Here is a 121,896-nt window from a genome sequence, read left to right on the forward strand (position 1 = left end):
AGGATGGACACAGCAGTAAGAGTTTTATGGAAATAACAGAAATGACCAACTCTTTTTGTACTAAGTAAGAGGGAAATCAAGATGATTAATTATCTTTGTAAAGCATTAATATATTCACACTGATCCATAAAGGTAAAATGAAAGTACCAATTCCACATTGATAAGAGCAAGGCAAGCAACTATTAGACATCATGCTAAAAGATTACAGCAGTACATATTATCATCTCCTTCAGTCACTAATTGTCATGATACAAGCAATGAATATCTCATTCTTTAACATTAAACTCAAATAAAAACTGTAGCGCATTAGCTGTAAAGGATCCAAAGAAAGAACAAAATCAAGCAATACGAAAAGAAAAAAGAAAAGAAAAAACTATTCTTTTAGCTCTGCTTTACTCGGAGCACACTAGTCAGAAAAACAGATATGGAAACTACATGGAGAATAAAAGTAACAACTTCAAAGATCAAAACAAACAGCTTTTACATTAAAAAAAAAAAAAAACACCACCACCACAAAATTTTGATTTTCAATGACCCAACATTCCAAAAACATATAAAGAATCACATTCAAAGAGTAAAATGACAGCAACGTCAACGAAGTATTAAACAGAAACTTACCAAAACATCTATTCTAACACATTATTTGAATCTTTCGTAACCACCTTTGCCCCCCTCTCCCCCACCCCCCAAATAAATAAATAAATAATCAAAGCAAACAATGAAATAATAATAATAATTACCCAGATAACAGAATGACAAAACAAGCTATACCCAGATTCCGTAATTAGAGTATATATCAAATTCAATAAAAAGAAAAAAAAAAGGTTTTTAGTAATGATGATGATTATACTCACCGAGACACACCGAATGAGTCGGGGTTTTTTAATTTGTTTATTTATATTTTTTTCTATGTGTTCTACTGTTCTTTATAGTAAATGAGTCACACTGGATTAACCCTTTATCCTTGTATAAAAAATGGTCCTTCTATTTCTCTGGTTTCTTTTTTCGGAATAGAAACGAATGTGATTTTCCGGGATTTTCCTCGTTTTTTTCTGGAATTTGGGAATTCTAGAGAATCTAAGGGGAGGAAAAAACACTTTCTCGAGAATGCATTCACACAAAGATAAAACAAGGAAGAGAGAGGTATTTAATACTAGTATTTGCAGCAGTTTCGATTCTTTTCCGGGGATCGATGAAATGCTCAATCCTGGGAAGCCAAGTGTTTGTGTCTCCAATTGACTGTTTTTTGCGCTTGGTAGTTGGAACTTTACTTACAATTCCAAACCGAACTAATTACCTGGGCTGGGCTGTTGAAATTGGATTTTTAATATAATAAAAAAATTATCTTACTATGAGAACAGAAAATTTAAATTTAGATGCCTAATATTAATGGTTGAATTTAAATTATAAAATTTGTTTGGTATATTAACTCTTTCATAAAAATAAATTTTAAGTTATGAAATTTGGAATAATTGCAAAATTTATCTCTGTACTTTAATAAAATTATTAATGTAGTATTTCTACTTTTTCTCTGTCTATTTTTTTAGTACTCTTGTCTGATAGCGTTAAAAATTTATCAAAAATTGACCTGTGAACTACTGGATGAGTGACACGTGGAAAAGGGCTTGATTAGAGTAGTGAATGATCAAGGGTCAAGAAAAAGGGACTTGCATGAAATTTTCCCTTTTTTTTAAACTAAAAAACATAAATAAAAATCTTTTCTTTTTCAACACTAATTCTTTTGATTTCTCTTCTTTCCTTTCCTCTCGTCTCTTTTCTCTCTCTCTCTCTCTTTTCTTCCTCCCTCAACCTTAGCAAGCACTTAGCCCACACCACCATGATTGGCCTCTTTTCTGCCCAAAAATGTCACGTGATTGTTGTTCTTCATTCGCTCTTCTGAATATTCCTATTAAATTTCTTGAAAAATTTTCGATTAATTTTATGTTAAAATACTTTTTAAAATTTTTTAAAAATTATTAATTTAAGTAATTTTATTAATTAAATTTTATAAATGCTATTTTTTAAATTGAGTAAGCTTTTAAAGTAAAACATGTTTTTAAAATTATTTTTACTTATAAATTTTCTTTTTTATATATATTTCAAGTAATTTTTTAAGTTATTTAAATATTTTATAAATTTAAGTAATTTTATTGTTAGAAATTGACTCGATTAAGCAAGAAACAAGTAAAAATAGCAAAAGAAATTGAACACACAAATTTAACGTGAAAAAACTCCTCCAAAGAGGATAAAAAAATCAAGGGCAAAAATAATTTTACTATAATGGCAAAAGAAACGAAGAGTACAAAAGAAGGAGATAAAAACTAAACCCCGAAAACCTGAAAACAAAGAACCCTCAAAACACAAACATAAAATTCTCTAAATGTGTTATAAGTTCTAATATCTAATGGGTGTATTTTTTAAGATTGTAAAAGAATCTATTTATAGACTAAATTCATATGTCAAATAATAATAAAATAATCTAAACTAATCAGTGTTTGATTGAAACAAATAAACAGAGTTTAACTAGAAGATTATTTCTCAAATTTGACTGAAATAGGAGTCATACTTAACAAATCTCCACCTTGACTCACATTTCTACAACGGCATCTTTGTCAAAGCTCACCACGAGTCTATCTTGAACTATGTAGGGAATTAGCTGAGTCGAATCTGTGCTTAGAAACTGGAAGACTTCTAACATTCGACTTGTACACTACCAAATCAAAACTAACCCGGGTCTGATTTTCACGAACACAATGTCCTAACTTTTCAAAACTTGCATCCAAAAGAGAACCTCTCTTCAACGAAACAGACATACATTTTTCCCTCCTATGACCAAGTTACATCCGCTCCAAACGAGTTGACTTCGACTCTGTAACGGACGAGGGACGTCCGATTTCATCGGTCACTGTAGAACCTTCTAAAATATAAAGACTGTCAATTCTTTTACCTTTTAACAAAACGAGAGCTCCACGAGATACTTTAATACCGCTCGACTCGATGTTAATTTTGCATCCTTTCAAGTCTAAAATACTCAAGGAGATGAGATTCTTTCGTAAATCAGGTACATACCTGACATCTGAGAGTGTCCTAATCCTCCCATCGTATGTCCTAAGTTTAACAATACCAATTACCTTACTAGATGAATGGTTTCCCATGCGCACAACTCCACCTTCAATCGAACTGTATGTAGAGAACCATTCTCTATTAGAACACATGTGGAAAGAACATCCCGAATCTAATATCCACTTGGACGTGAGCTTGGAGTTATCGCTCGTCGACACTAACAAGAAATCATCACCGCTTTCATCGGCCAAATTAGCACCAGCTACATCTTCCTCATTACTCTCAACAGCTCTTTTATTTCGCAGTTTATAACAATCTGCTTTGATGTGACCTAACTTTTTACAATAGTGACACTTTTTGTCTCGCTTCTTTGATGCTATCAAAACGGAAGCTTGCCTATCTGCCTTGCTATCCAAATAAAGCTTATTGTTGAGTTTGTCTTTACTCAACAAATGACCCTTCACATCTTCGAACGAGAGTTTGTCTCTGCAATAAATTAGGGTCTCCCTGAAAGACTTGTTTGAAGGGGGTAAAGAGCACAATAATAGCATAGCTTGATCTTCATCGTCAATATGAACCTTTACGTTCTTTAAATCATTTAAAAGAGTAATGAATTGACTGATGTGATTTCTAAGAAGCTCACATTCGTTCATGCGAAACGTAAATAGATGTTGTTTCAACAATAAACGGTTAGCTAGAAACTGAGTTGCATAAAGAGTTTCTAACCTTTTCCACAAGACAGATGAGGTCTTCTCCATCAATACCTCCTGCAATACCGAATTCGCGAGGCACAACTGGATTGCAGACAAAGCCTTTTCATCAAGCTCTTTCTATTCTGTTTTATTTAGATTCTTAGGCTTTTTCTTGGTAACAGCCTTTTTCAAGCCGGATTGAACTAGAATTGCCATCACCTGAACTTACCATAAATTGAAATTTGTCTCACCATTGAACTTCTTAATTTTAAACCTTGTTGCTGGCATATCTGAATGGACTGATTTATGAAAATTGAACTAGCTCTAATACCACTTGTTGGAGATCAACCCGATTAAGCAATGAACAAGTAAAAATAGTAAAAGAAATTGAGAAATTGAACACACAAATTTAACGTGGAAAAACTCCTCCAAAGAGGATAAAAAAATCACAGGCAAAGATAATTTTACTATAATGACAAAAGAAATGAAGAGTACAAAAGATGGAGATAAAAACTAAACCTCGAAAACCCGAAAACAAAGAACCCTCAAAACGTAAACACAAAATTCTCTAAATGTGTTATGAGTTCTAATATCTAATGGGTGTATTTTCTAAGATTGTAAAATAGCTTATTTATAGACTAAATTCATATGTCAAATAATAATAAAATAATCTAAACTAATCAGTGTTTGATTGAAACAAATAAGTAGAGTTTAACTAGAAGATTATTTCTCAAATTTGACTGAAATAGGAGTCATACTTAACATTTATTAATTTAAATTTATAATGCTTTTTTAATTAAGTTTTAGTTTAAAATTTACAATGTTATTTTTTAATTGAGTAAGTTTCAAATTCTAAATTTATAATGTTATTTTTATTGTTATAATGATAACTTCAGCTCTTATTCTAAATTTATAATGTTTATTTTTTTTTATCAATTTGGCTCTTATTCTGTTCTAGGTCTTGAGAAAAGAACTTCTTGCCTCGAGACATCCAAACATCGAAGTGAAATTAATAAAATAGGAGGAATGTGTCTTGAGACCTTCCTTGAGACATGAAGAGTCTAGTATCAAGACATGTCCACATTGAATCAAAAATGTCAAAACAAGGGAGTCTGTCTCGAGACTCACTATTAGATTTTTATACTTAGAGTTTGGATTCGAATCCTAACTATGCATTTGACCATGTACAACCTCTATACATTTCAAATGAGATCAGTTAACATCCATTGAACTTGTGTATGTAATGAATTAAATCATATGTGATCTAATTGATTAAATGCCATGTTAGTAATAGTGAAATAATGTAGAATTAGTCTGAGTTGCTCCAGTAATGTAATATGATGTCACACATTCAGATCCGACGATCGATTTAAGCGTGTGGTGTCATATCGATACCTTGATCAAGTATAAGTACCTGAATAATAGGTGTCTAAAAGTGCCTATGGCTATTGACTTCTCAAAGTATCAATACTTTAGTGTTGGGCATCGATACTTATACCATTAGTATGATACTTAGCCACTAAATTGCTTTAAAATTATCTTGAACTTTTTAAAATAACTTGGGATCATCTAGAAAAGACAAAAACATTTGCTATAAGATAAAAACACATTTAAAATATATTTTAGTATTTTAATAATATTTTTAATAATACTTCCACAAATAAATATATAAAATTTTATCTTGGTTATATCACAAGTTTAATAACACAAAAATAACAGTATTTTTTAATCTCTTGAGTTAATTCTGTATTCCTATTTTCTCGAATAGTTAATAATGTGTTTTATATAATAATATATGAATAATTATTTAATAAATTAATGATAAAAATTAATTTCATAACCGAAATTAGAAAATTATTGTCTTTCATTCACATTTAATTTTTGTAAAAAAATGATAAACATGAAAATTTTAACTGAGGTTAAAAATTCCGTAAATGTTTCAGGTAATAATTCATAATATATGAAAAAAAGTAATTTACATGTAATAACCATATGGGTTTTAGAAAACTACTTCATTGTTTAAAATATTAAATTAAAAGAATTATTTTTTAGTTCGCAAGTGAGCTAAAAGAAAATTCAAAAGTTTCATTTATTTATTTTATATTTTAAAAATACACATTAATTATTTTCAATTTCATTTGTAATATTAAAAGTGTGTGGGATAATTATAAAAAGATTAACTCATTATTTATATATGTTAATAATTAAATAGATATTGAGATAAAACCAAAATATTCTATGTGGGATTCGATTTAGAAGAATTCAAAGGGAAAACATGACACCTGAGTAGATATGATAATTTGATAATCTATCTTTTCGTTGTCTAAAATGGGATCATAAAAGTACATGGTTATTAGGGTTTTGGAATTTTCCTTTTGGTAATCTTAGGCTTATGGCAAACATCATTTGCATACCCAATTTGTAACTTTTTCAAGGCCCAATTTCATTTCCTCCAACCTAAAAAGCCAATGTTTTAAAGCTGCAAGCAAGGAAGCCAATGCTATTGCTAATTGTGTGGATCACCTTCTCCTAGGTTTTTTTTTTTTTTTTTTTACAATTAATATTTTAATGATTTAACTGTTGAATTTTATCAATATAATTTTATTTGTAAGTTTATATTTCTCTAATATAAAATTAATTTAATTTTATATTTTCATAAATTTTGTATGACTAAGATTTTGGCAATTCGATTGTTATATTTCATATTCTATTTATATAAATCATGCATGTCAAATTTTAAATAAATTAAAAATATTTAACTATTTATCTTAATTAAAAAATTCAACCATTAAGTACATATTAAAAAAATAATATTATGGATCGATATAATGTTGATAGAGATATGATATTAATTTTAATATTTACATGGATCGAAAATATAACTAATTTTATAAATTTAATGATTGAGTTAAATTATTAAAAGTAGAAAATATTATATGACTATTAACAAAATATAAGTTTTCAGGTAATGATGTGGCAAACATTACCATACTTTAACGAAATCCATATTTAAGGATTAATATGGACAAAAAAATTTTAAGGATCAAGGCAAGAAAAGTTGTCAAATTTAGGACTAAATGTTGCTTTATCCCCATAAATTATTAATTGTATTAAAAAAGTAAATATGGATAAGCAGACACTTTATTGAGTTGGTGTCACCCTTAATCGATAATTAATTCAGTTGTGAAATTACAAAATACTCCTTTTAACTTATAATTAATATTGTTATAATGACACTTTTATCTTTTCATACTTTTATATCATCTTTAATTAAAAGAATTAAAATTAAAAATCTAAGGATCGGACAAATATTTAATAGTATTAAAATACAAGTTCATTATCACTCCACTTATATTTATTATTAAATAAATTTTAAAAATAATATAAAATATTTTCTAATAATTTTTTTACCCATATCGTGTGACAAAATCTAATTATATTAAAAAGCTTTATTGATGATTTTGCCATCAACTATACCACTTTTCCATTTTAATACTTAAAACATTTTTCGGCCGATATTTAAGGTTTAATTTCGTCCACCAGTTTAGCCCTCTAAAATTAGTGGTATTAAAAACTAAATGTGTCATCAGGTGTCTTTTTGCTTATGTACATGATATGTCATTTACATGTATTAAAACCTTTAAAATATGTATAAATTAAAAAAACTCAATAACATATATAATTATTTTTCTTACCCATGGTATGCATGAATAGATTATATATATTAATTTGTAATTTTTAAAAAGTTTACCACAAAACTTTAAAATAATATTTTTATGTGCAAATTTATCTCTATATTATAGGTGAAATTGAAAATTGCCATCATATTTTACTTTAATTGATATTTATCATTGTACTTATAAAATTAAAGGCAAAATTACCATTATGTTTTAACTCTATATTAAAGCTTGCCACTTTACATTTATTTAATTGAATTTTATCTCTAAAATTTGTTTTTTATTGAAATTTTCTACTCAATTTTAATTTAAAATAACTTGAAAATAATTTAATAATTTTTATTTTATCTTAATATTTAAAAATAAAACAATACAATGCCAAAATTAATAAAAAACGTTTTTTACAAAAATAAATTTACTTTTTATATATGTATTTTATTTTTCAAATATTTGTTTCATTAATTTAAAATTTATAAGCAAATTTATTATTTTTGATATTTTATAAATTAAATTATTATTAACGATTGAAATAAAATATTTGAAAGAAGGTTTTTTATTAAATTTTATTTTAAATCTTCAAAATTAATATTGAATGATATAATTTAATTAAAAAATGAAAATTAGTGGAAAAATTAATAAAATTTAAAGTTTAATGATAAAATTCATTAGCATAAAAATTGATTTTCAAATTTACTCACACTTGAAAAAGCAACCGCAAATATCAATAAAAATAAAATATAATAGCTAATTTTAACATTTATCTATTATATGATGGTGAATTTACACTTTTAACCCTTTTAAAAACAATATTTGGAATTTTTAAAATAATATGATAAAAGAATTTGTTAAAAAATTAACAGTATTTTAAAACATAATTATTGTACCGGTTGTTTTTAATTTTTACCAAACATAATTTTTAATATTTTTAGATAATTTGGTAAAAATAATAATTGTATTTTAATGATTAAATAGTATGGTAATTTAAAATAGTTTTAGTAAAAAACCATATATATTTAATATAATTACTCATCATCAATTTGAATTTATCTTAAATAAGTTATTGAAATTAATAAATTTTACATATAGTATTGATTAATAAATAGAAAGTCTTTTATTAACATTATCAACATTATATAATATTTAATTTTATATTTAAATATTATTATACTAATTTTATAATAATCACATACTTGTATATATTAATTAATTTAATATACATTAATGTTTATTATATATACACATATTACATGTACTAATTAAATTTATATAAATTTATTATGAGTTAAATTATTGTATATGTATTTGGAATATCTATTTATTCTCCTTGTGTAGGTTTTTAAATTGTATTTTAATTTTTTTTTGGTATTTGTATCACTTATGAGTTTATTTGTATTATTTGTTTTAGAGATCCGTTAGAAATATTTAAAGGGTTTGACAAATTATATAATTAATTTAGGTTTTGATTTCTCAGTTTATTGTATTTCATTTGGATATATTTCTAAATTTATTTACATAAATATTAAAATATAATAATTATTTAAAATAATTATAAGATAAATTTATTTATAATTAATGCTTCACTTCCTAAGCAAAGTGGGTGTAGAATCTAGTTATTATAAATTTAAGATTATGTTCTATTAACTTAAAATAGATTATAATTTTAAAACATTATTTTCTATTAATTAAAAAAATAGATATATAGATAGATTGAATTGTCATGTGTCAATATGATAAACATGTCACATGTCAAGAAATTAAGTTATCATGTCATTTGAGACCCAGGACCTTGTAATATAATATATATATGATTCAAAAAGCTAAAAGAATAAAAATATTTAAAATATATTTAATTTTTTCAAAAATTAATAAAATATATTTTAGAAAATCTAAAATTCCAAAAAGTATATAAGAATTTCAAAAATATGAAAAAAGTAATTAAAATTTTTATAAAGTTAAATATATATAAATTCTAAAAATAAAATTATAAAATAGTTAGACTTTTAGAAAAATAAAAAATAAAAATATATATTCTAAAGAAATTTAAAAGTAAAAAATTAATAAATTAAAAGGATCGAGGTTAACTAAGAGTTGATCAAATGTTAGCTAACATTGACTAGATATTAACCATAAGTTGACCTATACTGATCGACATTGACTTAGTGTTGATTAACATTGATCGATCAACATCAAGTCAACATCAATCAGCGTCGGTCAGCATTGTCAACGCCAGTAAACATCTAGTTAGCTTAGATCAAATTTTAATATAATTTTTATTTTTAATTTTTTTGAAAATACAAAAAAATCAAATTTTCTAAATTTTTAACTAAACTTTTTTCTATTTGTTTTATAATTTTGAACTTTTTAGCTTTTATTTTTAGAATTAGTATTTAATATATTGGTAGTATATTTTTTAAAATGTTTAATTAATTTTTAGATTTTTCTAAAATATATATTATTAATTTTTAAAATGTTAACATATTTTTAATAATTTTTTAATTATATATATTTTTAAAATTTTTAGAAACTTTTAGAAGTTATACATATATTCTTAAGCTTTTTATACATATGGATGCCACATCATGTTGACATAGGCAAAAACAATGCGTGGTGCATTTTAGTAAGCTCAAAGTGGCCTCCCATTCTTTTAACGTCGTTAACTCTATAGGCTAAACCCGTAGATGAAGTTAAACTTAAGTATCAATCTGGATGAAAAAGGGTAAACTACACCCAAGGTCACTAAAGGATTAGTAAGTTTACATTTTGGTTTCTCAACTTCAAAAGGTTACAAAATAGTCATTGAACTATTTGATAGTTTTCATTTAAGTCACTCAACTATTTGAAAGTTTTTTATTTAGGTCAATGAGTTGTTAAGGTTTTTTTTTTTTTTTTAAATTTGGTTAGCGTGTTCCAAGTGAATATTTAGCAATTAGTACGGTGGATTAGTACCCATCGACATGTAGAATAACTTACCTTAGATCCAAGTCGATTAAATGGTCAGTGTCGGAGATCAGAAAAGAAAGTTGTTTGGATTTTGGTTTGTAAATTCATGATATTCAAAGTTGTTTCATGAAAAAAAGTTGAGCTGTAGAAGAGAAAGGGGAAGGAAAGTTTTCGATTAGTATAGACAGTACAAACAGAGAAAGCCATACATCAATGATTTTAATTGTCACGCCCCAAAATATAAGGGGTTAGTTGAAATGATTAAACAAAAAATGAATTAGGCTTAATGGCTAAGTGTTAGAGAGTCCTCCTTAGAGACCTAAGTTTGAGCTCCCTTCTTCCCATTTTATTTTTGGCAACCTAGGGTAAAGTCACGCCCAAAATATATATGGTTAGAAATTAAAAGTAAACAAGAAATGAGCTTTGGGTTTGATGGTTAAGTGTACGTTTCCTTACTTAGAGATCCTAGGTTTGAGCCACTCTTTCCCAAATGCCTTCATTTTATTTTTGGCCAAATTTTTGGGATATTTGCCATTGTCGCCCCTAAGGTTTCAAATCCTAGGTATTTAACCCACTTTTTCCTAATTAGACTTTGCAACTTGTTTTTTTCTTTTCAATTTCTAATAAAATTTTGCCTTCCCCTCTTTATTTCTTCTCTTCTTTTTTTTTTACACTATATTTTCATCTTATTGTTGTTGATTATTTTGCTTTCCCGAATCAAATGCTTTCCCCTATTCAATCTCTTTTCTATTGGTTTTGTAATTGTTGTCAATAACATCCTTATCTTTGCTAAGAAATAGTAAGTGCATCAGCGTTTCGATGGTTCTTGCCAAAGCCTTGATAATCTTGTCAAATCTTGATACCAAACATTAATTCGTGCGAATTTGTCATTAAAGGACCGAAATCAGGTGAATCAGACCAAAATCGAGTGTAAGGAATGTCAATCGAACCCATGGTGAAAGGTGTGTGTTCTTTACCAAGTGAATATGGGAAAACTGTGTGTAGGTATAGGGCCACACAGCCACTACATGACCATGTACACCTGTAGATTTTAGGGACTTCGTGATCCACGCTGCCTTAGCCTGTTACAGGACTTGCCATACGGTCGTGTCTTTATTGCAGGGTAAATTATCGATTTTCACACGACATCAGGTTGTTACACGACCTCAAGACTTTCACACGGACATTTGACCCTGTTTTACAGTTTTGCCCACAAATTTATAAATTGTTTAATTTAATCTCTGTATAGTCCCCAAATTGTTTTTAGAGGTTTTATGCACTCAATTGAGTCCCTAATATTATGCATAGCTAGAATCTGTGAACTGATGACTGGATTGCTATCATTATAAAGTATGATATGTGAATGTTATATGTAGACTGTCATTATATTTTATTGGAAAAAACTTTGTTTGAAAATGGTTTTCTTGCACAGCGAAAAATTAGAATTTTGAAAATCGATCTGATCTGTGATATTTATAGCAATAAACCTTAACCAAATATACACCTGTGTTTTCCAATAAGCGGATCCTTGATGTTTTCCAGCTTTCAACCAAACAATCTTCTCTGCATTCTCGTACCACGAACTACTTCGAGTGTGGGCTCGAACCAATTGAACCAAAACGCAGAACTAGAAAAAGTTTTCTTTTTTGGGTGAAAATGAAAATTCTCTCTTTTTTAATAGAACCCGATATAATTGTTATTCTGGAAAAATATATATATAACATTTGAGAATAAATTCTATATTTTTTGGCGGAATAACAATCTCTCAAAAGTAATATAAATAGCTCTACCGGTGCCATCTATTTATAGGAAAAGAAGGTAGAACCCTTGTAGAGTTGTAGAGGTTTATTTTAAATAGAAAAACAACATCCTACTTAGAGTAGGAGAGGGGTGAATGACTTACCCTTGTATTTTTACTAGGGTTGCCACCCCTTTCATGTTAAGTGAGGGGTTTTGGGACTCTCTCACACCAGGTCCAATTGCAAGTAGGGGTGAGCATTCGATCGAATCGAATCGAAAATTTTCGAGTTAATCGAGTTTTCGAATCTCATTTTATCTCCTAACTTTATTTGAAGTTTTCTCGAATCGAGTCGAGTGAGATGGAATTCGAATCGAATATATTTGTTTGAGTTAAATTTTAAAAAATAATTTTGGGTCCTTGTAACCACTGTCACCCATCGTAAAAAAATTTGTCCACCTTAATCAAATTTTTTACTAACTTTCGTCACCTCATAATTTATTTATTAATTTTTTATATATTGGTTACCTTAATCAAATAAAATGTGAAATTGATACCAATATAAAATGTTAACAAGAATATTTTATGGCATAATTAATAATTCAATTTTAATATAAATATTCAATATGATTAAACAATTTAATAATATAAATAATATAAAATGTGAAATTTAATTTAATAATATAAATAGTAGATATAAATAAAATTATTACTATTTATGTTTAGTGATTTTTGGGATAATTTTGATTTTTTATTTGAGAGTAAAGGTGAGAAGTAAAAATATAGAGGGAAAATAAAAGTTTTGGGGAATAAAAGTTTGAGGAAAGTAAAAGGGGAGTAAAATTTTGGAGGAAATTATTAAAAAAATTGGAGGGGAGGGTTTGGGGTAGATGGGAGGTGGGATGGGAAGGGAATAAAAGTTTTAAGGGAAAAGTTTGAGGGAGTAAAAATTTTGGGGGAAAATAAAAGGTTTTGAGGGTTTTTGAGAGTAAAATTTTAAGAAAAAGTAAATGAGAGAGTAAAATTTTGGTGGGAAATGGATTTTGGGTAGATTGGGGGGTTGGGAGGGGAGGGGAGTAAAAGTTTTGGGGGGAAAGTGGGAAGGAGTAAAAGTTTTGAGGGAAAAGTAAAAAGGTTTGAGAGTTTGGGGTAAAAATGTAAAATATTATAGTTTGATATTCGAATTATTCGAGTTATTCGAATTCGAAAACTCAACTCAATTCGAACTCGAAATTTGAAAAAAAAATTCGAGTTGATTTGAATAACTCGATTAACTCGATTCGTTTAACTCGAAATTCGAATTTTTTTCTATTTTTTCGAATCGAATCGAGTTTTGCTCACCCCTAATTGCAAGTATTTCCTTGGCCTTTTTGACCTAGTACTCTATAATATGATCTAATTCGATTTAGATTTTCTATTTCCCAAAATTAACTTTAAGATCTACATATTAAATAATTTTTTCACCCCAATTTTACCCTGGTAAAATTTTGACAATTTTACTCCTGGTAAAAATTGACGATTTTAGCCCTGATAAAATTTCGAAAAAAATCATTTAATATGTCACAACTCAACATGTTCATTATGACCGAATGATTTATTTTCATTTTCGGGCTTTAAAATAGTCCAAAAACATAAATTCATTCTTCTATTATTTTTTAAGTAATCCATATGATTGTAAGTTTTCATTTTCATTTTTGGAAACTGTAACACCCTAGCCCCGGTCTAGATGTTCAGTCCAAGTTTGAAGAGTTACATTATCAATACTCAAAAACTGAGTAAAACACAATAATACTAAACCACGTTTCATATAATATTCATCATGAAGATCAGTTATTTAGTTAATGCATAATCTTCCAAAGTTCTACTATCATAAATTACCGAAAGTCCTAACATAACACTTGAAAGAAAGGTAAAAGCTTGATCGAGCTCCTACGACACTGACCCGTTCAAGATTGAGAACCATATGAAATTCAATCAATAAAATATGAGTTGTGAACTCAGTGCGTATAAGAAATGTTTAATTCAGATTCAGAGTTGATTTGTTACATATACATATATATGCAAATTCAGTTCCAAATATAGTACATATCAGATTTAGATGCAATATTCTTAACCCCCATCCACTACACACTATTTTCGGTCATCCCAACACATCGTTAAGGACATTCAATGCCCAACCAACCCTGCACACCTTAGAGCGTTCGTTTGACACTTTACAGACACGCAGCTTAGCTGCTAGACTAGATTGTGACAAAGCGCCAGAATCAAATTTATATGTATTGTGGTATAGCCACTAATTCAAAACAGATTACTTCCATCTTCACAATATCCCAACCCATGTAAATGTAGAGCACGAGTACCCATTTTGAGTATTTAGTCATTCTATTTTATTTCACATCAGATAAGACAATTCAACCTCAGAATAAGTGTCATAGTATACATATAACTATGTTATTCACACATCAGTCTCAGAATATCAAATAGCTCTCATACGATCAAATTCAACCATTTATGCAATGAGAAAGAAAGTAACAGTGTTAAACAACATTCACGGCTCAAAAATAGGTTTCGGACCCCAAAAACATGACACATGGCCTAATCACATGCCCATGTGCCTTACCCGTGTGGTTTCGAAGCATAAACAGTGAGTTACACGGCTTGGACGCACGTCTGTGTCCCTGATCATGTGGTTTTATACCACAAAAAGTGAGTTACCCGACCTAGGCAAATGCTCGTGTCCTTGGTCGTGTGGTCTTATTCCACACACAGTAAGTTACACGGCCCAGACACATACCCGTGTCCATTGCCTGTGTGAACCCTGCACTAACATGGCCACACACGGCCTAAACACATGCCCGTGTGGCCTCAAATAAATAAACTATGAGTTACACAACCAATCACACGATTTGGCCACACGCCCGTGTGCTTGGCCATGTGGCGTGGACAGCTACCATTTTCGGCGACCAAAACTTGCAAAAACTAAGGTTTTCAGTACGCACTTGGAGAAATTTTGAAGTAACAACAATGCAAAATATCCTCGGAGCATAACACAATCATTCGGTAATACAATTTAGCCATTTAATTAGCAGAATTTCCAAACTACGTACTTAATGCTTATGTTGAAAATTTCGACACGAAACCTTCGACGGAAACAAACTCACCGAAACTTTAGCAACAACTTCAGAAGTTGTCGAGTTGCTATTCCTTATTGCTAATATTCTCGCCTATTAGAAAACAAATAATCATTTATCAGAGATTCTTGAACTCATAGAATACTCAATTCCTCGCAAGTCACGGAAACGAAAGTAATTCGCGAGAACATTCACACTGACAGTTACTTACCCGATAGCCTTCTGACCAGTAACTAACAACAAAATTTCCGTTGATTCCGTATCCCCCACAATTTCGATTAGCAAAAAAAAAATGACAGTGAAAGAGAATAAAAAAGAAAATAGATGCGAAGAAGAAAAAATAAAAAGTAAAATAAACTAACGTTAATTAAATTCTTAACTTCCAAGCAGATTTTTGGAATTTGACAAAAATTTTCCTATTTGTCCCATTCGAGACTCGAACACAGAACCTAACAGAATACAGACATATACTTAACTAGAGAACCAGCAATCTCATTCTTGGCATAGTTTCACACTGAACTGAACTTAACCGGGTAACGCATGACTAAGGGTTGATTTTAAAATAACAAAACTTTTAACGACGCAACTTGAACTTCAGACCTTAAACACAAAAGCGGAGCACAGAACCAGAGATACAGAAATCTAATCATTACAGATTCTCACAATAAAATTCTTAAAATTTCGGGGCATTACAGAAACCCACATTTATTTCCAAATGATTTCATTTCTCCATTTCCGAGAAAACCATAATCATTCCTGAATGTTTTCCATTTTCTTTTTTTTCTATCCATTTCGTTCATTTCTATTCAAACACGCAATTCATTTCTAGTTTCAACATGCTAGCGGAGGGACCGATTGAACATAAGTGGTTGAGGCTAAAATGATTTATAATTAAGTTTCTACTTTTTGTCTATTAATTATAAACTCATTTAGTCATGAAATAATTCCACTATAGTATTGTGACTGAGCTCTCCTCAACGACATATCATTATGAAATTAACTACTCCATGCTCGTTCAATTACCTTGTCATAAGTGTGTTACCCTCATAGAATATCCTTGATCTCTTTGAGATGATATCTGTTCTTTCAATATGATCATATTTTATCTCATGGTAACCATTACATTTTTCTTCATGAAAAGTCAATCACTATCAAATAGTGATCAAGTTATCCATCACAAAGACAGACGAATCGTGGCCGTGTTTACTTTTCTTCAACCATGTAATACCAATGAGAGAATATCATTTACCCATGTTTTGGGCTACGAATTCCACTGTTGTGAATGACACTACATACTACAGAAGTCATACACCTAATGTACTGACTTTCAGTTTCTTATCTATTTCAACTCAGGTTTTTACTTACATCAAAGTGTACGAGTCACACATATATTGTCAGTCATCCACTCAGGATTTATGTATGTCACACTATGAACGTCATAAGTGAATAAATCCATAAACAAATTTAGGATCTATTTTGTTTGGGTCATGTCTGATGTATTATCTGTCCAGTTAGTCACATTTATGTCTCTATCTTCTAGGAGTCATCCGCTCCGATGCTCAAGACAAGGCATCTCCCCAATTGGACTTGATAGGTGACATATTAGTTTTTCAATCAGTTGCTCATTTCTGATTAGACTAAGGACATGTTTAGGTTTGTCTACTAATACAAGCTGTCTTTTCGTATTATGATCCGACCACGTAATACCGCTTAGTATTAGTTAAACATTAGATAACCAATGAGCAACATTTGTTTCCATTTTTCTTGACGTGCAAAAACCATGTGAAGACAATATATAAAGTATTAATTCATGAATAATTTTATTAACCAGTATGTTTGAAAAAATTACAAGTGTGCTTAGACGAAAATACTACACTCAAAGCACCAGATCCAACATATTTCTGATAAACTAGTACTGTTAACACTACGACTATTGAACTGAATACATGTTAAGCATGTCTATTGCTACTGTTGAACTGAATACATGTTAAGCATGTCTACGGTTTCTGTATTGTATTGTTACTAGCATGCCATATTGCATTGCATGGGGTGGGACGATTGAAAGGAGGAATTGTTGCAATTTAATAATCTTCAAACACTTATGGTTCATCCACAACTTATTGACAGTTTAACTGCAAACTTTTGTTTTAAAATACCGGTGATTTACCTACAATTTTTACTAGCAGTTCATCTACAATTACTGGTGGCTCATCCACAAAATGGAATGATATTGGATGGATGAGTTTTGGGGAACTCTTACTGTGGAGTGTAGCGAAGTATGAGTAGGAAGTATCCTGTTATACTTGCATTGCATCGACATTCATAAGCGTGCTCAAATGAACTATAGAATTCTGTTTTGCTATGCGAATGTGATTGTTCTAAAAACTGTTATTAGTTATACTTGATCTATTGTTTTTCATTGATTTTTTTGTGATTAAGCACATACTGAGTTTCTTAAGCTCACCCCCTTTAATTTTCATCTTTACAGATAACCCACCAGGTTAGGACACGAACTCGGCATACGGAAGGCTTAACTCGGTTTAATATTTTCATTAAAAGTATTTTAGTCATTTTTATATAATTTCTATTATTTGGAACTATAATGTTCTATTTGAAATGTGGCATGAGACTTAAGTTTTTGGGTTTATTTGGCATTCATGGCATTAATTTGATTTTAGGTTGTTGAAACATAGAACTTGATTTAATTTTGCATGAAATCTGGTTTCCATTAAAGCAATGTTAAATATCACTTTTCTACTGCATGATTATGTAAATGAGATTTGAAACATATATATAACCAGAATTCAACTTTTGCTAAACAATCATTAAGATGAACCAGTTTCTGAAATTAAATCGTATCTTTTGGAAATACACTAAGTTTTCTACTAAAGTAAGCAAATGTTTTAAAAAGACTGCTTTACAAACTCCGACAGTTTTACTAGGCCATTTCGGTGGCCAATATAGTCTTCCGAATTCAGTTGTAACGTCTAGGCTGAGTTGGAGAGGTTACATTAATAGCTCAATGATTTAAACAAAAGCTTTTGAATAGTTCAGTGACTTTTTTTTTGTAAAATTTTGAAATGAAGTGACCAAAACGTAAACTTACTAATAGTTTAGTGACCTTAGATATAATTTATCCAAAAAAATACTAAAATGAGAAAATGGTACGATTTAAAAATCATGAATAAAGCTTATATTTAAACATGTTGAGTTAGGTGCCACATATTCAAATTTAACATATCTAAAAGAAATAAAAGAAGAAATTACATATTTCATCAATTAATTAGTAATTTCAGAGTTTTTCTTATAATTTGTTTAAATAAATTTAATATTTATAAGGATGCATGGTATATTTTACTCATAATAAGTAATAAATTTGTAATATTTTACTTCTAGAAAACATGTATGGGCTGGTATAGAAAAATAAACATGTACGGGTTCTTTGTGCCCAAATAAAAGTGAAGTGAATATAGACTTCATATTTTTCCATAAACTACCATTAGTTATTAAATTATGAATAAATTTTTATTTTAGTCATTTAACTAAAAAAAGTTATAATTTGATTATTAAACTATCTAAAAGTTTTCATATAAGTTATTAAACTGTTAAAATCGATGCTATATATATATTTTTTTGTCGAGTTTTCTTAAAAAGGGCATTTGCCATCATTAGCGGTGACTAATCTCCTCACCACGGGTGCTCTCCAAAAAGGTAAATAGTTGACTATGAAATGTGTTCCATTCCTATAGGCAATGATTAAACCCCTAACCTCATGGTTAAGGAATGAGATGAGCAACCACCATATCACATCTCACGGTTGATGTTATATGGTTTTCTTTGTTCACCTTATTTGCACCAATTGAAAGCTCTTCCCCTCTTCTTCTACAGTTCAATTTCTTTCAATAAACAGGTTTGGACATCACGAATCTACAAATCAAAATTCAAATAGTTTTTTTTCTTCAATCTCTGATACTTGATCGTCAAATCAACTTAAATTTAAGGTATGTTCTTTTACTCGTCGATGGATACTGGTCCATCGTACCGATCATCAAATCATCGCTTAGAGCTTGTTGGTGGAACTTTAAAAAAAAAATTAACATCTCAGTGACTTAAATAAAAACTTTTGAATAGTTTAGTAGCTTAAATGAAAACTTTTGAATGATCCAATCATCAAATTGTAACTTTATTTTAGTTAAGTGATCAAAACAAAAACTTACCCATAATTTAATTACTAATGGTGTAGTTTTTTTTTTGAATAAAATGGGAAGAACATTTACACAAAATGATATAAAAAACAATTAATATGTAAAACTTTATTGTAATATATAACATTCTAAAGAATAATAAGAATACTAAATACATAATTGATTGAGGTAGACGCAAGAGAGAATCACAAATTTACAGAGTAGGTTTGAAATTAATAATGTTACAGGAAGGAACTTCAAATTTAACTTGAAAGAAGTTTTCATTTGATTTCCTAGAAACAATCAAAGGAATTATTAACGAATATGGCGGGTGTTTTTGCAGGTGTTTATTTTTAAGTGTTAACAAATCTGCAAATCTTCCTGACTTCACCATTGACAAAGCTATCCGAATTCGTAATGTTGCCCAGCTTCACCATTGAATCCGAGAACTGATTGAAGAAAGCGAGAGGGTCGTCAGCATATTTTCTGACCAGCTTCTTAGTTTCGATTCCAAAAACGTTGGAATACATTTCTTGGTCTGAACTTAGTAACCCTTCCCCTCTCAGCAGTGTATGGTAAAATGAATTGTCGAAAAGATTTGGTGTAACATTGTCCATTGCTGTTACGTTATTCTCTCCCGAGCTACTAATTGCAGCAGGGCAGATGGATTTCAAGTTTCTGAGATACGAATCTGTTGCTCCAAAATCTCCATAAATTCTAGCTCGAAAGTTCTCACACCGTGCCATTCCAATGGTGTGAGCGCCTGGAAACATAAAGAAATTTAGCCATAAAGTTTGCTCAAGATGAATGTAATGTATATATTTTTTAGAAGATTTTGTATGTAAATTGCTTACCAGCAAGAGCTACCATATCAGTCACTGATAGACCTTGATAAAGAAATTTAGCTATAATACTGAGAAGACCCTCATTTGCTGTTGGAATGTTTTCCCTAACTAGATCATAGTTGGCTGTTTTTGAATCCTTTCTTCCCACTGGTACATCCCAGTAAGGTCCACCCACCTGCAAAACAACCATTAAATCAGTGCCCTCCCAAGACAATCAAGACCCCCAAAAAGAAAAATGATTAAATCTAGTTTCTTGTTATACCAGAATCACTGCATCTCTAGCAGCAACGGTGAGGATATCAGCACAGGAAACAATTCCAGGACACTCAGATTCAAGCTTGTTCTTAATCCTGTCAATGATTTCGAAACCTTTTAGAGAATTCACATTTGCCGAAGCTTTCTTTTCTCCTTGTAAACTGATTGTATCATCAAGCAAAACTGACCCATCACAACCCTGCATATGCATGCATGGACAAATCATTATACATATGTGAAAATTCATAATGGAAATCTTTTTAACTTGCCCGATATTTATGCAGTACTATGTGTATGTTTGAATTAAAAAACCTGAACAAAGCAGTCATGGAAATGCAACCGAAGAACCAAAGCTGCATTTCGAGGATCAGAGTTTACTTCACACTCCATTTCTTTCCTCACAATCTCAAACACAGTGGGGCATGTTGATTTGTAGTAATCCAATGTCAATGGTGCGTCTGGACTAGCTGCAAAAATGGTCCAACTGAACAAGGAAATACAAACCAGAAGGATTGAAAACCATTGCAGACTGATCAGGGAAGGTTGATACGCCATTGTTTTGAACAAATGCGTGGAGGCCGGGAAATGTACTTGAACATATTTATGGGGAAATATTAGTGCTGTTTTTATAATTTATTTTTTTACTTTTCGGGCAAAGCTGTCCGAGTATTATTTAGTACAAGTTAAAATTATGTGCAAACAATTAGTCAATAGAGGATGGAACTAATGTTGGCATGGTTGGTGAGTGCTCTCAAACCAAATCTGGTACTTATAATTCTTAAATCAATTTAATTTGAAAGATTTATGGGCCACCCACCAAATCATGCATCCACACATAACAACAAATGTTTCTTTACTTCTTAATAATCCAACTTTTATTTTTATCCTATTTTTATAATTAAATTTCAACATTTGCAACTTTTCTTTTTTAAACTACGTTGATTTACATTTTGATCACTTTATTTTAAAAAGTTACAAAATGATCATTAAACTATTTGAAAGTTTTTATTTAAGTCACTAGGATATTAAGTTTTCTTTTTAAAGTTCGACTAGCAAGCTCCAAGTGATTCGATGATCGGTGTAATGAATCAATACCCATCAACGAGTAGAAGAATATATTTTAGATCCAAATCGATATGACAAATAATGTCAGAGATCGAAGAAGAAAACTGTTTGGATTTTGGTTTACAGATTTGTGACGTTCAAAACTTTTTCATGGAAAAAATATTGAATTGTAGAAGGGCAGAGAAAAGAGAGTTTTTAATTGGTGTAGGTAGTGTGAATAAAAAAAAGTCATACAACAACAATTTTAACAATTCAGTGACTTAAATAGAAAGACATTCAAATAATTTAATAACCATTTTATAATTTTTAAAATTTAATAACCAAAACGTAAATTTACTAATAATTTAGTGACCTTAAGTGTAATTTATTATTCATAATCATCTGTCATGTTTTTAGACAAAGCTGCCATGGATATTATATAGAATGTGTAGTAGAGTTTAACTAGGGATGTAAGTGAACACATCATTTTTGAAGACACTTTATTGGACAAAATATAAAGCCTAAATTATTGAAATAAACAATATCCTGCAAACCTCTTTTTTAAAAACTTGTGGAAGTGAAAAGGATGTCATAATCCTAAAGAGGTCTATGAATCCTACATATCTACTAATAATCAGGAACTCCACATGTTATTGCATGTCTTATTTGTAACTTAAAAAAGAAGAAAAAAAAAGCAGCCTCTTTGGTATAGGGTTGTTATAATCTAAATCAACGACAAAAAAGAAAAAAAAGAAAATAGTGATGATCTTTCCATTTTTTTTTTTTTAGTTTAATACGATTAGACTTAACCAGTTGAACATATTAGGTTAAACCAAGGCTTTAATTATTGATAAGTTTCAGTTGACAAATTGGAATTCAGCTCACTTGGTGTAATATGAACAGCTTTAGTCATTACTTGGACTTTCAACCCATTTAAATAATAATAAAAGGAAGAAAGATTTTCTCAAAGTTAAAACTTCCACGTTATAGGCCCTTTGCCTTTGTTGCTTGACAAACAAGAATGATGTTTGAAACATTCATGATCATGATCCTTGAAGTTCAAGACTAGTTTCACGTGGAGATGGTAGCCAATCCAATATTTATATACTATATTCTTTTATTCAAAAAGACAAACATGTAGTCAAAAATTGATAAATTTACTATGTTATTAAACTCGAACAGAAGAAAGAAAAAAAAGAGCTTTGGTACTATGTTAATGACTGTTTCGTAAGCTTTGACACTCGAGCCTACAATAATGTAATCAAACTTCAACTAAACTAAGACAAAAGGGATCAATTAGTTTTAAGGGCAAAAATTTTGAAACCGTAAGATAACCCTCAATCTGGCTGACGACTTATCTTCGTGTTGATGAATTAGGTTTTCCTGGTAGACATGTTATCTTTACAGCAAAACTTTACTGGTGACCCAACTGACCTAAACCCCATATTGTGAAGGTGCCAAAGCCGGACATCAAAAATCAACAACTAAACTTCTCCAGTCCCATACTTCATCATGAAACAATATAAAGTTTCCTTCTATTACTAGGAAACGTGCGTATTTCATTGAACTTGAAAGAATATCGATGTTTAAGCCAGGGATGTTCTCCATCTGCAGGACTTACACAAAGAGCCCTCTCTATCAGTTCCACTGAAAATGGACCTGCTCAGAAGCTTACAGAAAAATTGCAACAGTGAAAACAGACACTTCACAGGAAAACAACGCGTTCACTCACTGGCCACTTGTTCCCAATGCCGGATTTCGATGATGGTTTTAATCTGAACCAAAGTGTGGTGAGTACTATGAGGTTTTCAAATGAAAGTAAAATTACCTTTTCATGAGTCCTTCCAAGGCCCTATTGCTTGTTTTTGGATCAATCCTCATGTTCATCTTCTGAATCTGTAAAAAGACAATAAAAAAGAGAAATTGAAGATAAAATAGCCAGCTATGAAGTTCAAAATGGAAAGCCACTTGAAAGCACATTCTGGAGAATAACAACATGGATGTATATTATACAAGGGTATGAAACTCTTTTTTAAAGTTATTACATATGAGAAAAGAATGATGTAGCATCCTAAAGTGCGTAAAATAGATGCAGTAAGAATGATTCGTATGGCCTCCATTCAGCAGCAATCATTATTTATCAGTCAGGAAGTAAGCCAATTAACAACATAAATATACAGACACAAATTCACACATACACACAACAAATCCATGTTTTTAAAGTCAGAAGTTACTACTGAGATTTATTTATCACTTTATATAGTTAATCTGTGTTCTTACGTGCAGATTTCCAAGAACAAATACATATATATATGCTGTACTTACCAGATCTAACATCTTCACTAATTTTGCCTCCAGCTTGGATTTGGTTGACTAGCATTCGATACATCAGTACCCACCAATAAATATGAAGAACAAGCAGGCAAAATAGAAGTGTGTTGAACAGATAATAACAAATTGGTCCAACCACTGGATGCTTTTCCTTGTCCAATGTCTGGACAACTTCATAGCTGCCATAGAAGACAGAAATAAGATTTAAAAAAAAGAACAAAATTATAAACTCAATCTAAGTGGATTTTTATTCTCTGTACATTATCAGAACTCGAAGGCAAGTTCAGAATATATATTTATTTTTCTTTAAAAGAAAGCCAGTTCCCATCACATTGTAGCAAGACAAAGCTCTTGGAACCCCAGAACGCATCCCTTCCAAAATGATCAGTAATCAGTGTGATAAACCTTCATATATACTGAAGCAAGCAGATAGCAAAAGGGATTATCAAAAGTTCCTAAATCAGATTTAAATCTAGAGATCTAAAATATAAGTTCATAGTACCAGGACTATTCCAACGTCTAGGACTTGCAACAGGGATGTGTATAAGCTAGAAAAACACCGTAAAAGTTTCCTTTCTTTATTCATATAAGAGAGAGAGACAGATTGCTGGTTACTTCATTGATGTAACCATGATTATTTGGTGCAAGCCTTATATTTTTTATAGTTGCTTTCTCTTCCTTGACTTCAGTGCTATGTGTATGGATTTGGGTTAGTTTCTCAAGTACTTGAAAGGAAACCTCATAAAATTTTGGCAGAAAATATATATCAGACATGAAATCATACAAACCTTGTACTCCATAGGACCCAGAAAGGGAAGTATATGAGGCGCAGTAAGATCCATGACAAAACAAAAATTATGAATGCAATGCTAGCGAGTTTTTCAGCACCACAATATTTGCTCATCTTCCCTATCTCCAAAAATACATCGCTAGCATCATGAATTGCTAAAACAACTGAACCGACACGGCCAAATCTGCAAAAAACTGGCATAAGGAAAAGAAACAACTACTCTCTAAAATCTCAAGAATCAACAAGCCTAATATCTTACATTAGAGTAAGAGTCTCCAAAGCATACCTAAAAATGTAAGAGAGCACAACGAGGGTGACAGTTGCAAAATGATGACCCATTAAGACTCCAAAGTCAGAACGCCTTGTTTCCCAGAAAATTAAAGCAAATATAGAGTATGTATAAAACCCAGCAGCATACATATAAAGTCCCTTTAATTTCAATCTGGAAAACAAACATAATAGTTAGCCTGCCGAGTTCATAAAGTTGTTTATCTCATATCTTTGAATGTATAGTAAACGCAAAGATACCTTTAAGTCAATGTTAATATTTGAAGCAAAAAGGAGCAATTTATTGAATATTGATAATGAAGCTTACTTAATTTTTTGATCAGGCCAGACCTGATCCCCTGGCCCTACCCAAAAGTGTCTTGTATTGTTAAACCAGGGCTCCTTAGAAGTTACATAGAGAGCCAGAAATTCTGCAGAGAGAAAATAAATGCATTTCCAAGCTGACTCCTTAAATTTTATAACCTTATTCTTGTTGTCTGTTGTATTGGTATCTTGCATCTGATATCCCTTTCCAAAAATCAACCGCCTTCCAACTCTCTGAAACCATGTAAGATATTTTCTAAATGAATAAACTGTTAAGAGGATTGACGTTGATAGAAAAAGAGAGATTGAACAATGGAGAGGAGTGACCAAACTAGCTAAACACATATAGCAATTACATTACATTAAAAAACATTTCAGACAAGCACTTTGATCTACTTAATTTATGATTTTGCTTAATAGTATCAACAATGATATGGACCTTATCCGCACTCAAATAGCACTTGACTTTAATCTATTTCAAGCGTCATTTAGCAAATAAATTGCAACAAACTATCTCCCCATATTGGTGAAAGTTTCAAACAATAGTCAAAATACTTGTACATCAACACACGGCACCTGGATGCACTGAAAATAATCTGGAAGCAAATCTTCAGATAGCACTGCACAAGTCCACACACAATGCAGTCACCTATTTCATAGGAATATGCCAGTGTTTCAACATGTGATCATGAAAACAAAGACATTAAGCTTTTATGTAGGGGAAGATTTAACGAAAATAATTCTACAAAATGGTAAAACTCTAGTTATTTGTGAATAACCCATAAACATACAACAGTCAAGGCAAAGTCTCACTCAATAACACTATATAGGTTCAAACAACATCCTGCGGAATTAGGGTCAACCTAGGGGTGACACTTATTTATTGATTTAAGCTCTTAGGAGAACTAATCTGAAGAAAACAAAGTAAAGAAAAGAACTACATTTCAGTTAGACTAGGGAAATAGAGTCCAACAGTTTCATTTCCAAGTACTGAAAGCCTTCAGTTTACATTTGCTTCTTTCTTTTAGAATTCATTGACATCAAACATCTATTGCTAACACTTCAAGCTTAGACTCCCAGCAGCTCAATACATTTAAGTGAATCATGCTCAAGCTTCAAAGAGATAAAATATATTAACAGAAGCTAGAGCAAAGCTAATTTGTAGCTGATGCTGAAGCAACAAGACCAATATAGTCCTTCACTCAATTCCATATTACGCAAGCTATATCAAAATACCACAAATCCTTTTCACTAATATGACCCATAGTGTTATGCAGAAATAAAGGCCAGAAGCAGCTCTTAAGAAAAGCTACCAAAGAAAATACAAGTTTCTTCCAAAGAAATCTGGTTCCAACACAGCTAAAGATGTATAAAAAGAAATAAAACTTTCAATGTGTTTTCGAGCGCATAGATTTAGCTGTAAGTCTATGCTACGGCACCATTAACTCACCAACTAAGTTAAACAGGCCTAATGGAAACCTAGACTCTTGCCTTGTGGTTTGAGTACCAACCATGTCGGGTTGGAATCTGCAAGTAGTGGATTCAAAGTTCAAACACAGTATCTGCCATAGCCTTTGGGGGTGTTAACGTAGACAAGCCCAAATTCAAATTAAATAAAACCTCTTTTTATTTAAATTGTATTATAAAAATCATATATATGTATATTGATATAAAATATATGTTATATATGAACAGAAAAATGGGTCGAGTCAAGCCAAATTCAGGCCCGGCATGAAATTTTCTGAAACCAAGTCACGGCTAGGCATGTATACTGTTAAGGTTTTTTTTGTTCTTAATATACTGTTAAGTGGTAAGGATAGAGGGAGAGATATAATATTATTCAATCCCACTTGGATAAAGACGACATGCAGCCAATCCAATACAAATGATTTTACTAAGAACATTGATTTAGATGCATTTCCACTCTATATCTATTTCTTATTCATTTTAAATATCGATAAGATAACCAAAAAACATAATTAAAAGAAAGTTGAAGTAGGATCTAATTCCAAATATCCAAATCGATTTCTTTATAGCATCATATCAAAAGCATAAAAGTACGTATAATGCCATTCGCATGGAAAGAAACAACTAGCGGCACCAAAGAACACGTATGAATCCCATATTATTCAATCCCATTAGAACAAAAGCAACCAATCAAACAATTCAATAAAGCTAAAAGAAAAAAAGAAGCAGCAAAGTTTCAAAAGCATTTCAAAACTTAAGAAGTAATGTAAAAATCCAATCAAATTATCATAAAAGAAAAAGTGTCTGAAAGGGATAAAAACAAGTACCTCAAACAGAACTCTATCGAGAAAGAACCGAACAGAGGGGAAAAACATAAAAAAGAAAGGAAGGACAATGAAATCTTCTTGAGCAGGATAATCTTCTTCTTCCCAATTAATCGATTTCATAAGCTGAATCAAACCCATTTTGTTTTTTGCAAGCTTTGATTTTTCATCCAAAATTTTCTCAGGAAACAGTCTAAAGAAGAACGTCGAAGAAATGGATCACATGCAGAGGAATACGCAGAGAGCCCCCGGCCACTCTGGTTCTCCCTTTTACTTTTTTATCCTTTTTAATGAATACAATAAATTAACAAATTTATTAACTCAAAATAATAAAAATAAATAAATAAATTTATTAGTTCCCGCATGATACATAAATGGCCCTGGTTTTGTTAGATTTTCTAGATTGCAACTTTTTTTGGTTACCCTTTGCTAAGGATGTTAACATGTGGAAGCTCGGATGAATTTTGAATCGAGTTGATTAAAAAAAATTTGAGTGTAAGGCGGGCGGTTTTTTTAAATAATAAATATAAAACAATTATAATAATTATTTATCTTACTCTCTTGCATAAAATTTTCATTTTACTTTAATTTAAAAATATTAAAAAGATAAAATTATAAAAATCCATTATAAAATAACTTTAAATTCTTACATCTTTTCTCTTTTAATTGTATTTCTCAAAATTAAAGTTTAAATTGAAAATATTAATTTTTTTGAAAAATTATGTTTAAATATTTACTTGTCTTTAAAATATTAAAAATATTAATAATAAAAAAAAGATCAAATTGAAATGGACGATTTTCTAGATTATATATCCATAATAAAGTGAGATTGGTGCTGAAACGGTAGTGATGAATTTGGGAACATTCACCTTTATCTTGCTCTAGTGTCATAACCTTACGAGGAATCATGCCAAATTTAGCATATGAGAAGTGTATACAAACCTTGTAAATACACTTCTCATATGCTAAATTTGACATGATTCCTCCTAAGATTATGCCTAACAACCAACTACAATTAGATTTTTTTTCTATTTATAGAGTTTGACAATTTTTTTCAATTTGTCACTAATTCTTCAACTTTTCAATTTGGCCCCTTTTATTGTTGTTCGTTTCAATTTAGCCAAATTTGCTTGTTTTTTCGAACTTCGACATTCCAATTGCATCCTGACAAAATTTAAACAAAAAATCATAAGCTTAGTAGCATTCTATTCAAAATTTGACAAAAAATAAGTACATTAAACACACAAAATTAGCTTGCTATCAAATCTCCCCTACTTAGCCGATGTTTGTCCTCAAGCATGTTGTACATTCCCATACTAGAAATCATTCGACAATTTTTGCAAAATCAAGTCTCTTTCCACAACCAAACATAATGTAAACAATTGAAGTGAAACATGAATAAGCAGTTGCTAGGTTTAACCAACAAACATTTTTTAAAATTCTAATATTATGCAAAAATCAACTACTTCACTAACTTAAAACTTAATCAAACTTGTAAGGCGATCGTTCTTAAAAGTTTGGGATGTAGTTGAATCTTTTACATAAAATGAGATGCGCATCACCTCGGTTACTTAATTTGACACGTCTCCAAACAAATTATTTTTCCTTACTTATAGCAGCTCAGTTAGCAGAGTTTTTACAAGTTTTGGTTCATTACTCAAATCTTTTGACGCAAAGTGAGATGTCAACCCAAACACCTCATCTCGATTATTCAATTTGGTCACATTTCCGAAATCTTCACTCATAACTAAGCCATTAGCAGAGTATATATATTACTATTTCAACTTATTTTTTTGACATAAGATAAATTACTTATATGAGACTCAAGTGTTTTTATTAAGCAAGTTTAAAGAGCTAACAATTTTCATGAAATTTTGACTTAGTCACAATATTTTCAATTCTACAAAACATTTGACAATCAAATTAAGCAATAAACAATTATTCATAAATTACCTAATTATTTAAATTAACTAAACATATGAATTGAATGTTTAATTTCAAAACAAATTAAAGAATAATCTCAGTATAAGAATTAATACATGCAATGATGAATAAGTAATCGTATGACATGTACTACGAATCCCCCTACTTAGCCCACATTGCCCTTAATGTGCAATTTAAAAGAATAAAAAAGAAAAGGGTAAAATGTATTTCCCGTGTATATTTAATTTGGTGGAGGGCATAAGAAATGTTTGCTTTACAATATGGTGGGGATGTTTGAGATTTGAGCTCCCATTGTGTCAAGGCGAGTCTCAATGCGATTTAGTCGTGCCTCTTTAGCCGAAGGGGGTTGCTCATCTTTCTCCCTAGGAGTTGGATTGTGTCGTTGACGAAAACCTCTATTGTTGCTAGCAAATCGTGTACCTGGGGGAACAAAATGAAACGCAGTAGGGGTGCTGACAAACAAACAATATTTATCTAAATGATCCATAGTATATGCATATCTAAAAGATGAAAACTCAATTCTAGATGGAAAATGTTTGTGGCTAAATGTGTGATATATGGACCGAGTATGAGTGGTCGGTGATGTAACACCCCTAACTCGTATCCGTCGTCGGAACAAGGTTTAGGAGTATTACCATAGTTTACCAATCAGACTCAAATATTTTATATTACTTCACATTCATATCAGAAATTAGTCATAAATTTATCATATCGTCCTTTGTATGAGCCATCGAGGCCAAAACATACATTAGAAACAAGTCGGGACTAAATAAAAAACTCAGAGACCACAGTTTCTGACATCACTAAAAATCGGGCTGTTATAGGCGAGCCTGCATAACAACATAAAAACTTTGTGCAAACCAACTAGATTGACTTTATAATCGAAATGCATACACCACAAGAAAAATAATTTCGTCTTAGTTAGGACAGACGAAGAATCGTTACGGCCTGAATAATAAAAAGCAAGAAATCTATGAATGTATCTTAGGGCCGATTCATGCACTAGTAAGGCTTTAGAGGTCTTAGAATTGTAAGTGTGTGATATAGAGTTAGTCAAAGCCGAGTAAGCAACATCAGCATCGAAATTGCTTGGTATGTTAAGTAAAGCAATATGGTATGAATCGGATTGAACATCGTTAGGGTCAGCGATACCCATAGCTATATTGAAATTCGAAACTAACATTCTAAATGTTTTACCAAGCAATTGGAAGCAGACGATGTCTTGAGTTTCCACAGTCCTAATGGCATTTATATTGAAGCTAAATGTTGCATAAAATCCATATACGAGTTCGTAGTATGCAGCACAATTAATATTCGCATAAGATGTCCAACCAATAGTATCGAGATAATTAAAAACATAATCACATAAATTAAGTCTGTCGAGGTTGTAGAGATTGGAAGTGTAATTATACCAAGAAAGTGACAAAAAACAATGATGGAATTGTAGAGATTGATTAGGGGCAAAATGGTTTTTTCTTAAATAGATAATTATGAAAAATATCTCATAATTGTTGTCCCATTTTAAGCCTTGAATTTTTATGAGAACTTAAATTGAATATGGGCCACATGTTGAAAATGGTGATGTTCATATCTTTTAAGTTATAATTATAATTTTATATTCATTAAATTTAATAGATTTTTATAGAAAATGTAAAATTTTCCATCAATTATCATCCTTTCCAACATAAACCTCTATTGTTCATGATAATCAACTTTCATTTTGTTTCATTTTAGTCTTGTCCACCATTTTAACTAACCCAAGTTTAATTCCTTCAATTCCTTTCATAAATTTTTAGTGAAAATAATAAAGCAACCTTATAGTAAGTTTAGTTTCATGTAGAGACAAGTGATGTTCATCTTGGAGTAGAAATCAAACTTAAGTTATGGTTTGGTATAAAGACCAAGGTATGGATGATAAGGTTTTATCATTAATCTCATGTTTATTTCAACAAAAGTGTATGTAAATATTATTTTATTATTGTTTTGATATTAAATCTTGTATATGTTTTCTTATGAAAACAAAGAAAAAGAGAAGATGGGTGAATCTCAAATTGGTGATAAGGGAAAAGAAGTAGCTAAAAAGTGAATGAAGAAGAAGGAAGCTCATCCAAACACTTGGCTGTCAGTACCTCAAAATTTTCACTTTACCTAATAAAACTTAAGTGAAAATTTATTGAATTTGTTATAGTAACATTTATGTAAGTAAATTATATAAGATAATGATTGATAATTACTATGAAATCGATTTTAAAATAGTGATGTCAAAAGATGAATTTAAATGACAAAGAAAAATAATTTACATGTAGTGAATTTGTTGTAAAGAGGACTAAATTGAAAAATTTACAAAAATTAGATAAGTAAAACAAAATTATTAGATATAGAAATTAAATTAAGTGTTTTATGATAGTGAATCAAATGCCAAGTGATATTTTAATGATGATTAAATTTGATATAATTAAGGACTAAATTGTAGAAGAGTGTAAAGTTTGAATCACCATTAATTGTTAAGTGAATGTGATGATTTTAGCATATTTAATGCTCATGTAGGTAAGATATGAAACTAGTAGGATATAGATGACATGCCATTAGGAATTTTTATGCGTGCTAATGATAGTGGCATTTTGATGCAATACAGTGATACTGCAATTTGGTGCTAGTGACAGAAGCATTTCGATCTATTTCAATGACTTTTCACTTTCGTGCATATCAATGTACGCATATTTGTGCTAGTAATTCAGTGTTCTTTTTGCATATCTTGTGTGTTCTATTGAGTCTACATATAGGCTAACATGAAACAAAAAAATGGAATTTATTAGTGAACTTAGTAAGTGTCATATAAGAAGATAGTTGAGAATTGTTAATGCTTAACCTTTATTTAATTTCATTTTATATTATTATAAGTTGAATGTTAACATTTGTTAGTTGTAAAGGTAAATTTAATTTTTGATGTATTTACTAAGCTTTCATAAGCTTAATGCATTATTTTTCAATGTGTAGGTAGAGGCTTGACTTGAAGCTTTAGAGTGAAGTTTCTATCTCAACTCATCTCATCACATCTCAAGGCTTAGAAGAGAGTATGGATTTAATCTTTTGATATTAGTTTATGACATGTAGATAGGTTTAATTTAAGTACATGTTTGAGATTACTAGTGGAAAAACTTAGTAAACTTTGAGTATTTTGTTAGCTCTGTGAACTTGTTTGGAATATACACACATATATTTATATTGTATCACATGTTATTTTGATGGTGCTTTATGTTTAAAATGGATAATTGAGGTATGGGAATGAAAGGTAATGATATTGGCATGAAAAGAGAGCATTTTGACATGTTTTGGGGTTCTTTACACTTGGGGTGCCAGTACCTAACTTCTAGAATGAAAACAAATCTACAATAACTTCGCTAGGGTACCAATACCTAGCTCAAAGGTATTGATACATGTGCTTCTAATCCTTATACTTACACTGTTTTGACTTAAAAATGTCCCGAATACATCCAAATTTTAAGAATTGCTTAGAAGTGTCCTGAATCACTCTAAATGAACTCAATTTGATAATGTCCTACTAACATTCGATGTATGGCTTAACCCAATAAAAAAATATCACAAGATTACCTTCATTTATTAGTACTCTCCTATGCCCTTGAAGAGGAATAATGTTTCTCTTTCTACTTTTTTACTAAGCCAAAGACACCTACAATCTTTTACAACTCTTCATACGCCACCGAGTAAAATCATCACCCAAGCTTCCAACTCCTTCCTCTTAACATCATTTAAAATTTACATTACAAACATCATTCACAAATTAAATTTTATAAAATATATATAAAGTAATTTAAATACAACAATAATACACAAAAACACATAAAACGTAATCGGTTTAACTATTAATCAATGAATTCATATTCTTTAATATATTAATTAGAGCCTGACATAGAGCTTGTGAATCGATTAAAATGCTATAATTTATTTCTCATAACTATCTTTAAATTAATAATGTGTATATATATTTATTTTATTGGAGTATTTTTTTAAAAATTCCATTAATATTTGATTCTCAATTCATTGGAATGCTAAACTGCTTGGTTTCTCATGGCATTGTCCTCGACATGTTTAATAAGTTATTAATTAATTACAACTTTTTTAAACGTGTCGGTGATTTAAGCCGCGATTTATAAGTTTACAATAAAAACTTAGGTGTCCCCGTACTTTTATAGATATTAAAATTTAGTTTCTCTATTTTTTAGATTTAAAAGTGCAATTCAATTGTTGACACTCTTAAAATTATTCTGTTAGATTCAAGTTTATTAGAATGCAAATTTTTTATTACAGAGTACCAATAAATTTAATAGAAGGATTTTAATGTTGTTAATAATTAAATCTGAATTTTGAAATCTAAAAATAGGATTAAATTCATAAATATAAAGATTAAGAGTACAAAAATTAAAGTATATTTTAATCTAGAATTTATATATGCAAATAAACTACTTTTTGGGTGGTAATATGCCAATAAACTTTTATAACCAGTGTGTATTCAAAAGTAAATTGCATCTTATAATAATGAGGATGCATTTTTTTGTTAATGCTTAATGATTTTGATTAAGATAAATTTATAAAAAATAGACAAATAATTTGAAATAAAAACCTTTTATTTTTATACAATACTTAGAACTGCCATTAATACCCTTAAATAGAAGGATAATACGCTTCAGCGCATTCGCACTCAGTCTCTCCTGCACCGGCAATAATACCGATGCTAATCGACCTAAGACTCAATCAACAATAAAAATCTTTTCTTTTAATGTAATGAAAAAGAACCTTTTTAATATTAATGGCTAATAAACTAAAAAAAAATCCCTTAAACTACTACACTTTATTTAAATAAGTCTTTAAACTATTTTTGTAATTAGATAAATCTCTATCTTATATTTTTATTTAAAAGAGCCCTTGATTTTAATAGTAAAGAAAATTTATTTTGAATTTTATGCTTTTAATTTTTGGTTGATACAATATAAATTTTATATACTTTTAATTTTAACATACAATTTAAAAGAGTAATCAAAATTTTCAAACAAATGATTAAGTAGGTTATGTATATAAACACTTTCAAGAAATTTTAAAATAATTTTTTTACTTTTAAATATATTATATTATTTTTATTTAATAAATTATTCTCATAAAATTTATATCGACATAAAATGTAAATTAGTTTAAAAATTCAAATCATTTTTACATTAACATTAACATCAAGGGTTTTCATGGATAAAAATTATAGGGCTTATTTAACTACAAAATAACCTAAGGGCTTGTTTAAACAAAATATAATAGTTTAAGGGTTTTTCAAGTATATTAACCAATATTAAATGAAAATAAATACAAATTAAATAGGTCAAATAATGAATTAACTATTGTATTCCAACAAGAAGTAGACAGGTGCTCACGTGCATGCATCTGCATGTACAGCTTACTTTACATGTAAGTCTCTCTGCATCGTCCCTAAACCCTGAAAATGGGAAAATGAAAATACACTTCTCGATGATGTTCATCAATGGCGATGTTTCCTAGGAAATAATGTCATCCCTGTCCCCCAACTGGACTTTGCCAATCTTTTGACTTTTTGGCTTTTTTGATGATTTTATTGCTCCTTTTATGAAATTACATACAAATATGATACGGGAAAGTATAAATAACATATACAAATCATATGAATATAACGGAATATATTAATCCATATTTTTTTGGTTCAATATATTAAATAATCAATAAATTGATTAAAAAAAACATAACATAAATAAACTAATCAAAATCTAAAAACTTAAACCTCATATAAATAATACTGACTGCAGTTGTTATTGCTTAACTCCTTTCTCCGAGCTCTCTTCAAACTGCAAAAAGTTAAAAAAAAAAAAAAAACAAACAACAAAACAATGGCAAAGGGCTTCTTTTTCTTGATATTGGCTTTGCTTCTGCTATCAACTGCAAAAGGCAGGCCTCTTTCCAATGACCTTCAGAAGCTACCATTTTCTACACCAGTAAGTTAATTTTCTTCCCTGGAACATATCTATTCTTTATTTAGTGGGCATATTTTTACTGGATTTTTTTCTATGTTAACGATTTACAGGAATCGATAAGTTTCATTGATGGCGAGTGCAGAGGTTTGAATGATGAAGAATGTATGATTAGAAGGTCATTGGCTGCTCATACGGATTATATTTATACCCAGGAAAATGATGCTCCATGATCTTTTCTCTATGAATTCCAATCTTCACTTCTCCGGAATGTTCACAACTTAAACTGCTTACTTCTTATGTTTTTTGCCATTGATAAAGGTTTTAAACTATGTAAATCGAAATCATAGCATGTATTAAATGAATCTGATAGACCGATCAATGATCATATCATACCAGAAAAAAAAAAACACTAGAAAAATAATGCAGACAGAATTCTCATGCAGGAGCTTTGGATTTTCAGATTGGCCCTTTAGGGTTTTTCCTTTTTCTTTTTCGTGTTTTGACACTCTTATCTGATATAAATTAATTAGTGATCTGGAAAACTTTAAAAGCATGAATATACTTTTTATTAATTGGACATAAGTGGAATACACGTGCTCCCATAATGAAATCTAACTTCTTTCTTGCGTCAATTTGGGTCCTGAGCCATCAAGTTTATTGCTTATTAGGATTCAGAAATCTCAAGAGCTGATGAGATTCTGAAACCAACAGATGAAGTTTCGAGCAATGACAAATTACATTTGAACAATATAAAGAGCAAGTGAAGCCTGTGCTTTGATGTCGATGCTTTTTGGTGAAAACAAGTAAACCTGGGCTGAACTCTGTTAGAACAATGGCAGCAGCAACTAAGCAACCAAGAGCATAAGCACATAAACAGCAAACTAAAAGAGAAAAAAAACTCAAAACAACAGCAAGTAACTGAAGAAGTCATGTTGCTTTCATTCCCATTTTCAAAATATAAGATGTTACAAAAATAACATGTCAGTTACCTAAACTTGTAACTGCTCCCACCAATTTGGCAAGTTGCCAATTAAAAATAATACAAGTTAAAAAGCTGAAACAAATCAGCTATTACATCCATCATATTCAAATCCTACTAACTTTAGAAATCAAGTTACATATCAACTTGATAACTTTACAAAAGATCAAAATAAACAAAATGAAACAAGCAGCTTCTGGTCCTGCTCGAATGCTGGTCTGCTGCTGCTGGTCTGCATTATGGTTACTTGTTGCATTGCAGTCCATGCTCAACACTCCTCCTTGGACTTTAGGCAACAAACACCAATCGAATCCCTTAGGAATTCAAACCTAATTGTGCCAAGAGACTTTGTCAAAATGTCAGCCAATTGGTCTTGTGAGCTACAATGTGTAAAGACATACTTCTTTGGATTGTACAGCCTCTCGAACAAAATAAAACTTGAGTTTAAAATGTTTAGTTTTGCCATGAAAAACATGATTTTTGGAAATGGCAACTGCTGACTGGTTGTCCACCATAAGTTCAGTAGGCTCAAGTTGCTCTTCATTCAAATCACATAGCAACTTTCTAAGCCAAATAGCTTGACTCACTGCTGCAGCTGCTGCTATGTATTCAGCTTCAGCAGTTGACTGAGCTACTGTCTGCTGCTTCTTTGAGCTCCAACAGAAAACTCCCGAACCAAGTGTAAAGAAGTAGCCCGAGGTACTTCTCATATCATCAATCGATCCACCCCAGTCACTATCTAAGTAGCCAGTTAATTTCAACTCACTTCCTCTCTTGAACATTACTCCAAACTTCAAAGAGCCTTTGACATACCTGAGTATCCTCTTAGCTGCCTTCAAATGGGTTATGTTGCAGCTGTGCATAAATCTAGACAATAAGTTAATTGCATGCATAAGGTCAGGTTTGGTTGCTGTTAAATAGAGCAAACAACCAATCAAGCTTCTATACTCCCTTTCATCAACCTTTTCCTGATTTCCATAGTTGGTCAGTTTCTCTCCCATAGCTAATAGTGTGTTCACTGGTTTGCAATTTTCCATATGAAACTTAGTGAGAATTTTCAAGGCAAATGCATGCTGGCTGATAAAAATGCCTCAATCAAACTGGTTTACTTCCATACCAAGGAAGTAAGTCATGATTCCCAAATCTGTCATATCAAACATGTCTTGCATTTTTTCTTTGAACTCCTGAATCAATTCGACCCTGCTTCCAGTCACCAATAAGTCATCCACATATATTGAGACAATTAGCAAAGTTTCATCTTTAGACTTCTTTACAAACAGAGTTGGCTCACTCAAGCTTTTCTCGAAATTGAGCCCAGACAGGTAAGCATCTATCCTGTCATACCAGGCTCGAGGAGCTTGTTTCAGTCCATAAAGAGCCTTCTTTAGCCTATAAACTTTGTCCTCATTTCCTTGGATTTTAAAACCATCAGGCTGTTCAACATAAATTTCTTCCTTGAGAAGACCATTCAGAAAAGCTGACTTGACATCGAGTTGATGAACCCTCCACTGCTTCTGTGCAGCCAAGGCAAACAGAAGCTTTATGGTATCCAGCCTTGCCACTGGAGCAAATGTCTCCTCAAAATTAATGCCAAACTGTTGGCTATACCCTTTCACCACTAGCCTTGCCTTGTGCTTGTTCAAAGAACCATCAGCATTGAATTTGGCCCTGAAAACCCACTTGACACCTATGGCCTTCTTTTGATCAGGTCTGTCTACTAGAGACCAAGTGTCATTTTTGTTGATCATATCTATTTCAACCTCCATGGCTTTCTTCCAGCTCTTGTTTCTTGTAGCTTCTTCATAGCTCGAAGGCTCAACAATGGCTACATTGCATCTTTGGTAGATATCAGCAATGGACCTGGTCCCTCTCACAGGAGTATCATCTACATTGGCATTACTGACTTCATTTTCTATCAATTCTAAGTTGCTATCAATCTGCTCTTCTTCAAACTGACTTGTGTCAGAGCCATTTAGACTCCAAAACATTCCTTCATCAAATTTGACATCCCTATTTACCAAAATCTTCTTGGTTGAGGGATCAAATACTCTGTAGCCCTTCTTGCAGCTACTGTAACCAACAAATATACCTGGAACTGACCTCTTCTCAAGTTTGGTTCTTCTTTCTGCAGGTACAAGTACATAACACATGCAGCCAAATTCTTTCAAATGAGAAACAGCTGGTTTAAGATCATACCATGCTTCAAAAAGGGTTTTATCCTTCACAGCATGTGTTGGCAACCTATTAAGCAGGTACACTAAGGTGTTGACACCTTCAACCCAAAAAATGCTTGGAAGCTTGCTTTGAAACAACAAACACCTGGCTATATTCATCACTATTCTGTTCTTTCTCTCACACACTCCATTTTGCTGAGGAGTGTACACTGTGGTCAACTGATAATGAATCCCAGCCTGCTCACATAGTTTCTGAAATCTTTCAGACAAGTATTCAGAACCATTGTCTGTTCTCAAGGCCTTAATCCTGTGACCTGTTTGATTTTCTACCAAAGCCTTAAACTTTCCAAAGACTTCAAACACTTCTGACTTCTGTTTCATAAAATACACCCAGCAAAATTTGGTCAGATCATCTATAAACAGTATAAAATACTTACTACCATTCAATAAAGGGGTCTTTATTGGTCCACAAACATCTGAGTGCACCAACTCAAGCCTTTCTCGAGCCCTCCATGCTTGGTTAACTGGAAAAGGCAACCTAGCTTGTTTACCAAGCTGGCACACTTCACAAACAGACTCACTGACCTCAACTTTGGTCATGTCTTCAGTCAAACTCATTTTGTGCAGCAAATCTAGTGACCTGAAATTGACATGGCCAAACCTTTTATGCCATAGATCAGTACTGTCAGTTAAGCTTGTGTAGGCTTTTCTCTCAAGCTTGCTTACATCCAGCATGAAACACTTAACTGCCATAGGTGCTGAGACAATCTCTCTACCATGAACATCACTAATGACACAAGAATCATTCTTGAAAACTAGGGAGTAACCTTTCTTAACCAACTGACCTACACTAAGTAGGTTTTGATCTATTTCAGGCACATAGAGAACATCTGAAACCACTTTGTTACCTGAACCAGTGTTGATCACAACATCACCTCTGCCCTTGGCTTCAATCAAGTTCCCATTTCCTATTCTAACCTTCGAGGTAAAACTCCTGTCAAGGTTCTTAAACATGCTCTCATCAGCTGCCATGTGATGTGAGTAGTCACTGTCCACAAGCCAGCTATATTTGCTATTGACTGCAAAGCATGAGGCAGTGAAGATATGCTCCTCCTGAGCCAGAAGATTCTCAGCAATCTTGGCTTGTATTGGCTGTACTTGTACCTTTTCTTTATTTCTACAAATCTTCTCATGATGGCCATACTGCTTGCAACTTTTGCATTGGATATCTGGTCTGTTCCAGCAGTACTTTTCCAAGTGGTTAGTCTTCTTACAGTGAATGCATGGTGGAAACCTCCTTCTGTCTGCATCTTTCTTTGATCTGTCCCTCTTTTCAAACCAAGGCTTCTTAGCCTTTTGACTTGAGCTAGAGCCTTCTCTGACCTATGCTTGAAAAGTACCTTCAGGATTTTCCTCATGTTTGCTAGCCCTTCTCGGCTCAAGTGCATATAGTGAGTTAACCAACTCAGACAAGGAGATGGTTGTGAGATCCATCGAGTCCTCTAGTGAGGAGATTTTTGACTCAAACCTTTTAGGAAGAGTGGTTATCACTTTCTCAACAACCCTGCTGTCACTAAAATCTTCTCCATGGAGTCTGATGTTGTTCACAGTAGCCATGATCCTATCAGAATATTGCTTGATAGTTTCTGACTCCTTCAATTTCAAATTTTCAAATTCCCTTCTAAGGTTGATAACTTGTTGCTGTCTAGTCTTATTTGATCCCATGAACTCCTCTTTCAGCCTGTCCCATGCTTGCTTAGGTCAGTCACAGGCCATGATGCGAGTAAAGATCACATCAGACACACCATTCTGTAGGTAGGCCATGGCTTTGTGCTTCTTGGCTCGCTCCTCACCATGCTGCCTGATCTGAGCAATGGTTGGATTTGCTCTTAATGGTGGTGGCTCAACATCATTCTCAACTACACTCCACATGTCATGTGCTTGGAGGTAAGTTTTCATTTTAACTACCCAAATGTGGTAGTTCTCTCTAGCAAACACTGGTGGTGGAGGAGGCGCAAAGCTCATGTTGCTGAAACAGGTTTGACAAACTTGATTTCTTTTTAAGTTTGTTTTAAAACAGAAAAGAATTAAACAACAGAGGTCCTCAAAGACAAGAGGCTTTGATTACCATTTGTTAGAACAATGGCAGCAGCAACTAAGCAACCAAGAGCATAAGCACATAAACAGCAAACTAAAAGAAAGAAAGAAAAACTCCAAACAGCAGCAAGTAACTGAAGAAGTCATGTTGCTTTCATTCCCATTTTCAAAATATAAGATGTTACAAAAATAACATGTCAGTTACCTAAACTTGTAACTGCTCCCACCAATTTGGCAAGTTGCCAATTAAAAATAATACAAGTTAAAAAGCTGAAACAAATCAACTATTACATCCATCATATTCAAATCCTACTAACTTTAGAAATCAAGTTACATATCAACTTGATAACTTTACAAAAAGATCAAAATAAACAAAATGAAACAAGCAGCTTCTGGTTCTGCTCGAATGCTGGTCTGCTGCTGCTGGTCTGCATTATGGTTACTTGTTGCATTGCAGTCCATGCTCAACAAACTCAAGTTGTTAGGCAGGCAAATTGATCGATGCCTCTCATCAAAAAGCTTAAAAATAGTAGTTTAGGGTTATGTTAATGGATAGCCTTTTTCTAATGTTTTGCGCTTGGTAGTTGGTATATAGTAATTGTTTGAATGATGAAGCCACTATTAGCAGCCACCTCCACTATCATTTGTCATGTTGTCCCTGTTATTGTGACCAACACTGGAGATTGAACTGCCTTTATGGGGACTGCACTTGTGGCATGACTGGACCCTGTTCATTGAAAAGACCACCACTTTAAAACCAAATTGTTTCTTTACAATCCAATACATAAAATTCATATCATCCGTGAGGATTCTCAGTGCTATATACTGTTGTTTCTCTAATTCATATCTCAAGTGAAACTTCTATAACCAGAGTTGGTGGGTTCATAATGATAAAAAGGTTAATGGTTAAAAGTCATGATTGAGTGTTTGATTTGCTTCTGATGGATTACTATTGCTGATATCATTTTCTGCCATAGATATGTTATGCGGCGAGAAGAGCCGCAAACAGTTGTTTCAACTAGTATTTAAAATGATTAATAGATGTTATTGCGTGGCTAAAACTAAGGAAAAGGAGGAACATAGACTGATAGGATTGTTATTTATTGCGGCATAAGTGTAACTCTCATCTTAATATAGCAAATCTACAGAGTTAGCAATGGATTGGTTTGTCGGCTCAGCTCTCAGGTAAGCAGTGTAGCAGGGAACGTCTTCCAGCTCTCTCAATGCTAGAGAATACGGGCTGCCAGTTCTTAAGTCCGTCACCATTCGACGAAGATCGGAGGCTTCTTCCTTGAGTCTTGCATTCTCTTGAACAACTTGGTCATGGCAGTCTGATACATGTTTCAACTTGTCTATGAGAGACTGGTTCTCATTTCGAAGCCTGACTACCTGTGACAAAAGTTCATCCAGGTGCTTCTGTTTCCGCATCCTCGACCTACGAGCGGATTCTCGATTCGATATCATCCTTCGTTGTTTCCGCTCGTCGATGATCCTGCTCAGCTGGTGTTCCTCCGCTTCATCTGAAGTTGAAGTACACAAGGACTGTGCAATGAATTCATGAGCGGGCAGTGGGATGTGGGAATTGGATTGGATGTTTAAGAATCTATCGAAATGAAAACCTGGGATTGTGTTTTGCATCATTCCAAGGTTGTCTGGAATCAGGATCGGGTTTTCTGGTGCAAGGTAGTGAAGTCCAGTACTGAGCTCACTAGGAACCATGGTTTAAAGTTTTGAAGTCGATGTCTGAGGCTGAAGGGTTGTAAAATTGTAATGTTTTGCAGTGATTGTTGAGCCTCTGAAGGTTTTATAGGAAGAAAAAGGCTTCAAAGGTGGGCCACTGTCCGCAACAAGTGTAACAGTTTCAGAGCTTATAACATCAGAAATCAAACATTTTTAATAATGTGGAGTGTCACTAAACGTGTCTATCAAAAGGCTTTACATCAGATACATGATCTTGTGACACGTATGGATGTATGTATGTATGCATACATGGTGAGATTAAATGTGTGAGCATGCCACAGAAATTTCAGAATCGTGTACTTTAATCTGTTGTCCGATGTAAAAAAAAAAATTGAGGAATAAAGTTGGAAGTCAATTTCATAAGAAAATTTTCATTAGTTGAAAACTCCTGCAGGGAGAACTGGATTTGTGCCTGATGACGCAAAGTAGTGCACTTTAAAAGATTAACCACTAACTAAATTATAGTTCCCGTGACTAATTTTATTAACAATTAGATGACTCATCCAGCACTTCAATTCAGTCATTTTCATAGTTTGATATCTCAATTAGGATGAGTAGTTGTTAGGAAAAGTTATCTCCCAATCTTAATAGTTTATTTGCGTTGCCATGAATTGCTTTATATCTGATAAGTTATGGAACAAAAAACCTTGAAGACATCGACTGAAGAACACTGCAATGTACGCGTGGGATAGTTCAGTGCTTCATAAATGGTTAATCAGTTTTGTTATTCTTTCATCACATATCATTGACCGGCACGTTTGCCACCGATCTAAGTGCCAAAAGTATACCTTTTCCAAGTAATGTTATTAATTTATATGTCAAGGAAGAACTGGCAGCATCTTTAATCATCAGTTCACAGTCAGCTGTGTTGTTGATGATTAAATTAAGTACATTGCTCTAATCTTTTATATCCTTTGAGGCCCACCTTCCAACATGATAAGGGAGAGATTTATCAATGGCTTATTATATAAATCGACTCTTCAAGTATTAATCAACTATGTCGAGTACCACTTATTGGCTTAATTTTGCTTAATGATCGTGATGGAGAACCCATTTACGTATTTATCCTTACAACTTTCATGTCTCCGTACGAATGCCTATCATATTTGGATGAATCCTTAAGGTTTGGAGATTTCCATTCCATTTATAGGAGTTGAAATGGCAAATTGGCTGTACATCCATGATTTCGCCTTCTTCCTGTCCGGGAACATTGAAGGTTCTAAATTTACTTAAAATTATTTTGCCATTTTTTTCGATATTCATAATAATTTATTGAATAATATTTGCAGTCATGACCAAAGTTATCCAATGGATATTTAAATCTATTCATATTTGAAAATCTAGTTCTCCCCAAAGTGCTGCTACAGTTAAACCAGCAATTCCAATAATTTAAAATGGTCTTACAAAGGTAGCTATGCCATTCAATATGGATAGAATTCTAATATATTGCGGTTTAGACGGCTTTTCGATTGCTTCGATATTGTTATAATAAAAAAATTATATAAGGTATTGGTGTTTTAAGAAAATAGAGAATTGTTGTAGGATGTTTGTCTTATAAGTAGTTGAGTTCTTTTATATCCTTATTTCATGTGCTCATGTACTTGAGGGAGGTGTTTATATACAAGGTTCGACCACTTCTTTCTATAGGTACAGGTCGTAGTAGTGACAGGTAGTAGAGTGATGTCTAAGTTTGAAGGTGATGGATTGATAGGAATTGTGAAGTGTTATTCTTTATTTAAGATTAAGCTCCTGGTGAGATTGAGTTTCGTCGAATAATCTAGCAAGTTTTGGAAGTTCTAGCAAGGCTTGAAGAAACGTCAAAGCGTCATAATTCCAATCATTGTTCCTTGTGTTAATTGATTTTAGACCTACTTCATATCTTTGATTGAGGTTTGAAATAGTAGCATTTCTTTGTCATCGTTGCTTTTCTCCGAGAGTCATTTCAGTTCACACTTAAATATTTATAAATAGGATTTCTTTGTAAATTCAAAAACTTTTATTTGCTTCTACTTTTTCACATGTGATCTTTTTTCTCATCTCTTATTTTTTGAAATGGTTGTCGATTTTTTGAAATTTCGAGTAGAATACTTCAGTAGCAATTGAGGAATGATCATGTTCCACTACCGAGATAGAAATGACAACCATGTTGAAACTACGATGTCTCAACCTTGTGACATTGGCTTCGCAATTCTGCTAAATTCCCTTGCATATGCATCCCTTCACCTACACAAAATAATCCCACAATAAACTTGTATTAAGATGAGCAAAACACTCATTAACCCAAAACACTAAAAATAACATTAAAACAACTAATTTTACTTCTAAATAATGAAAAGGTTAATGTGCACTATTTTGCATAGCCGACTTGGATTGATTGATAGGATCGGTTGAATTGAAAATTGGTTGGGTACTAGTCCAGAATAAGGAGTTGGATCTATTAACTTTTAAACTTTTATAATGGTTAGATATTTTACTTAGGTGCATATTTTTTTACATGTCTTACTTAGATATAGCTATAGTATTTTGATTATTGATATAAATTCTAGACAAATTATTAACAGTTAATCTGCTTAGTTATGTATGATGGATTAAGAGATCTGTGCTGGAGGGAAGACAGTTGAGGTAAGTTTTTGAAGTGACTTTCTATGTGCCAAAGGAATTTCAGTCATCACTGTGTTAGACCACTTTCTTGCCATATTTGAAAGTTGACAACTTTTTAAACAAAATCTTTAGACTATGATCGATGTTGATATTGTGGATGTATCAAACCCATTACTGATGATCAATTCATTTAGGGAAACGCATCTTGAAAATTGGTCCGTATCAGATCAAGCAATTGGATCCCTTTGTAGAGATTGGATTGGTAGCATTGAAGTCATATATCCAAAACAATCCATTTTACTTTGGTCTTTATTACTATATTGCATTTAGCTATTTTAGCTACGATTTAATAGGGATTGGGTTGTAATTGATCTCTAGTATGTTAGCAAGTCTCGAATATATTTGGGAGACTTGTATAGGTCTTTTACTAAGTATTGAGAGCATTTATTAGTTTATTGAGGAATGTTTTTATGAGTGCATTTGAGACACTAAACTAGTTTGTAGTTTGGTTTTACAACCTAAGAGTAAGGTTGTTATATCAAAGTGTGATAGAACTAAGGTCACTTATTGTATTGCGATCAAAGATAATGGATTCATCTCATAGAGTTAAGTTCCATAGACGTAAGAAAATCGAATTGTATAAATAATTTCTTATCCACTGTTTTTATTGTGTTTTGCACAGTTTTTTTAACATACTAATAACCGATTAACAACCGATTTAGATCAACCAAATAAATGTCATATAGGTGCCACTACTTTCAATCATGGTACGAGTCTCTTGGAAGTCTTTGACCAAACAACCTAAGAAATCCCCCCATGCTATTAAAATCGGCCTTCTTTAAAAATACAATGCAATATTACGGTTTCATTGTTTATATTATTATGATAAATCAAAATCAAGCTTGCAATTAATCTCGTAGAATTGTCACCTTCACGTGTACTGAATGTGCACATAAACAACCCAGCCTTTTTTTCCTTTTCTTCCCACATTTTGCAGTGATTGCTTTCAAATAGGATAAACTCATCACCATCTTTCCTCTTCTCTACTAAACCCTAAAATTCTTGACCAAAGGGTTGTTGTCAATGACATATAGGCTGTTTGTTTTTGTAATAATAAAGGTGGATGTTACATTTAGAATATTACTGTAACTCGCATGCTTAATATCTAGCTTTCAAATAGCTTTATTAAGGTCTTAATCAACTAACAATGTGGGAACTAAAGTTAATGTAGGTACTTTGATTGATTGCATATTCATTATTATCTTTTTGGTTATGGCTCTCAAAGTCTATATTACTTGACTTTTCATTTTTTTTAAATTACACGTATCTGACACGTATTCAAACATAAATATAAGAATATAATTATTTAAATATATAAAAAATTTGTGGAAATTAATCAACATTATATTTACTTTGAATCTGAATAATTGCACAATGATCCATTGTTAGATTTTTGTTGAAAAGAATATGATATAGGAAAATCATAAAGTCACATTGTTGGTGAAGTTGGAACCGGTAGACGTGTGAGGGTGATCAATCTCTATCCATAGGAGTATGGATGAATAATGAAGCTCCACATGTCCTTGTCTTTAATGGAGAGACCTAAGTTCTTCTTGCTAATAGATAGGCCTCAGCTTGCTTGGTGATCTCATTGTCGTATAATTCCTTTAACCAAATCAGATTTAAGAAGCTGATACATGCACATCTTCTTAATTCGAATTCCTATAGGAATGATAAAGGGGATTCTCCAAGTAGCCTGAGCCACACAACTCACTAATGCAAATACATAAGCAATACACTTATAATATCTGTACTAGGGGATAAGTATAAGATACAAATATGAGAAAGATCATCTCTCTAGGGTTGTGTATTAGATACAAATTATATATATATATATATTTAAAAGTACAGCTCACAAGCAAGGACTTTGTGGAGATATGCGATGTTTTACTAATGACCACTACTTTGAAGCTAAACAAAAAAGTGGCGAAAGCACGTCAGGATCAAAATTTCGGTGTCTCCATTAGTAAGTAAACTGCATCATGGGACTACTCATAGGGTTAACTAAACCATGGTTTATTTACACTCGAATTAGAGTTATTGAAAATTTTCAATATTAAATAAAAGTAAATCAGACTTATTATGAGCTAATTTAATAAAATAGTAAAATACTTAAAACAATTATTAAGTTGTTGGCTAAGTTACCTTACACGTGCGAGAAAGATACAGGAAACAGTTATCTATAGAGGCTCATTTACGGAGTATGCCAAAGCCACTTACAAAGAGACAAAGCCAGGTAATAATGAGTGCATCTTCGAGTGAAGGTTGAGACACTTGATGGTTACAAAACTAACTATAAATACGACTAAGGCAAGCGTACCTATCGAACAATAGTATAGTTATAGTGAGTAAGGAATATCGTATCCACGAGGACTAAAAATACTAGTAATTACCGTTTTTTTATTATTTAGCCGACACATTTGACTGATTGTTTTTAATCTAAAATTTTAAAACTAATCTAACTAAGAACGCAACAGAGAATGAAATAGGAAAATAATCGAAGATAACCAATGAGATAGACAATACCCAGGAAAAAAAATCCACCTAGACTTCACCTATTATTATGAATCTGAATTAAATGATATATTCACTTGTGTCTCGATCCGTAGAAATCCCTAACTTATATTAATATCTCTTTCGAGAGTAAGAACAATTGACTCTAGGTTGATTAATTGAAATCTCTTTCTAATTAAAACCCCTATCGTTGCATTAACTCTATATATGGATTCCCCTATCAGATTTGACTCTAATTCGGTAGATTTATGTCGTCCTATTTCTAGGATTGCATGCAACTCCACTCAATTATGCTAGATCTACTCTTAAATAGGGACTTTTGCTCCACTGAAATAAGCACATTAAACATGAATTAATATCCCAAAAATATTAAAACACAAAATAAACATACATAATTGAGAACAATAATCAAGTATTTATCGCGTAAAAACAGAAATTAAATAATAAGATTCATCATAGGTTTCATCCTCCTTAGGTATCTAGGGAATTTAGTTCATAATCCAGACTAGAAACATCTCAAGGTTAGGATAACCACAAGACATAAAGAAACTCAATAAAACTTCAAAAGAGATTAAATGGAGATCTTTGATCTTAAGGGAGATCCGCTTCCAAGTTGATTCCGATGGCGTTCTTCAAGTGTTTTCTTCAATCTTCTCTGATTGCCCCATGAGGTCGTCTTCTAATTGATATTTATAGACTTTAGAATGCTCAGAAAGCCTAAAAATTGAGTTTTTCCGCGTATTTTGGAAGCAGGGTGCGAAATCGACACGGGCTGACACATAGGCGTATGGCCAGCCCGTGTGGAAATGCCTAGGCCGTGTGGACCCCGAAAACAACTCTATTTGTCTGATTTTGGCTCGTTTTTTACTCCTTTCGCTCCTAAATGCTCTCATAATTATAGGAACATGAATTTAAAGGATTAGGAGCATCAAATTCACTAATTTGCATAATTAATCATCCAAAAACGCATTAAGAATGAGATTAAAATATGTTACTTTTGCAGTTTATCAAATATCCCCACACTTAAGCGTTTGCTTGTCCTCAAGCAAAATCCTCAACTCCCGTTAAAATTAATATTTCTCAACTTGAAATTCCCATTAATAATGTCTCAAAATAATTCACAAATAGTCATGCATTGACAATTCAACCAAAAGAGCGCTAAAGTCTCAAATAGTCCAAGCTAACATTTTTAAATACGAAAACGTAGGTGTATCTCCTTATTTAAGTAGTTACCTTTAATTCAAGATTTACAAGAATCGACATCCTCACTAAATATTCACTCAAATCACTCAAAGTGTTTAAGGTTCACGAATAAGCACTCAATAGTCAAACAAGAAAAGCCATTACCATAGGCTTGCATGAAAATCAAACCTCCACCACTATAAAATGAGATGATACACAAATCAAAAGGTCTTTAAGAGGTTGTAGTGGGGCTTAGGTTAAGGGTGTGGAGAAAGGCCAAAAAATATGGTTAAAATCAAGATTGAATTGATAAATTACCAAACTAGAAAAATCACAAATGCTGAATTAAAAACAAGTATGCTGAATTAAAAACAAGTGCATAAATCAAGAACTATTCAAGAATAAGAAAACAAACTTCTTTTCAAAATATGAATTTAACTGTTCAAGCTTAATCATAGAGCTAAAATAATAATCAATATATGTATTTTTTTATTTTTTTAACAATAAGAAATAATTCAGTAAATTAAACAAAAGAGCATAGTTAGACAACTAACCAAATCAAATCTCGACAAAAAGGGAGTCAATAAAACGGAAAAATTCTCAAAGAATAAAAAAAGAGTTATCAGTTAACATTGATGGGTAAATTAAGAAACGGTGTGTTAGGCTCAACAGGGTTCACTAAGGGTTAATTAAAAAGGTAGGGTTTTATGGGGTAAGTGGGTTAAAACCTAAGTGTCTTTATCATCTCAGTATATCAAATCAAAAGTGTGGTCTCGACATGTATAATTGAAGCAAGTTCTAGAATAACAAATCAAATTGATGCACTCATAAACAACAATAAAATGAGCAAAATGAATGTATGCTCTAAAGGCTCAAAATCTCACAACAATTTATGGTTTTTGATGTTAAACATGCAAATCTCAAACTTCAAGGTAATTTCTAAAAAATAGCTTAACATGCTTGATTCTCTCATGTCTTCAAATTTAAATAAACCAATACACAATTATCGGCAAATTAATCTAAAACACATCAACAAAAATTCTGAATCAACAAAAATTCATTCTAATGGAAGTATGAGAAAATTACTTAAATACAATACATAATTCAAGGATTTTCTAATAATTATATAAATAATCTCCCCACACTTAATATGTACATTGTCCTCAATGTACAAACAAATATTATCACAGTATAAGCAGAATATCATAAGAGAGGGAGAAAACTGAAACTACCCTGAATATTGGACAAAATTGCCAGAATGGTGAAAAGCGGAATTGTAGACAAATCTAGATGTAGTGCATGAGTCTGAGCAAACTAATAAGAAAATAAACACAAATAGTAAAGAAGATTAAGGGGTTATAACTTGAGTAGAAACAACCATAAAAATATGGTTCAAAAGATAATAATTAAAAGAAGTACAAGAAAATAAAAAGAAAACAAAACAACTAAAAATAGGAAAAAATATAAAAAAGAAAATAAAAGAAAACAAATAAAATCAATGATCCTCATCGTCGGAGGCATCAGTAGGGTGAGTCGCAGGTGCCGAAGAAGAGATATGGAAGTGCTGACAGATCTGCTGCAATGTCGCGTCAATACTATCGAACCTCTAAAAGTAGTGCTGCTCGAAGTGAGTGAACCGCTCGGAGAGGTCCTCGAATGTAGTAGTAGAAGAAACATGACGGTGACTCGAAGGTGGAGGAGGAGGTGGGTCCGCATGATGGAAAGGAACATCATCAGTGAAGTCTTCAGGTGCATTCTAAGAGTTAGAATGAAATAATCAGTATTGAGGAGGATCCACTCCACGAAGTCGCTCGATCGTCCTTATATGGGTCATGTTCGATATCCCTTGTGAAGACATTTGGTCGGCGAGTGTAAATGCAATGGACTGCTCCGATGTGTCGAGGAGACTAAAATGTCGAGCTAGTTGAGTCACATAAGGGCCTAAACAAATAAGACCCTTCCTGTTGTGGTCTGTCTGATGGCGGAAGGCAAGGGCGATGAAACAGGCTAAATAAAAAATATGCCCGATAGCCATACTCCATAAAAAAACACATCGGTAGTACTGACGACTCTGGTGCTCTCTCTCCTACCGGTCAAAGTATGAGTTAAAAGGGGATGAATATACCATTAAGTCGGAGGGAGAAAAGTCGTCTTCGAGTGACTCGCGTCATAAGATGTTATACTCATCATAAGATCTACCCAACAACTAGATGATGAGTAGTGGATGTGCTGATGTAGGCGGAGGAAGTTCTCGACACTCATAAACTCCTCAGTGTATAGTCCCAAAGCAGCGCCAAACTCAGGGACACACATATGGCGCACCAGCCACCGAGTCGAAAAGTGATGGTGCCTGACTTGTCATGAATCATCATCACATGTTGGAGAGTAAATGTAGAACAGAACTCTAAAGTCAGCTCCGTGTATGTGGGGTCGATGATTGAGAAGAATCGGTCCCACGGGGTTGTGGTAATAAAGGCGCGCACATGATCAGCTAATTGGACTTGCACCAAAGCGGCCTAGTCAATACATCAGCCTAAGCCAAATGGTCGTAGTCGAAGTAGCTAATATAAATCCTCCTGGGAACCCTGAGAAAAGCGGAGGAATGAATGGCGTGTCTCGGTGGAAAAGCCCGAAGAGGAGGTCGCGCTCGGGGTCTTCCGCTTTTTCGAAGCGGGGACGACGACCTTAGATTTGCTGCATGTGTTTGTCATAGTGGCCCTGCAAGAAAAATGACCAAATAATAATTTCAATATTCAAAGCAAGAGTACGAATCGACACAATAGATTAATTTAACTAAGCTCAAAATGAAACGCAAATTCAACTTAAAATTAAAAAATCATGATATCGTACACTAAGCACAAAAAAGCCTATAATTGACTCCAACAATCACAGACAAGTAGCAGTAAGAAGAAGATAATAATACTAAAAAATACAATAATAATAGTAGAAAACAAAACCCTAACGTAATAATAAAGAAATAAAATGAATTATCAAATCCTAGTGTAATTTCAAAAATAACAAAATGACGATAATAATAACCAAAAATAGAATTAAATGATAATCGAATAATAATGACTAAAAATTATAAACCTAAATAAAATGATAGTGAAATGAAAGTAATAAACCTAAGACTAAAAATAATAAACTGAATAACACTAAAGCCAATAAGGAAAAACAAGAAAAATAAAATAAAATAGTAAAAATGTCCAGAACTAAATTAAGAATTAACATAAAATCAAAATTAAAGAAACTAAATAAAAAGAATAAATAAATAATCAGTAAAAATGATACTTAAAAAAATAAAAATAAATAAGGAAAGAAATAATAATAAAAGAACAATGGGAAAAAAGGAGGACCGAAGGCGGTAGGGGCAATAGTCGGGGTAAAGGGTGTGCACGGTGGTTAGGGTGTAAGACTGGTGCCCGACGAGGCTGAGTGAAGGTCGAGGGAGAGGAGAGGGAGGGTGATGTGGTGGTTGGTCGTGGGGGTGGTTCGACGGGAGAAAGAAAGGGAAAGGGAAGAACGAAGTGGCGTGTGCGGCTCGAAGCAAGGAAGAGAGGGGAAATGGGAGAGGTTGTGTGATGAGGGTTTCAACGAGGGAAGAGAAAGAAGAGAGGGATGCGGGGGTAGTGAGTGGTGGCTGGAAATAGGGTGGTTGTAGGGAGCGGCGGCTAGGGTTTGGAAAGTGAATTTTGAAAAAGATGAAGTAAAAACATTAAAAAGGGATTAAGGATTTAAAACGGGTGACACGGTCGTGTGAGGACCATGTTAGGCCACACGGTCCTGTCACACCCTCGTGTACGATAAAAATTACCAACCCAATTTACACACAACCTCGGACACGCCCGTATGTCCAAGTGTTGTATGTGGGCTCCTTCGCTTCTCCCATGTCCGTGTAAGTGCCCACACGCCCATGTGGCTTGACCGTGTCTCACACACAGTCGTGTGTCTTGCCCGTGTAACTCTCTGACTTGATTTAAAATTTTTTTAAAAATTTGTTTCAAGTTTCACACGGCCTAGGACACGCCCATGTGTCCAGGCCGTGTGGACTATTTTAGGCCATGTCTCCAGCGAATTTTTGAGAAATGAAGTCCCAATATTCACACGGCCAAAGACACACCCATGTGTCCAAGCCGTGTGGGTCACACGGCCATATCATCAGGCCGTATAACTCACTGTCGAACCCTTTATCCATGTGGGTCAAAAACACTTTTTTTTTTTAAAAATTAATTAATTTTAAAAATAACATGAAATAAAATTAACAAAATTAGCAGTGTTAACACTTGGGTTGCCTCCCGAGAAGCGCTTATTTAAAGTCTAAGCTCAACTTACCTCGTATTCGCACGATCATGGTGGTTCACGGAGTCGAAACTCCTCTTCTTCGTTATCAATTCTATTATCAAAATAAGGTTTAAGTTAAGTACTATTTACCTTAAATGTGTCACATTTAGAATGAGCTACCTCGATTGTATCTATAGGAAGACATTCAGTACCGTAAAGGGATTTGATCCATTTGTATCAAGCTCTGAAGTGGTAATACATGGATCTATTTTATCTAGTAGTACCTTGTCCCCAATCTTAAATTGGTTTGTTCCATCCACATGCTCATCATGGCATCGCTTTGGCTTTGTATTGTGTATTCTCGGTTTCTCCTTGACATGTGTTCTCCATTCGTCTAGTTCATCAATCTGTGACATTTGTTTTTCATGAGTCATTTTGTTTCTATCACATGGACTGAAACATGGCTCCATTACATTTTTTTGAGGGATTTCTTGCAAAGAAGGTTGAGCCACAAGGTTACTCATATTAACAGAACTTGTATAATCATCTTGATCACTAGATGTCTTAACAGAATCACGAGCTTAGAGAGTAATCGTTTCATCACCTACACGAAGTATTAATTCATCTGTACCAACATCAACAACAGTTCTAGCAGTTGCTAAAAAGGGCCGACCTAGAATCAAAGGTCCATCACTATCCTCATCCATATCTAAAACAAAAAAATCAACTGGGAATATGAATTTATCAATTTTTACAAGTACGTCTTCAATAATACCCCTAGGAAATCTAATGGTTCTATCTACTAATTGAATACTCACCCTAGTTTGTTTGGGTTTCCCAAGACCTAATTGATTAAACATTTTATAAGGCATGACATTAATACTAGCCCCTAAATTAGCCAAAGCATTACTAACATTCAAACTACCAATTAAACAAGGAATAGTAAAACTCCCTAGATCTTTCAATTTGTTGAGTAGTTTATTTTGTAGTATGGCTGAGCAAATTGCATTTAACTCCACAGTCGACGAATCATCTAACTTCTTTTTGTTCGCTAAAAGCTCCTTTAAAAATTTAACAGAATTGGGCATCTGTGAAAGAGCTTTAATAAACGGTAAGTTAATATGTAATTTTTTCAGAAGTTTAAGAAATTTACCAAGATACTCGATGTTTATATTCTTTACCAACCAGTTTTTACTCATTCTGGCTTACCTCAACCTTACCGTTACTTACCACACTTTCTTGCCTCGGTTTTAATTCAAATTCAACTAATCCTTCTTCATCTCGAATAGTAATTGCATGAAGCTACTCTCTTGGGTTAGTTTCGGTATTGCTAGGCAAGCTACTTTGTAGTCTTTCTAAAATTAGCTTAGCAAGCTGACCTATTTGGTTCTCGAGCCCTTGAATCGATGCTTGTTGATTTTTAACCGTTGTTTCAGTATTTAGAAAACGGGTTTCTCACACCAAGATAAACTTTGTTAACATCTCCTCAAGGTTCGGCTTCTTCTCTTACTGGTAAGGTTGTTGTTGGAAGCCTGAAGGGGGTTGTGCTATTTGATTTCCTTGACCACCCCAAGAGAAATTGGGATGGTTCCTCCAACCCGCATTATAGTTATTACTATAAGGGTTATTTTGAGGCCTAGAATTATTACCCATATAATTTATTTGTTCGTTCTCTGTGCTAGGACCGTAGGGTAGACATTCTGGATTGTTCATTCCTCCTCAATTCGTATCGCATTGCATCACCGAATGTACCTGCGTAGAAACATATAAACCGTCCATTTTCTTATTTAAAAGTTCTACCTGATTTGATAACATGGTGATCGCATCTAAGTTAAAAACACTGGCTGCTTTCATCGGCTTTGTCCTCATGACTTGTCACTGATAATTATTCAGTGTCATCTCCTCTATAAACTCATAAGCCACTTCGAGTGTTTTATTGTTAAGCGTTCCACCGGCTGCTGCATCGATCAACTACCTAGTTGAGGGGTTTAAACTGTTATAGAAGGTCTGAACCTGTAGCCATAAAGGTAACCCATGGTGAGGGCACATTCTCAATAAATCCTTGTATCTCTCCCATGCATCATATAAGGTTTCTAAGTCTATTTGAACGAAGGAAGAGATATCATTCCTGAACTTGACTGCCTTAGCCGATGGGAAGTACTTCAGTAGGAATTTCTCGGTCATTTGATCTCATGTAGTGATAGAAACCCGTGGTAAAGAATTCAACCACTATTTAGATTTGTTCCTCAATGAGAAAGAGAATAACCGTAGGTGAATGGCATCGTCAGAAATGCCATTTATCTTGAAAGTATCACAGACATCTAGAAAATTAGCCAAATGAGTATTTGGATCTTCGTCTTGCAAACCATCGAACTGAACAAATTGTTGTATCATCTAATTAGTGTTCGACTTTAGTTCAAAATTATTTGCAGCAATAGTGGGTCTCACAATACTCGATTCATCCCCAATTAGAGTGAGCTTAGCATAATCGTACATAGTACGAAGAACAGAATCTGGATTTGCAGCAACTGCAGGAGGTAGTTGATTATTCTGATTATCACCCATCTCCGCAGTAATAATAATAACGTCCTCTTCCTCGTTTACTATACTCTGTCAACTTTGCCTTGCTTCTCTACAATTTCTGTGAGCTGTACTTTCAATATCACTGTCAAATAATAATGGTCCCGACGGGTTTCTTCTAGTCATAAACTAAAGGTACCTACCAGAAGCAAATAAAAGAAAAATTAGAAAACAAAAATTAAACAAAACACCAAATAAAAATTATAATTGAAATAAAAATGACTAAATTAATAAAAACAAAGTGTTCCTAATATTTTAGTCCCCGGCAACAACGCCAAAAACTTAATGGTCACTAAACTAACTATAAATACGATTAAGGCAAGCGCACCTATCGAACAATAGTATAGTTATGGTGAGTAAGGAATATCGTATCCATGAGGACTAAAAGTACTAGTAATTATCGTTTTTCTATTATTTAGCCGACACATTTGAGTGATTGTTTTTAATCTAAAATTTCTAAACTAATCTAACTAAGAACGCAACAGAGAATGAAATAGAAAAATAATCGAAGATAACCAATGATATAGACAATACCTAAGAAAAAATCCACCTAGACTTTACCTATTATTATGAATCTAAATTAAATGATTTATTCACTTGTGTCTCGATCCGTAGAAATCCCTAAATTATGTTAATATCTTTTTTGAGAGTAAGAACAATTGACTCTAGGTTGATTAATTGAAATCTCTTTCTAATTAAAACTCCTATCGTCGCATTAACTCGATCTATGGATTCCCCTATTAGATTTGACTCTAATTCGGTAGATTTATGTCGTCCTATTTCTAAGATTGCATGCAACTCCACTCAATTATGCTAGATCTACTCTTAAATAGGGACTTTTGCTCCACTGAAATAAGCACATCAAACATGAATTAATATCCCAAAAATATTAAAACACAAAATAAATATACATAATTGAGAACAAGAATCAAATATTTATCGCATAAAAACAGAAATTAAATAATAAAATTTATCATAGGTTTCATCCTCCCTAGGTATCTAGGGAATTTAGTTCATAATCCTGTCTAGAAACATCTTAAGGTTAGGATAACCACAAGACATAAAGAAACTTAATAAAACTTCAAAAGAGATTAAATGGAGATCTTCGATCTTGAGGGAGATCCGCTTCCAAGTTGATTCTGATGGCTTTCTTCAAGTGTTTTCTTCAATCTTCTCTGATTGCCCCATGAGGTCTTCTTCTAATTGGTATTTATAGACTTTAGAATGCCTAGAAAGCTTAAAAATTGAGTTTTTCCGCGTATTTTGAAAGTAGGGTGCGAAATTGACACGAGCTGGCACATAGGCGTGTAGCCAGCCCGTGTGGATCCCGAAAACAGCTTTATTTGTCTGATTTTGGCTCGTTTTTCGCTCCTTTCACTCTTAAATGCTCTCCTAAGTATAGAAACATGAATTTAAAAGATTAGGAGTATCAAATTCACTAATTTACATAATTAATCATCCAAAAATGCACTAAAAATAGGATTAAAATGTTACTTTTACAGTTTATCAACACTTCATGCCTATATTTGCCATGGCATTCCCATTTTCCAAAAACGACTAAATTGTTTACCCTCTTAGTGACTTAATTGGTCCAACTTTTCTTTATTTTTTGTACATATTTAACTTCATCTTTACAAACTAGCAACATATTTTCCCCTAAACAGTTTAACTAATGATCCATCTCAACTTCTAGGCAAACTCTAAAAACAAACAAATTGCCTATATTCTACTAAGTTTTTACGCATTTGTAATTAGTCATTTCTTATTGATTCATGGAATCATCTGTTTTTCTCCAAAAAATGCGCCTTTCTTTGTAAAAAGGAAAAGCCCTGTTAGGTACTTGTCAATTGATGAGCTGTGGGTTTAACCACCAAACAAAGGACAACATGGCAAATGGAGATGGAAAATGTTCCACGTTGCCGAAAGCACCCAGTCCACATCATCGTTTCGAGGAAAGTGTTCTATTTATATTTGTAGAGGATAACTCTATTTTATATGCTTTTACGTTTGCAAGGTTGCCCATTCTAGCACCAAAAGTCTTCTTATTGTGTTATAGACATTGGCTTGAACACCCTCTTTATCTGACGTAATATTAAAATGATTTCAATTAATATAATGGAATTGACAACATTGATGGTTGGCAAAGTTTTTTTTTTTTTCTTTCTGGTATTTGTTAAGAACTTTGATGATTCTGATGCGTATATGTATAATTTTCTTGCTGATGAGCCATCAGTCATGATTAAAGCAGTAAGGGTTATAGTTAAGCGAAATAGAGAAAACGAAATTTCTGGTATATGTTACGAAATTTCATTGGTAGATGTCTCATTTTCTGGTATATTTTGCAGCACAATTCATGTTAAGGAGTAAAAAATTTTCACCATGTGACTTAGTTATAAATTAATTTCAATCGGTAATTTTAATCACTTATACAGCATTTTCTTTATCTTATATGGTATATGTAATAAATAAATATTTTTCTCATGTTATTTCATGAGTAACCAAACAAGTCATTAATGATATCATCTAACATCCGAGTATCTGCATGTATTAAGACTTAAGTCTATGCTTGTGAGAAGTTTTTCTTTTGTAAAAATAAAATTCACTGACATCTTCTTGTAAGTGAAGAAAAATTTTGGACCAATTACAAAATGCCACGTGTCAAAGTGAAAATTACCATGGTGAAAATGATGACATCGTATATGTGTAGAACAATTAAATGGTGAAAATAGTTTAAATTTTTGTTGAACAACTAATTGGAGCAATAACTCTCTTTTATTAATGTGATTGGATTAATAGAACAATTAAATTCTACAAAAGCTCTCTTTCATTCATATAATTGACAGTATCAAAGGGTTACCCTGAGCCATTTTGGACATTGGCAAGTTCAAGAAGTCCAGAAAATCTTTGCAGTATTTTCCGAAGAAGTTGAAGAACTTGAAGTAATTCTGAAGAACGTCACATCGATTCCAAAAAAAAGTCACTTTTCGGTCTAGTTCAATCGTGGAGAAAAAGTCAAAAGTCATTTATAAAGAAAGTTACCTTTCAATCTGTTTCAACTGAAGTATGAAAGTCCAAACTCGTTTTAAGATCAAGTCTCAAGGATCTTTGAACCAATCTACATTAATTCAAAATCAAGACAAACAACTTTTGAATCAAAGTCAAACTGGAGAGAGAAATCAAAGGAGTTTCCTTTGTAAATAAATTTAGAAATTGTAATTTTCTTTAAAACTATCAATAAAACTTGATTTCAAATTTTACGTAAAATTTACATGTATCAGACATAAAGTGTTAAAACTTGAGTTAATGAGGAACCGAGTAAGCCATGAAATTTTGATTGGAAATGAATATAATGTATGAAATTGAGTACTAATAATACTTTTATTCGTTTATTATTCCTTTTGCAGCATATATACATGAACTCCATTTTCGAGTAGGATGTTAGATTCCAATAAAACTATAATGTATGTTGTGCTATTGAATTAGATACACCTGCACAATAAAAATAACAATTTTCTTTTTTACCTTTCATTTCACATTTTAATACACTTAAAAATTAAAATTGAATTGGATAAAATCTGATTAACAACAATTTTTCCTTAAATTATTATTAAAATATTTTTATAACTAAATATAAATAAAATAATGATTAAAAATATTGGAAAGGAAGAGAAAATAAATCCTTACAAAACTATAAGAAAAGAAGCTACGCCACAAGAATACAAATTTTCAGTATTGAAGATTGTAATTTTAATTTCTTTGTAATATTTTTAATTATATAATTTATATTTATATTTTATTTATTATTAATTTAGGGAATAATTGAAGAAAAATGAGTTCAATGTTTATTTTTGACAAGTTTTTGTTGATTGAACTTTCAATACGATGTAATTTTAATATTTTGGTCATAACTTGAGCTATAGATCTCTATTTTGGGCTCATAATTTACCAATTTGAAGAGAACTTAAAGATTTAGTTAAAGTTATTTTACAACTAAAGCCCAAAAAACGTTAGGAAGACACCCGAAAACGACTTGAAAATTTACCAAAAAAATCTAAAAAAAACTCTACTTTATATATTTAATGGCGCTTTTGTATTTTCTCCATTATATTATTTTTATCCTATAAATAGACAGTATTAGGTTGAGAGAAAGACATAGCTGCTCTTAATTTTATTTTTTGTGTTTTATTTTCTTTCGGTTGCTAAACTTTTTTCTTGTCAAAATAATAATATTTAAAGCTTGATTTTATACCATTTATGAGATCGAATTATTCTTAATGTTTTCTTTGTTCTTTGGTATTTGTATGTTTTCTGGTTTAATTACAATAGTTTAGATTTGTTAAATATGTGGTCAGATTTGATAATTTAGAATGATTGTCTTGTCAATTAAAGATTTAGTCGACTGATTGATTTCTAATATTTGTGTTGAACTACATAGTTGTTTGTGTATTATGCAGCAGATCTAATTTAAATGAACTTTACTTGTGTGCTTGTTGATTAAAATTGAGTCTTTTTCATTTTTAATGCTATTGATAAATTAAATTTTAGCGATCATTATAAGATTGTTTGTTAATAAAAAATAATTAATGGCGATTGTCTTGATTATCGAAAAGATTAAAAAAGATTAGGTTGTTAAGCAAATTGAAATTCATTTTACATTAATAATTAAACTCTTGAATCAAAAGGAGAATTTGCTTTAGGTAGAGTTTCATCTTATTAATTTCGCTCGATTTTAATTATTGTTTTCTTTACTTTTCTTCCAATCTTAATTTTAATTTTTAAATATTTAAAAAAAAAAATCAAAACTCCGTTCTTATTTATTTTATTTGTTTTAATTGAAGGCAAGATTAGACTGAAGGAGCCTTTTAGGCCAGAAACAAAGAAGGCTCGCGCTCCTCAGGTAATAAAGAAAAGAAAGGCTGAACAAAGAAGAAAGAGAAGAGTTGGAGAGACAGTGAAAAGGAAAAAAATCCACCATGCTCTCACTGCAAGAAAACCAATCACTTGGAGAGGTATTATTGGTTCAGGCCAGATATTCAGTGTAGAAGCTGTAAACAATTTAGTCATATAGAGAAGGTGAGCAAAAACAAATAGCAGCAAGAGCAACAGCCACAACAGCACAATGCTCAAGCTCAGGCAGTTGATTGGAACTAAGCTCAGGAGGAGCATCTATTTACTACCTCTTGTTCTGTTTCAAGCAGCGAAGTCAACAAGAGTTGGTTGATTGACGGTGGCTGCACAAATCACATGGCCTCTAATGAGAGCATTTTCAGGAAGATTGACACTAAATTTGCTTCCAAAGTAAAAATTGGAAATGACCCGTTTATTGAGGCTAAGGAAAAAGGTGATGTGCTTCCAAAATTAACACTAGTTTTGATTGACATGGTGGCTACACTAGTGTTGCTTCCAAAGATTTACACTAGTTTTGCTTCCAAAATGCAAGTTGCGAACTCAACAAAAGTGCAAGTTGACAAATGTGCGAGCTGTGCAAAGTGCAAGCTGCAAGTTGAATGAAATGCAAGCTGCAAAAGTGCGAGCTCCCCAAAATGCGAGCTCATCAAACTGCAAGCTTGCGAGCTGATCAAGATGCAAACTGGATGCAAACTGGCTGATATACTAACCAAGCCACTTGGAAAGGTCAAGTTTGAATATTTAAGGAAGATGAATGGTGTTCATAGCATGGAGGCCAAGGAGGAGTGTTGAAGATGATCATCCATGCAACTGGTTGTTTTTTAGTGTTTGCATGTAACTATCACAGTTTGCACACATGCATGCAACACATTATATGTTGCTTAGCTTTTAGTTTCATTATTAGTTCTTTTGTTATGGTGTTTAGTTGTAAATGTACTAAGTTGGTAAATTACTTGTGTTTAGGTACTGATTTAGACAAATCAGCATGTGTACAAGTTATGTTTCACTTGTTACTAGGCAGATTAGTGGGGTTAGGTGTGTTTGGTGAAAACAAATGACTTATGTTGTAATCTTTTGATGAATGAAAAATTGAGAGACAGCAGATAGAGCAGATCGGTTTGCAGATTAGTTGAGGCTGCAATGTTTGGCTCAATTTTTTGCTCTCATATCTTTGCTTAAGCATCAAAAACATTATAGTCACTTTGAATCGATTGTTTTGTCGATGGACTTGATTTTGTTGTTGTTTGAATCGATTCAAAATTGTTTAACTCGATTTAAAACCCAACAGAATTCCACAAAAATCTGTCAACAGCTGCAGTATGCGTTTCAAAACCAACCGATCCATCCGAATTAAGTTTTACCCACTCATCCTTCGGAGTTATCCATTGTTTACTATCATCAACAATCATTTCAACTGTCCTTTCAGCCATAGTGTTATCATACGACAGCACCCATGTCCCTTGAAACACAACGGAATTTCGCTGCTTCCAAAGGAGTCAAGTCGATAGTGAGAAAAAAGTGACCCAAATACCATCGTCAAACTAAATCTTGTCATGATTAATCAAGTTCCAGTGCATCCATTCATGTAGGGGAACTGAGAAGAACTTAGCCTTAGACCTGGTAGGAACAATGGCATTCTGAAACCCCTTAGCATACATACAGTCTTTCAAAATATGTAAAGTTGATTCAACCTTTGCACCACATCCATCACAACACCTATCCCTAGTTGATCCTCGTCTTCCATGCTCTTCACTGGTCAAGAGGCGACCCTTAAAGACAATCCATATGAATTGTCGCACAAGTTAAGGAGTTGGGCACTTTCAAATCAGCAATCAATCAGATCATCAACCCCCAAGACGCGCCAACATAATGGTTATAAGTTTCAGCTATAGGGAACGTACCATTCGTAGACCAATTCCAGGCTAAAGCATCTATGATATCCAAACCGCAACATATCTTGCAGATCAGTTTGAATTAGATTTAGGAAATTGAATTTCCTGCTTTGAAGAGATTGAACCGGATTGGGTAAACTTGTAAGCATATTCTTAGAGCTTATTATCCTATTGTTTTCTAGGGAAAGATTGATTGTAATTGATCTACCATGTTAGCAAGTCTTGAATGTTTATAAATTGAGGAGACTTGTACAAGTGTGGTTCTGATTTAAGAGCACTTATTTCTATTTGAGTGTAAAATCAAGTGTGTTACTTGGTTTTTATCTTAAGTTTAGAGTGATATAGTTGTTAGGTGCAAAAGTGAGACTCTAACATAGTGAGTGTTAGAGTTTGTAATCACTTGTTGCATGAGGTATTAAGATAATGGTTTATCTCTTTAGACAAGGCCTTACATACATAGGGAAACCAAATTAAGTAAACATATCGTTGTGTTCTCCATTGTTCTTTTTTGTTCTTCATCAGTGCCGCAGTTGACACTGCTCGTAGCATTGCTTCTGCCACTGCTCAGTTTTGCTGCAAACATCGTTCTTAGTTTTTTTTAATTGGTATGATATCCTACCATTTAACACATCTAGTTGATTTACTGATGTTGATATATGTTTGCAATAAAAAGTTCATCAATGTCTCGTCTCCTGTGCTTAATGGTGTGGATTACACTTATTGGAAGGCTAGAATGGCGGTTTCATCAAGTTTACGGATGAAAAAGCCTGAAAAAGTAAACAATGGCATTCTCTTGTCCATTACTGTCATGTCTTGCTTGTATCACATACAATCCTGGTCCTTCCAAGGTCTGAAACACAAATCTATTATTATATGATTCTTATTTAATGATGGGTGATAATAGTCCAATGGAATATATTTTCTTACAGTCAAGCCTACCAGCAATATAAAATATACACAGATAGTTATAAGCTGCAACTCCATTTTTCTAGAGCAAGGATGAAGAATCAAGTTATAATATGTAGGAAATCCAGATGTTTTAGAATGAGTGAGAAATGCTAAAGCATTAGACAGTCCACTAACTTGGAAGAAATAAACGTTTATAATTGTCTTTTTAATATTCATTGGTTTAATGTGGTATGTTACTAGTCAGCTCTAAAGCAAACTTATACATCATCCAATTGATTCCTCTAATCAACTTTAAAAGGTAACATCTAATTACTAAACTTTTAAAAGCAAGAAAGAAATGGCAATGGTAATCATAAAACAAGTTTTCTTTTGTTTTTTTCCCATCACAACTTGGAACTACTACGCAACAAAAATGGTTGGCTTGTTTTCAGAGATGAGCTTCCAAAACTGAATTGAAATTCAAGCATCTTTTCATTACATGCTGTAATAAGTAGCTGAAGGAGTCGGCATCCTCTTTAAGTGTCTCAAAATATTCTCAGCCATCTACTTCATACTATCATTCCCATTATGAAAAGCACTAATCAATGAAGCAGGCAGTAGTCTGTCCTGTGATATATCAGAAACTGACTTATTTCCACCTCTTACCAAGAATTTTTCAATCATCCAAAATGATTTCTGCCATAGACCCTCTTGTCTATGCTCTTTCACTACTTCTAATACATATTGAATAGCATTGTTTTCACTTAACAGGCTCACACTGGTGTCTACATCAACCTTGTCATCCAACAAAGTACAGATAGCTGCCATTGAAGCTTCAACTACTTCATCATTTTCATGGTCCAGGCATACTAACAGCCTTTCAACTGCCTTAGCATCGATCAAACAAAATGTGGTTTCTGAAGAACAAGCACCTCTATGAACTGGACATAGAACTGGTATCTTTCTGGTTTCAACTGACCTGGAAGACAACAAATTCGGTAGGCGGAAGAGGTTTTTAGACCCGGTTTTCTTTATCTGTGGTGGCCGTGATAGATTTATTGACTCTAATGAGAGATTCTCCAGTCCAATTGCTGACAATCTTTGAACTTCATCACTGGATGTTTTGATGAGCATTTCTGTAAACACTGATGTCAAGTTGTGAGTTCTTGCAAGGAACAACATTTGGGGTTCATACAATGTAGCTGTGAATCTAACAAGAATTCCAACAAGACCCTCTAAGTACACAGTTGCATGCCTGCTAGTTCTTGTTCCATTTCTTTGGATTAGAAAGATTCTCTCAAGGATTGTGGGGACAACATTGTTGTTGAGAAGAGCTAGGTTGAGTGTGAGATTCTGTTGAGGGAGTTTCGCCAGGAATCTTGCAGAAAGTGCTTGCTTCTCTGTAAGGTGGTTAGTTCCAGAAGGGCATTCCATTAAACTCTGAGGTTGTCCCTGGTTTTGCAGAGCCTTTCAACTAGTGTGTTACCGACATGCGGTACAAGCAAAATGAGTAGCTTGATTACGGCAACCCCAACTTGTTCATGTGGGTTATTGATGAGTTCAATGAGGGTATAGCTTGCTTCAGTCTCGTTCACAACAGAAACAATTGTATCCATTGATCTGGGTGACTTTGTTAAGCATAACAGAATCCGGATGAGATTGATGTTGAGCTCATCTGGAGTTGAGTTCTTAAGCATGTGGATAATGTTGTAAACAGCATAATTTGAGCTTAACCTACGGCCATGAGTGTTCACTTTGATGCTGTCATGTTCAACCCCAGATTCAAGAACATTTGCAAGTATTGCAGCAGCCTCTTCTTTGAATCCATTAGTTCATCATATATCCTGCGAGTGAACATCATTTCAGCCATAATGTTGAGAATGCCAACTTCTACAAGGATTTTGCCATTTGGATGATGAGATGAGATTTGTGATAGAGCTTTAAATGCTGCGTTTCTGAAAATGGTGTTCCCACTTTGCACCATTTTAATAATACTTGTAGAAGCCTTCTCAGCCACATACGCTTTGCTGTCATTACTAAGGATGAGTTCCCCCGAGTAGTTTGTCATTTCCATTTGAACCTCCTCAGAACCTGTTCAGTTAACCACGTAACTGTAACCAGCATGCTTATGTTTGACTTTGAAACTTGTTTGAAACTTATTATCAGAAGTTAATCATCCTTCAGCAAATCTAACTCGCAGAAATGTTTAGTTTAGAATTGGTTCTTTTGCCTACAAAAGGACCTCTCAATAGGTGGAGCTTTTAGATTGGAGTGTTACAAGTTATCAGCTACAACATAATGAAATTTAATTACCTTCTGTTAGATGATTTAAAAGAGGATCCAAGAATCCATTTTCAGCCATCTGCTTTATATTATCTGGAAATCTCTCCAGGTTCTTTAAAATTTTATCTGCTTTTTCTGCAGCAAAGGAATCAACATGATGATTGAATTTAACTCTGATCAGCATCAAAATTGCTCCAGTAGGTGGACTATTTTTTCACCCAAAGCTTGAGATCTTGAAAGCTCAACTAAGAAAAGCAATGATGCATGCCTAATTTCCTGGTGACTACTTGACATCAACTCAATCATAGCTGATATATCCATTATATTAGCAATCATTTCCTGAAAATATATATTAACTGTTCATATCTCCAAGGAAAACATGGGTTTATTGCAAGATAAAAGATATATATATATGTAAATATATGCATATATATATCATAGATGCTAAGGTTAAGCTCAAAATCATGCTACAAAAATATCAGGAAAGGGGTAAGAATCAAACCTTTCCTTCATCATCTTCCTCCGTCAGTTGTCGTAATAATTCCAAAACCTCACATCTAACATCTCTATCTTTATATCCAAGTAACCGAATAAGCAATGGCAATATTCCAACACTAACTACTAGTACCTTATTATTCCGTCTTCTTTTGCAAATATGTTGCAGATCTCTTATTGCTTCTAATATCATACTATCTGAACAAGCCAACGATAATGCGATACGGGCAACTTTGATCCCTGCAACCTCATTCCTCTCCTTCCATTCCTCTATTGTGGTCTTTAGAGCAACATTGGCGCTTAAAACTCTGCTTTTTAGCTTCATCCCTGTGGTTGGACAGACTATATTGTCTTGATGGCTGAAGGTTTCAAGCCACTCTGTTATGACCTTCAGCTCGTACGTCACTACATTTTCAATGGTAACTGGGTCATCCATAACCTGCTTGGTTAATGGACAGAAGAATGTGCTGTACAATGGTTCGATATAGTGAGCTACATGTGGCAATGTCACCAAAGATTTGTCCACGTTTTCATGTTGCCGTTGGCTTCTCTGATTTGTACTCTTAATGAAATCAACCGGGCATGGCATACTCAAAACTTGAGAACTCTCTGTAGGCACCGATACTTCGTCATCAACAGGGTAAAGATCTGATTCTTCCTGCACTGGCAACATTTGAGAACTTGGGATTTGCATTGCATAAGACATCTGTGATTCTATAGGTTGCTTGAATTCAAAGTGAACATTCTGCAATTCATCCGAAAGAGACCAGACCGCAGTTTCCACATACTTCTGGCCCCCAAATGTTGTAGATGGTATCAAACACAAACATTCACCTATGTCTTTAATCACCCTTACTAGCTCAGCTATGATCTTCACAAGTTCAGCATCTGAGACTGGATGGTTCTCTTTATGGCATTCTCCAACAAGATCTTTAGCCAAATTGACATTCATGGAAAGAGATTGTACAATCACTTCTATATTTTTTGGGGGATTCTCTGAAAACTGCAACTCCATTATTGCTGGAAAAACTCGATAAAGATAGCATCCCAATTCAACAAAGTTTTCCTGCTCAGCTTGTATAAATTCTACAGATTCTATGATTGATGAAATATCTGCCAACAAGGATTCAAAAACACTAGCAAAGGAAGTGTTCTTTATCTGAAAAAAAAAAGTATTGCATACTAATATAAGAAAGCTATGTTCCTCGGATTAGAATGTAGCATAGAATCTAGTATGTCTAGACAGTATTTAGAGGACTATATCCCCATACTTATGTGCAAGTTTGTATTGGACACAGATTCTGTAAGAAGAATGAAAAGTCAGAGCAACATAAGTAAAAAATACATGTTCAAAATTTAAGGAGCTGATGCAGTCCATTGTCTCAACATATTCTGCAAGTCTGCCAATCAGGTTGAAACTTGCGTCCTATTGAAGATAACAGTTACCTTTCCTTAAATTCATAGTTCAAGTTTCAAAATCATATACTCATTTTTTTGTATATAAAGTAGGGAGTATACATGGGATGGGATGCCTGAAAATTTCACCGTCAATACTTCAAAGGAATCTTTCCAGTAAACTGTTGATGGTTTATTCTAGTTTATAGGTGTAGTTCCTAACAGGCTGGTTGATGATACTGAAATCCATACTTGTTACGGTTTTCTAAGACAAACAGTGAACTTCCGGATCAAAATATTATTTTAAAAATGGTAGCAGAACTGGGTTGTACGTGAGTTGAGATACATGAACTGTGTGATCCACAAACACGTCAAATTCGAACAGGGGAGTTGTTATGTCCTAAAGCTCTTTGAGATTGAGATTGGGGCGTGCCATTAAAAAACTTAAACTAACAAAAAAAAAAGGGTTAAATTATTATACTCGAATTCAACAGAAAAGAAAATGGAAATGAAGAAGAAAAGAATCTAAAAATGTTGAAGCTGGCTTACATGCAAACCATGAAGAAGACCATGAAGCAGACCAAGCTGCCCCGAGCCATGCAAGTTCCTGCTGAAGATCATGCAAATGTTTTGTTACTTCAATTGGATGTTTTGTTACTTAGTTAGATATGAACTAAGTTGTTAGCATGTTTGATGTAATTAGGTGCTGATAGATTGATAAATCAGCCTTACCAAGTGTACATGCTATGTTTATCAAGTTTCTATGCTACTTAGTGGAGTTAGGTAAATGTTTAGGTAGCATTTTTCATCATTTTGGCCAGCTAAATGCCTGGTACATGTAATGGCTTTATGCCTTTATTCAATGTAATGAAAATCTTTCAAATTCTTCTGCATTTTCTGGTTTTACTTAAGCACTTTTAAGTTCACAAAACTATAGCCAATTCTCTTGTTTGATCAGCAAGAAATTGAAGCTTATTGCTTAAGTTTCTGTCAAAGTTTCACATTTTGTTTTCTTAGTTCCAAGAATTGGTATCAAGAGCTGATTTCTTAATGGACCTCACTCTTTTCAATCCTTTAAAGCAATGTCTTCATCTGGTTTCTCTCCAGCACCACCACCAGTGTTCAATGGTGAAGGCTACCATATCTGGGTAGTAAAGATGAAGACCTACCTGTAGGCATTCTACTTGTGGGAGGTTGTTAATGCTGATGTAGAATCACCACCTTTGAGAGCCAACCCCACGATGGCTCAGATCAAACAACACTCTGATGATAGAGCCAAAAGATACAAGGCAATGTCCTGTATTCAAAACAGTGTGTCAGATTTGATTTTCACTAGGATTATGGCCTGTGAGTCTCCAAAACAAGCATGGGACAAGCTTAAGGAGGAGTTTCAAGGAATTGAAAGAACAAGGCAACAACAACTCTTGAATTTAATAAGGGACTTCAAAAATTTGAAGATGAAGGAAGCAGAAACAATTAAGCAGTACTCAGACAGGATCATGTCTGTTGTGAACAACATTAGATTGCTTGGGGACCAGTTTAGTGAAGCTAGAATAGTGGAAAAGGTTATTTCAACCTTACCTAAAATATGTGAAGCCAAAATCTCCTCCCAAGAAGACTCAAGAGATCTGTCGAGGATCTCTTTGACTGAGTTAATCAATGCTCTTTATGCTTAGGACCAAAGAAGAGCCATCAGACAGGAAGAGCATCAAGAAAGTGCCTTCCAAGCTAAGAGCAAACCAACCTCGAGCTCCTCTGGCTATAAGGGGAAGAAGACTTTGTCAAATAAGCCTAGAAGAGATGGGGCAAGAAGAAGATATCCACCTTGCTCACATTGTAGAAGGCTTAGCCATCCAGAGGCAAATTGTTGGTTCAAACCTGATGTTCAACACAAAATCTGCAAACAGATGGGTCATGTTGACAAAGTTTGCAGAAATAAAGGCAAGCAGAAGCAAAATCAACCTCAACAGCCTCAAGCTGAAGCCCAAGTGGCAGAAGAAGGTTGTGATCAAGAAGAACAAGTATTTGTTGTCTCTTATTCAGCCACCAGAAAAAAAAATCACAAAAGGATGGCTGATAGATAATGGTGGCACAAACCACATGACACCTGATGAGACCATTTTCAAAAGCATTGACAGATCCTTCAGCACAAGAGTAAAAGTGGGCAATGGACACTACATTAAAGCAGAAGGCAAGGGAGATATGCTCATTGACACTCCTACAGGTACCAAACTTGTTTCTAATGTCTTGCTAGTACCTGAAATTGATAGAAACCTGCATAGTATAGCTCAGCTGCTTGAAAAGGGTTACTCTGTGATTTTTAAGGATAAAGAGTGCCTAATTAGTGATCCAAGTGGATCCAAGCTCATGTCAGTAAGTATGACTGACAGAAGCTTTATTGTCGATTAGAGTAAAAACTCAATTTGTGCCTACATAACTATATTAGATGAATCTAAGTTGTGGCATAAAAGGTTGGGCCATGTTAACTACAAATCTCTAGTTCAGCTGACCAAAAGAGACTTGGTTGAAAACTTCACAAAATCAGTCACAAAGGAGGATGTTTGTGAAGTATGTCAGCTAGGAAAGCAAGCTAGACTACCATTTCCTTTGAACAATGCCTGGAGAGCATCTGAGAAGTTGCAATTAGTCCACACTGATGTGTGTGGCCCAATGAGAACTGAATCCTTGAATGGCAACAAGTACTTTATTCTCTTCATTGATGATTATTCAAGATTTTGTTGGGGCTATTTTCTCAAGCACAAATCAGAAGTGGTGTCAGTGTTTTGGAAGTTCAAGGCTGCAGCAGAAATAGAATCAGGTTGCAAGCTCAAGATACTAAGGTCAGACAATGGCACAGAGTATACTTCAGCAATGTTTCAAAGTTTTTGTGATGAAATAAGCATTAAACATCAGCTCACCAACACCTACACACCTCATTAGAATGATGTCAGTGAGAGAAAGAATAAAAGCTTGATGGATATGGCCAGATGCTTGATGTTGAGAAAAATTTGCCTACAAAAGCAATATATCTTCAAAACAGGCTGCCTACTAAAGCATTGTTTGAAAAAACACCATTTGAAGCTTGGTTTGGGTTCAAGCCATCACTCGCTCTCCTAAGGGTGTTTGGATGCATATGTTATGCACATATTCCTACAGTCAAAAGAGGCAAGTTAGCCAAGAAAGCTCAGCCTAGCATTCTGGTGGGCTACAGCAGTGTCGAGAAAGGCTATAGGATTCTGGATCTTACAACCAAAAGGGTCTTTGTGAGAAGAGATGTTGTATTTGATGAGAATTCAAGCTGGAACTGGGATAAAAGTGATCCAGAAGCTACTGCTGAAGACTTGGTAACAAACCAAATTGAAGGAGATCAAAATGTTCCTAAAATGGACATAGATGTTGAGGCAGTTAGGGGAACCAGACCCTTGAGTGAAATATATAAGAGGGCAAATATGGCTACTGTTGAACCAACCTATTTTGAAGAAGATCAAACTCAGCAAGGATGGAAGCAAGCCATGATGGATGAGAAGACCATGATTTACAAAAATCAAACCTGGGAGTTAGTTGCAAGACCAGCTCACAAGAAGGTTATAAGAGTGAAATGGGTGTTTCGAGCCAAACAAAATGTTGATGGAAGCTTGAACAAACTAAAAGCAAGGCTGGTTGTGAAGGGATTTAGTCAGAAATATGGAATTGACTACCTTGAAACATTTGCACCAGTGGCAATGCTTGATACAATTAGACTGCTGGTTGCATTGGCTGCACAAAGGCAGTGAAAAATACATCAACTTGATGTAAAATCTGTCTTCCTCAATGGCTTTCTTGATGAGGATATCTATGTTGAAAAACCTGAAGGTTTCAAAGTTCCTAGTGAAGAAGACAGTGTTTACAAGCTAAGAAAAGCCTTGTATGGCTTAAAACAGGCTCCAAGAGCCTAGTATGCCAGAATTGACACCTACCTGGTGAGCTTGGGATTCAAAAGAAGCATCAGTGAACCAAATTTGTATGTGAAAAAGGAAGGTGATGAAACACAGGTCATAGTCTCCTTATATATGGATGACCTGCTAGTGATAGGAGAAAACAAGGCTATATTGACTAACTTCAAAGGCAAGATGGAAAGTGTGCTTGAAATGTCAGAATTGTGTGAAATGTCCTACTTCCTTGGCATGGAAGTGTCCCAGACTCAGCAAGAGATTTTCTTGAGTCAAAAGGCATTTGTCTTGAAGATTCTGAACAAGTTCTCTATGCAAAATTGCAAAGCAACTAGCACTTCAATTGCTATTGGAGAAAAATTGTCAAGCCAATGTGACTTTGAGAAAGTATGTGAGACATCCTATAGAAGCTTGGTGAGATGTTTACTCTACTTAACAGCTGCAAGACCAGATATAATGTATGTTGTTAGTCTCTTATCCAGGTTCATGCATTCCTGCAAAGTGAACCATTTTCAAGCTGCAAAGAGAGTTCTCAGATACATCAATGGCACTCAAAGCTTTGGAATAATGTTTACCAAGGTGGAAAGCATGAAGCTGCTTGGTTTTTCTGATAGTGATTGAGCAGGATCGATAGATGACATGAAAAGCACCTTAAGGTATTTGTTTACCCTTGGTTCAGCCATTTTTTTGTTGGATCTCAAAGAAGCAAACTGTTGTTGCTCAATCAATAGCTGAGGCAGAGTATGTAGCAGCTATAGGAGCTGTAACACCCCCAACCCGTATCCCTCGCAGGAACCGAGTTTCAGAGTATTACCGGAGTTTACAGGTTAAATAGGCAGAATTTTCAAACATTTCATATCATCAAAACAAGTCATCAAAGCATCATTTTAATCCAAATTATAAACATACCAAATCCAAATCAATTTGTCATAATATGGCTTCAAAAACAAACACATATTTATGTATAAAACCAACCAAAATTAAACTTATAACCTCATTTACAATCAAACCACAAAAATAACTATTATTTAGACACCCTAAGTACATGCCGACACAAAGGAAAAACATCACTACATTTGAGTTTGGGATCGTTGTTAGATGCTGAATTAGCGATCAAAAGTTAAGTACCTAACCTGCGCACGGAAAACAAAACCGTACACTGGGTATAAACTTAGTGGTATTTCTATAATCCGAATATTTATAGATAAGAAATTACAAATATACAATTTAAATATAAACACATGTTAATATTTAATTATTACAACAACCATATCATATTTCATTTATTTCACAAATATCTCAATTTTCATACTTGCTATATAAATAGTCTTTCACAATTTATTTCACATTTCATTATACAATTGCAATATCCATTCCATAGTCATTTCATGAGTATATAACACATATGTTCCATATATTTGCAACATATTTCACATTCTATTTTCAATTCACTATTTCACTTCTATTTCTTATACCATATCATTTCAATATCAATTATAAAACTTTATTATTCATTTACCCCTATTAACACGACTCAGACTCGGGCGGATACACGGATCCAACCAAAACACACTAGTTTGGTACCCAGTACCTCATTGGATAATTCGAAGTAATAAGTTGACACCTAGTGTCTCATCGGTTAAACCGAAGTAAATTAGCACCCAGTGCCTCATCGAATTAATCCGAAGTAATAGATTGACACCCAGTGTCTCATCAACTCGAAGTCGAAAAAATCCCTAAACTCTTCCAATCCTATGGCATGTCATCTATATCTGACTAAGCCCGATACAGTTAATAGGGTTTCAATTCACTTTTCAAATTCAACCAATATTCATTTCAATTCAAATAATCAATATATTCAATATATATACCAATTCAATCAATATAAATTCAAAAAATTCATCACATACTAAATCAATCCAGTTCAATTGCAAAACACAATAATTCTCACCTCAACACTTACCATATACATTAAATTAAATTATAACAATTAACAACTAAATTCGGATTATAGAAATACAAAATCATAATTCAACATTCCTGCAATTTTAAAACCGGAATCAATCCAAACCAACCAATCTATTTCAATCAATTTGATACCAAATCATAATTCAATTATAATTATACTATTTAGCATATTCATCACACTTTACTTTAATTCATATTCATTAAACAAGTTTTAGTATTTATATTATCATCAAACTATATACATGCCCTATAAATCAAAAAGGAAATTTACAAAAGCTACCAGAGAAAATCTAGATAGTGTGATCCTCAGTGTTGATTCGATCCTCCGTATATTTTCACGTCAATCTACAAGAGACATTGAATACACTCAAGTAAGCTTATAGAAACTTAGTAAGTTAATAGGCATAAAACATAAATCTTACCAAACATTTATACACTTATACATTATACACCATTACTAAGTTTACCTGTCAACCACAATCACTGGTAAGTCCCTTAGTATAAACTCACTACTACTTATCCTTTTACTATAATTCTTTTGGGTCCATTTGTCACTTACCATCCTTAATCAAAATTAGGGAACGGTTACGGAAAATTGAGTACTTCACTTCCACTTTGCCATAGTATAACTATGGTCTTACGTATGATCACTTATCACTTGTCCCTGATCAAATAAGTGTAGCTAAGCTACCACTTATCACTTGCCACTAGTCACTGATCAAATAAGTGTAGCTGAAGCTACTACTTATCACTTGTCACTTGCCACTGATCAGAAGTACTCAAATCCGGCGTTCCGCTCAATTTGGTCATTTATTCGGTTTTCGCATTTTTATTTTATTCTCATTTCAATAATAAATATATCTCATCATACATTATATAATTCATGAAATTAACATTTAATGATTAAATTTTAGTCATATGAACTTATCTGGGTCGATTTGCAGAATTTGTAAAAGTTCAAGGACTAATCAGCTACTTTTTCTTTTCCTCGGCTTGCTTCGGGTTCTCGATCTATCATTTTAAAATCATTCACTTATCAGTATTGATTTCACCTTCACTCTATTTCACATCCTTAATGTTTATAACCTGCTTATAAGTAACATTATCCATAATTTCACTATTTACTTATGTGTACTCAATGCTGTCCATCCATGTCATAGTCACTAAATTATTTTTATCTTGAGCTAAAGAACTCCAAATTAGGATCCAAAAATTTTCCCTAAAACTAGACTCACATATATTCTCACCATAAAATTTTCAAAATTTTTAGTTCAGCCAAAAAGTACAGTTTATTCTTTAAAGTCACCCCTGTTCTGCTGTCTGACAGTTCCAACCCTTCTTCACTAAAAATTAATTATCTCCTTGTACAGGATTTGAATAATGTTCTCGTTTGTTTCTCTTGAAAATAAACTCATTCAGGATTTTAAATATATAAATTTAATTCCCTAATTATTTTTCTTAAATTTTTTATGATTTTCCAAAGTCAGAATAGGGAAACCCGAAATTATTCTGACCTTGTCTCACAAAATTTATTATATCTCATGATTTACAATTCTATTGCTTACACAGTTTCTTTTATGAGAAACTAGACTCAATAAGCTTTAATTTCATATTTTATTAATCCTCTAATTAAATTCCCACAATTTTTGGTGATTTTTCAAAGTTAAACTACTGCTGCTGTCCAAAACTGTTTTAGTGCAAAATGTTGATTTCCATTTTGCCCCAAATTTCACAGTTTATACAATTCGGTCCTTTCTCAATTAACCCCTCAATTAATCTAATTTTTCTCAATTAACACATTTTCCAATTATTTTACACTACTATATAGCCTTTTATATTCAAAATCGCAACACCAAACCCTAATTCTAAACGTTTTCACAAATAGGTCCCTAAAATCAATTTCTATCAAAATCAGTTAATAAAATCATCATATAATAAAATTAAAACTTTAATTCCATGTTAATTCATCATAGAAATTCAGCACTCATCAATGGTAACTCTCAAAATCAGCCATGAAATCAAAAACTAATGAAATAATTAGTTGGACCTGATTGTAAAAGTATCAAAATCACAAAAATTAGAAGAAATAACCAAGAATTAAACTTACATGATTCAAATATATGAAAAATAAGCTTGGAGAGACTCTTAAATGGCGTTCTTGGCTGAGAAATATGAAAAATTACCTAGAAACTCTTTTAATTAAGATTTTTATTTGTTAATTTTTACAAAATTTCCAATTTTGCCCTTATTACATCACTTTTTCAGATTTTTTTCTTCTCTTATGCCGTCTCAACGATCCCATATTGGCATATTTATGCCTTAAGTCCCTCCTTATTTATCACTTAAGCTATTTAATCACTTTTTAACAAATTTTACATTATTTTCGATTTAGTCCTTTTTAATTAATTGACCACCCAAATGTTAGAATTTTCTAACGAAACTTTAATACCAACTCAATGACACTCTATAAATATTTCTAAAAATATTTATGGCTCAGTTTATGAATTTGAGGTTTCGATACCTCATTTTCGATTCTAATTATTTTAATATTTATTCCTAGTACACTATTCACTATTTCAAAAATTTTCCTAACTTCACATTTAACTTATACTCACTAAATTAATAATATTTTCTACTCACTTATCGGATTTAGTGATCTCGAATCACCGTTCCGACACCACTGAAAATTCAGGCTATTACATCTTTCCCCTTTCTAGTCGAGGATTCCGGTACAACGTTAGCTACGGAATTAAAACAATTAAAATTCATCAATAAAATACAATTCAATTGCATATTGCATATTGCATATTTCAATTTTATTTCTTCACAATCAATTCTATATTTTCATTCAATTTCCACTTTAAACTAGATTTAAATCTCTAATTTCACTTAAATCTCTAAATTTTTAATTTTTCAAAATTTAGTCTGTATTACTCAAAATTTACAATTTATTCTACAATTCAATCCTTTTCACTTCTAACTTAAAAATCTATCAATTTAATCCCTAATACTAAAATTATTCAACATTAACAACATTTAAAAACTAAATAATTTCTAAAATTTTGACATTGGTCGGGTAGTATTTAATCTTGAGATTCCAAAACATAAAAATTAAAAGAAAAAGGAACTAAATTGACTAACCAATTGAACTTGAAACTTTGAAACCCTAGTTTTCTCCTTTCTTTCTTTTTGTCCTACTTCGTTTTATTCTGTTTCTTTCTATTTCTTTTTGTTTCTTTTATTTATTATATTTACTTATTATAATATATAATATAATATATATATACTTAATGATTAAGATATAATATTTATAATATTATAATATATATTTTAACTTTAAGTGTTACAAATATCTATCTTATGCCGCCTCATTTAAGAATAATAGTATAATTTCTCTTTTAGTCCCTTTAATTTTTCTTTAATCTATAATTGAACTTTTATCTTATATGCAATTTAGTCTTTATACCTAATTACTCTTAATTCATGCAAATTCACTTAACCAAAACTTAATTAACTACACAACTAGCTTCGTAAATATTTATTAAATATTTACTAGTCGATTCTGAGAATGGAGTCTCGGAATGCACTTTTTTAATTTGGTCCTTTTCTCTTAATTAATTAACTATCGAAACATTAAAATTTCTTAACGAAACTTTAATACCACCTTAATGACACTCTGTAAATATTTATAAAAATATTTACGGCTCGGTTTATAAAAACAAGGCCACGATTCCTTATTTTCTAAAACTACTTGAACTTAATAAATTACTTATATAACAAAAATTATCAAATCAAAAACCTTTTTAAAAATCACATTTGACTCATAAATATTAAATAATAATATTTACGAACTTACTCGTCGGATTTGGTGACCCCGAAACTACTATTTCCGACACCACTGAAAAGCGGGATGTTATAGGAGCAGTTAACGAAGCAATTTGGTTAAGGAAGATCATGGCTGACTTGAACTTACACCAAAAGGAAGCAACAGAGATTAAATGTGACAACCAATCTACTGTTGCAATTACAAAGAATCCAGTGTTTCATGGGAAGAGAAAACATTTTAAGATCAAGTTTCATTTTGTTAAGGAAGTGGAACAATCTCAAGAAGTTAAATTGATTCATTGTAGTTCTGAAGATCAGCTAGCTGATATCTTGACAAAGCCTCTTTGTGTGTCAAGATTCAAGGATTTAAGAGCAAAATTGGGAGTTTGCAGCATACAAGCCAAGGAGGAGTGTTGAAGCTGGCTTACATGCAAACCATGAAGCAGACCATGAAGTAGACCAAGTTGCCCCGAGCCATGCAAGTTGCTGCTAAAGATCATGCAGATGTTTTGTTACTTCAATTGGATGTTTTGTTACTTAGTTAGATATGAACTAAGTTGTTAGCATGTTTGATGTAATTAGGTGTTGATAGATTGATAAATCAGCTTTACCAAGTGTACAAGTTATGTTTATCAAGTTTCTATGCTACTTAGTGGAGTTAGGTAAATGTTTAGGTAACATTTTTCATCATTTTGGCCAGCTAAATGTCTGGTATATGTAATGGCTTTATGCATTTATTCAATGTAATGAAAATCTTTTAAATTCTTCTTCATTTTCTGGTTTTACTTGAGCACTTTTAAGTTCACAAAACTATAGCCGATTCTCTTGTTTGATCAGCAAGAAATTGAAGCTTATTGCTTAAGTTTCTGTCAAAGTTTCACATTGTTCCAACAAAAAAGCTCATACGGACATGCTTGGTGGAATTGAAGAAACTTGCAGAAGCAGAAGATTTGAGTTGGAAATGATGTTAGACTCATTCAATCAGTCTTTTCTCCTGAAAGTGAGTCAAATTTAATTGCTTGACATCAAAAGCACTATCTCTACTTTATCTTCCATACGTAATTATGTATGTATCTATATTTACTTGATGCATATTCGTCTTCGTATACATATTAATTATATTAGGGTTTCTTTAGAAAGAAAATACAAGTGTTGAACATGAGGGCTGAAACCAATTGCTTTTCTCCCATACAGGAGTTCATTCGACCAATAGGATTTGATGACCATGTTAACTTGGGATGAACGAAAGATGGGTGTGAAGTTTAATGATGAAAATGATAGTAATTAAGTAGTAGTTGGATTGTTACACCTTCTTTGCTTTCTTCGACAATTTCATTAAAGTGCCTGCCTTGCATGTGGGTGAAGTTGAGCCAAACACCAATGAAACAAGATTACTTTCCAATCAACTATAATTCAAATTTTTAAGTTTTTGATGTAATATTTGATTAAAATTTTGAAAAAGTTATATCCATAAAATTAATTCATTAAACACTTTAGTAGAAAATGTTATAGTAATTTTTGAAGTTAGACCCATTAAATAATTTTTTTTAATCATATTTATTATTGACAAAAGTTATATTTGTTTGTTCTTAAATATTATTTATTTTAAATAAAAATTAATACATTACTCTAAAAATAATACATGATTAAATTTAAATATAAATTAAAATTTAATTCAACCATACTTAAAATAAATTTAAAATTAAATAAGTTTTATGATTTTGTAGCTAGAAAAGTATATTGTATAAAAATAATGAAAATAAATAAAAAATAGATAATTTTCTTCCTCAAGTTTTACTTTCCAACCATATGAGAAAGTTGCTTTACACCATTATTTAAATGAAAATAATTTCCAAGGGAATGACACATTTTTGAGAAAGTTATTTTATTATACTACACACGAAAATTGCTCTCCCACTAATGAAACTCAGAAAATCACTTCCTACCTTACCAAACATATGAACTCTGAAATTTATTTAAATTAAAATTTCATGGTTGATTTTATTCTTTTGAATATTGAAAGTGTTTAGTTAAAAAGATCTAAAATAAATTATTTAAAATTTTAAGGAACTTATTTTCATATATTTCCATTTTCATTTAACAAATGAGTTATTTAATTTTCAAAACCAAAATTAAAAATATATTTTTCAGATCATATGAAGCATTATTTTACTAACACAAATTTCTGAATTTGATATACACGAATGAAGTGACACAAAAATAAATAAATAACCTCCCTTCAATATTTATTTTTTGGACAAAAATTTGGAATAAACAAACATGATTATAAGCTTTGACCACAAAGAAAAGATGATAAGCATCAGCCAACCATTTCTCATCATGAAAATGTTGGACTCTAACAACAAAAATCAGCAAGTGAAGTAGATGATCTTAACAAATGAAGAAATTTTAACTTAAACCTCTTTTACTATAAGAAATAAACTTTTTTTTTTTTCAAAGGAACAACCACCATTCCAGAAAACTGTGTCACAGGTGAAATATACAATAGAGGAACAAAGAACACACACACACCAATGATGCCCATAATTACACTTGAATGAGCCTGGTCATCAATGGAAAGACCAGCGTCCAGGGCTGCTATGGTTTGTTGCTCCAATAATTGGAAAAAAAACTCTGCTGATCCGCGTGCTTGATTGAAGTTCCCATTCTTGCTCTAGATCACTTCCTCAATCACTTCTGTATAGCTTAAATTGAACAGCCTAGTTTCAAGACCATTGGCGCCGTTTATTTCTTTGAATCCTTTAAATATAGCGGACCAACGCCCCAACTTCAGCCATGGGGCAATAAATTTGAAGGGAATCTCCTAATTGGTTATTTTGTATAACATATGTACAAAAATGCCCACAGGGTAATGGCTGTTGTTAGCAAGCCCATTGTTGATGCATTCACTTCAGACCTTACTCTTTAATGAGGTGGAAAAAAGGAGCTTTGCCACTTCACAATCTCATCCCTTTGGTGAAAGAATATATATGATTGCCATCATAAGTCGCTCATCCAGCTAGTTGAAGAAATAGGGAGATTCCAGAACCTCCCGAAGATCAAAGTCCCCTCGCTCAGGTAACGGTGGAAAGTTCAATGAAGGGAAGGCCTTCTGAAAGCTTTCCAATAGCTGTAACCAAAAATTCGACCATCATCGTGTAATCAGCAGAAAACATTACCCAGCAAACATAACAAATGTTATATCAGTTGAGAAATTTATTTTCCACCATCTATCGAATATACATGAGAATTAGGATGAAACTTGGATATACAAGACTGTTCATGTTATATACACAAATATATAACCAGTTTGCAGATATTCACCTCCATACTAATACAAGGTTATCCCAATATGCCATTTCTATATTACCTTTTCCATTAATGTGTTTAACATGAAACGAAATCATCATAATGGAACTTCGAGGAAGGCATGGAAGATTTTAGAAATTTGACAGTGTCTCTTAACTCTTTTCTTTCTTTTTTTTTTAAACTTGAATTTGGCCGATATACTACACATTTCACAAGGAAAGCCTCTAAAATAATCCAAGCATCAATATAAATTCTAAAAGAGTGCAGAATCAGAGATACATTACATTTTCTAATATTGGTGCCTCGTAGAGTTCAACAAACTTTTCTCTTAGTATCCTATTCATTTCATCAACATCGCATGCATGTGTCCAGTATGAATCATGGACCCCTGTGACGGCAGAAGCATTGAATTTAGACTTCATCAGATGGGCAAATATATGAACGCATGGATGCACTAAAAGTCACTACAGGAAAAAACTCACTACATACCTGCAAAATTCAAGCCTGCCTTTTTACAGGCAACAGCAGTCATCATCATATGGGAGCCATCAAGGGAGTGAACAAAATTTGGGGGGAATGCGGTTCTCTGCCGCTTAACCATGACCTACGATCACAGTTTTAACAGAATTAAAAGTTACACATGGCAACATAGCAAATTGGTTATGAACATAAGCAAATCTAAAATTGCACTGTCAATGGAGATCAAGAAAATGGTTTATTGCCATGGATATAAAATCCTAGAAAATTTGACAATCATTTCCTTTGTTCAGCAACCATAAAAGGGCACAGATAATGGAAGAAAAGTACCTTGTCAGTTTCTCGTTGTAGAGTCAACACCTGAAGAGAAGTTTTTATCTGCATCAAATTAAAGATATTAGAATTTTTGTTAATGTTTTCATTTTTGCATAGTAAAATATTTCCTATTTCAAAGTTCCATAAATGTCTTAGACAATTACAAGATGCCGCCCTAATTGCCGGTAAGGTTGTACAACCGGAAGACCAAGCGGAGTGACCCAACGCACTGGCTGATTCTCAGAAGCTATAACCTGTTTATATTCATCTGTCAGCATGTGGAAGTATGCAAGAAAGATTATAGGAAAATACAAAATAAAGAGCACATATATCAAACAAATCAAGATGGAATGCATGTCAAAACAACGCCATAAAAACAAGTTAGTAGGAATCACCAACTGAATTAGATATTGTGTTAGTAGTTCGATTCTCATTCTTAATTACTTAACTAATTTTCACCAGAAGCTGTCACCAATTGTATAGCCAATATAAAGATTTTCATAAATTCCCTTAAAGTACTTATTACCAGTTTCAACGAACATTAAGCACTTAGGTTTTAAGTCTAGAAATAAATGTGCCAAACCAATGAACATTTCTTTCTATTCTTTTATTCTCTACTTTTCTAGCCTTCTTGCATGTATGATAAATTCATAAATCTGTTTGTAGAAGAGCCATTTGCCAACTTCAGAGTCAGAAAACATTAGCAATATTCACAACCACATAAATACCAAAAGAAACAATAAAACAATAAATGACTGACCTTTGCACATTCACCAAGCCAACCCATGATACTTCTTGCAGCTTGAAACATCTCTCCTAGGGCAGTCAAGGTGGTCTGAACATAGAAGAAAACAATCAAGTTAATACACAAAACCAGACAATGATATGCATACATGCACACACAAGAAAATTCCTCACTCTTGCTGCATAGCAAGATGCAACGAAAAGCTGTGTATCATCTGCAATAGCACCTCGCTCCTTCAACCGTCTCTTGATCTGGTCACGTGCACCAACATAAGTAACACCATATACAGAAGTCATCACAGTCTGCTTCACCAGCTTCCGATCAACCTAAAATTTGAAATAGTGAAGGATCAGTGATAAGATAAACACAAGTGTGAGCAATGAAACTCCTTACACCAGGAACTAACCGCCTGAGTACACGCATTGCAATTTCAGTTGACCAAATGCACAAATTAGATAATAGAAGAATCCCACATCCCTATTTAGTATAACATTTTTCCCAGATCATCATTTTCCTCTTTTCAGCCAACAGAAGGTGTTAGTCCTCAATTAATTATTAGATCAGGTTATTATTTTATTAGAAGTATAAGGAGATTTTATTTATGAGTATTTGATATCTTCAGGAGATATTTTATAATTAAAAGTATTTTAGAGAGATATTAGGAGTCTTTCTTTATTTAGAGTCATTGTTTTAATTTTCTTGGCTTATAAGTCTTCTATTCAAAAGAGTAAACCTATGTAACCTCTATTTAAGATGCTGAGTGATAGCAATAAAATTAAGGAATTATTCCAATATTTAGAGGTTTAAGACTCTCTCTTAACAAGTCTAAGGTATGGAATTCCCTTTGACAAGTTCCACATATTCATCATAGGATATTCGCGTGGAAGAAACAGAAACAAGGGGAAAAGCCCCACTGAGTCAAACAGTTTGTCTACAAACCATCCAGTGACTTGATCAGTAACTCAGGACCGTAACAGAAGGAAATGAAACAAACCTGATTGATTAAAAGCCGTGCATGTAGCGCATTAGGATTTGTTGCAGGATCTTCCTGTGCATCTCTCTTCATAATATCAAGAACCCTACACCAGAATTGCAAATTGAGTTATAGGTCAATGAGAGAATATAGCTTTTGGTAAAAATATACCAAGATGATTTTTGTATAAATTCTAAAGCACTGCAGAAACCTGGCAAAACCATTCATCTGATCAAGTAAAATGAGTGATCCATACACTTAGTTGGACCAGATTGTTAACAAAAATACATGGATTCATTAATGTGCCTTAGTTGTCAGAAATGGAGTTTGCCTTTGCATTCAAAGGTTAATAATTTGCCACGGTTTAAAGCAAAAGCGTAAAGTAACCTTATCAGAATAGGGATTGTAGTTTATATTTTGAATCCATACTACTTAGACAGATATTGCTATAGGGCATAGTTCAGATATAGTCTACCCGCTTGGAAATTAGGAGGGCAACGGTTGGAAAATTTTGAGGGTTTGAGAGTAAAGGACCTTGATCTTAGCCTTCGGAAATCAAAGAGGTTAGAATGATCAAACCAGGGTAATGAAGCCTCTTTAGTTAGCATTTACATATAAACCAAAATTGTTGAGTCTCCTGCCCAGCATGGGTGGTGGAGACAGGAGAGAACTAGAGAGAGGAAGTTAGACTTACCGGGCAGCAATTCCTGAATACACATCAGCTGGTTTGTCGCCTGCAACAAGATTCACTGCAGCTGCTCCCAACTGAAAGCCAAAGCAGTTCAATTAACATACCAAAGAACAAAAAAAAAAGGTATTCATCCAGATTTAAGCTAATTGAATCACTCATTCACTATATATACAAGCTGGACATTCAGTTAACATGGAGAAACACAGGCTACCGTATTTAATCAAACTTTAATGACTTTTCACTTGCTACGAGTGAAGAAGCCATTCTACTAAACAAGTGAGAATGAAGAGATACCCAGATATTAAGAAAAACCACATTTAAGAATCAATAATCCATGTATGGAATGTAGTTGAACTTGAACATTTTGTAGATCCCTCAAATCTCTTCCCCTCTATAGCCAGACCCAAAACCTTGATTGAATCTTTCTTTAAATTCTAATTAACAATAAAGTTAAAAGCATAATTGGATTATTGAAAGTATCAATAGTTATGCTTTCTGCTTTTAGTATAAGGAAAACAGTTTGAAACATCCAAATTTGGCTAAGCTGGATAAAATATCTCTATGAAATATGACTAAGAGAAAAGCGCATTACCTTATCTCTTCCCAATGCAGCATAGTGTTGTAAACCATTGCACGAACCATCCTTGCAGAAGATTAAGACATAAAAACCCAATATTATGATTCAGGCAATTGAAATACAATGAAACCCTCAGAGCATGGTTCATCAAAATGATCATGAACACCAGAGAATACAGCTATAGTGGCAATAACATCACATAAAATACAGCACTTCTAGCAGTTAGCACTATCTATCAATCACATGAAGCAAACAGTCTCATCTTTTAATACAGTGATAATGATCTCAATAAATCCTAGATAAAGGGTATTGCATCCTCAAAAGGAGAAAACCTCCAAAATCTATAGAGTAGGAAAGTACACACAAAGGTGTTTCTATGTATAAATTCATGTGTGTTGGTTTCTAGAAGCACTTGACTAAAAACCCAAAGAATTAACAGAGAAATAAGAAATTCAGCATCTACTTTTCATTTTTGCTAGGGGAAAAATACCTGGTGGACAGGCATGTGCGAAATGGTAGCCTCTGGTATGGAACTTCTCAAAGCTTCAGAGAGATTAATACATGCTGCCAAGCATTGGAAAGGGTCCTCTGCACTTAACCACCAGCGCTTTCCTTCAAGAGGTCTGTCCGCTGAATCAAAGATATCATCCAAATGACTCTCTGTAAATTCTACTCGACCCTCATAGGACAACTTGTCCACTCCTCCAGCATATAAATTCGCCAAATGTATCTTCAGCCAGCGTAAGCCTGATTTACCAAGGGGACGTCCCTCTGCAAACTCCAAGACACCTCGACATAGATCAGAGCCAAGATGATTTAGGTACGGATGCATAGGGTATGCTCGGCCTCGAAAATCAAGGTTGTGTGGGTAGTAGAAGCCAACCTCATCTTTCATCTTTCGAGCCACCTATCTCCAATAGAAAATAAAGTTAACGTGCAATATTAAAAACATGATATGACAGAAAGTCAATGAAACTGATTAAGGCAGCTTCTTACAGCAAGTTTAAGTTCAACATCACACCGCTGTGAATGCCTTTCATTATTCTCCTTTTTAACAGCTTTTACCTTCCACTTCCATTTCCGAATTTCTGTTTCATCTTCAGTGTCTGGCTCCTCAGGCAGAGGAACCTATTTAAAATTTAAAAATTAATAGGTGAGGGAAGATCATTAACTTGAAAAATAAGAAAGAGCAAATTAATATTCAATAAGCAATAAAACAGTGGACTTCACAAGAAAACAAATTATCTCTCCTCAGAAACAAAAAATAATGAATAAAAGATAATATAAACCAGCACAAGAAAATCAAATTCTACTTATTTGGCATGTACCCACATCTTCACGGTCAACCAAGTCTGCAAGACGGCCTCCATTAGCCCATAATCTGTCTACTACACCAAGAATCCTTCTATTTATCCTCCATTTGGTGTTCCCCAGTGTATCCAGGGCCTGATGCATGAGAAATAATAGAATCATTGTAACAAGAGGCTATACTGAACAGTGACATAAAGTTGGTGAGTGACAACAATTTATCAGAACTGTTCTCATTTTTAAGCGCAAACTTATACATTTATTCAATTATATAATTAAAACAGCAATCTTATATAAAAATAACAATATAATATTTAATAAATATTCGTAAAAAATGAATAAAATATGTAATTACATATTAAATTAAATGAAATAAGCCAACACTTAGAAGTGCAGAACATAGAGATATAAATATAAATCTCAAGGATTTCAAACCTCAAAAACAGGCTCTAATTGCTTCCTTGGAGTTCTTTTAACAGTTTCACGTTGCTGTTTTGCTCCATGTGTCCGCATGACATATGATGGTAAAAACAAATAAGCACCTTGGTCATACCTGCCAAAGTATCACAAAGTTCTTCAGTGATTGGATAGGAACAGAACAAGTGGGACTATAATCATATATATATATAGCTTTTTCAAGTTGACATAAGAAGATATTTGCATAAGCGGGAAAATTTTGTACCAAGCTGTCAGTATATCTGAATGAGTAGAGGGAATAAACTGTACAAAGATAGGACCTTGAGAACATACCCTGTCCAGTTTTGTGGAGGCACTAACATCGGCATATAAGGAATGACCATGTGCTTAGCCTGCTTGCACAAGCGATATTAGTTTAACCTTATGCTTTCACGTAGAGAAATTTATTCAAGGGGGTTATTGTTTATGAATGGAATGCTTGTTAAGTGCCATCTATTAAAGACTACTTACAGTTTTCTCAAGTCCTTTGCGAACTAGTGGATCACATTCAATAACACCATATCTTCTACTCCCTTTGCTGGTAAAGGATAAACGCAAAAAATAAGAATTCTATTGTGAGTTATATGTGAATGAAGAATAAGTCAAAAGTGAGAGAGAGATGACTATTTACTTTCCATCTTTGATGACATTTTTTAGAGCATGTACAAATGCAGGGCGAATATCCGGTGGGCCATCTCCTATCTGATCAACTGGTGGTTGTATGTAGGCGTTTTCCATCAATAACTGAATCAGACGGCAGCCAACCTATAATGGCAACCCCATGATATAACATCATGAACACACAATGGCCAGAACAGATTTTATTTTCAACTGCAACAATCGCATACCTTAACATGTGCCTCCTGACCCCAAGGCTTTGAAGTATCACGTCCCTTCACTATTTCCCGTACCTGATGCACCTTTTGCTTTTTCATCAACTGAGTCACCTTTTTCCTCAGCTTTTCCTCGTTTTTGGCCAGTTTCCCTTGTTCAGTGGTCTCAGGTTCAGATTCAGTGACAGATTTTTTATCTGTTGTGTTCTTTTTCTTTGTCTTCTCCAAGAACTTCTGTATCCTGGCCTGATCCACATATGAAACACCCATAAACAAGTTCTCATCAAGAAATAGCAAATACTCCTTTAGCATAAGGCACAAATCTATGTTATAAATCTAAAATAAGTACATCTATCTCGCATCATTCAGAAAAAATAGAAGGGGGGCGGGGGGAGAGGGGGGACAATGTTAATCTCAAACTTCATATTTTCAAGCCCAACTTGCTTTAACAATAACCAATCTCCTAACCCCCATATACTTAAAATTGCCTGAATCTATATCATCCAGAAATTCATAAATTCTATCCTGTGAAACAGAAAACAAAATTGTGCTGATAATCTCAACTCCAACTTCATTTCCAGAGTGCACTGTCCTATGAAAGACAAACCATTCCTATGTGACCAATTACCATTTTAAATTTAGAAACAGTCCCACCAATCACAAGACTGAACCTTTAAGTAAGTTCTACTTTTACTAGGACATGGATATTTTCAACAACAGAATATCATAAACTCCAGCAATAATATAAATATATATAGATCATGTTATCAACTGGAAATTTTTAACAAAAGCTCATAGTTCTCTTAAATTTCATCCACCATAAACATCACATATTATGTCAAGAGAACAAATTCACTGGCTTGAAGAATTATAACCTCCTCACCTCATTTTCAATGGCTTCACCAATCTGGCAAGCAGCTTGAACGACCCTAATGCCCCCAGTTCCAGCAGTATTAGTCATCAACAACCCCATTAATTTGTGCATTGTAACAACCGCCATCATATCCGCTGACAACTCATTAAAATAAGCAGCATGACTTATCTTAAAATTCCCCTTGCACACCTCTTGCTCAGCAGCAATAGAATCTCTCAATGGCTCAAACCAACCAAGAAACAATGACTTAACATAAGGCAAATTGGGAGCAAGCTTCTGCTGGCACATATCCGCTATTAATTCTTGATATTCTTTAGCTGCCTCTTCCCATGCCTCAGTCTCAATCTTTATTTGCCGCCTCTTCAACGTATTGTACTTCGCCACCCCCATTCCTCCTACCATTATCTTTGGTTGCTTTGAAAAAGACTCTTTCCTCTCTTCTTTGATCATTGCTTCTACTAATTCATTGATTTCTTCAGAACCCGAAAGGTCGTCTTCATTAGAAACAATAGCCTCAGCAGCACTTGCATACCCTTTGAAGTTCCAAAATTTCCCAGAAAAAGTTAAAGGGTTACCTGAGTGGGAGAAACCGAATCTGCCCAAACAATCCTTTTGCGAGGGAAAGACATAGTTTTCTCGAAAACCCAGAATCGGGCACCCAGAAAAACCATGGTTTATGGCCTTGGAAGGTCTGAATTTATTGATAAAAGCAGAAGTCTGACAAAACCCTGTAGAAGAAGATGACGAAAGCGAGGAAGTACATGATTCAGGAACAAATTTAGACTTGTGTGTATGGGAAGCTTGTTTAAGTAAGCTTCTCCACATGTTTGAGCTATGTCGCTTTCGTGTACAAGGAATGCCTACAATTCAAAGCTTTCTCTAGGATTTTTCCTTTCTCGTTTTGTCTACGAAATAAATGAAAGAAGTGGGAAAATTTTAGAGGGGTTGAGAAAGGAAGAAAAGAGGGGGGGAAATAATGCAATGAAATATTCGAAATTGAAAGAAAGGGTGAGAGGATCTTCGAAGAGAAGGATATGGAGATTGGACGTGACAGGGGGAGGAGGGTGTTTTGTTCGCAGAGACGGATAGCCGCCTTTAAACCCTCCTAAAAACCTATGATTTTTCTCTGTAGTTTGCAATTCCATTCCCATAACCCACCCATTTTCATTTTTGGATTAACTCATTACGCTCTGCTAATTAGCCCAACGCTTAGTTAACGGGTCATGCCCTTGAAGCTAAGCCCTAAGAGCTCAGAAGGCTTGGGTGTAAAACAGATAACATCACTGTCGCGAACAAAATAGATTTGATTAAAAATTTGAAATTGATTTTTTAACCTTCATTTTATACTTTAAAATTATTCAATTTTTTATTTTTTTATTTTTTTATTTTTTTAAAATTTTTTAATTTAACTAAATTTTATTTTACAATTGTAATACATTTTAAATAAATTGTTTTTTTATTTCTATTTTGAAAATTACGTATTTTAAATAAACTGTTTTTTTATTTCTATTTTGAAAAATACGTGCTTTCACTATTTTTATTATTGAAAATAATTAGCTAAACATATTTTCCAATTTTCAGAAAATAAAAACTAAAAACATAAAATGTTCTCTAAAACCAAACACGCCCTTACTTTATAATGCAATTGTACTTCGTAATAGATATTAGTTCTTTCATCATTTGTGTTACACGTAAATATACATTTTTGTTATTTAATAAGAAATAAAATATATTAAGTTTGTAGTATTTAATAATAAAATTATATATATTTACTTATACAATTTCTATTAAACAAAATCAAAGTATTTTTATTAACAACTATTTAGTAACTCGGTTTTTCCACCTATCCATTTGTAATAATATAGGCCTTCAAAAAATCTCTGAATTTTGCTAAGGTATCATTAAATATATTAGCTTAAATTTTAGTGTCATGGAATTTTTAAAAAAACTTACAAAATCTTAAAATATAAATATAATAGTATTACATTATCATCGATTAAAATAATTTTCTATCTTTTTCAATGTCATTGTTGTTTGAATATAATTCAATATTTACTCTTTCTAGAATCATAATTTTAATACTCCGCACTTTTCTATGTACTTCTAATTTATTAATGTTAACAAAATATAACCACCGTAAAAATAATAGAGTGATAATTATTAATATAAAATAATTAGTGTGATTTATCGATAATAAAAAATAAATCATTAATTTAAGAGCTAATAGGGTGGGTGGGTAGTATAGTGTATTTTATAAATGTGTTAAATATGTCTTATATGTTGTTATATTTTGTAAAGTTCGTTTTAAAGTTGAGAATCAGCTTAAACAGAAAATTGATTAGGAAGTTGCTAGATCGGTTAAATTCTCTGGATTTTCAACTGCACCAAATATATTATAAATAAGTTTGTCGTAGTTTTTTAGATATTAAAGTTGGTTTAATAAAAGAAGCAGCCTGCTTCTTTCTTATTTGTTTTTCTTCTCCCATATTCTTTTTTCCTTGCATTCTTTCATGTTAAATTATTGAGTCTTCTCATCATGCTTAAGAACTATCATCATGGTATTAGAGCTTCTCCAATCACTAGTGGGAACATACTGTGTCACTGAATTGTTCAGCGATTGAAGCATATTGAGAGTTGTGCTTAAGGAGTGATGAATTGAGATTGAGTGTTTGTTTCAAATGTTATCAGCTAAATCAAACTATGTTTGGTTAGTCTATCTAGTATTGATCTTGATTTTACTGCTTGATCCGGTTTTATACGTTCATTGCAATCATTTTGTGTTCTTTGATTTGATTGTTTGGTTTGTGTTTCATTCAATGGGTTGTGGTTTAAACTTTTTTACTTTTGTGTTTTTCTTCTTCTCTTTTCTATTTATCGATCTCGAAATTCCTATTAAGATTTATTTATTTTTCGATCACAGAAAGATCCAACTCATGTTACAAAATTGATATGGAGTAATATTTAGTGATCTTTGGAGTAATATGATAAATTTGTTAGTTTTTAGTTTTATCTTGAATCTTTCTAAATATCTACTTGTTTTGATCATAAAGAGACCAGACTCACATTGCAAACTTGATTAGGAGTAGGATTTAGTGATCATTGGAGTGGTCTGATGTTGGAAAAATTGATTGTGAAAACAATTTTATCGCACAATAGAATTTTAAAAATTTTCATAAAATTGAACTTTTGTTGTGTTATCTATGGTAATAAATTTTACCAAATTTAGTACATGTGTTTTTAAACTAGTGAGACTTGTCGATTCTTGACTTTCTACAAAATGATTTTCTCTGCTATCTTTAAACCCTTAGATTGCTAAAAGAGTAGGCTCTTATCTCAAACTGAACACAGAATAAAAACAATAGCTTTTTAGTGGGGAAAGTTTTACTTTATCTACGGTAAACCAAATTTGAAAAAAAAAACACTAATTCAAATACTCGTGAATTTATAATTTATTTTTTAGGTAAATAACTTTTCCTAAATTTTGACAGAATATCCATGTATATTAGTCTGTTTTTCGACTACCCATAGCTCCTTTATATAGGGGGAAATCACAAGAGTTCTACTAAGAAGAGAAAAAAATAATATTTTAATAAAAAATACATATTCCCCTTAAGGTTGTACCTAGTGGGTGGCGCACACTAGGTTTCCCGTACCTATTGTGCCACCCACCCTACCTGGTATAGGACTTATTTAATGTTTCATGTACTGGGTACAATTAAATGCGCATTCTAGTTTTAAATTAAAAAAAGCTCCTATAATTATCAAAAAAGTAATAAATTCGATTAAATTATTTTCTCAACCTGATTTTAATATCGTAAAAGTCATGACGATTTTACCATATTAGAATTTATAAGTAAATAAATTTAATTCTTCCTATTCAGTAAAGCTGTGAGGAGTAATTAATTTAATATTCAATTTGAACTCATTTATTTAATTACAATCAAGTCATCTCTTATTTCTATCGACAAAATGCATTTATTGCAGATAGTAATTCATGCAATCTATTTCTCTTTCATTGCTTTCATTCATTTATCATAGTGGTTTTAATTGCAATTCATACAGAGTTGTGTTGTGTTAGTAGATGGACCAATTAGACATATATAATTAGGACTTAAATCATTTGCAATTAAATTTTAACTCTATCAATTAATTACCACATTATTTAGCTATGAAGTCAATGTACTAAAAATACCATGATTGAATTCTCCATTGCATACCATTATGAAACCACTTTTGATTTATGCTTTATCCAATGATCTTGTCATTAGTGGGCCACAATCATAGGATATCTTTAACCTATTTGTGTTATATTCATTCACCTAATATGATCTTATTTTATATTATGGTCACCGTTACATCTTCCACGATTAAAAAGATTATTACTAACAAATAGTAATAACAATAATTTGTCCTTGAATGACACTTGTGTCCACTTTTCTTTTCCATAATCCATGCAATGCTAGTGAAAGAATGTCATTTACTCTTTAATCAAACTATGAATTTCACTATCGTAGGTGAAGTCACGTCATACATAAGACATATACCCAACATACTAGCTTTCAACTATAATATTGATTGAGCATAGGCTTTCGATATCTCAAAGTATATGAGTTACATACGCATAGTCAGCTATTTACTCAGGATTGAGGTAAGCCATCTTATGAATGTCACAGGTGAATTAATCCATAAACAGATCTAAGATAAATTCAAGATGGATCATATACAATGTGTTGTCACTCCAAACAATTACACCTATGACTTTATTTTATGGGGAGTCATCCACTTTAATACCCAAGACAAGTTATCTCCCTAATTGAACTTGATAGATGACATAATAGTTCATTGAATTAATCGCTCATTTTGATTCCTTAGACTCTGGACAATTTGGATCACCTATTAACATAAATTGTCTCCGTGCAATCATAATCCATCCATATGATACAACTTACTATCAATTAAATCTTAGATAATCAATGAGTTAATATTTGATTTGTTCATTTTACTTTTAATGTAAAAATCAGTGAAGACAATTATATAAAATATAATAATTTAACTATGAAATTTTATTACCAATATATTAAAAAATTACTAGTATTTATGACGAAATAAATGTACTAAGGCCCAAAATCTGATGGAATAACTGACAATTTTTTTTTATCTTTATACCGGTAGTATATGCTCTTTGATGCTTCGTTTCTTTGGTTCTTGGTGGATTATTGCATAAACTAATTATGGTTATAACAATATTTTCTTTTTGTATGGGTCCACATGATGAGTCTAGCCCAACAAGTGGTAATCCTACATTAGCTGAAAGAGATGCTACAGGTTTAACAACTCAAGTGAATGGTAAGTCTAGTAATGGTTTACACTCTAGTTTCTTAATTCTTTTCAGATAGTAGATATTGTTCTTTTGTCTAATACCATCTACATTTTATGGAAACATCAAATCATCTCGATTATAGAAGCATATGGTTTGAGTGGATATATTCCATGCACAATGGAGATTCCAGCTTAGATCGTTCAAGGAGAGAATGGAAAGTTAATTGAAAGCCCTGAGTTTTTGCTCTATATACAATAAGACAAGTTATTGGCATCTTCGCTTTTGACTACTATTAGTAATAGCATTTATCTTCATTTCACTGGTCACAGTGCATCTTTAGCCATTTGGAATGCTATCACCAGGCTATGTGCACCTTGTACACATACAAAAATCTCAAATTAAGGCATACTCTCCACTCCCAAAAGAAGCGGAATCTCACCATCAGTGAATATCTAGCTAAAAGGAAGTTGATATGTGAAACTTTAAATCCTTCTAGTCAACGTATCTATGAGCAAGAACAAATAAGTGTCATATTAGTTGGTCTTTCTTCTAAGTATGAGTTTGTGATAGCAGTGGTGTCTTCCTACCAAGAGTCTCTTTTCTCTTGATGAGGTAACTGAAATGTTACTTAACTGTGAATCTAGGCAGCAAGACTTTGTAGATGAAGTGGCTATGCATGCAAATTTTGGTTATTTTTAGCGCTAGTAGTGGTGGTTCTCCCGGTGGTGCATCCTGTATTAAGTCTTCCTTTCTTCATGGTTCTGGATTTCAACTAATGCAATCTCCATGTGACTTTTCATAGCAGTAACAAACTTCTTATTCTCGTTTGTTTACTTATAATGGTTCTTCTCTGTATGGTGGATTTCAATCTCCCTTTCAACCTCACGATGGTCGTGGCAACTTCCACGACAAGGTCGTGGGTAATTTAACAATGGAAATCGGCCTCAATGTCAGTTGTACAAACGGTTTGGTTATCTAGTTCAGCGCTATTACTACCGATTTGATCACTCATTTACGTGTCCATTATAAATAGCATTTTAGAATTTTAGACTTGATCATGATCCAGCTCAAAGGTCTGCCTGAAAGTGAGAGGATTTAAATAAAAATATAGGTCCGAAAAATGAGATTGGACAAAAAAAAATGAGACTCATGGCTCAGTAAGTTGTTTTGGTCCGGACCCAACTCTACCCGAATTTGCCAAAAAGAAAAAAACCTGTTGTTTCTACGGTTTTGATGTTGTTTTGATTCATAAAGTTTACTTTGATTGTATTTGATACAATTTGAATTAATTTTTAATTAATAACATTGCTATATTATTTTAAAATAGAAAAAATATTTAAAATTATAAGATGTTAAAAATAATTTTTAATATTAAAAATAAAAAGGATAAAGTTAATGTTTTAACAATTATTTTTTAGTGAAAGGTGGGAATTTATTAAGGAAATAAAACACACACTACAACAACAACAAAAATAAGTACAACAAAAAAAAACAAGCAAGCCCTTAAGAAAACAAGAAAACAAACAAAAAGGAACGCTAAACTCCCAACCGCCTCTGATGAGCTCTCCCCTGCCAACTCCGGATATGCAAAGGAAAACAGAAGCTCCCAAAACCAATCTGTCGGTGCTAGGGTAAAGAGTAAAATGAACAGCCAGCACCCCACCGTTTGCACCCGACCAACTAATGAGAAAATAGACCCCGGAAAAAGAGAAGGCTGAAGCGAGTGCCTCAGTCGGTGAACCCTGAGCCAATCCACCTGACACCCCTCCCGCAAACTGACCAACCACGACCCACCACAGCCTCGCGCACCACCGACCAGATCCAGGCCCAACACCCCATTGCTGCAGACGCACTAGACCACAAGGGAAGCCAGAACAGAACACCCGCATGCCGACTCAGAGTTAATTTTATCTATTATTAGTGTACACATACAAATTAAATCAAAGTCTAATCTTAATTACTTTTATCATGATTTGAATTTTTTAAAAATATTATATAATTTTCATAATTTTTAATAATGATTATATATTACTCATATGAAATAAAAATATTTACTAAATAATAAAATATAAATGCGTATATTCATGTGTAAGTGTCATGGGTTGCGCATGGGATCTCGCAACCATGACGGATTCGTGCGATCTATCGTATTCGAGGGAGGTCATTTGGCCCAACTGGACTGGTCCATTACTTGGAAGAATTAAAAGCCCATCTCCGGAGCTTGGCAAATAAGGAAAGTGATCTTTTGAAGATATGCTTGGCAAATATGGAAGGTGATCTTTTGAGATATGTGATCCTAAATATTAAATGAAATCTTTAGAAGATACGATTATGTAATCTTAGAGATTTGATATTGTGATAGCTTTTAATTGTAGCCATTGATGTATTTTGATTTAGACCGTTGATTTTGGAGAGCCTCAACTATAAATAGAGGACTCTCTGCTCATTGTAATTCATTCAGTTGTTAATAAGAATTTTGAGAGTATTCACTCAAACTTTTCTCTCAAGTGTTCTTGCTTTTGTTCATATTTCAAGGCTCGTTCTTACTTCGTTCTTCTGCTGTTCTTCATGGAAACCTTAAGGGAATTCTGTTGAATCCTTTATTGTTGCAAGTTAAGCTGACTTAGGCGTTTTTACTGTTGAATCCTTTATTACTGCAAGTTAGGCTGACTTAGGCGTTTTTGAGCAAAGAAACTACCTAAGGCCGCACGGATCCGTGAGAAAACTCTAAGTCCGTGACAGTTGGTATCCGAGCCAGTGTTTGTAGGTACCACTGAAAGATGTCCAAAGAAGCTGCTGAGAATGTTGAGGGAATGGAGACCCGTGGGAGGGCTAGGAAAGCTAGTCGATCGAGAGACATACTGTCAGCTTTGGAGGATCGGGTCATCACTCTCGAGGATTCCGTGGGAGACATCAAGGAGAGGATTGATCATGTCGATGATAGGCTACATGGTGGGTTGCAGTCCATGCAGGAGCAACTCAAAGAGTATGTGTTGGATAATGTTGAAAAACTGAATGGCAAAGATGATGCCATTGAGGCTATTGTAACAGCCTTGAAAGAGGAGATTGCGGAGCTCAAGGGTGAACTCACAATCTACAAGGTTGCTTTGGGCAATGGAGGGTTAGCTGCTGTAGCACCCAAGCCCAGTGTTGATGTTCCCAAGCCAAAGGAGTTCAAGGGAACAAGGTCTGCTAGAGATGTGGACAACTTCCTTTGGGGAATCGAGTAATACTTTCGTGCCAAAGGCATTATGGAGGATGCCACTAAGGTAACTACTGCTGCTATGTATCTCACTGACGTTGCTTTGTTGTGGTGGCGTCGTAGGTCCACTGATGTGAGTCGTGGTGGGACTGAAATTGGAACTTGGGAGGAGTTTCGACGTGAGTTTAAAGCACAGTTTTACCCAGAGTATGCCGAGGATGAGGCTCGGGCAAAGTTGCGCCGGCTTAAGCAACAAGGCATTGTGAGAGAGTATGTGCAGGAATTTAGCGAACTTATGCTTCAAATCTCAGATATGGGTGAGAAAGAAACATTCTTTTCCTTCATGGATGGGTTGAAACCATGGGCAAAGCAAGAGTTGCAACGCCGAGGAGCCCAAGAGCTTACCAAGGCGATGTCTTTGGCAGAATCGCTTGCTGAATTTGGTGGGAAGAAAGACAATGCGAATTCTTCTAAGCCCAGATTCAATCAAAAGGGTAATAGTGGGGGAGATAAAGAAAGGCCCGCTAGGAATGGCAACGGTAAGAAACCTTGGGACAAGAGAAAGAGTGGGCCTATAAGTTGCTTTCACTGCGATGGTCCACATATGATCAGGGACTGCCCAAGAAGGCCGCTCTCACGGCTATGGAAACAAAGGGGGAGTCAGATGTAGAGGACAACAATCTCGGTTCGATACTAGGGGGTGTCGAAGATAGAACGAGTCATGGATTGATGTTTATGGACATTATTGTGGCCGATGAAAATTGAATCGTTGGTCGAAACCTTTGGGCCCAATTTGTTCATGTCCAAGAGGCGATTCGAAACTTGGGCTCAAGATAGAGAATGAGTGGGTCGATCAAAGCAGTTAACTCGAAAGTGTCCCAATCAAGGGTGTTGCCAAGGAGTGGATCTTCAATCTGGGTGGTGGGCAAGGTATCCATTAAGGTAATACCACTCGATGACTATGATTGTGTGGTTGGACTAAGTTTTCTTGATCGAGTTAAGGCACTTATTGCCCTTCGAGTGATTACATGGTGATTATGGGTTCGAACCATCCATGCATGGTAAGAATGACAAGGAAGAGAAGCTTAGAGGAAAAACAACATCAAGAATTCGGTTTGCTAAAGGAGTACGCAGGATGAAGTCTCTTATTTGGCTACCTTGAAGATCGAGGATACCGTTAAGTCCATTAGTGAAATCCCAAAAGAAGTGAGCCAATTATTGCAGTGCTTTTGGGATGTGATGCCTGCTCAGTTGCCAAAAAGTTTGCCACCAAAGAGGGAGGTGGACCACAAAATTGAGTTAGTGTCCAACGTGGTGCCGCCAAGAGAAGGGCCCCTATCGTATGGCTCGCCAGAGTTAGAAGAACTACGAAAACAACTGAAGGAGCTATTGGATGCAGGATTTATTAGACCATCTAAATCCCCATACGGTGCGCCAGTGTTGTTTCAAAAGAAACATGATGGGTCCTTGAGAATGTGCATTGATTATCGGGCTCTAAACAAGGTCACTGTAAAGAACAAGTACCATATTCCTCTTATTGCAGATTTGTTCGACCAACTTGGTAGTGCAAGATGGTTTACCAAGTTGGATTTGAGATCGGGGTACCATCAAGTTCGGATAGCCGGGGGGATGAACCAAAGACAGCTTGTGTGACATGATATGGTTCGTACGAGTTCCTTGTGATTCCTTCTGCACCCTAATGAATAAGGTACTTCAACCTTTCCTTGATCGTTTTGTGGTTGTTTATCTTGATGATATTGTGGTGTATAGCAAGTCTCTCGAGGAGCACGTGGAACACTTGAGGGAGGTGTTCCAAACTTTGAGGGAAAATGAGTTGTTTGTTAAGGAGGAGAATTGCTCATTTGCCCAACAAGATGTGTCATTCTTAGGACACATTGTGGGAGGGGGTAAGATCTGAATGGATAAGAGTAAGGTTCGAGCCATTTCCGAGTGGGAGCCCCCAACCAAGGTGACAGAGTTGATATCCTTTCTTGGGTTGGCAAATTACTATCGACGCTTTATTAAAGGCTACTCGAGAATTACCACACCCTTGACGGACATGTTGAAAAAAGGGAAGGTATGGGATTGGAATCCGGAATGTGAGAGGGCCTTTAATCAATTGAAGCAAGAGATGACGAAGGAACACGTGCTTGCCTTGCCGATTTTTCGAGGCCATATGAGGTACACAGATGCATCGATTATGCTATCGGGAGTCCTAACGCAAGATGGACATCCTATTGCTTTCGAGAGTCGAAAGCTTAATGAGACGAGCGAAGATATACTGATCCAAGAGAAGGAGATGATCATGGTGGTACATTGCTTGCGACTTGGAGGTATTATTTATTGGGTTCTAGGTTCGTTGTCCCATCGATAATGTTGCCACGATTATTTTCTAACCTAGAAAAGTTGTCTCCCAAACAGCTCGTTGGCGTGTCTTCTTAGCTGAATTTGACTTTACCATGGAGTATAAGCTGGGGAGTGCCAACATTGTGCCCGACGCACTGAGTTGAAAGATGGAATTTGCGGCAATTAGCCAACCTGATGGTTCCTTGTTGGAACGTATTCGAGAAGGATTGTCCCATGATCCCACAGCCAAAAATCTGACGGAGTTAGCCAAGGAGGGAAAAACGAGAAGATTTTGGCTTGATGGAGAGCTGCTATACACCCAAAGGCGTCGCCTCTATGTGCCTCATTATGGGAAGCTACGTAAGGAAGTCATGAAAGAGTGCCATGACTCGAGATGGGCGGGCCACCCAGGGATGCACCGTACTTTGGCCCTTTTGGAGGAACGTTATTATTGGCCTCACATGGGTGATGATGTGGAAACTCATGTGAAGACTTGTCTGGTTTGCCAACAAGACAATGTTGAGTTAAAGACTCCAGCCGGTTTGCTTCAACCCTTTCTCATTCCGGAAAGACCATGGGAGAGTTTATCCATGGATTTTATTGTTGGTTTACCTAAGTCTGACGGGTTTGCGAGTATTCTTGTTGTGGTGGACAGGTTCTCGAAGTATGCGACGTTCATTCCGGCCACCAAAGAATGTCCTGCTGAGGAGGCAGCTCGTTTATTCCTTAGAGATGTGGTAAAATATTGGGGCGTGCCACAGTCGATTGTTAGTGATCGAGATGGGCGATTCACAGGTCGGTTCTGGACCGAGTTGTTCAAGTCAATGGGCTCAGACTTGAACTTTTCCACGAGTATACATCCACAAACCGATGGGCAAACTGAGAGAGTAAACGCATTGTTAGAAACATATCTGCGACACTATGTGAGTGCCACACAAAGGGATTGGCCAAAGTTATTGGATGTGGCTCAATTCTCATATAACTTACAGCGAAGTGGGGCAACGAACCAAAGTCCGTTTGAGATAGTGACGGGCCAACAGCCACTTACACCCAATGCTGTGGTAACTCGTTATACAGGACCAAATCCGGCAGCTTATCGTTTTGCAAAGGATTGGCAAGAGAAGAATGACTTGGCTAGGGCTTGTTTACACAAGGCAAGCAAGCGCAATAAGAAGTGGGCCGATCAAAACCGAAGAGACGTGTAATTTCAAGTGGGTAACTCAGTCCTTGCCAAACTACACTTGATGTTGCGATATACGGGCTTGTGCAAAGGGCTCGTGCGAAGGTATGAGGGGCCATTTAAAGTTGTTAAGAGAATGGGCAAAGTAGCATACAAGCTTGAGTTGCCTCCAAAACTTAAAATCCACCCAGTGTTCCATGTAAGTATGCTTAAGCCATTTCATTGGGACCAGGAAGATCTGAATCGGGGCAAGTCTGAACGAGCACCAATAGGGGTAAAGGTCTCTTATGACCGCGATGTGGAAACCATTGAGGCAGACCGTGTGATTAGACAAAAGTACCATCGACCGCGTCATGAATACTTAGTTCGATGGAAGGGACTTCCTGATAGCGAAGCAAGTTGGGAACCTGTCGAGGCATTGTGGCAGTTCCAAAAAAAATTGACCAGTTCCATGAGGAGGATGCGACGAGGGCGTCGTTAGAACAAGTGGGGGAGAATGTCATGGGTTGCACATGGGATCTCGCAACCATGACGGATTCGTGCGATCTATCGCATTCGAGGGAGGTCATTTGGCCCAACTGGACTGGTCCATTACTTGGAGGAATTAAAAGCCCATCTCTGGAACTTGGCAAATAAGGAAAGTGATCTTTTGAAGATATGCTTGGCAAATGTGGAAGTGATCTTTTGAGATATGTGATCCTAGATATTAAATGAAATCTTTAGAAGATACGATTATGTAATCTTAGAGATTTGATATTGTGATAACTTTTAATTGTAGCCATTGATGTATTTTGATTTAGACCGTTGATTTTGGAGAGCCTCAACTATAAATAGAGGACTCTCTGCTCATTGTAATTCATTCAGTTGTTAATAAGAATTTTGAGAGTATTCACTCAAACTTTTCTCTCAAGTGTTCTTGCTTTTGTTCATATTTCAAGGCTCGTTCTTACTTCGTTCTTCTCATTGTTCTTCGTGGAAACCTTAAGGAATTTCATTGAATCCTTTATTGTTGCAAGTTGTCGACTTAGGCGTTTTTACTGTTGAATCCTTTATTACTGCAAGTTAGGCTGACTTAGGCGTTTTTGAGCAAAGAAACTGCCTAAGGCCGCACGGATCCGTGAGAAAACTCTAAGTTCGTGACATAAGGCACTAGTAATATTAAAATGTATAATAAAAATAAAATTTTAGTTGAGTTAATAAAGTTAAACTTTTATAAATGTGAGTGAAATGGGGATGTCTTCAAATGTAAATTTGTTATTAGATTTATTAAAAACATAAAAGGATAAAATCATCCTCATAATAGTATAATTTATTTTAAATATAGAACAATATTTTTGTAATTTTTTTAATTAAATTGGTATTTAATTAATTTGTAATATTAACTCATTCAAAAATTAAAGTCGATAAAAATCCGTGAAAATATTTTCATAATATTTTCAATCGAACTGATATTTTGCTAATCCGTAAGATTAACTCAATCAAAAATTTAAAGTTAGTTCAAACATCACAATACTTGTCCAAAATAATTCAGGTTTATTAAAGCCCAAAAATACAATGAAACAACTTTGTGTCTTTGGTCCAGATAACTAAAACAAAGTCCATGAGTAGACTAGAAAATTTAAGTAAAAAGGTCCATGGGGGTGGCATTTTGATTGAGAATATTTGCCCACAATTATACCCTCGCAACTTACCATAGGATATGTTGCAAGCAAGACTGATGATGGGCTTCCGTTTGTTTTGTTTTTTTTTTTATAAGAATAATATTATAAAATTAATTAAATATAAAAATAAAATAAGAAACAGATTAATTACGAAAAATAAAACATACGAGGAATCCCCTCTACAATTAATAATAAAACTATTTTATCTTTATTAAAAATACTGGTATAGAACAATAAGATTTTATAAAGTAAAATAGGTTATCAATTCTAAGGAAGTTTGATCAAATGACATGTTTTCAGCTCACACTTGTATGTTGTATCCTGGATTTAAAGGGTTTAAGTTTACGCAATTCGCCCACCAGCCAACCCATATCCTGGACGGAGCTTCCCTCCTTGCTCACCGCTTCCAATGCTTTTTCCTTCAATTCTTTAGCCTTATCCTTCAACCCACCCACCTCGCTCATTGACTCACCAATCACACGGCTCAACTCACCCGCCTCAGGAACCGACCCAGCACCCTCACACACCCTCACTCCCACCCCCATATCCTCCACCAGCAGCCTCGCATTCACAAATTGGTCAGCTTCCATAGGCCATGCCAGTATCACCACCCCACCCACTATCCCTTCCAACACCGAGTTCCACCCACAATGACTCAGAAACCCACCCGCCGCCTCGTGACTCAGTATCGACACCTGCGGTGCCCATTCCCTTATCACCAAACCCCGACCCGCCACCCGCTCTTCAAACCCATCTGGCACATTTCCAAACCCGTCTTCTCGTTCTTGGGTCGAACCCGTTTTCACGACCCAAACAAATCGGGTGCCACTCTTTTCAAGCCCAAGAGCCAAAGCTTCCATTTGTTCCCTTTTCAACAGCTTTTGACTCCCAAAACAAACATAAACAACAGACGCTTTGGGGCATCCGTCAAGCCAAGTCAGTAGTCGCTCATTCAGATCAGACCCAGAACCCAAATTTCCCGGACCTGGCAAGTTTAGTGGACCAACCCCGAAAATCCGATCGTGGCTCAATTTTTTCTTCAGATAATCCATGTACTCGCCTTCAAATGCTTCAAAAGAATTGAAAACGCAACCCCAACTCTTGGTATTTGCAAGCTTGAGATCCTTGACGAACTCCCAGTCAGGATCAGATTTTTTATACAAACGAAACAAAGAAGGCAAATGATGGGATTTAAAAACATGGGAACCAGGCAAAGCAGAAAGCTCAACCTGGTCCAAAGTTTTAAGTTGTTCAACATTGTTCCATACATAATCGTCGATAGCTGCCAAAAAAGCACCGGAAGGGAAAAAAACGAGTCTGGGTATGTTTAGTTGGTGGGCAAGGTGTAGGGTCCAACCAAGGAAGAAATCAGAGATGATGGCAACGGGTGGGTCGGGGTGAGAGTTGAACCAGTGGAGTAAAGGGTCGTGGAGTTTGGAAAGAGAGGTTAACATAGGGAGGTTACCGGAGTGGCCGAGGTCTTTGACGTTTTCGACTCCGGGAGGGATGGAAGGGTGAGAAGGGAAAGGGAGGATGAGGGGAGTGATAGAAGAAGGGTGAGAGGAAAGAAGGGAGGAAAGGTAAGGGAGGTTTTTGGGGGTGATAACGATGGTGATGGTTAGGCCATGGAGGGAGAGGCGGTGGGCTAGGTGGAGGAGCGGGAGCATGTGGCCTTGCGCTGGGTAGGGGAATAGCAAGATATGGCAGTTATTGACGGTGGTTGACATGGAGAGTTGAAAGACTGGAGGATGGATGCTGGTGAGTTGAAGGAACTGCCTGCTTTATTATTACAACTTTTGTCGATCGTAGGCTGGCAGGAGTGAGATTTTTGTTGCCAATTTGTGGCGGTAGTGTGGACAATGGCAAAAAAAACCGTGAATAGGCTGATTTTAAGAAAAATTACGGTTTTAGGGTTTTTGGGATTTAAAGTAGAGTTTTAAGTTTAGTGTTTGGTTTGAGCTATTTAATTATTTATTTTGTAATAATTTTTTAAGATGTTAAATAAAAATTATTTATTTTAAAATTTAAAAATATTGTATTTTTATCAATTGTATATTTGAATTGGAAAGTTGAATTAGCAAAACTCGATTTATTCGACAGGAATAAAATATTAGTTATTAATTTTTCGTTTTTTTAGTATTAGTTTGATTTGATTTTTCAGTAAATTATTTATTCTCTTATCTATTATTTTGGAATAGATAAGTTTAAAAAATATATCTCGAAATCTCAGGATATATGATGGGTTTTTTAGAATAAGGTTGGGGTTGAAATTTATAGAGAGAAAGCACTCCAAGTAAGACGCATTGTCATCAAAAGCATTGAAAATGCGTTCACCTGGAAGCGTTTTCAACTGACATGTTACTAAAAAGTAAAAACGCTTCTAACTGGAAGCTCTTTTAGTGCTTTTGCTTACAATGCATTTAACTTAGAACGTTTTCTCTTTACAATTTTTCTTAAAATACACCTATTTGCATAAATTAAATTTTTTTCTTTTTACATTTATTAGTAAATTAGTCGGGAGTGTTATGAATTTTCCATATTTTCCTTTTAGATTTGACAGAGTAAAGTTCAAAGATAAAGAAAAGATTGCTATGTTAGGCCTTACTCCTTAGCCTTCTCCACCGGTAAAGAAAAAAAGAATTGGCTACGTTTAAAGAAGCTGTGTCCTTCAAACCAAACCCATATCTTTGTCTGGTTAAAAAGGTTCGAATTTTAAGTTCATTTTCCAATTTGAAATTAATTGGATATTAATAATAAAGAATCAATACTCAAAACATAATGAAAGAAAGGGGTCTAAAGTTAGCTTGGGTGCCACCTATTCATAAATTACATTATCTGTCTAGACTCAAAAGTTTATTTAAAATTTGAGAGAGTTTAGACAAAAATATTATGTCTGAAAATGAGTTTAAACAAAAAAAAAACTTGTTTAAAATATGAGTCGGGCTCGAGTTTGAAAATCTAAGGTCCTTACCTAACCTATTTTTAAGTTTATAATAATTTATTTTATGTAATTTACATTAAAAAACAAACCTACATTAAGGGTTCGTTTGTTTACATGTAAAAAATTTTACAGAAAATGTTTTCTGTATTTTCCTGTGTTTGTTTCACAGAAAACAGCTTGATAAATGGAAAATGACTTACAGGTCAACGGAAAATAAGCCTTTTTCCTTGTAAGATGACTTACCCTCTTGAAAAGCGTAAGTCATTTTCCGGAAAAGAGTTCCTCAATAGATAATTTTACTTTTATATAAAAATTAACTTAAATCAAGTTTAATATTATTACATTGATAATAATTTTTATTTTTATTTTTAAAAATATTTAAAATATTAATATAAAATATTATATTTTTTAATATTATTAAACATACGTATTTAATTATTTATATTTAGTCATATAATAAATAATTAATATAATTTATTATTTTAATAAATTATTTAATATTTAAATTTTATTTTAATAGTAAATTTTAAAATAATAATTTTAAATAATATTATTCATATATTATTGAAAATATCAATATTAATATTTTAATACTAAATATTTATTACAATTATAAATATATTAATAATAAATGTTTTGTAGTATAAATGTTAAAATATGTCATAAGTCTATATACTCTTCACAAATTTGCAATTTAGTTTCTGACTTTTATTTTCAAGAATTTAGTTCCTCTACTTTCCAGATTTGAAAATCAAGTCCAACTGTTGACATTGTTGATTTTTTGTCAATTTTGTTAAAGACACATTTTTAAATAAAAAATACTCAGTTGGTAGTCATGTAACTAAAAATAATCGTTGTAATGAACTTAAATTTAACAAAATATTTTTAATATATGTAAAAACAAAGTAAAATATAAAATTATAGATATAAAATAAACTTATTTAAACAATGAAAAATAAAATAAAATATCATATGTATTTTTGTTTAATTGAAAACAACTTTTATGAAATATTTTTAAAGAAACGCCAAACAAAATAAAATATTTTACATGATTCATCCAAACACCGTAAAATATTAGCTTTTCCAAAAAGTAAGTCATTTTTAAAAATCATTTTCTGGAAGTCATTTTCAGTGAAACAAACGGAGCTTAAATACATAATAGCACTCTAATGTAAACATTAAAATAATGATTAGATGATTAAAAAAATTCAATAAATAATAAAATATATAAAATTATTAAATATTAATATAATATAATATATATTAGAAAAAAGTAAAAATAATATGGTCGGGGCTAAATGAGTTTGGGTTAGTTTTTTCCAAATATGGATGGATTTGGGCAAAATTTTATACTCATATTTCTTGTTAGGCCGGACTTAAAAAACATAAAATATGTTAATATTATGTTTAGACATAATCTAAACCCGGCTCGATCCAACCTACGAATATCTCTAATGCGAATTATGGCATGGTTAATTATGATGATGGTGTTTGTTAATTTGGAGGAAAGAAAGATTAGAGTTTTATTTGATAGAACTTGTGTCTAAATAGGCTTACAACTGCCTCCCTCCATGGCCCATTTTCTCTCTAATGGGCTTTTTGTTGGATACATCCAATCCAACCTCAATTTCTTTACTCCCACATGGGTTTTAGATTAAGACTGTAACTAAAAGTATTTGGGTTTATAAATTACATTAATCATGTTTGAATTTAAGAGATTGAATGAATCATTTCTAAGTATTATATGAACTGTTTTATTCTTTTTAATAGGAGAAATATAAATAGATTTTCCTCTTAAAAAATTCAAATTCAACTAAAAATGCTAAAAATCATGAAGAAAAATCGATTTATCATTCTCCTATTAGAAATGTATAAGGATGACATAGAATAACAGTTTCATACAGTACTTCTCTTACTTAACTTGAGTAGTTTGTGAGTTAGTCAACTTTTTAATATTGAAAGTCTAAAACTTAAACTTAATTGATTATGAAATCAGATAAGTTTAGCAAACTTCTTTTTTAAGGATACAAGTCCCTTTAAACATGAATATGTAGTTATGGGAAGCCTCTTACTTGAAAAATGATAGAGGGACATAACCTAAATATGTGGTGTATTGGCTAGATGATTCCTTTAGGCTAATTAGCTCCTCTCCTTGTTCTTTACTTAATCATATATATATATATATATGCAAATCATTTAACAAAGTTAAGAGATCAAATATATATTAAAGCTTTTAAAGAAGATGTATTCGACTCACATTTAACAATCAAATAATAAAATCACAAAAAATTTACCCTTGAGTATAAAATAAATTTGTTTATTTCAGAAGATGCTCATCTAAGCAATTAAGAGAAAAGAAATGTAGAATTTTCAGAAAAAGGCAAAAAACTGAATTTATGAGAAGCAAATAAAAGGAGGGGAGTATAAAAATCCAAAGTTGATGGGTGTAAGCAGTTAATGTTAGAGAAGCTGGGAAGAGCCTGTCTTCTTTATCTTATTATTTCCTTTTTCTTCTTTTACATGTTTGTTTGGTTTGGCTTTAAATTTGCCGACAAAGATTGATACTTGGACACCGTCATTCAACTCATCTCAAATTTGTTGATGGTTGGTGCCGCTGGTTTTTCTGTTTCTAGAAAGATATCAACGCATAATACAAGTTCTTGGATATTGTGTGTTAAGGATGAGATATCTTTGTCTATGCAGACCAGAGGTTTGCCTCAACCTGGAGAGGGGTTATAAGGAGTGCAAGTTAAGAATTTACATACATTTGGACCCCATTCCTCTTTGCTATTCAGAAAAACCCACTGCAACTAAAAAAAAAAACCCTAATTAATATCTCTCTTCTTTCTCATGCCATTGTCATTTCACCTAAAATAGACCCTTCACAATATAATTTTATTCCTAAAATGGTTTATATGAACATTTTTAAGTTATTTTATTTCATATCCAACCTCTGCTTTGAACCTTCTAATATATTTAGAACAATGAGTATAATTATGTGAAAAAAAGCAAATTATTCTTTAGTAGTCATTATCTTTCATTAGCATGAGTAATCTAACAAATCAATGAATAATCCAAATATTAAAATTTTGGACCAAACTAAAGACATGGACTAAGCTACCAGACACACACTGACATTTAAAACAGTTGTTTGATGCAAATTTTGCATGTTATTTTTATTAACTCAATATTAATCAGTTTAGCTAAGGCGTATAATCAATAATTATTTGAATTTTTTAAATAAAATCTTAATATTTGTTTTTATTGTAAAACAAAGACTAAATTAATATCTTAATTCTGTCTAGTATCAAAAAAAAAAAATATTCATATGAATTTCACATTTCACCAACTTAGGTATGGCCGACATTACATTCCTTCACATAATATACATATATAAAACCCCAAACTTTTACATCTACCGACATCAAAGTAGAGAGGAAACACACACACACACACACACACACCCCCATAGAAACAAGTCCATGTTGTTCTCAAACATGTCTAAAACAAATATGGTAAGGAGACATGTATTAGAGAAGAAGAGATCATGTTCCAAAGAGAAAGAAAGTGGTTGTTTATCTAAACATCTGAAGAAAATCTACCCGATTGGGCTTCAAAGAACCTCTTCATCTTTATCGTTATCATCCTTGTCCTTGTCTTTGTCACAAAACTCCAATGATTCATCTCTTACAGACCATTCCAGCACGCCCTTGGAACAAAAGATTTCATTGGCACTTAGCTTGATTGCTCCTCACCGTGAGCGAAGAGAGTTCCCCATAGTTGTCAAAACTCATGTCCATCATCATCATCAGCAGCAGCAGCAGCAGGATCCTCCTGGCAATGGTGAAGTGAGGAGGTGCCATTGGGTTACAAAGAACAGTGGTAAGTTTCTTAACACAGCAACATTGTCGGAATTCGCAACACAACTCTGAATACTAATAATGGTCGTTGGTTTTTAGTGTTAAAGTTTGACAGCAGATCTTCAATCTTTGTCTTCCTTAATTAATTTTTACCACATCCAAGACACAGTAATCAACCTCATTTAAACTATTTTATTACATTTCAGAACTAATGTGTTGGATGGCCAGCATTTTCTTTTCATTAGTGAATTAAAATTCATGTTTAATAATAATAAGTTATATGGTATTTACAGTGTCAAAGTAGTTGCTTTAGTAACAGATAGAAATAAAACAAAGAGAAGAAAAAGAAAGAGTAAAAAGGATGGAAGAAGCTGTTAATAACTTGATGTCAAAGAAACTAAGAAAAGTTTTTGATACAGATAAGGTTTACATATCATTTCACGATGAACAATGGGGTGTTCCTGTCTATGATGACAAGTAAGTTTTAAGTTCCAATTCATTAACATCAAATTTCAGACATCTAATCAACTAATGTTTTTATTGACATCTTCAACTGATATATCAATCAAACAGCAAATTGTTCGAGCTGCTTGCACTTTCTGGTATGCTGATGGATTATAATTGGACAGAGATTTTGAAAAGGAAGGATCTATACAGGTGCAATGTTCTTCAATTTGCAGATACATACTGCAACTTTTCTTTGTTTTTTTTGGTACGAACACTGAACTAAAGCTTGCAGTTACCTTTTCTTTTCTTTTTTTTTCTTAAATCATGTAGAGAATCCTTCTTGGGTTTTGATCCTGAAATTGTTGCTAAAATGGGGGATAAAGAAATCCATGAGATATCATCAAACAAAGCAATGATGTTGGCAGAGAGTAGAGTAAGGTGCATAGTAGACAACGCCAAGTGCATACTCAAGGCAAGTTCTAAACGCAACTTTTTAATTCATTCTGGTATTCATGTTCCGGAACTAAAAGTGAATGAATTTTGGGGATGAAAATACAGATAGTGAGGCAATATGGATCCTTCAGCAGCTTCATGTGGGGATATGTGAATTATAAACCAACCATCAACAAATACAAATACCCCAGAAATGTTCCACTTAGAACTCCAAAAGCGGAAGCCATTAGCAAGGACTTAGTGAAGCATGGATTCAGGTTTGTTGGGCCAGTGATTGTGTATTCATTCATGCAAGCAGCAGGGTTGACCATCGATCATCTGGTTGATTGTTTCAGATACAGTGAATGTGTAAGCCTAGCTGAAAGACCATGGAGGCACTTTTAACTTCATTTCTCTGCTAACCCTAATTCTTTATCTTTTTCCATCCTCCTTGCTCTTACTCAAACACAAACCAAGCTCTTCATGTATAAATTGGTCAATGAAGTTAGCTTTATATGATACGATTGTTTTGTATCTATGTATCAAGTGAAATAGAAACCTTGGGTTGTAATTATAAGATCATATGATCCCACAAATATATAACCATATACGTATTATATCCAAACCTCACATTGGTATCTATGAGTATAGATATGATGGAATTGATGTCCTAACAACAATAGAATAATTGAAAGGTTTACATGGTAAACCTGTTTCAGTCTATCCGCGGGTAGTTGGGAGGGTTAGGTAGATGAAATGTAGTGTTAATATATGGGAGCCAATCATTAACCAAAACTTGCTTGTTTTATTGATTTAAACACTTTGCAAATATGAGTAAACAGATGGGCATCAGTACGTGTGTCTCCATCATCAGTCAAGAGTGTGAGGAACGCAAATTAACTATCCACCTTGAAACTTCAACTGGTTTCATTTTGCCCTGAAGGCCCAATGGCCTGCAAAATCCATGGATTTCCCTGCTGCCTGCACCGGCGGTTTAATTCCAACTATCTGCAAAATCCATGAAATCTCTACCTCATTAACCAAAACACCATCAAACTTGTCTTGAATTCTTCAATCTTAATGCTTCTTATCAATTTGAGTTGGAAAACTCATAATTATTCTTCACCTCAACATTGTTAATGTGTGTTTGCCATGAACCTGCTGAAACTCTCAGGCCCCTGGAATATATGCAGGCAGCATGTATGGGCTCCTTGTTTTAACTAATCACGCTTTGTCAAATTGGAGTTCCCACAATAATATATGGATTAGGTCTCAATTCCCAAGCTGGATCATGGTGTTGATTCATCACAGTGCTAATATTGGGTGACAAGTTGTTTCAAATCAAATTATATACATGTAAAACCGGCCCAGCTTTAGCTACTCGTCCGGTTCTTAAAAATAAGTTGCATGAAATGACTGGTCTGAGATTCGCTTCGGATATATATAGACTCCGGTGAGATTAAAAATAGTAAGTGGAATTAGTTATTGTAATAGTAAGATTGAATAATGTAATGGTGAAATATTGTTTAGATATAGTTAGATAATAATTAAAATAATAATATTTTACATTAAATAATAAAATATATACTAAATTTGTATTATTAATTCATATAAATTTTATTATATATTTATTAAATTATTACAAAAATCAAAATATATATTTCATAGAATAATATTAATAAATAGAAAATTTCTGCTTGATATTTATTTTGTAAATTTAAAAACACTTCACCTCTACCTTTTGATCTGAAAATAATAAATAAAATATATTCTTTAAATTCTATCTCACCATAGCTGTGGTGAAATTTAAAGACAATTTAAGTTAGAACTAATACGATAGTACTTGAGATTCTTTTTTGTTGTTATTGTAATTAAGGTATTCATCGTCAGTAATAGTGATTAATTTTCTCACCGTGAATATTTTTTAAAGAGATAAACAATTGGTCACGAAATGTACTTCATTCTCATGAGTGGAATCGAGCCCCGACCACATGATTAAGAGATGAGATGAGCAATATTCACTACACCATACCTCGTAGTTTACTTTAGATTCTTGAACTCAACACAAATTAAATTCTAAAATCAATTATTGATGTTAAGTGCTAGCTTCCTCCACTTTTATCCCATGTGATATTAAAGAGCCATTTAGACTCAATTTATGGAATTCATGTTTATCTCCATGACTGAAATACTTCACCTAAACCCATGTTACTCGAACATCTACCCCAAAAATATTCTCTTCCCACAAATTGTTATGATACTGAGATATGGGGTTTTGTAGGTCTTGGACGTGGATACTAATTTAAAACAAAAGAAACATAAATTATCCAAAAAGATGGTCAGAAAAGTGAGATGCAGTAAGGATCATTGAATCCCCTTTTTCTTGCACATGCTGATGAATTGTTCTCTAAAGTTAATCTTTCACCAAATGTAACGCCATCATTTTGCTTCAATGATATTGGGGACGACAAACAACCTACCAAACCCCCCCCCAACCCCACTTTTTGCCTGCCCCTCACCTTCTCTCTCCTCATTTATCATTTTACCTTCAACTACAATCAATGTGAATATACTAATAATTTAAAACAAATGGCAGCAAGAGATTAGGGTTTGCCTTGCCATGTCCAAATTGTCCACAACAGTTCGGTAAGCTTTTAATTTTACACTTCATTGTTATATATAACTTTATGGTCAAATTAAGCAGCTGCTGCTGCTCCATGATTACAATCTTAGGTGGAAAGGCTTAATCTGCTAGCTACAATTACTTCATCAAAACCTCTATATAAAACCCATGATTGTAACTTTGCTGATGTTGACCTCTATATAAAACCCAATCTCTTTCCAACTAGTATACTACTCCAGTTCCTTTCATTTTTAAATATATATATACATACATATATGCTTGACCATTGTCATGACTAGTTTGGAAAATAAAGTAAATCATTTGTGCACTGACTTTCGTGTTATATTTTGAGTTAAAATTCGTAGATGAATTCATCACATGCATTCCTTTATTAGAATACGCAAAAGCAAACTACATAAATTGGTATATATTATACGGATGTATCCATTTATGTGTCATCTTTGTAGTTCGAATTTGTAGAGTGAATATTCAAAAAAGATAACTTCAGATTATACATTCATGACACAGTTCAACAAATCGAGCTTAATTGTAACAATAGTTGTAATCAAATTATATTACTTGAATTGAATATAAGTATCAAATATGAATAGGATTACGATTATATGTTTTACTTTTTCATTAATTATTTTGCCAATATACTTATCATGGCCATTCATCATTATGGTTTTAAAATGATGAATATATATATATATATATATATTTATCCATAACAATTATTTAAAAACAGTAAAACTTTTTAATTTTACATTATGGTTTGGTTTTATTTTATAAATGGAATATAAAATATGATTATTATAATACTAAAATCATATATAATCTTTCTTATCTATAACAAATAATAAAAGTTGTCCCCAAATTTAGAATTGAGAATTAAGAAGCGCTAATTAACAAACACAACTAAATTTTAAAATAGAAAATTTAAAGGTAAATTTACGTATTTAGGGTTTAAGTTTAATTTATTATTAGTAATTTAAAAGTCAGTTGGGGATTTATTTTATGTTAAAATCACGTTTATGTATTCCTATTTTATTGGTAAAAAGATTTTCAAGTCTTCAATATCGATATTGAGTAAATTGGTCCATTTTAAAAAATCGAACAATTTAATCCTTGTCAATTTTAAAGTGAGCAACTAAGGACAATTACTCACACGTTAATAATGTTTTCTATCAATTGTACAGAATTTTAACTGGTATAATAACAAATTTAACCCTCAAAGTTTACACATTCTATCAATTTGGTCATGATTTAAAAATTTTGCCCAAACATTTATGTGAATGTGTAAATGTTTGAATTTTTAGAATCAAGACTAAATTGACAAAATATATAAACATCGATGACTAAATTTGTTATGATACCAAACAAAATCATGTACAATTGACGATAGACATGAACACCATAATTAATTGTCCTTAGTTATTCATTTTCAAAATTGACATTAATTAAATTTCCTGTTTTCTAAAGGGACTAATTTACACAATATCAAAATGAAAAGGGACCGGAGAGGTTTTTACCTATTTTATTCATGTTACTTTTTAATTATGTTTATTTTTGGTCTGTTCAAAAGTATCATACATTTACATTTTAATTCTTTGGTTTATATATTTTCTTTATAAACTCGTATATGTATTTTATGATGATGGTATTTTACATAATATTTTCATAGTGACTCAATATAGTAAATAATTTATGTGTTCGCATAGTTTTTAAATACATATATTTTTATAATGGTATAATGATTTATTTCGCCTTCAATTTTATAAAATGACATTTTAGCCTTCACCTTTTTAGCTTTTAAATTTGAGTTTTTGTCAAATCACCTTAGAATAGTTGGAAAAATTAACGATTTTCACTTTGCTAACATGGTTTATATCTGACTGCCATGTGGATGACACATGAGCATATAATTAATTTTAAAAATTAAAAATCATTAAAATTATTTAAAAGTATAAAATTTATAAAATATTTTTAATATATTTAAAATTTCAAAATTAATTAAATATTGACATGTCATCACGTGGTAATCCACGTATGTGATATAAGTAAAATTAACTAACATTAACTTTTCTATCTATTTTGAGGTGATTTGACAAAAATACAAATTTAAGAGTGAAAAAGAAAAGAAATAAATAGAATAATAATTATGCTTTTAAAATTTGTGATGGCCGTTCAATTTTTTTGTCATATTTGCATTATTGTTCGTGTTTAAAGTATTATCAAATTATATAGCACATTCATTATGTGTGTCTATTTTATGCAATGTCTCAATTAATTTCATTTTAATTATAAATTCATTTAGACAAAATTAATCATTAGATATATTATACATTAATAATAAATTAAATTTGCAGAGGGATATAAATCTAGTCTAATATCGGAAACCAAAGAAAAGTAATGAAATGAATCTTGACTTGGTTCATATTTAGTATGTACTAATTTGATATTTTATTATGGAGTTAATATGCGTTGCTTTTAGATTTTGATTTGATTTGAATACTAATTTTACTTAAAGAGTTATCTCTATCATGTTTTTAGTAAAAATAACATCCATTTGTTGAGAAGTTTTCCTTCACTGGATTTTGGCACAAAGATTTGGTTAAACGGAAACTGATGGCATTTGATTTGTGTAGGTTGATGAACACCCTTAATCCACTTCATAATCTACATAAACGTGGTATATGTATATTTACATGTTATGTGGCTCTTCCTTTGAAAAAAGTCATCCACACACAAGATGTGGATGACAGGCAGAAGCACTTTCCGAACAATGAAAATGACATCAATGATAATCAACCTATGTTTAGCAAATACCGCCGTTTGCCTAACCAACTGCAGCTGTACCCCAAAACCAATTTAATAATATCTGCTTCGCAAATCATTTTTACCATGCACTGCTATCAACAACATTTGAATTATTATATTTGTTTGTTAACCTCACTTCAATAACAAAATACATGCAAGACACTCATCTCCCTAAATACACTATTTCAGAATTCAATACAAAATATGATAAAATGGTTGGATTCAACTAGTTTGTCACATATATTCATAAAAAATGGGATGCGATTATACACTACGAGCAATATTATAATTATAATCTCCACCATGGAAATGCCCAAAGTCACATAAATATTCATTTCCTTTTTAACTTCAATCTACAGATTATTTATCAAACAAAGTTAAGGTGGAAAGTAAAAGGGGGCAAAAGGAAGAAAATCAAAGCTAAAGGGTTTAAGGGGAAAAAAAAAAAATACAAGCAATTCTACTAACCTCAGCTCTCTCTCCACTTGGCTGAAGCCAAAGAATATTTACAGGGGAACTCATCCTACAACATTCCATGCAAAATCCATATCACTGTATCTATCCTAACAATCCATGCATCTCAACTCCCAACAAACTTACAATCTCTTATTTCTTCTTCACTCAACTCAACTTGCCTCTTTTGGTATCACCTCAATCTCAAAACTGGCACGATGTACCAAGCCTCTGCATCTGCTTTTGACCTACTGTAACAGATTTTCGTTTACTGAATGCCGGCTTCAGCAACTCCTGGAACTTCTCCAAGAAGAAGTTCCATTCCTCTTCATTCAGGTCAGCCAGCTTCACAAAGCTCACACTTGCAGGAAGTTGCTCATTTGCACTCCTATGCCCGGATGAGCTTGTAAGATAACCATTTTCTTGTTTTGTTCCTGAAAATTTGGAATATTTCTGGCTCTTGTCACCTAAGCAAGTATCTCTAAGTGACATTGAAAGCTTCGAAATGGATGGGATCCTTTCAAGAGCTTCGAAAGGAGAAAAACCATTCTGCTCAGCTTCCAATTCACTTTCTTCATCTTCCTCAAAGCATTCCTCCAGCTTCGAAAGTGGTAAACGGTGGTGGTTATTCACAAATCCATTTCCAAATTGGAATGATGCTCTGGTCATAGAATCATCAGTTGCCATTTTTGGGATGAACTCCGATTCTGGTTCCTCACAGTCAATTTCAAACTGGAACTCTGCATCTCCCACTTCAGACTTAGGAGATGACAGCTCCCGCTCTGCAATTAACCTCCTTGCCTCAAGACAAACAACCTCTAGCTCACTAGGTTCCTCCTCTCCAGCTCGAAATTCTCTACTCATCATCTGACCAATTTCAGCAAGACAGAGACCAAAGGCTGCAGCTTCCTTGAGGAAAATTGTGCAGAGAACCAGAACACGTAGGCAAGCTTCCCGTATCATGGGGAGTTCCCTTCGCAGCATCTCGCAATCTTTAATAGGATCAAGCTTCTCTATATACTCAAGTTCATCCTCGGAAAAAGGAATTGAAGCCTGAGGCCAATGAATCCACTCAAAGTATGGATCCTCCAAAGTTTCTGGCAAGCAAAGGCCATGATCAATAGGAATGAGTTCTACCTGACCAAACCTCCCAATACCATCAAGCTTCCGCACTAAAAGGTTTCCTGCATGTCTGTCTGTGTTAAATATTCGTATATCAAGTATCCCTATGCGGTGCACAGCAGAAACGGGGAAGCTTGAGGTTCCATGATCACTAGCATCAAAATCATGTGGTATAAATTGTTGGAAAGACGCAATCTTGCTAACCAGATTCTTCTTCAGAGGCTTATGTGCATTCACCCCATCATTGACATTGAAGACTGAGTGAGTAATCTTCACCAGAGCAGTCGGAGGCACATTTGCAAAATGACCATAGTCCAGAAGGTAAGCCACAACTTCTCTAAAACCTGTCTCCCCTACTCGGACAGATAGTTTCAAACCAGGTTGTCCAAGGGCTTTCCCAACAAAGCCTTTCGGATTGTTTGGTGCAAAAGGTTCTTCATCTGTTGGCTTCACGATTGCAACACTCTCACCTCTAGGGTTCCTGAAGTAGTAGGCACCTCCCAGGCCACTATGAACAGGAAGTGGATCAACACCCATCTTAATCGCCTTAACAACATCCTTAACCAGAATTTTTAATACGTTAAAGCTATCAGAATGCCCCAGTATCTCAATAGGACCACTCCTATCTCTCTGCTGAAGGTCCCTTCCAGTAGGCGAAAGACAAGGAGTAGAGGAGCTTCTATGGAGATAGTTCCGTGTCAGGAGAAGTGGAGAATCATTCCGAACGGCACTAAGATCATTCTTCAACTCCACATCGCCAAAAGTCAGCGAGCTTTGCTCTGTAGGGAAATTAAGGGCAACCTGCAACCTTCTCTTAACCGTATGAGCATTGTCACTGCGATCTAACTCCATGCCCAAGACACAGCCGGTCTCAGTCTGAACAAAAACCCGTCTTCTTCGGGTAGGTTGTTTCTCTTCCATCGCATTGTTCCTAGGATATTCCCCTCCAAGAGGACTATTAAACACTGCCACAGCCATCTGAGTTTGAACAGGACTGTCCAACTTACGCGACATGAAAAATCAAGAAAAACCGATCACGGCTTTCCTGGTAGCCGGAGGCAGAGTAGAGGATGGAAGAGAACTTCTTGTCCTTCAAGAAGACCCCAAACTCCAAAGCCAATCGCAAATGAACCAGAAAAAACTCTAATTTACCAACAATCATCAAATAATAAAAACCAAAGCCAAAAAGCCCAACACAGAAGCTAAAGAGAAAAGAAAAAAGAAAAAAAGAAAACCCAGACAACAGATCGCAGAAGAAAATGAAGATCTATCCCTACACTACATTAAATGAGCCATCTTTAGCACCCATAAACAGAATGGAAGCCCAGAAAACCTGTAAAAAAACCAAGATTTGATTCAAAACCCTATTCTGGTTTAGCACATAAAAGAAATACTATCATTATATATGCCAAAGCATTCTCCAAATCGTTAGATTTAGCTTAGTAAAGTAGTAGTTACTACAATGAATGCATTTGTGAAATACAAAACAAACAGAATCTCACATCCAAAACAGAGTGAAATTAATGCATTTCTTCAACATATTCAAGGAATCTACTAAAAGGCAAGGAAGCCGCTAATATGAATATTAGCTTAAAATGCATCCATATTAATAACTGATCCAAGAAACTTCCACAGTAAATAAAAGAACGCCTAAAGAAAATTAAAGATTTTCAATTAATTCCAACAAATAAACCATAACATGGATAAAAACTCAAGACATTGATCTTCAACGTTCCATTCTACTTAATACCCGACACTGAACCTACGAATTGAAGAAAATTAACTTACCAAATTCCGAGATCTGAAGGAAAAGTAACAAAGAAATGCCGATTGAACTTTAATTTCGAAGAAAAAAAAAACAGAAATAAAATCTCAAGTGGACGAGTTCAATAAAGAGAACGAATCAGGGAGAGGGGGGGAGTGTAAAAGGAGGCAAGGAATCGTCCGAGTTGACACAGTTGTCCAAACACAGTAAAGCTTCCTTGTCTCTCTCTTTCTCTCTCTATCTTTTTTTTTTTAATTCCTTTCAGCTAGGTCTCTCCTTCATCGAGAAACGCTCTTTAACTCAGTTTTTGCCCTTACCTTGGTATTGAGTTAAATTGACTAACCCTAGTTAACTCTATTACTACTTTCATTTTTTATGTTAAGGGGGGAAATGGAAGGATCTAGAACTGGGAATTTTCGCCGTTGGATGTAGGGGGAAGAGGGATTGGGCCGTCGGATGTGCTTTTGTTTTTATTTAGATTTTAATATTTGTGGAGGCGACGTGGACATAGTGGATTGATGGTGACGTGGCGGGAGTCACCGTCTTTCCAGGAAGTGTTAGCAAATAACTTTTTATTTGCCGATTTGATCTGCGATACCTAAATGACCCTTATGATGAAATCACCAAAGTACCCCAATTTTGTTGAAAAAGCTGGACTTCTTGATTAAATTCCTCTCTTAGTCCCTGTATTTTTTAAACGTTATGGGTTTAGTCAATCCATTAAATGAATGTGGAAATAACATGCTAAATTGCCATTAAACATATGATAATATGTCTGGAAAATTAGATTTTGAAAATATCAGAACTTGAATTAAAATGGACTTCAATTGGTGAGGACTAAAATTCCAAAATTTGAAAAGTAACAGAGGCTAGAAATGACAAAATTAATGTAGAGGGAGTAAATTCATAAATTTCGAAAAGTATGGGGACTAATAGCAGAGTTTAACCCGTAATTCTTCTTCTGCTTAGGTTGGGTCCTAGCGTATCTGATAACTTCTTCTTCAGGAAATTTGATCGTACGGTTTTGATTTGACGGAATTCTCAATCTTTGACCTCAATTTATTTGGTGTTAATCAGTGGACTGAAGTTAGTAAAATGCAAAGCTCAACAATATATCTTTTAAACAAACTCCAGAACTAAATTTATTAATTTTTTTTATTTCAAATAAAACTTTTAATACATTGAAAATACTTTATAAAGATTGATGCAAGTGCAATTTGATTAATAAAACTGTAAATTTTAATTAAAAGGCAAAATAATTTGAAACTCTTTAAATGTCTTAAGCTTTTTAAAATTACAACAGTGATTACATCAATTAATCCGTCCAACAAAACTCATGTTTACTAAATAAAGTAAAAATTCGGTTTACATCTTAAAATATGTATACGGAATTTTATATTCCACAATATATTGTCTCTATGGAAATACAACGAGTAGAAGTACACTGTCTAGTATAAATGGGTCGGTTTACTCGTCTACCCCGAACGCACATTCGAAATTTGGGAGGGTTTAAACAAAAATAATTGGCTCGAAAAATGAATTTGGGTAAAAAAATTAGGCACATTTACAATACGGGTTAGGCTCAAGCTTGAACGTTCAAGGCTCGAGCCTGGCCCGGCCCAATTTTAAGTTTATAATATTTTATATTATGTTTTTTTATATATTATATAATTTATAACACATAAAAAATAAACCTATACTAAATATATAATATTGCTCTAATATATATGTTAAGATGACTATATAAAACATTTCAACAAATAAAAAATTATAAAAATAATATAATAAAAAATTAAAAATTTAAGAAATAATATGGGCGGACCTAAAATGGATTTGGGTTAGCCTTTCATAAATATAGACGGGTTTGGACAAAATTTTAAACCCATATTTCGGGTTAAGCCGACTTGGGCAAACATAAATATGTTAAAATTATGCTTAGGCCCGACCCGACCCATGAACACCTCTAATGTCGATATCTAATATTGATTCAGTATTTATTATATAGTCGTGAGCCTAATTTGTTAATGTAATACAAGAGATGTAAACACGGAAAATGTCGAGGTCATATTTTATAAATACCCCCACACCATTCTTTTATGTTTTAATCGAAAACTTTTTCTGATGAAGAATTTTAAAACTTAGGAAATTTTCAAAATGCTACTTTTTAGAATTTATAAATTTAAAATGCTAATTTGTTTTGTTTAGATAAATAATTGTTTTAGAAAAATTAAATTATAAAAATTATAAAAAGAAGTTGTAATGATATTAAAAAATAATACAAAAATAATCTATATGGAACACTAGAGTTTTTAGAAGTTTAAAAATATTTTAATAAAACAAAATTTAAAATTACATCGAAATTAAATAAAATTGAATTTTAGACATTCAGTTTTTATTTTATAGTAGAACAAGATGTTTTAATGAAAAAATGAGATAAAATTTGAAAAAGAAAATAAAAATACTGAAATCATCTCTTAAAATTCTTTATTATTTTATCTAAATAAATAAATTTATTTTTAAATTTTCGAAAACTTTGATATAAAAGATTTCTCTCCCACCTACCAAAAAAGCGCCCTTAAATTTTCTACTTCTCTTAAATTCAAGAAAAAAATTTATCATACCATAAACATGGTAAAATTACTCACACTTGTTTTTATTAGATTTTATTATTATGAAACATTTTTAAAACTTTATGGAATTAAATATTATTTTTTATATATTGAACAAAAAAGGGATATAATTGAAATTTCTGGAAGCTTGATGATGTATAGAATATCACTTAAAGAGACCTAGTCTATTAACGACATCTAGATTAATCAAGTTTGCAATGATGCCAAAGTTACTTGCAGTGTCACTGGAAAGATGGAGGCCAAAATCGTGTACCGTTCATTTTTAATGTATGGAAGCAACTACAACTCTAATAAATGTAGCTTTAATAATCAACCTTTGGATCGACAAAAAGGCAGTAATCAAAGTTAGCAACATTATATTAGTATCTTCACGTTATTAGCTGTTTGGTGTTTCGGTGGACAAAAAGGAGTATAAATGCTATGATAATCGGTTGAAGACACTTATCCAATTGACCTTTTCACGTAATGCAATTATATGCTTAGTGGTAAGTGTTTAATTTATATATACTTTTGAGTTAAATTCGTGCTTAATTTATGCTTCTTTTAACTGAAATTGTAGATTGTGAATCATAAGTAGAGCCCTACCTTAAAAGAAAAATAAAAAACTTTTATCAATCTTTAGTTAGTATCGAGTTGACTTGTAACATTAACTCAATCAATAAAGCTTTAGTTGATGTGCTATTGATGTTGGTGATATGGGTTCAAATATTTTTCGTATGTAATTTTTATTGGTTTTTCTAAAATATAAAAAGACTAAAATTTTCTCATAACAATATAATTTATTTGAAATATTAAGGGATTAATTAGTAATTTAATTAACTGATTCGGTGTCACTTAACTCATGACACCAAACTTAGAAAATGCTTAATATTAATGGAGATACAAATCTTTTATTAATTTTTTAAAAAATATAACAAGATAAAAATATTTTCTTGATAATATAATTTATTTTAACTTTTAATCAATTAAGTTGGTGTTATTTAACTCGTGATTCAAAACTCGAATATTTTATAAAATAGTGAAAATTGAAAAGGTTAGGTTGAAGTTGTTTATTAGTGAACATTTTGATTATGAAAGGGTTTATGATATGATTATATGTCCAGACGTTGACATGACATGGGTAGCATAGGTTCTTTGGTTTGGACTGTTGAAAATGGCTTTAATTGGACATAAGTGCCCTTTATTTGTTGTGGGGCTATCATGTCTAACTTCTACTATATT

General features: G+C 33.2%; 10 protein-coding genes, 1 long non-coding RNA gene, 1 other non-coding gene and 1 pseudogene across 20 annotated transcripts in view; 5 read left to right on the plus strand and 8 right to left on the minus strand.

The window, feature by feature from the left end:
• The window catches only part of LOC105764436 (inorganic pyrophosphatase TTM2), a 6,803-nt gene extending 5,514 nt beyond the window's left edge, over positions 1 to 1,289 (minus strand). Inside the window, exon 1 of one of the 4 annotated variants that reach the window (XM_052625486.1) lies at positions 1,155 to 1,289. The gene's annotated coding sequence lies outside the window, so the exon portion shown is untranslated. Of the gene's footprint in view, positions 1 to 854 lie in introns of all 4 variants that reach the window. The other 3 variants (XM_052625485.1, XM_052625487.1, XM_012582994.2) reach the window with 3 other exon arrangements.
• Positions 1,290 to 19,530: 18,241 nt separating this feature from the next.
• LOC105762496 (peroxidase 11) lies at positions 19,531 to 21,147 on the minus strand. Its single transcript, XM_012580273.2, has 4 exons — positions 20,838 to 21,147; positions 20,533 to 20,724; positions 20,280 to 20,445; positions 19,531 to 20,188 (listed from the first exon to the last, which is right to left on the minus strand). Exons 1-4 carry the CDS (start codon positions 21,078 to 21,080, stop codon positions 19,779 to 19,781), a joined length of 1,011 nt encoding a protein of 336 aa, XP_012435727.1. The 5' UTR covers positions 21,081 to 21,147; the 3' UTR covers positions 19,531 to 19,778.
• Positions 21,148 to 22,707: 1,560 nt separating this feature from the next.
• Positions 22,708 to 27,840, minus strand: LOC105764437 (ceramide synthase 1 LOH3). 5 transcript variants are annotated; one of them, XM_012583000.2, is made up of 7 exons: positions 27,576 to 27,840; positions 25,286 to 25,515; positions 24,977 to 25,132; positions 24,689 to 24,874; positions 23,895 to 24,079; positions 23,398 to 23,465; positions 22,708 to 23,177 (listed from the first exon to the last, which is right to left on the minus strand). In XM_012583000.2, exons 1-6 carry the CDS (start codon positions 27,711 to 27,713, stop codon positions 23,440 to 23,442), a joined length of 921 nt encoding a protein of 306 aa, XP_012438454.1. In that variant the 5' UTR covers positions 27,714 to 27,840; the 3' UTR covers positions 22,708 to 23,177; positions 23,398 to 23,439. The 5 variants fall into 5 exon arrangements, with proteins under 5 accessions (XP_012438454.1, XP_052480944.1, XP_052480943.1 ...); XM_052624984.1 differs by having other exon boundaries at positions 22,708 to 23,185; XM_052624983.1 differs by having other exon boundaries at positions 22,708 to 23,228.
• A 7,568-nt stretch (positions 27,841 to 35,408) lies between these two features.
• LOC105764439 (phytosulfokines 3) lies at positions 35,409 to 35,966 on the plus strand. The gene is made up of 2 exons (XM_012583004.2): positions 35,409 to 35,545; positions 35,635 to 35,966. The coding sequence occupies exons 1-2, from the start codon at positions 35,441 to 35,443 to the stop codon at positions 35,752 to 35,754; spliced, it is 225 nt and encodes a 74-aa protein (XP_012438458.1). The 5' UTR covers positions 35,409 to 35,440; the 3' UTR covers positions 35,755 to 35,966.
• Positions 35,967 to 41,793: 5,827 nt separating this feature from the next.
• On the minus strand, positions 41,794 to 42,534 carry LOC105764438 (basic leucine zipper 43). Its single transcript, XM_012583003.2, has one exon. The coding sequence runs from the start codon at positions 42,491 to 42,493 to the stop codon at positions 41,903 to 41,905; it is 591 nt and encodes a 196-aa protein (XP_012438457.1). The 5' UTR covers positions 42,494 to 42,534; the 3' UTR covers positions 41,794 to 41,902.
• Positions 42,535 to 55,181: 12,647 nt separating this feature from the next.
• On the plus strand, positions 55,182 to 55,288 carry LOC128035741 (small nucleolar RNA R71). The gene has a single exon (XR_008192291.1). It is a non-coding gene; the product is annotated as a small nucleolar RNA R71 (small nucleolar RNA).
• An 8,506-nt stretch (positions 55,289 to 63,794) lies between these two features.
• On the minus strand, positions 63,795 to 68,291 carry LOC105764441 (putative U-box domain-containing protein 42; annotated as a pseudogene).
• Positions 68,292 to 71,642: 3,351 nt separating this feature from the next.
• LOC128035515 (uncharacterized mitochondrial protein AtMg00810-like) lies at positions 71,643 to 72,357 on the plus strand. The gene is made up of 2 exons (XM_052625287.1): positions 71,643 to 72,101; positions 72,202 to 72,357. The coding sequence occupies exons 1-2, from the start codon at positions 71,643 to 71,645 to the stop codon at positions 72,355 to 72,357; spliced, it is 615 nt and encodes a 204-aa protein (XP_052481247.1).
• Positions 72,358 to 78,018: 5,661 nt separating this feature from the next.
• LOC128035623 (uncharacterized) lies at positions 78,019 to 78,753 on the plus strand. Its single transcript, XR_008192167.1, has 2 exons — positions 78,019 to 78,315; positions 78,510 to 78,753. It is a non-coding gene; the product is annotated as an uncharacterized LOC128035623 (long non-coding RNA).
• A 969-nt stretch (positions 78,754 to 79,722) lies between these two features.
• Positions 79,723 to 88,982, minus strand: LOC105764442 (DNA-directed RNA polymerase 1B, mitochondrial). Its single transcript, XM_012583006.2, has 19 exons — positions 87,883 to 88,982; positions 87,015 to 87,245; positions 86,798 to 86,931; positions 86,638 to 86,704; positions 86,461 to 86,519; positions 86,146 to 86,263; positions 85,735 to 85,848; positions 85,399 to 85,530; positions 84,893 to 85,309; positions 84,418 to 84,468; positions 83,829 to 83,899; positions 83,156 to 83,240; positions 82,335 to 82,487; positions 82,177 to 82,251; positions 81,581 to 81,670; positions 81,432 to 81,479; positions 81,114 to 81,228; positions 80,909 to 81,012; positions 79,723 to 80,445 (listed from the first exon to the last, which is right to left on the minus strand). Exons 1-19 carry the CDS (start codon positions 88,696 to 88,698, stop codon positions 80,335 to 80,337), a joined length of 2,991 nt encoding a protein of 996 aa, XP_012438460.1. The 5' UTR covers positions 88,699 to 88,982; the 3' UTR covers positions 79,723 to 80,334.
• Positions 88,983 to 101,767: 12,785 nt separating this feature from the next.
• On the minus strand, positions 101,768 to 103,490 carry LOC105764444 (UDP-glycosyltransferase 89A2). The gene has a single exon (XM_012583010.2). The coding sequence runs from the start codon at positions 103,307 to 103,309 to the stop codon at positions 101,879 to 101,881; it is 1,431 nt and encodes a 476-aa protein (XP_012438464.1). The 5' UTR covers positions 103,310 to 103,490; the 3' UTR covers positions 101,768 to 101,878.
• A 4,451-nt stretch (positions 103,491 to 107,941) lies between these two features.
• On the plus strand, positions 107,942 to 109,887 carry LOC105764445 (uncharacterized). Of its 2 annotated transcripts, XM_052624958.1 has the most exons (6): positions 107,942 to 108,405; positions 108,803 to 108,860; positions 108,957 to 109,040; positions 109,161 to 109,306; positions 109,393 to 109,540; positions 109,619 to 109,887. In XM_052624958.1, the coding sequence occupies exons 1-6, from the start codon at positions 108,006 to 108,008 to the stop codon at positions 109,665 to 109,667; spliced, it is 885 nt and encodes a 294-aa protein (XP_052480918.1). In that variant the 5' UTR covers positions 107,942 to 108,005; the 3' UTR covers positions 109,668 to 109,887. The 2 variants fall into 2 exon arrangements, with proteins under 2 accessions (XP_052480918.1, XP_052480917.1); XM_052624957.1 differs by having other exon boundaries at positions 109,393 to 109,887.
• Positions 109,888 to 115,015: 5,128 nt separating this feature from the next.
• On the minus strand, positions 115,016 to 118,317 carry LOC105764443 (phosphatidylinositol 4-kinase gamma 5). Its single transcript, XM_012583008.2, has 2 exons — positions 118,069 to 118,317; positions 115,016 to 117,613 (listed from the first exon to the last, which is right to left on the minus strand). Exon 2 carries the CDS (start codon positions 117,292 to 117,294, stop codon positions 115,363 to 115,365), a length of 1,932 nt encoding a protein of 643 aa, XP_012438462.1. The 5' UTR covers positions 117,295 to 117,613; positions 118,069 to 118,317; the 3' UTR covers positions 115,016 to 115,362.
• Between the last annotated feature and the right edge of the window lie 3,579 nt (positions 118,318 to 121,896).

This window comes from Gossypium raimondii, chromosome 12 (genome assembly GCF_025698545.1).
Source record: "Gossypium raimondii isolate GPD5lz chromosome 12, ASM2569854v1, whole genome shotgun sequence".
Taxonomy (NCBI): domain Eukaryota; kingdom Viridiplantae; phylum Streptophyta; class Magnoliopsida; order Malvales; family Malvaceae; genus Gossypium; species Gossypium raimondii.

Coding starts and splice junctions, on each gene's coding strand:
- LOC105764437 (XM_012583000.2), bottom strand. CDS start 27,713: ATGGGTTTGATTCAGCTTATGAAATCGATTAATTGGGAAGAAGAAGAT. Junction 25,516..27,575: donor TCGATAGAGTTCTGTTTGAG/GTACTTGTTTTT, acceptor ACATGGTTTCAG/AGAGTTGGAAGGCGGTTGAT. Junction 24,080..24,688: donor TGGGTCCTATGGAGTACAAG/GTTTGTATGATT, acceptor CTTCTATGGCAG/CTATGAAGTTGTCCAGACAT.
- LOC128035515 (XM_052625287.1), top strand. CDS start 71,643: ATGGATGACCTGCTAGTGATAGGAGAAAACAAGGCTATATTGACTAAC. Junction 72,102..72,201: donor TTGGAATAATGTTTACCAAG/GTGGAAAGCATG, acceptor CCCTTGGTTCAG/CCATTTTTTTGTTGGATCTC.
- LOC105762496 (XM_012580273.2), bottom strand. CDS start 21,080: ATGGCGTATCAACCTTCCCTGATCAGTCTGCAATGGTTTTCAATCCTT. Junction 20,725..20,837: donor TCCATGACTGCTTTGTTCAG/GTTTTTTAATTC, acceptor ATGCATATGCAG/GGTTGTGATGGGTCAGTTTT. Junction 20,189..20,279: donor TGATATGGTAGCTCTTGCTG/GTAAGCAATTTA, acceptor TTATGTTTCCAG/GCGCTCACACCATTGGAATG.
- LOC105764445 (XM_052624957.1), top strand. CDS start 108,006: ATGTTGTTCTCAAACATGTCTAAAACAAATATGGTAAGGAGACATGTA. Junction 108,861..108,956: donor GTTCCTGTCTATGATGACAA/GTAAGTTTTAAG, acceptor TCAATCAAACAG/CAAATTGTTCGAGCTGCTTG. Junction 109,041..109,160: donor AAAAGGAAGGATCTATACAG/GTGCAATGTTCT, acceptor TAAATCATGTAG/AGAATCCTTCTTGGGTTTTG.
- LOC105764439 (XM_012583004.2), top strand. CDS start 35,441: ATGGCAAAGGGCTTCTTTTTCTTGATATTGGCTTTGCTTCTGCTATCA. Junction 35,546..35,634: donor AGCTACCATTTTCTACACCA/GTAAGTTAATTT, acceptor AACGATTTACAG/GAATCGATAAGTTTCATTGA.
- LOC105764442 (XM_012583006.2), bottom strand. CDS start 88,698: ATGTGGAGAAGCTTACTTAAACAAGCTTCCCATACACACAAGTCTAAA. Junction 83,900..84,417: donor CTGCATTGGGAAGAGATAAG/GTAATGCGCTTT, acceptor TTTGGCTTTCAG/TTGGGAGCAGCTGCAGTGAA. Junction 83,241..83,828: donor TATTCAGGAATTGCTGCCCG/GTAAGTCTAACT, acceptor ATTCTGGTGTAG/GGTTCTTGATATTATGAAGA.
- LOC105764443 (XM_012583008.2), bottom strand. CDS start 117,294: ATGTCGCGTAAGTTGGACAGTCCTGTTCAAACTCAGATGGCTGTGGCA.
- LOC105764438 (XM_012583003.2), bottom strand. CDS start 42,493: ATGGTTCCTAGTGAGCTCAGTACTGGACTTCACTACCTTGCACCAGAA.
- LOC105764444 (XM_012583010.2), bottom strand. CDS start 103,309: ATGTCAACCACCGTCAATAACTGCCATATCTTGCTATTCCCCTACCCA.